Source organism: Seriola dumerili, unplaced genomic scaffold (assembly GCF_002260705.1).
Source record: "Seriola dumerili isolate Sdu_G_001 unplaced genomic scaffold, Sdu_1.0 BDQW01001124.1, whole genome shotgun sequence".
Taxonomy (NCBI): domain Eukaryota; kingdom Metazoa; phylum Chordata; class Actinopteri; order Carangiformes; family Carangidae; genus Seriola; species Seriola dumerili.
Genome location: NW_019175379.1, coordinates 4,183,916 through 4,313,273, shown reverse-complemented (window position 1 = coordinate 4,313,273; position 129,358 = coordinate 4,183,916). Strand labels below are relative to the sequence as shown.

Below are 129,358 nucleotides of genomic sequence, written 5' to 3'. Positions count from 1 at the left end.
TTAAGGCATAAAAATGTCAAAAAAATGTCATAGTATAGGTATTGCCATAAAAACATCCATAGCCGTAGTTAAGGCACAAAAACGCCATTGTATAGTGGAGGCAAAAAAAATTTATTTACAGTATACAAATGTATTAATTTATAGTACACTAGTTAAATGGTGTAAAAATATCAAAAAAATATATCCATAGCATATAGTATTGCCATAAAACAATTTCAAAAAGATGTCATACTATAGTATCGGTGTGAATAAAGTCAATGATCAAAAACAAACATCGATAGGTATACGCCATGCATAAAAATGTCCATAGGTAAATAGATCGCCATAAAATTGTTCAAAAAACATCCATACGCATATAGTATTTGCATAAAAAATGTCATACGCCGACACGTAAGGCCAAAACAAACACCATTGCGTAAGTATCGACACTAAATTGGCAAAAAACTGTCATAGCAGACTAGTATGGCATAAAAAACGTCATAGGCTTATAGTATTGTATCTAAAAACCAATCATGGCAGTTAGTAAGGCACATAAAACGCCAGCAAGTTATGTATGGCATAAAAAAATTTGTCACATTAAAATGTTCATACTATAGGAATGGCTGTAAAAATGTCAAAAAAATCACGACATCATAGTTGTAGTAAGCGCATAAAATGTCAAAAACCGTTCAAAAAGTATACATGATAGCAATAAAAATGTCAGAAAAAAATCTCATAGCCTTTATACTCGTATGGCATAAAAAACTGTCAAAAACGCCAAGTATTAATGAGTAACGGCTCAAAATCTCAAAAAAGACATCCGTGCAATGAGTATAATTGGAATAAAATTGCTAGAACAAATAAATCTCTAAAATACCTATAAGTATTGCATAAAAATTGCCATTGCTATACTGTACGGGCAAACTTAAAAAAGAAAATAACAAAGTCTATCAGTAATTAGTGCTATGCCCAGCTTGGAAAATGTCCAAAAAACGTACAGTAGTTGTTATAAAGCTAGACATTTAAACGTCATAGTATAGTAAAGGTATGAAAACCCTCATTTAATACATTGAGGCCACAAAAACGCTATTGTAGAGTAAGGCCATAAAAAGTCAAAAAACACACCATTAGTAGAGCAATGAGCCATAAAAATTGTCAGAAAAAATGTCAGTAGCCTTATAGGTATGGCATTATAAAATGTCATAAAAAAAAAAGCCTCTATAGTCGATAGCGATCAGCTGGCATAAAAATGTAATAACAAAAATGTCATAGTAGGTAATATGGTGGCATAAAAATGTCAAAAAGAACACTCCTCTGTGAGTAATATATTGCCACAAAAAAACGTCATAGTGAATAAGGCACAAAAACACATTTGTCTATAGTAAGGAAAATTAAAAAAAAAAAAAAAGTCATAGTGATAGCTTGTCCATGAAAAATGTCCAAAAATAATGCTCATAGTACGTATAATAGATTGGCCATGAAAATGTCAAAAAATGTCCATAGTCACAGTGTGGTGCATAAAATGTCAAAAACAATCATATCATCGCTATGATTAGTATTGCATAAAAACTTCATAGCGTTAGTCAAGGCCAACAGAAAACGCCATCGCTACTTAGTAAGACAGAAGTAAAATTTAAAGAACGGTCATAGGTATAGTATGCATTATATAAAAACGTATCTATGAGTATAGTAAGGTATGAAAAACCTTCTAGTATAATATTGAGTCAAAAAAACACACCATATAATCTATAGTATGGCACATTAAAAATTGCATCAAAAAGACTGTCATATGTATAGATATGGCAGAAAAAAAAGTCAAAAAACCAAATCTATTAGTTAAGGCCATAAAATTTCAAAAAAAAATTTCATAGATTAGTATGCATAAAATATTGTCAAAAAACGTCATAGTATAGATCATGTCTTGTAAAAATATCAAAAAACATCCGTACTATAGCGTATGGCCATAAAAATTTCAAAAAAATGTCATACTATAGTATGCGTGTAAAAAATGTTTCAAAAAAACATCATAGTATTAGGAGCTTTGCCATGAAAATCCAACAAAACATGATGAGTATAGATACTGGCATTAGAAAAACACCTAGTATAGGAGCGTATTGAAAACCTGTCATACATTGAGGCAGCAAAAAACGCCTATGATGCGATTGATATAAGGCATATAAATATGTCCATTAAAAAATGTCATGTAGTAAGTACTAGATATGGCATAAAAATGTCAAAATAAAAACGCCATATATAACTAAAGCATAAAAATGATGTCAAAAAAAATGTCATAGTATAGTATTGGCATGAAAAAATGTCAAAACAAAATGTACACAGGCTTATAGCTTATGGCATAAAAATGTCAAAATAACGCTCATAGCTTATAGATATGGTGTAAAAATATATCAAAAACATCCTGTTAAGTATGCGCATAAAAATTTCAAAAAATGTCATACTAGTATGAGTATTGGTTGTAAAAAATGTCAAAAAACATTCATAGTATAGTATGGCATGAAAATCTCAAAAAAACATGATAGTATAGTTGGCATAAAAAAACACACATAGGTATAGTGAGGTTATGTAAAAACCTCATACAAATCAAGTTGAGGCAAAAAAAACGCCATTGTATATCTAACGCAAAATATAATGTCATAAAAACAGTCAATAGCTATAATATGCGCATTAAAATGTCAAAAAACGCCACATAATTACTAATTAAAGCATAAAATATCTGGTCTACAAAAAATGTCATATTCATACTATGGACATGATTGTTAAAAGATTTCAAAGATCTCACCATAGTATAGTAAGCATAGAAAATGTCAAAAAAATGTCATTAGTTTATAGTATTGCATAAAAAACATTCATAGCTAGTAGCACAAAAACGCCATTTGTATAGTAAGGTCTAAAAAACAATTTAAAAGACGTCGATAGTATAGTATGCGGAATGAAAACGTCAAACAAACGCCAAGTATAGTTAAGGCATTAAAAATCCTCAAAAAACATCATGAGTTATCAGTAAGGCATGCGAAAGGTAATAGTATGAGTATAGCGCCACAAAAACGCCAATCATAATTTGTAATAGCCATAAAAATGTCATATAAAACATCATAGTAATAGGTAAGGCATGAAAAGGTAAATAGTATTGTAATAAGGCACAAAAACGCCATCGTTATTGTAATGCATAAAATGTCAATAAATCGTCATGAGCTATTAGTAAGCATGAAAAGGTATAATAGTATAGTAGGCACGAAAAACGCCATTTGTATTGTAATGCAGGCAAAAAATTTTTATTAAAAAATTCATGTATAGAATTACATCTAAGACAAATTATGCATGAAAACGGAAAAAAAAACGCCAGATAGTATAGTAAGCCGCATTTAAAAATGTCAAATAAACGTCATAGATGATAGGTATGGCATTAAAACGCCATAGTTAAACAAAGCCATATAAAATTCAAAAAAAGCCATAGTCCAATATGGCATAGGAAATTTCAAAAAATGTCATGACTATAGTATTGGTTGTAAAAATGTCAGAAAATAACCATCATCAGCTCATAGTAACGCCCATAAAAATTGTCAAAAGAAAGCCAATAGTTCTTAGATATGGAGCGTAAAATGTCAAAAAAAACGTCATAGATATAGTAAGGCATAAAAAATGTCAGAAAACGACATTAGTATGGGCATGATGGCATGTCTAAACGCCATAGTATAGTATGGCGATAAAAATCTCAAAAAAATGTTCATTTACTACTTGTATGTATGTAAAATGTCAAAAAACATTCATAGTCTATTAGTGAAGGCATCTAAAAACAACTTTTCAAAAAAATGTCAATCGTAGTTAGTTATTTCATAAAAACGTCCATAGCGTAGTAAGCCACCAAAAACCGCCATTGTTTGATTATAGTAAGGCAAAAAAATAAAAAAAAGACGTCATCAGTATAGTGTATGGGCAATGGGAAAACCGTTTAAAAAACACCGCATAGTATTTAGTTTAAGGCATAAAAATTTCAAAAAACGTTTTATTAGTCATAGATATAGTAAGCAATAAAAACGCCATTGTTATAGTAAAGCCATAACAAATGGTCAAAAAAGCCATTAGTCCTAGATATGGCATAGAAATTTCAAAAAAACTGTCATACATTATGAGTATGGTGTAAAAAATTGTCAAAGAAGACAACATTCATGTATAGTAAGCGGATGAAAGTAAAGGTATAGTTTATAGCGGCACAAAAATGCCATTGTATTGTCAATGGCATAAAAATGTCATTAAAACATTCATAGTATAGTAGGCATAAAATCGTTCAAAAAGCCGTCAATAGTAAATTACTCTATGGCATAAACTAATGTTCAAAAAACGCCATGGGTAAGTAAGGCCTACATAAAATGCGCCAGATAGTGCTAATTAGAATGTAGCAGATCAGCGTAGATGAGATAATGGTCAAAAAACGATGTCCCCAATATCATATATAGTAGGCAAAAAAATTAAAAGACATATAAGTAAGGCAAAGCAAAACGACACTAGTATGGTTATGGGCATAAAAATGTCATTGTATAGTAAGGCGCAAAAAGAACAAAAAAACATCATAGTATAGCTCGTCGTGCCAGGTCATAGAACAGATACCGGTCCCACAACACACCAGGCTCGATAGCTCACAGCTGCACGTCTATAAAAATGTCCATACAAGAACTCGCGTCATACATACGTGTACTCGGTCTCAAAATTTTGTCTATGCTAGACAGCCGAGTAATTCGTACTCATATTAGTAAGTTATAACAAATGTCAAAAAAAGCCTGTCTCTCATCCGTCTGCATTAAAAGTGTAAAAAAACGTCCATTAGTGCTACAACTAGGGTTCTATGTGAGAGAAGAGCATGATACAAAAAACCTGTATCTACTAATTATAGTCTAACTGGCAATAATATGTCTCAAAAAACATCCATGGGTATAGTAATAGACATAACAAATGACTGTCTCTCATAACACAGCGTATCATATTTAGCTTATATTGCTGGCCAAAAAAACCAATGCGATCGTAATTGTATAAATGCATAACAAAATGTCATCTTCAATAAATGTTCGGTGCATAGTCCTCAACTGGTGATCAATATAGGAAAAAGTTTTTATTTCTATCCGCCAAATAATGTACCTGTGTCCTATAATCTAACGATGGTTTGCAGAGATAATAACCGTATCTACATCCTTCCCGGTAATAAGCATAATACATCTATGCTTAGGTCTCTCATACATTAATATACCAGATCTCACAGTGGTTACACGTATATGACCAGCGTATTGAGTGAGAGGAGGACTGCCAACAAGAGCCTCACAGCAGTTAGATGTTCAAAATTGGGCTTTATGAAATGCAACCTTGGCAAGGATAGGCCAACAGTTCAGACTGCATCTGTACCCATCAATGCTAAGTGCTCCACTCACAATACCTTATTGGCCTGCTCAATATAATAAACCCAAATGAATAAGGTCTGTGGTATTGAAAGCAATAGGAACACCATATTAATGTTATGGATAAGAAATGTATTAGTATAGTTGGCATAAAAATAATCCATAAAAGTGTGTGTGTACGTCATCCGAACGACCAACCAGGTGGCCATTTATAGCGCATAAATAAATTGATCAATTGACCTCAAAGCAACGTGTATTTGAATATGTGGAGAGAGCGAGGATGCCCAAAATCCACCACAGTTAAATCATCAGGAAACGGGTTTGAAGCCTGCACACCCTTAGGACAATATCTGAATGACCCAACCCAGTTCTAATCCATCCTGTATCTAACCAAGCCACCCAAGCCAATGTCGTTTCGAGACCCTAACTATATTGCCCCAAATGAAAAGGTCATGTGATATCTGTAAGACACTAGAAAACACCCATATTAATGTATGGCATTTTAAAAATTTCATTCAGCTCTTAATGAGGCACCAAAAAGCGCCATCTCGATGATAGATCGCCGATAGCATGTAAGTGTGTGTGTCAATATACTCACTCTATTGCATTAAAAATTGTTTACACAAAAAACTCATTAGTATAGTAAGGCACCAAAACACATCCCATCAGTATAATCAAGGCAAAAAATGTAAAAAAAAAAAACAGTCATAGAGGTATAGTGAGGCTTCCATAAAAATGTCCCAATTGAGCCCATCATTAGCCATTCCATAAAATTGTCAATTTACCCTAAGCAGTGTCTCATTTGAACCGCCACTCCGGCCCACCCTACATGCGCCGAGCATCACGCGGTTCGTGTCGGGTCACGAGTGGAAATTACGCAATACAATCTAATAACCAGTTCTAGAGCGGTCCCCGTGTTGCATAACCCTAGTGCCAAACCCTATAAATCCACACGGACCAAGTGTCCCACCACCAGCTAAACTACCACGTCTAACGCATACCGACGCCTCATATCTCAAGCCCACCCCATAATATCTTAATCGATCCTCCGGAGCTCACCAGTGCACGTAGTACAATATATACATAAAATAGAACTGTTAGATCTGCAATAAGTCTGATGATCCCCCTAAATAACCACCCGATTTCACCACCTCATAAACGTGAGTGATGGGACATACATACTAAGTTTCTTCAAAAACGACCCTCATTCTTAGGACGATATTACAAGCGGTCTGCTCAAAATAACGTCTGGTGTGTATAATTAAGGCAACAAAAAACACCATTGAAGACACTTTATAGCTAAGGCATAAAACTGTCAAAAACTCCCTGCTTCCTAGTATAGTCTTGGGCAATTAAGGTGTAAAAAACGTGCATAGTATAGTATGGCATAAAAATGTTCAAAAAACGTCATGGTATTAGTGAGACATAAAATTGTCAAAAAAACGTATGATAGAATAGTATGGCATTTAAAAACACCATAGGTATAGTTGAGTATGAAAACTCATACATTGTGAGGCAAAAAAAAATTGCATTGTATAAGCGCACCAGTAATCATTAGACACTACCTTATACTACAGTGATACTGATATATCAGTCTAAAAAATGTCATATGTTAAGCATTAAAAATGTCAAAAAATGGTCATAGTATAAGTATGGCATAAAAATGTCAAAAAAACGCCATAGTAATAGTTGGCATAAAAATTTTTCAAAAAAAGTCATACTATGGCATGTTCGTTGTAAAAATTTCAAAAAAACACATAGTATAGTAAGGCATAAAAATGTCAAAAAAAAATGTCATAGTATAGTATTGCATAAAACATCATAGCGTAAGTAAGGCACAAAAACGCCATTGTATAGTAAGGCAAAAAAAAAACTTAAATGACGTCATATTATAGTATGGAATTGAAAACGTCAAAAACATACATAGTATTAGTAAAGGCATGAAAAGGTTAATAGTATAGTAAGGCACAAAAAACGCCGATTGTATTGTATGCCATAAAAATTTGTTCAAACATCATAGTATAGTATGCTTAAAAATGTAAAAAACGCGGAAAGAAACAGGAATAAACATAGTATAGTAAGCCATAATAGTGTTCAAAAAATGCCATGTTATAGTAAGCATTGGAAACTTCAAAAAATTTCATACTATAGCTGTGGCATGAAAATGTCAAAAACGACCATGTATGATATGGCATAAAATATGCCAAGTATAGGTATGGCATAAAAATTTTAAAAAAAATGTTCATACTATGTATGTTTGCTAAAAAGCGGGTCAAAAAATATCATAGTACAGTATTACATAAAAAAACGTCATAGGCGTTAGTAAGGCACAAAAAACGCCATTTGTATAGTAAGCAAAATTTTTTTTTTAAAAATGTATTAGTATAGTATTGCATGAAAAATGTCAAAAAACGCCATAGTATTGTAAGGCATAAAAATGTCAAAAAACGTTCATAGTATAGTAGTCGCATAAAAACGCCATAGTAGTTGAGTAAGCCATAAAATGTCAAAAAAAAGCCATAGTCAATATGGCCATAGAAATTTCAAAAAATGTCAACTATAGTAAGGCATGAAAACGTCAAAATGTTCATAGTATGAGTAAGGCATAAAAATTTTTCAAAAAAATGTCATTACGTATTCATTGTTGTAAAAATTTCAAAGATTCACCCATAGTATTGTAAGGCATAAAAATGTCAAAAAAAATGTCAATAGTATAGTATCTGCATAAAAACAATCATAGCGTAGTTAAGGCACAAAAACGCCATTGTATGTAAGGTAAAAAAAAAATTAAAACGTCATAGGTTTATAGTATTGAATGAAAAACGTCAAAAAAACGCCCATAGTATATAGTAAGGCATAAAAATCTCAAAAAACATCATAGTATAGATAAGGCATGAAAAGGTTAATAGTATAGTAAGCACCGAAAAACGCCGATCATATTTAATTGCATAAAAATGTCATAAAACATCATAGTATATAGTAAGGCATGAAAGGTGAATTCTAGTGTGGCGTGTATAACTGATCCGCCTATAAAACCTCTCACTCGTAATTTAATAGTGCGAAAAACATCGTCCCTCATAATATATTAAAGATATCTAGCTACCAAGATCACGCACTTTATTATGAAAAGGTAATTAGAATAGTAACGGCACAAAAAGCCATTGTTTGTCAATGCAGGCCAAAAATTTTTTTAAAAAATTGGTCATAGTATAGTATTGCATGAAAACGTAAAAAAAAAGCCATAGTATAGTTAAGCATAAAAAATGTCACAATAACGTCATAGTATAGTATGGCATTAAAAAAACGCCATAGTATAGTACCAAAAAATGTCAAAAAAAAGCGCATGTCCAGTATGGCATAGAAAATTTTCAAAAAATGTCATTACTATATATGGTGTAAAAATGTCCAAAACATTATCATAGGTATAGTAAGGCCATAAAAATGTCAAAAAAAAAGCCATAGTCTAATATGCATAGAAATGTGTCAAAAAACGTCCTCATAATATGGAGCCGGATCAGTAATTCAGTAAGTGCGCGGCTCATAACTAACCCAGAAAAACGACCTACAGTGTTATTATAACATCTAGATGGCCATTTAAACGCCATAGTATTAGTAACTCAGTATCGCGTCCATGTGAGTCATCGTGAGAGAGTTGTATCTCTATCAAATACAACTAATCTGTCCGTCGACTTCTTGACTCGAGTGTGATTGAAAAATGCGTATCAACGCACATATCTCATCACAGTCACAATTCATAAGTGATATCATCTGGAGATATTTCCCTCCCTACGATGACATGTGCGCGTGTGGAGTAAAATACTCTGTGGTGAATCTATATACGCATCGCTATAGTAGCAAAAAATAAAAAAAATGTCATAGTATTAGTATGCATGAAACGTTAAAAAAAAACGCCATAGGTATTAGTAAGGCATAAAATGTCAAAATCAACGTCCATAGTATAGTTGCATAAAAAACGCCCATAGATATAGTAAGCCATAAAAATTTTCAAAAACGTTCATCATAGTCTAATATGGCATAGAAATTTCAAAAAATGTCATACTATAGTATGGTGTAAAAATGTCAAAAAACATCATAGTATAGTAAGGCATGAAAAGGTAATAGGATAGTAAGGCACAAAAACGCCATTGTATTGTAATGCATAAAAATGTCATAAAACATCATAGTATAGTAAGGCATAAAAATGTCAAAAAAACGTCATAGTATACTATGGCATAAAAATGTCAAAAAACGCCATGGTAGAGTAAGGCATAAAAATGTAATAGTATAGTGTAGCATAGAAATGTCAAAAAACGTCATAGTATAGTATGGCATAAAAATGTCAAAAAACGACATAGTATGGTATGGCATAAAAACGCCATAGTATAGTATGGTATAAAAATTTCAAAAAATGTCATAGTATAGTATTACATAAAAACGTCATAGCGTAGTAAAGCACAAAAACGCCATTGTATAGTAATGCAAAAAAAACCAAAAAAAAACGTCATAGTATAGTATGGCATGAAAACGTCAAAAAACGCCATAGTATAGTCAGGCATAAAAATGTCAAAAACGTCATAGTATAGTAAGGCTCAAAAATGCCATAGTATAGTAAGGCATAAAAATGTAAAAAAAAAGCCATAGTCTAATATGGCATAGAAATGTCAAAAAACGTCATAGTATAGTAAGGCATAAAAATGTCAAAAAACGACATAGTATGGTATGGCATTTAAACGCCATAGTAAAGTATGGCATAAAAATGTCAAAAAAATGTCATACTGTTGTATTTTGTAAAAATGTCAAAAAACATCATAGTATAGTAAGGCATAAAAATGTCAAAAAATGTCATAGTATAGTAAGGCATAAAAACGCCATTGTATAGTAAGCTATAAAAATGTCAAAAAAGCCATAGTCTAATATGGCATAGAAATTTCAAAAAATGTCATACTATAGTATGGTGTAAAAATGTCAAAAAACATCATAGTATAGTAAGGCATGAAAAGGTAATAGTATAGTAAGGCACAAAAACGCCATTGTATTGTAATGCATAAAAATGTCATAAAACATCATAGTATACTATGGCATAAAAATGTCAAAAAACGCCATGGTAGAGTAAGGCATAAAAATGTAATAGTATGGTGTAGCATAGAAATGTCAAAAAACGTCATAGTATAGTAAGGCATAAAAACGTCATAGCGTAGTAAAGCAAAAAAACCCCATTGTATAGTAAGGCAAAAAAAAAAAAAAAAAAACGCCATGGTATAGTATGGCATGAAAACGTCAAAAAATGCCATAGTATAGTCAGGCATAAAAATGTCAAAAAACGTCATAGTATAGTATGGCATAAAAATGTCGAAAAACGTCATAGTATAGTATGGCATAAAAACGCCATAGTATAGTAAGCTATAAACATGTCAAAAAAAGCCATAGTCTAATATGGCATAGAAATTTCAAAAAATGTCATAGTATAGTATGGCATAAAAATGTCAAAAAATGACATAGTATGGTAAGGCACAAAAACCCCATTGTATAGTAAGGCAAAAAAAATTAAAAAATGTCATAGTATAGTATGGCATGAAAACGTTAAAAAACGCCATAGTATAGTAAGGCATAAAAATTTCAAAAAACGTCATAGTATAGTAAGGCATAAAAATGCCATAGTATAGTAAGATATAAAAATGTCACAAAAGCCATAGTCTAATATGGCATAGAAATTTCAAAAAATGTCATAGTATAGTATGGCATAAAAACGCCATAGTATATTAAGGCATAAAAGGTCCTGAAAAACGCCGTAGTATAGTATGGCATAAAGATGTCAAAAACGTCATAGTATAGTACGGCATAAAAACGCCATAGTATATTAAGGCATAAAAGGTCCTGAAAAACGCCGTAGTATAGTATGGCATAAAGATGTCAAAAACGTCATAGTATAGTACGGCATAAAAACGCCATAGTATATTAAGGCATAAAAGGTCCTGAAAAACGCCGTAGTATAGTATGGCATAAAGATGTCAAAAACGTCATAGTATAGTACGGCATAAAAACGCCATAGTATATTAAGGCATAAAAGGTCCTGAAAAACGCCGTAGTATAGTATGGCATAAAGATGTCAAAAACGTCATAGTATAGTACGGCATAAAAACGCCATAGTATATTAAGGCATAAAAGGTCCTGAAAAACGCCGTAGTATAGTATGGCATAAAGATGTCAAAAACGTCATAGTATAGTACGGCATAAAAACGCCATAGTATATTAAGGCATAAAAGGTCCTGAAAAACGCCGTAGTATAGTATGGCATAAAGATGTCAAAAACGTCATAGTATAGTATGGCATAAAAACGCCATTGTATAGTAAGGCAAAAATGAACAAAAAAACATCATAGTATAGTATGGCATGAAAACATCAAAAAACGCCGTAGTATAGTCAGGCATAAAAATGTCAAAAAACGTCATAGTATAGTAAGGCTCAAAAATGCCATAGTATAGTAAGCTATAAAAATGTCAAAAAAACCCATAGTCTAATGGCATAGAAATTTCAAAAAATGTCATACTGTAGTATGGTGTAAAAATGTCATAAAACATCATAGTATAGTAAGGCATAAAAATGTCAAAAAAACATCATATTACAGTAAGGCATAAAAATGTCAGAAAACGTCATAGTATAGTATGGCATCAAAACACCATATAATAGTATGGCATAAAAATGTCAAAAAACGTCATAGTATAGTATTGCATAAAAACATCATAGTATAATAAGGCACAAAAACACCATTTTATAGTATGGCATAAAAATCTCAAAAAACGTCACACTATAGTATGGTGTAAAAATGGCAAAAACATCATAGTATAGTAAGGCATAAAAATGTCAAAAAACTTTGTGGTATAGCATAAAAAATTTCAATTAACCTAAAGAACATCATTTGACCGTGGGAGGAGGATGCAAAATCAACACAGTTAGATGTCAAGAATGGGCTTTGAACCTGCAACCTTGGCAAGGAGAGGCAACAGTTCTAACCATTGTACCATCAAGCAAGTCCATAATTTCTGCTCAATATATAAACCAAATGAAAGGTCATGGTATTGAAAGGCATAGAAACACCATATTAATGTATGGCATAAAAATGTATTAGTATAGTATGGCATAAAATATCAAAAAACGCCACAGTATACTAAGGCATAAAAATGTCAAAAAACGTCATGGTATAGCATAAAAATTGTCAATTGACCTAAAGCACGTGTCATTTGAATGTGGGAGGAGGATGCAAAATCCACACAGTTAAACATCAGGAACGGGTTTTGAATCTGCAACCTTGGCAATATGAGACAACAGTTCTAACCATTGTACTACCAAGCCACCCGACAATGTCTTTTCAATATATATGCCAAATAAAAGGTCATGGTATTGTAAGACATAGAAACACCATATTAATGTATGGCATAAAAACTTCATAGTATAATGAGGCACAAAAACGCCATTGTATAGTAAGGCATAAAATTTTTTAAAAAACGTCATACTATAGTATGGCATAAAAATGTTAAAAAACATCATAGTATAGTAAGGCACAAAAACGTCATAGTATAATAAGGCAGAAAAATGTAAAAAAAAAAGTCATAGTATAGTGAGGCATAAAAATGTCCATGAGCATCATACTATAGCATAAAAATTGTCAATTTACCTAAAGCACATGTCATTTGACTGTGGGAGGAAGATGCAAAATCCACACAGTTAGACGTCAGGAATGGGCTTCAAACCTGCAACCTTGGCAATGTGAGGCAACACGTCTAACCATTGTACCATCAAGCCACCCCATAATATCTTCTCAATATATAACACAAATAAAAAGACCAAAATAATGTATGGCATAAAAATGTATCAGTAAAGTATGGCATAAAATTTTCAAAAAACATCATAGTATAGTATTGCATAAAAACGTAATAGTATAATAAGGCACAAAAACGCCATTGTATAGTAAGGCATAAAAATGTCAAAAAATGTCATAGTATAGTCTGGCATTAAAGTGTAAAAAAACGTCATAGTATAGTATGGCATAAAAATGTCAAAAAACGTCATGGTATAGTAAGACATAAAAATGTCAAAAAACGTGATAGTATAGTATGGTGTAAAAATGGCAAAAAACATCATAGTATTGTAAGGCATAAAAATTTCAAAAAATGTCATAGTATAGTAAGGCAAAAGTTTTTTTTTAAAAAAGTCATTGTATAGTTTGTCATAAAAATGTCAAAAAACGTTGTGGTATAGCATAAAAATTCTCAATTAACCTAAAGCACGTCATTTGACCATGGGAGGAGGATGCAAAATCCACACAGTTAGGTGTCAAGAATGGGCTTTGAACCTGCAACTTTGGCAAGGAGAGGCAACAGTTCTAACCATTGTACCATCAAGCAACTCCACAATGGTTGCTGCATAAAAATGTAAAAAAAACATAGTATAGTATTGCATAAAAACGTCATAGTGTAGTAAGGCACAAAAACGCCATGGTATAGTATGGCATAAAAATATCAAAAAACATGAAAGTATAGTATGGCATAAAAATGTCAAAATACATCATGGACTAGTAAGGTATAAAAACGTCATAGTATAGCCAGGCACAAAAACGTCATAGTATAGTAAAGCATATAAATGTCAAAAAACGCCATAGTTTAGTAAGGCATAAAAAAGTCAAAAAATATAATTGTATAGTAAAGTACAAAAACGCCATAGTATAGTAAGGCACAACAATGTAAAAAAAAATCATAGTCTAGTAAGGTATAAAAACGTCATAGTATAGTATGGTATAAAAACGCCATCATCAGTGTGGTGTGGATTTAAAGTCGGGCACAGGCCCAAGATTTTTGACACCACACTTCATACAGACATCATAACATATATTGTAACTGGGTATGTCTAATATGGTGATTGTGTTTGGACATCAACCACGAAAAGTTTCTACTTTTTTGTGTAACTCAATTTGAGAAATTAATCAAAAATGTTTTTCACCATTCTCTTAATTTCCAGTATTTTCTTAAAATGAATCATGATTCTGAAGGCAAATCTAAATCCCGCTAACATACTCATGGAATTACATTTTAAGATGGAGAATCTGCAGTTGATCTATGTGCATTTAGTGGCACATGAACCTGACTCATATTCAAGAAGAGGATTCATTTTCATGATGTAGCTTTATTTCAGTCACAGGCTAAAGAAAGGAAGCAGCAGCCTGTCCCCACTCTGCCTCTGCATAACTTCTCAGGCTATGTAGGTCATCCAGCTCACTGATGGTGCTGTTTTGAACCACGATTTTTTTAAAAAGTCCTTCAGTGTTTATTCTCTAATGTCAGTGGAAATGATGTGTTACTGCTGAGGTGAAGTGTCAGGCAGACAAATGCTAATCAACAACTGTACCGCCTTTTTTCCCCCCTTTTTTTCCTGACAGCAGTGAAAGCTCCAAAAAAAAAATCTGAATTATGTAATTGTGTTCTCTAAACAGACTAATTTTCAAAGCCTGAATTCACAAGCATAAAGTTTTTCCATAATGGCCTCTCAACTTTCATAAAAATCAGGGGAAGAAGATGTGACACTTACAAGTAATTTAGCATCTTAAAGTTGAAATTCCAACTTTCACAAAGTCCTTTTTTTTTTTTAAACCGCAAACAAACCTGCAAACTTTTGGGTAAAACAACTTTAATGATCGCAAGCTTGAATTTGAAAGGATTTTTAGTCTCTTTGATCTTTTATTTCCAATTCACCTTCACATACTCCAGAGTCATGAACATTTATAATATGCAAAGCCGCCCTCCATTAAATCAGACTCTATGTGAAAGCTTCAAACCTTCTTAGAAGCCTCTGACCTCAAACGCTATGAAAAGTAACACCAACTGGCTCGGCTGGCCCTGAGGTCTTAGCTTACACAACCCACTGAAAGAAGAAAAAAAAAAAGAAAGAAAAAAAATCACCCTAGATACACACACCTTACTTCTCAGGCAGTCAAACACACAAACATAAATGCACATCCATCCTTGACCTGATATGCAAAGTGCAATTAAATCTGTTTTGGTAAGCAAACACACTCAGTAAACAAACTCTACTGTATGATGCATGGCTGCTCTTCCACGAGATATGAGGGTGTTAAGGGTGAAGGAGACAATAAAACATCATGAGAACCATCACCTCTCGCAATAGGACTAGTATTTTCAAAGATAATCCATTCTGCTACTTCTGACAAAAGATAAAACCTCGGGAGCTAACCCCCCCCCCGCCCCCCAACACATATCCTCATGAGATATTACCCCTGCCTTATCTTGGGAACATATGGGCACAGCTTTGATAGATTGTGGCTCCATAAAGAAGAAATCTTTATTCAGGGAGTGACGGTTTAATCCATGTAAACCTCTTGGTGTCTAACACTTATCTCACCATTCATTTTCTTTTTTGCACAAAAGCACGATTTGGCACTCTTTTGGAAACTTTATGCCACTTTTTTAATTAATTAACATTTCTCAGCTGAAACTTGTTCTTGTAAGTGTCATGTATGTGTAATTACCTTACAAGTAACTAATTAGTTTTTCCTGTCATGAATAATAAAAAACATCCCCCCTTCTTTAAAAAGCTTTACTCTCCACAAGATTTATCCTCTACACAAATTGCATGCCTATGGATGTGATAAGAACACGCTGTGTACAATAGAGTGGCACTGCATCAAATGAGGGGAATTATGTTGATTTCATGTCATTAGTCTGGTGTGGAGATACTACAGCGTAGTTCACAGACTACAGGATCCATCAAGGGTCAAATTCAGTGCCTTCAAGTCCAATAGGATCCTTAATTACACACAGTAAAACTGGTTAATCATGCAACTAAATCATTTAGAGGGAGCAAATGATTTTCTGCTCTGGGGCTGCTTACTGACTTGAACACCATCAATGGTACAAAAGTTTGCGTTAGGGTTTGAAAATTATGAGCTTCAGTATTCACATCATCATTAAATATTATATAAAGCTACTTAACTTAAACTTAACTTTCTGTTTAACTCTCTCAAAAAATCTGTAATGTAAAAAAAAATATCTGCAAATAGAAAATTTGCACCAATAATATTAATAATTTCAAGGTCAAGCAAAGCAATCCAGACCTCCCTCTCCCCAGGTACGTTTTCTAGCTCCTCCTGGGGGATCCTGAAGTGTTCCCAGGCCTGATGAGATATTAAATCTCTCCAGTGTGTACTGGGTCTACCCTGGGGGCCTCCTTCTCCCTGTGGGCCCACCACATGCTGGAACAGGCATCTGGTTGGGGTGTGATGCAAGCTTAGGCAGCAGACCGGGTCAGGGGCCGGCGCATGCCAGTCCCTGGCGTCGAGAACCAGAGAGTATTTACCATTTTTGCCTGACAAAAGTGGTGCTCCAAAGATTTGGCAGCGAAAAAAGAATGGCGCAGAAGGGACTACGATTATCTGTCTTGTAGGACAGACACTAAATATGCTATGTCCTACACTACCCATAATGCATTTTCAAACGTATCTTTCACTTACAACAGGCTTTCTGTTAATGCTGTTTTGTTTAAAAAAACAGAAAAACAAAGCCCTGACAACATCATCAAGCTCCTCCACAGAGGAAATTATAGTCACTGTTTTGTTATAGTCACTGGTTGAGAAGAACTTCCCATAATGAGTAAACTTATTAAAATGATTAAAATTGGTGGACTCTCCTCTTTAATCTTAATTATGTCACTGAAACAAGTGTACAAATGAGTTTTTTTGTGTCTCCAAGGCCCCTGAGAGGCTCCCTCAGGAATCCCATAACAAATACACGATTCAGGTCACAGAAACAGAATAATTGCAGGTCTGTATTTTCTGGCTCACAGACAATTTCACCATTTGGAGCACTCTCCTGCTGTATGGATGCAACTATCCATCTTCCAGAGAAAGGCCTCCTCTTTTTCCCCCCAAAACTACCTTAAATGTCCTGTTTTTACTTGTTTACAAACACAGCCCTCCAGGACAGGCGATGGTATATTTGTTACCTGAGGAAAGAAATTTTGACGCTTCAGGAGACTTGGAGTCATTGGAAAAGTTACAGTTTTGTGGGCTATATGTTCCCTATCAGGGGGAAAAAAATGGATGAAAAGGAGGGGGATAATAGATTGTGGGGGTTTGAGTGACAGCTGCTGCATTCATCTGATAATCAAATTTAATTCAAACACAAAGCCACAAATGGAAACATAAGCAAGAAAATAGCCACTGAATGTCAGTTCTGGCAGCGTCCGCACTTGCCGTCGGCTACCTTATGACCTTTGCCGTGGGCAAAGCCCTTGGGCTCCTCACAAATGTTGGAAAAATCTCCGTCCTTGTCTCCTTGCTTTCAATCCAATTGCGGAAAAGACAAAAAAAAACACAATCATTCTGCGAGCAGAAGGAATTAATGAGCACGGAAACGAAGGAGAAAAACCAGACATGGGATTGTTATGGTGAGGAGAGTGTGGTGATATCAGGAGGTACGAGTGGAACGAGTAAAATATTCATCATCCTCCCTTCGTCTTGTCAGCATTTCTGAACCAACACTGAACAAGAGCACAAGGACAGAAGTTGGAGAAAGAGAGAACTAATCAACATGTAAAAGTGATACCATTTGTGTGAGTTCTGAAGTTAGCGCCCCAGTCCTTTTTTTGTTTCCCGTCATCATTATGCAGAGCAACTTTGATGCAAAAAAATGAGACGCTCACCATTTGTGGCAGCTATTGAACTTTCCAGACATGACCCCGTTTTTACAAAGTGCTTGATGGCACAAAATGAAAGCAAATCGTACCTTTTGGGAGGGAGAGCCGGCGACTTTAACTCCAAGCTCACCAAATGACACCACTTTGAAGTTTAGTTTTCTTGTCTGTTTGACATATTAAGTGATAAATGTGAAGTAATTCCCTTGTTCGCTAATGGATGTAATTTTTCTTCCATTTAGTATCATATAAAGTATCATAAAGATGTCAGTGGTGCCACTTTGAATGGAACACATCAGACATGATTCCTTACACGGAAGGAAAAGGCTGCTATTATACCGAGAAGAAATTAAAAGTGACAATTAATCTTCTTTCCTTAGCAGATACTAAAGAATTAAGAATCTCTTAAACTAAACATCACTGAAATAAATGACATAACCAGCACTAACTAACTTAGAATGAGCAAGCTCCTTTTTGCACCAACCTACAGTTACTGTATGTGGATCCTCTACACCAGTGGTCCCCAACCTGTGGGCTGGGGCCCACCAGGGGGCCGCAAACGTGTTGCAAGTGGGCCGACAAATCATCAGCAAAACATGCAATTTTGGTGAATTTTGATTATGAAGCAGGTCTTTTTTTTCTCTTACTAAGACCTATCACTGTGATAAGCCTTTCATTTCATTCCTGAATGTTCAATCGTTACCATTGATATGAAAAGTGCTCTGAGAATGCATTATTTGTCCTCCATATTGCCGTGGGGTCTGATGTGGTCTGCCAACATTTCTGTGATTTTCAAGTGGGCCGTGAGTCTGAAAAGGTTGGAAACCGCTGCTCGATTTCCATCATACATGACTCTTTCTGTGTGTGTCCCATGTCAACACAATACTGCACACAAATACTGTGTTACACTTTCCACTAATCCTTGTAGTAACTAGTGTTCAATAAATCAGTGTACTTTACCTTTTCATACAAGATGTGCATTAAAGGACGTCAATCAAACTGGGGCTGATGAAAAGTGCGAAAAGTTTGTTTCTCTGTGTAGGGACACCTTTTTGTTCCTCAAGGTGTCCCTACAGCTCCTTGCAGCTTCTTCATCCAGCAGTGTGGCTCCATGACCCTTTTTTTTGCATGGTATTATAGGACAATAGTGAACCTTTGCAAAAAACACTTAAAACTGAGTAAAGTTTAGCACACCATCCGCACTGATGCTCGTCATTTCTCCACAGTATAGACTACTGAATGTGGGACATAGCTCTGAAGTTCCTCTGCACCATCTAAAAGACTGCATCCCTGTATTTCCCTACACGGCTCCATTGCAAAAGGCATCACGCAGAAGAAAATTAATGAACCAATGCAGAGAGACCAGCTCCTATAGAGGGGGCTCTCAAACCCCTAATAAATTGGAAAATTGACCATGAGGAGACCCTGGGGAAAGTTTGGGAGAGCAAGGTTGCATTTTTCTTTTTTCTTTTTTTTTGGGGTGGGGGGTGGGGGGTGGGGGTTTGTGGCTCTAGAATAACATTAGCAGTCAGCTGCCTTTGTGGGGAAGCAAAATGTTTTGCATTTTGACGGGTTCACAAGGTTTTGGCTTTGGGAAAAAGTCAATCACATTCATGGTTTGCTGAGCGTAATGTTATTTAAAATGCCAGTTGTGATAAGGCTATCCGCTTGAAGTTGCATTTGGTAAGTCGTTCTGTATTACCTCACCTCTCCTCAATTAACATCAAAGACATTTACACACAGTTCCATATATGGCTGATTTCAATGAGCGTTTCAAAGATAATGGCAACGTGGAATAAATGACACAAAATGTAATGTTGACTGGAGGTGTCATTATTGCGCATATGGCTGGCTCAGCGTCATCCTCTGCTTGGTGAATCATGAACACCTTTGGTAATGCCTCCCACCATGATAATCTGAGCTGCATGCAGCGCTGCAGATCCATTCTTGGAGGAAGAAGACAAGTGTACAATTTTATTTTTTCACATATCCACTCATATGGATTTCAGGACTTTATTGAGCAATAAAAAATATACACCAAGGAAAATTACCATTTTCCTTTTTCCCCATATTGTTGTTCTTCCATCTCAAAATCTGATTTAATACTTCCAGATGAACGACCCATGATCCAAAGCGACAAACTGGAACAAAAAAAAAAGAAAGAAAAAAAGAAAAGAAAAGGAGAAAAAAAAAATAGAGCAGTGTTTTTAGTTCAACAATAGAAGTTGAAAACCACCAGACCAGTTCGAAAGCATCTCTGTTTGTTTATATTGTTCACTGAAAATTTTGAAAAACAGGTTTCAAACAGATTTGGTTTGAACAGGAGTGAAATCACAGACTAGGTTGTCACATCTGACTCTGCCTCTCCGTACAGTTCTGCCAGTTTCTGGAACTCGGGCCCCCAGTCATCCAGGTAGTTATAATCCTGCTCCGAATGCGTGCCGGGAGAGTCTAACGGACTGATTGATCCTGTGGGTGAGCCCTGACCCTCGTAGGCGTAGGTCTGGAGAGAGTCGTAGGGCGGCACGCTGGTGTCCAAGTCGGCCTCTACCAATCTTTGCTTGATAAACTCATGCACGTCCACCTCGTCCAGCTCCACCGACGGGCTCCGGTGGCTGCGGGGCGGGATGCAGTGCTGCCTCGCCTCCGGGCGAACATCCCGCCGGAACTTGAGCTCCTCGGCGGCAGCTGGGTTACGCAGGGCGATGATGTCGAAGGCCTCGGTATCCTCCTCGCCTCCGCCCTCATCGTCGTAGGTGACCACATTCTCTCTAATGTCCTCTTCAGAGATGATGAGGGGCTCCTTCTTGCTCCGCCTCAGTGTGATGAAGAGAACAACGATGGCTGCAAGACAGAAGAAGATCAGTGGTTATATTTCTGAGGATGATGCCACAAAAAAGAAAATGAAAACCATATACAACAATAATATACATATAAAGTTATTTTCTGCAAAATAATATTTAGAAGCTCCAGACAAAAGTAAATTGCTTTTTTGAACAATTAAATTAACAAACCGCTTAGCAGAACATCACATAATGGAACAGCTGAATGTGGTTACAATGCTCTGCCATTTCTTTTATGCTAATACCAATCTCTGTGTGTGCCTGTGTTGTTGTTCGTTAATTCATAGCTCATGACAGACGAACATGCCGTGGTTCGTAAACAGCAAACCAAATCAACACCAACCAATTTCATGTGCATATTTATCTGATTTTCCATCAGGACACTAAAACTGGCCAAGCGTCGAGGAGTTGTAAATCAATAATCGCATTAGCCGACATTAGCGTCGAGGCTGTGATGATTCTTTGAATGCAAGCTGTTGGGAGCACGACAATGCACACATTATGATCATCTGCGGGGCCAATTCAAACCTCACATCCAGCCAAAATGCAATACATCAAGCAAGGAAGCATATGGAGGTACGTCTCGTGTAATCATCTCCCACTTTTTAGGTGAGACTCGTAATGGAGAGAGCGAACCGCATCAGTGAAAATACAGCATGATGTTGCAAAATGTCCGTGTTGATAACCAGCTTACAGTCTTTCCCGACTCTTAATGAAGTCATGAAGCCAAGTTATATTTGATGACACGCTACAGCTTGCGATCTTGTTCCTACAAGTAATGAGAGTTGTGCCTCTTTGGGTTAATGATGACCTCTGCAAGATGTTAACACTAACATCCACTTAATAAAATAGCGTCAGCGAGGGGAAGAGCATTTTTGCAGCAGTCCAATATCTGAAAGGAGTTCATAATGCTATCAGCAGAGATGAGCGAGACAGATCAGTGTTCCTGCAGAGGCGTCGCTTTGCTTCTTAATGAAATCCACTGAATGTAAGCAGCAGGAAAAACATAAAGAATCAAGGGGGCGGGGGGGTGATATAAAAGTTTCTCAGCATCTTGGCATCATACATCAAACTGTTATATTCTATCTTTATCTAAACAACTACACATTACTGTGTTAGGCCGGCCTCTCGGGAAGAGGCACCTTATAGCACATTCAAGGTGAGAGCTTGATAGAGAGACAGGAAGGTGCTGCTGGATTAAGAGGAAGTGGAGGTTTCCGCTTTCATAAAGCCAAGGATGCAATGACACATTTGGCTGATCTACTGTAGCTGCTCAAGCAATCCATTTTGGCGTACATGGTGTGGTGCGGTAAACAGACTTCACAGCAGTTTCAAAGACAGTCGACCTAGACTCAAACACCGGAGCCTTTACTACCTCACTTCACTTCACGTATTTAACGCCGGCCTTACACCAAACCGCTTCACATTCTCTCGCCTCCCTCCACGCTCACTATCAGCTCAATTCGCTGTTTCCTGTTTGGTGCTGAAGAAAGCGTCATTGAACGCCACTATCTGCATGAGCCAGGACTAAAAACATAGGATAATATTAAACATGTTTGACTGTATCAGAACAAAAAAAGGAAAAAAAACTGACTTAAGACAATCAACTTACACCAAATGATTGTGAATGGGAGTGCGCTGCAACCCTGAAACTTTCCCAGTTTTTTTTCCAACTTTAGGTATTTGTCTGTGACAGCGAAAGCAATTGAAAAGTAATTTGGCGCAAGGCCAGCATAAGTTGCAGGACTCTGGGACAGACTGATAACCCAGCCTTGGGTATAAGGTAAATATTAATATTATTAGCCAGCAGTTACGCTTGGAGCCAAAAATAATAAATTGTCGGTAAAACATTGTCTGGATTGATGTTCAGCTATTTCTCTCTGTCTTTTTGTTTGATGTCAGAATGTTTCACTTGGCAATATAACAGATAGCCACCACTTAGTCCAGTAACTCAGCAACCTGTCAGCCCATGAGGCATTACACAAGCCCAGATTGAGTTGTAATTTGACAGTGTAAAAGTCTAAATGTAAAATGCAACACAGAAAATTTTTCCATTACGGCTTGGATAAAAAAAAAAAAAAAGAAAGAAAAGAAAGTTTGACTTTTGTAAAAGTAATTATGCACAGATTCATCTATCTACATATATTTCATTGTTCAGTGTTCACTGTGTTTTTTTAAATGAAATGTCCCCTAACCTGCATGTGATTAATCTATTCAAAAAAACAAAAAAAACAAAAAAACAAATTCACTTCCCTCCACCTGCTGCCCAAGTGGGGTTAGAGAGGGTGAGAAATGCAATTTGTCTGGGACAGTGCTTATCGCTCTACTTGTTTAAAGCAACCAATTACACAACGCAAGGATGTGAGCGTGTGTGTGTGTGTGAGGTGAGCTGGGTCAATCACTGAGGAAATAAAGCATTTCTGCTTTTTTATGTTTACTTCTACGTGCACATTTTGGAGTTTGGAACTTTTTGCTTCCACTATTCACAGTTTCACATCTCGCTGTAGTTTAGAGGTAAACAGCCTGCATATAATAAAAACAAAAAAAAATGTTACCCAGAAACTGACTTCATGTCACCTTTTCATTTTCTACACCACTCTGCACTCTCCACAGCCCGTGATCTACTTGTATTTGTAGTATATTCCTATTCACTATACACAGCACATTGTAATACGCTCTCCGCATTAATGCTCCGTCAGTGGTTCATTCAGGTCATTTCATATGCCAACCCAAGGCCAGCTGAGGTTTAACTGTTGCTCAATACACCACTTACAGCACCAGGGAGCATTACTCTAGTCTACGGATATCTATTTGCTGCGCAGTGGCGACGGCAGGAGTCTCATTTATGCTGCATTTATACCCTGGTTATTGAAGATTGGACGACTAGCGGAGTGTCTTGCATTCTAACACAATGTGTCTAATCGAAATAAGAGCTGCTCGTAACTTCTCAAAGCTTAGACCTCAGCTGCAAGTATACTGCAAGTAAAAACACTTAAAAAGTCAATTGTCTTGTGCTTTTGAAACACAAATACAGCACAGCACTTCTTCACCTTTATCGATATCACCACCAATACCATGTCATTCATCACCTAGAGTCAGACCTAAAATGGCTGTAGTCCCAGAAAAATATTCTGACTAACGTTGGCACTTTGCATATTCGTCCTTTAACTTGTTGCTAAGGACTATTACTAAAAATAAGATCCTCAAATGAACAGAAATGTTATATTTTACCAAAGACATGCTACTACAATTGCAGTGAATGTAAGTATTTGCTTTGTGTTGATACAACAAAGTCATCGCAGTTGATCCTACATTAAGCAGAGACTGTAGAAATACACTTATTAGGCTTGTTTTCAATCCAATTACCACTGTGATTCTTTACCATTCTCTTTGAAACTAAACGAGTAAAATCCCAACAATGATCTGCTTATGAATATTCTGTTTTTTTTTTGTTTTTTTTTAAGTTGATGTGTAGAAGGCCAACCTTATCAACTGAGACAGTTCAGAGATAGTTTGTATCCCTTTCTGGTTTTCTGCAGGCTTAATTAGGATGGCTTATTAGAGGGCACAGAGATAAAACACGGACATTAATTGGGCAGACGGAAAACAATCAGACACAAACAAATCAAGCTGACAAGCAAAGACGAGCAAGAATTCAAAGTGGAAGCCACGTCTATGTAAAGGATATAAACACTAATGTGCTGGCTTTACCACTGTAGTCCATATTTCTAAATCCACATTAGTAAAACCTCTTGTTCATCTGAAACATGTTGAGTTTTTTTTAACCTCGAACAAGTTCATTGTGATTTATATATATAAATAAATAAATAATCAAGATTTTTGGGGGCATGTTGGCCGACTATGGGGATTAACTGTGTTCGGTATATTTAGTTACATGAAAAAAAAAAGACTAAAGGAAATGTTCCTCATTTATATGAGGAAATATTTGATCAAACAATAAAATAATGAAGCCTAAACCTCTTATCTTTATCTATGACCCGATTCACCCCTCACACATTAACATGTGATCTTCATCTGAAAAAAAACCCAACATTAAGCCAAGGTGTTCATGCATGCAGAATGCATTGTGATCATCATATGACTGAATATCAGCCAGGTGTAAATGCAATCGCTACAGTGAGTTCACATTGTTGTTCTCCCCACTCATGTAAGCAAACCCCGTCAAAACTACATGTTGTAGCAGTAGCTTGAAGTCTGCCGGCCCCACCTAAATAATTTGCAGATTCAGATCCGACCACAATGAGAGCAGAATGAAGGTAATGAAAACTCTTATTAATACCAGGTATAAATGCACGGTCCGTGGATTGGATGGCACGTTAATACCAGGTGTAAATAAGCAGAGAGGCTCAATACTAAGCCTGACAGGAGGGAGAGACAAATGTCATATGGAGAGAGGGAGACATGACATGCAACAGAAGCCCCCCAGGGGGATTTAAACCTGGGGATATTGCAATATGCGTCTTAGTCCACTACACCACCAGGACATACGTGGTGGAGATCAGTTCCAGCCTCCCCCCCGTTTATCCCTCCCTCTCTCTCTCTCTCTCTCTCTCTCTCTGTCCTAACTAGACTTTGTTTTGTGCTGACGATTAGTGATTCAGCGTGTGTCTCTCACTCAAGCGTTCGCTCCAAACAGTGGTGATGGCCTTTTGTTCGCCTCAGCCAGAGACTTTGGCATAGAGGAGGCAGACAGCCAGTATGAATATGCATAACCTTCACGCACTAATGTCCACAGACAATCGCTGAAGAGAGGAGGGGAGAGCGGCGACGGTGAGGCCGTGTTATTAGACGGTTTTGTCTAATCATGTTCTACTGCAGTTCGGTTTGCAGGGTGTGCGACGCCTCGCGCAGCCCCCGAGAGGAGACAGGAAATTTAATGATTTGATCTTTGATATAGAATTTGTGTCACATCTTCCTCTTCTAACATCATGTTCAGATTTGTGTTTGTTTTTTTTTTGTTTTTTAAAAGAAAAATCTGAACAGTACAGCTGACTGTCCTCATCCTACATTCAAAGTGACAATATAATATTTGCAGGTGTGTACATAAATAATCATTTGCTGTCACTTCAAGGACCGGTTGCCATAGTAACAAGACACGCACATCATTGACTGAGGAAATGTTTTCTGGCTGCGGCGGCTCTGGTAACATGGACGTAAGCTCCTGTTTATTCTCACTGTGTTTTTTTGTATTCATGCTGCAGAACACATCCGTCACACATGAAATCAACAGAAGTGGTATCTGTGCTGGCTGTCACCACATTCCTCCACGCTTGTCCTCTGCTCCTCTAGTCACAACATGCAATGTCAAGCACATGCCAAGCGGTGGGGGGTGGGGGTGGGGGTGATTCAGTTGCATAGTAAGAGAAGATTTGAATTGAATTTCAATTTGTCAATAAACGTGATTTAGGTTTTAATCTGATTGGAGCTGCCTGTTTGAACATGAGTCCTCACTCGTCTCAGACTCAAGTTCCCTCTCTCCGACCACTGTAAGGTTATTCTCAGTATTCTCTCAGTTGTATGCGACTTCTTTCTGAATCACACTGACCAATCCGCCTCTTCTTTGTCCTCACCATCTCCTTTCTACTCACCTCTCCTCCAGCCTCCTCTCTCTTTGTCCTTCTCCTCTTCTGTCCTTCATATCCGTTTCTTTCTCTTCCACTGCCACCCTCTCTAACTCTTTCCACCCTCATTCTAAATTCTACCTGAGTCCTCGCATGTCTATTCATCCCTCTCCTCTCCCTCTGCCCTTGTCAAACCCTTTTCAAACCCTTCCTCTCTTCCCTTCCCTCCTCTATGGTCCATCTCCTCCGTCCAAGCCCTCAGGATATTTGCCCCCTGGGCAGCTACCCCCCCCACCCCTGCTGCAGTCCCCACAGCGGCTGTCCCAACTCACCCAGCAAGATGACTATACACAGCAGGATGGCGATCAAAGCCCCCGTGCTGAGACCCGCAGAGGAGAGGAACGCCTCGCCTTGGCACATCCGGATCCTGCCGTGGCGCTGGCACGGGCACACCCGCAGGGTCAAGGTGCTGGTACCGCTCAGCGATGGCTCCCCGCCGTCCCACACCACAATAGGCAACTCGTACAGCTCCTGGGTCAGGTGGTTGAAACGCCGCCGCCTTGCAATGATGCTGGCCGTGCTGTCTATAATGAAAGGAAAAAAAAAAAAATAGTTGGGGGAAAATTAGACCCCTTGGCTAAAACGACAAATTGATGGTTTTCTCTCAGTTGCATTGCTCGTTCAGTAAAGCCTACAATTACGTATTTATACAGACACACATTTAGATTAAGGGTATGAATTGTCAGATAAACAGGGGAAAAAAATCAATTGCCTGCCATTGTGAATCGTTTCTTTTTTTTTTGCCTTGAAAGTATCTTAAGCTGGTAGATTTCTCACTGTCGGCTGCTTCCCCGTGTGCCAAGGCTAATTAATTTCAAAGGTGTTCGTTTACTATTTTAATGTGCTGCAAAAGAGCAGTTCACCTTGGCCTCTGCTCAAACACCTCTGTTAATGGAACATGCCATTAGATAAACAAGAAAGAAAAAAAAAGAGGCTGACTTTACTGAGAAGAAAAGGCAAATAAGAGAGAGCTCTAAAGGAAAGTGTTAGTGTATGATTCAGCGAAGAAGAGGACGCAAATCAACACGCAGCTCTAACACGTGTATGTGCTTGTAAAAAAAAGTTGAGAATAAGCTTATTGTGATGTCAGCACTCGCTCCCAGGTGAGCTTTAACCTGTAACCTGAGACTGATGAACTCCAACTGGCCTGCACTCTTAGCTGTGTACAACCACTTCAGTCTATATCCATATTCTTGATAAGACAGCCTACATTCTCCAACATGAATATACTAGTCACAATAGAAAGATTATGTGTCTTAGAAGACATATATTACTTCACATTGGAGAACACGTTGTCAGAGAAAGGAGATTTGTTTGAGCCAGAGGCCACTGCAAAAACAACAGTAAGATTCATTGAAGCGGTTCCAAATTGTCCGCACCATCGGTATCATGTGCCCCCGAGCTTATCAATTCCTTTTATCGATGCCGGCGTGTTTTTCAGAGCTGGGCAAGTTGCATAGGGCTCCGCAAATTACACAAGGGCCCCAACCACCCGCTCATGTCAAAGCAGGTGTCAGTGTTTGAAACTCTGATGAGAGGATGAAGCGGAAATATCCTTCTGGTCATGAAAAGAGGAAAAATAAATAAATAAAAAACACGATCAGAGTGAAATGCAGCAACAGCAGTAAAGCAGGTCCTGAACTAGGTTTGATGCCAGCAAATAAGAGTAAGGTTAAGCTGACATGCGTCTCTTTCTCTTGTCTGTCTGTCTGTCTGTCTGTCTCTAACACAGCTGGGCAGTGTGTCTCTTGGTCTGTCCAGGTTTTACAGGGCATTGTTCTTTGACTTTGTCCGTGACACAAGTGACAGTGAAATACAATTTTATTTATTACGTTTTATAAACACCAAAGGGCGGCGGTGTTCATAAACTGCAGCTCGGAAAAGATAACTGCGTCGTGCGTGTGGTACACGCGTTCATACTGCATGTCCTTGCAACACATGAAACATGTGCTTTCCTGCAGCAACCTCTGTGGAGACCCTGTCCAGACAAAATATGGGCATGATGTTACTCTTCATGACTATCAATGAGGATCTCGTCTCTCAGTCAAGGTTTAGTCAAAACTCTGGACTAATGCAAGATGGACTGACATTGACTCAATTGATGAAATATTGAATTTAAAATGTTGATTAGCTGGACTGGGCAATACTGATGCACATCTCTCAGTAAATATCCATCATGTATTCAGCAAAGCCACAATATGTTATGTTGGAAAATGTATGAAAGAAAATCTGCGTGATTCTATAGAAAATGCTCTATCCAATAAATATTATGTGTTTACACCTCAATCACTTCTGTATGAGTGTAGTTATTCTCAACCCAACAGATGGAGCAAGCTGTTTTAAAGGAGGGAGGATTGTAGTGGGGTGTTTGGTCACAGAAAATTGATCAGGAAATCATTAAGGAATCGGACCAATAAGCAGACTCAATAATGGCGGTGGTATCGATAAAATCCTTCCCAGTTGCACACTAATTCCTACCAAAACCGAGTCACCAGTTACAATGACTGTCATCATAAACTACAGTGTGTAACATATTCTAAGATCAGGTGAAGAGAATGTAAGCTGATATTTATTGTTAACACTTCCTTTACTGATATTTACTGATACTGGACAATACTAAGCAAAAAATGGGAATTGTATATTTTGATATTTTATGTTGTTGCTGTTGTCGTCTCTTCATAGAGTATACATCACAATCAATGCATTTTCAATATAGTATTTTACTCAACTTTCATATTTGCAGTGTATTGTGGTTTTATGATAATGAAAACTAAGAGTTTTAATTACACTGTACATGTAAAAGCCCAACTAGGGACACAAGTTGAAAATTAGCACGACAACATCAGTTTCATGCTTTGGATTGGAGCTATGTTAAATTGCATTGTTGCTATAAATAAACTACAACTTAAAAAAATGTTGAATGACCATGTTTTTATAATCTGATTTGAGGAACTACTTTACACGGTAGCCTTAAGCGAAGTGGTCAGCACGGTGAAGCCTATAAGTAGAAAAGTGGTTTAATATGGCTGGAATTGTGCATGTTAACTTGATATTCATGTGTTTGCTTGGGAGAACTACCCCTTCATAACCAGCTTTACAGCATCATTTGTTGTGGTTAAAAGACTAACATGCAGTAGCTGCTGAGGCTAGCTTGTTAGCCAAACTTACACGGGGATGCTAAGAACGTTAACTGTACCCTTCCATCTGCAGTGCAGCTGAGGCTCATTTCAGATGCATTTCATTTGTTAAAACTTCCTTTTGAAGGGCATGTCTGCTAAGAAGCTTAAACAACACGCAGGCTAGCACATGACCACTTCACACGATGCGCTGGTCTGAAGGTTTACCAGTAAGAATCTAACACGCCATGCTTACTGGTAACCAGTCGGCTCTGTGGGGTGTGTGTGTGTGGGGGGGGTTTGTCTCAGCAGGAGATCATCAGTTTATCTGTTATCTGTTCAAATAGCAATAGTTTTATGGAAAATTTAAAGCAAAAATATCTCTTGTAATAGTTGTATTTTAAGATAAGGAATCACATGTTTGAACCACACCACCTGCTACAGCACATGATCACTCATCCCTGTTCATTCAAACTATATGGCTGGGTGATTCAGGTACCCGGATGACTAATTTGGGCCTCACTTGACTGACTAAGTAGAACCTTGCAGATGAAACATGTACATGATATTTTAAGTTCCCAAAAATGCTGATTCATGTACGGGGCAACCTTTTCCTTTCCGCCCAGCGAAAAAAAACCCCACCTCCGCCGTGCTGTACTATCATGCTGCTGCTCTGAGACCTTGCCTCCCACTCCAATCTCTGCTCCATCTATGAATAATTATAATGATCGACAGTTGGAATGACAACACGTACTTCAAGCTTTATTAAGTCAGACTCGCAGTATCACCGTATCAGCAAGCAGATGGGTGGGGGGTTTCAGAGAGTGGAGAGTGTGAGATGCAAATAACAAGGAAGAGAGATGGGGAGTTGAAAGATGAGAGGAGAAGAGGGGGGTAGGAGAGCGGGTGTAAATGGAGGAGGTGTGTGTGTGTGTGTGTGTGTGTGTGTGTGTGTGTGTGTGTGTGTGTGTGAGCAAAAGGGAGAGCAGAGAGGGCGAAGACTGAGGGGACTGAGAAAGAGAGAGAGAGAGAGAGAGAGAGTGAGACAAACAAGCCTGTGTGTATGTTGTGTTCACCGTCACAGCCTTTACACTTTGAAGCACAGAATAACTATGCGGCACGGGGTCCTTGTACAGACCACAACGAGGAAGTGCACATCAATTATGCCATGCTAATTTTGCATTAAACCGTCTCTCGTCGCAGGTGGGTGGAGGAGAGCTTGTGCGCTTGTTGATTAACACCGCAGTGAGATGGGCCATCTGCAGCCACACGGCATCCACATGAGAGGAGAGACAGCACGCGTTAGCGCAGTCACAGTTTAACTGTGTTGTGACAGCTCGCACTATGCGATGCTACCTGCAGTGCGAGGCAGGTGACCACCGGGAAATGAGGGAAAATATGCTTTTAAGAGCATTTCATGCTTCAGAGAAAATGATCTTGCACATTTTGATCTGTGTCATTTTGCAAATCACTTGCAAGCAATTTTCCTTTTTCTTTTTTTCCTGGTATCTGGTTTTCTATCACATAAGATGCACACAGGCATTAATATACGTGTGTGTGTGTGTGTGTGTGTGTGTGTGTGTGTGTGTGTGAGAGAGAGGTTTCTACACAACCCTGTGGAATGTCTCTAGCACTGGGTTTGTTAAGCCAGAGTACGAACCAGTAACTGGCAAATGGCCTCATTTTTTCACTCTTCCAAAAGCATTAGCACGATAGGCAAGGTATTGCTTACATAATTCTCACATCACTTATGCATTCCTGTCTCTCCATCTCAAGATATAAAGTGAAGTAAGGTTTCACAGCATCATAAAAATAAAACTTTATTGGCAGAAGTGTATGACTTTAGGACTCAGTTATGATCTATAAGGTCACTTTCAACTCTCTCTTGTGATTTCAAGATTAAATGTTTATGAATATGTCTGAAGCAAAAACCTGAGCAAAAAACAGTTGGTGTTATTTTGTAACTAAGAGGTGCGCAACTTTATTCAAATTTGAGATATTTTAAGTGTTTGCCATATAGTGAATCTTTGTCATAGAGCTGACTCTCTGCAGAACATATGAAGTTGTGTTGGAAAAAAAAAAAGTAAAAAGTAAAAAGTAAAAAAAACAAAAAAAAAAAACAGCACACCAAAAATAAATCAACAATAGACACGACGCGACGCAAACACATCTCTACAGACTTCACACTTGCCTACACATGCACTTAGCTGGATTCCTTGTGAACTTTGGTGGGTGTGTGTAGGTGCCACTGATGGGATTCAGCACGAACTTTCTCTCCAGTTGCAACTTGGAGCACAACACACCGTGCTACAGTACGGTGGGACACAATACACACCCGGTCACGTTATGAACTTATTTGCACTTAATGTTACAGATGGCTCATGGTTATATTTTCATACCGTGTTAAGAAAAGGTGTATATTGTGTAAGTGTTGCAGGTATTTAGATCCACACCTCTGTTATTTTTGCTTCCAGAAGTATCAGTAGTAGTTTGAAAGTTTATAGAATTTAATTCTTATCTTATTGTTCTCTAATTTATCTACAGGGCTCTATAGGGTCAGGGTCACCATCATCAGTGAGTAGAGAGTACACTATTTCAATGTTGGAAAAGCAGCAACACAAACTACGTGCACTTGCTACATGTAAATAAGTTCAACTGAGTACGGTAGCATATGACAAGCACTCTCAACCCTATGTCGTTTAATAAACACGATCAAGTGATGCTGTCGCACATCACTTTTTGCTCCAAGAAACTATTTGAAAAAAAAAAAAAAAACACACTGGGAAACCATAAGGCTCCCAGAGAGTGGATAATATGGCATTGTTTACAATCTCACTGGCTAACCGTTTGCTCTTCTTGTGCTGACTGCTACAGCCCAAGCTAAGCAGAGTACCATCTTCTAGCCAACAGTTCACAACCAACATACTGCCAAAGCTTTGTGGGTGAAATCTGCACTCATGAAAAGACTGTTTGGTCCACACGTGCCAAGATGTAGAGTGTAATTACTCTCTATTAGACTAATTATGCTGTAATTATTTGGTTGATAGGGGCTTATTGACCCAAAACAAGTCACATATCAAACCAAACCAAACCTTCCGCACGAAGCAGAGCAGGACAAATACATACACTGTTATACATCTAGGTATTACTAGGTGTTGATTAATTACTCAGAGTTGTTCAAATTCTAATATCATTTTTTTGTAGAAATAATAAGCGTTTCATGCAGAGTAACAATCAGCCCATCAAGAGACAAACGTAACAATCTCCTTTAAAAGAAGCCCCTGAATTCAATAAGGATTAGTGTGACTCAGTAAGGCTTAGCTTAACAAATCATGGCCAGCAGTGACAACAGATAGGAGTCAATGATCGGGCTGCGTGTGGAAAACAATACGCTTTGCCCGCTGCATTGGTTTCAGCATATTCACAGTATGGTATGTTTGCTTCATAAGGTTGTGTTTTGCGTATTTGATTTAATTATGGGTTGGCCTGTATGCTTTTGCAGTAACAATCAATGGGGACTGGAGAGTACTATTATTATGTTTCTCTGTTATGCAGAAACAAATTGGTTCACAGCTCCGATGTGGCACCACTGGTTGCTGAGGTCTTACTGCACACATGCAAGGATTCTGCAAAACAATGTTTGCTTTTTCTATTATAAAAAAAAAAAACAATAAACAATGTTATTTCCTTTTCTTAAAGGTCCCATATTGTATAAAGAAGATATTTTCATGTCTTTTTTGAATATAAAGCAGGTCTAGGTTCTATATTAATACTGTGAAAATATCAAAACCTCAGACCACAGAGAAATCTACACAACCTGTATTCAGAAACTGAGCCTTAAAACCAGCCGTGTAACGTTGTGATGTCACAACAAAGCAGTCACCACCCCATCCTCAGTCATGTCCCAAGCCCTGCCCACCTGGACCCACCGTACAACCTTGCAGGATTTTGTTTCTCTAAGTGTTTACCTGAAATCTACTATATTTTTTTTTCGATCACTCAGAAAACAGTCAGCCAATCAGAAAAGAGGATCAGAGCCTCCTCTCTTTTGATTGGCTCACTGACCTGTTGTTGCTAGAGCTCGAGAGAGAATCCTGAGAGAGTTGATGTAAAACTACATTGAGATGGTTTTTGGTTCTTAAAACCACAAATATATCTTCTTGTGGATCAACACGACATAAAACACTGTAAATCTGTAAAATATGGGAGCTTTAAATAACAAATATGAAGTAATAAGGGAAACATCTGAACTTTACTTGAGTAAAAGCTAATCAAACACTCCAATGTGAGATTGTGACAATTTTCAGCTGTTTTGACAAAACCAGCACGAGACACGCTGCTCTGCACTCTTCGCACAAATCATGCTGTTTCAGCAGATAATGGGTGTTTGGGAATGTAGCAGTATAACACCCATTGCAAGGGAAGTGTGAATGACATAAAAGCTAATTAAACGTCCCACATATCAATGACTTGACGGCGCTTCTTTCAACACAGCTGATTAACTGTAATATTGTAAGGTCTTCTGTATGCACACTGGAAGACGATGCCTTCAGAAATCAATTGATCTATTTAAGTATGTGGGTTATTTAGAGATCATAGCTTCCGTTTAATTGCCTTTTTAGAAGCAAATGTCATCACAATGTGACAGATAACGAGATCAAAGAGGCATTCAATTTACACTCATTGTAAAGTAGACATAGTCAAGTTGAATACTTTTAAAGGGCTTTTAACAGAACAGGTTTGTCACAAAGTGCTTACCCAGAGCAGCTGAGCAGAAGCATTCCCCTTGTTTTTCTGCTTTAATGGTGCCTAATACACTGTAGGAGTTTGACCTGCATTTACTGTAGAGCATCCGGCACTTTAGCTACATCAACACATCGGCATGACGACAACGTGATTAAGGATGCACGGCAAAAGATTGCGATTCCACAAGCAAGGAAGAGAGCTTGTTCTGAATTTACGGCTGAATCTGTGTTTTCTTTTTAGATACTCGACCACTGTGCTGATGGGGTATTGTTAAGCAGAGCTGGAGCTGTTACAGTACAGGTCTCCGTAGGAATTGAACCAATTGTAACAAGATAATAGCCTTCAACAAATCTGATGTAGTTGCAAGCAGACAGAAAAGCTTCCCGAAAAAGCCATAATGCTCGAGTTAACGAGTTGTTTTAAAAGTCCTGATTGTGAAATTACCTGGAATGAATGAAAAGGAGGAATCATTTGCAGAAATCATTCGTTATTTAACTAAAGATGTGGCCATTAAAAATATCAGTCTCTCCACTTTAATCCCTCTTTCTTTCTTTTGCACAAAAACTGAGCCACAAATAAAACCAAGTTTCATGAGGATCCGCTGTGAGCAAACTCTAACTGAGGAGGAAAGGAGGTCAGGAGAGAGTTAGTCGTGTGAGTGACTGAGAGGGATTTTCGTCAGTTGCACAACAACAGAGGGAGGTATTAGGCCCTGGCAGAGAGCAGCCACCAACTGTTGGTTTGCTACAACAGCGAGGAGCGAAGCTGCTTCGAGTGTGAAGAGCTTACTTTAATTATCAGACACAGGAGTCAACAGTATGGTGCATTGTGCCTCTCTCTCTCTCACCCCGATATTGTGAACACAGCAAATAACTTCTAATACACAGTGGCAGCAGCACGCCGTACGACTCCCGACACCTCTTTTTGAGAGCGAGCGCAAATGCGGGCTCCGAGTGACTGGAGATGACTGAGGCGGTATGAACTCGGGGTGCAGCGGCTTATCATTAAGAAGGGGTTTTGTGCAGATGCGCTGCGAAGAATTTAGAGGGAAATACTTTAAGTGACCCGAGGAACGAGGAATTGTAATATAAACGAGTAAGCAGATAAATTACACAGCAGAACAAGTGGAGAAAAAGAGGAAATTTTGATGGTCAACACTGTAATATAATGATTTGTCATTTGAGCTTTTGGCCCATTCTTCATTGATGAGCTGAGTATAATAGGAGGTGTGTGTGTGTGTGTGTCTGATAGCAGGTGGCTTAAAAGGTAGTTCTTAAAATGAGAACCACTTTCCTTATCTAAAACCTAGCTTAAGTGTGCCCTTGACTAAGGCATTTAACTGCTCCAGTGGAGCTACTCTGCGGTCAACAGAACAAGTTAGAGGCTCTGCTGGGCAGCTGCCTTTCTGTCATCTGGTCAACTAAGCGTCCAGGTTGTTGCTCTAAATCAGAACATGCTCTTTAACAGCTTTCCTAGAGAGACAGACCAGCTGCATGAGGAACCACAAGGTCCCATTATGTTAGAGTTTCTGTGCTATCCTCACAGGATATGTTTTTAGGGTGTAAGAAAATAGTTTTCCTTCTACTTATCCCACACTACGGCTTGCATAAAACTCCCTTTGTTCTTTTCATGACCAGTGATTAAAATATGAATACTTTTTTTCCTTTCCATGTCATGACACGTAATCGGCCAATCCCACGTGGGATTATATCACGGATATAGTTTGACAAAAACAAAAGCATGTAGGACGGTAGGCAGCGGGTGCTAACACCCAAAATGAAACACCATTACTTAAACAGCACAAACCAAAACGAGAAAAAAAGAAAAGAAAAAAATCTATCAATCCTTCAAGAAAGAAAGGGTTTCCTTCCTGAATGCTTTGGGGATATACTGCTGCTAAATCTTTGACAGAAACACTTTGCATAAACGAGAAATATTGTCAGATTACTGGTATTTTGAGTTTAATTTGCACTAAAAGCAGACCTGTCCCCACAGGTAAACCTACCTGCCAGTCACTTGCCTGTAAGGCCTGGCTTCAGGAGGATGCCCCTGGTCTCCCTGATACAAGCACAGCTTTCCAAACACATTGATCCGAGGAGCAGCCCTTACTCTTGTTCCTCATGTGAGACCAATTTGCCCTGGAAGGCCCCACCAGGAGCTATTACCCCCAAACAAAAACGCTGCAAGGATCACGGTGTCTATAATTTCTTTGGTCGAAATATTCACCCTAGCAAAGGCTACTCTGCCTTTAGTGGTATATGTAGCCACATTTTAATTTTACTGTTCACAACTGTGCAATACGCCTCATATCATCTGCCAGACATCTTACTGAAGAGAAAGCACAGCGAGGAGCAACAGTAATAAAGGATGACTGCATCACTGTGGCCAGCTTGATGTTGGTTAACAAGTGATTTTTCAGTGTTAGCTTTTATTAGCTTTCCGTCAAGTCCGCACTGTGAACGCAGCATATGGCAAATCAGCAAGAGATGTAGTGAATGCAGCAGTCTAGCGGTGTACCTCGGTGTATTTCTCGGTAGTACCCCTGAGTAACGAAGTGACAAAGATAAGAAATATTTAACAAGTGTTTTTCACAACATATACATCATGTTCACACCCATAAAGAGATGCCAAAATACCAGTCCTCAATTAGACTGGATAAAACGGGAGTCACTGTAGCGCCAAGATCTGAATCTTTCATCGCGGTGTTCTCAATTTTTTGATTAGGGCTCCCGCTACAGGATCAAATCAAAGACGTGGAAAAGTAAAGTAAGTATTCTGCCATCACACACAATACACACATCACACTTCTATTTCACCTCCAACAGCTGACTTCAGAGCTGGTCTACTGGGTTAATATGTGTAAAACTGAAGCAAAATGCTGCTCAATAAATTATTTATACCAAATTTGCACTCTAAAAAAAATTATAATTCATTGTCCTTCAGGAGATATGTGGAGCAGTGAGGCAGTTCATCCTTTCCTTGTTTGATTCATCTCCCCTCCCCTTAGGAGGTGGAGGTGCGGGACGTCTCTGACTGCCATTTAAATGAATGCTGTAAAACTTCCCTCTGAACCTCAATGTAGTTGAAGGAGGCCAGGGGAAGGCTTGTGGTGGGAAGCAACCGGACCAAGGGCCAAACAGACTTATCTCTTATTATCACATCGATTTTTTATCTCTTGTGCTCCCCCCTTCCTCTCTATTTTCCTTCCTTCCTCTCTCTCTCTCTCTCTGGCCCAGGGATTCATCTGGAGTGCTGTGAACTCCCCTCCTCTCCTCAGTGGGCAACTGTGAGATCTCCTGGCTGAGAGCTTTTAAAAGCCCTGTGATTGCGGACCAACCCGGCGCTAGGTATCCACCTGAGACTGAGATGGTTGCCACGGTAACACCCGCCGTCTTCCGCCCTGTTACGACACCGAATAACGCACGCAGGAAGAGGGTTGGGGGAGGGGAGCAAAGAGGGTGATTTGTCTGACAACATTAGCGCAAACATGCCAAACCTTCGTGTTTCATGATCCCGGTGGCATTTGACTCTTAAGGCGTCCGTCGCACCCAGTTGGCTGAGTGCATATTTTTTTTTATTGCGCCTGCAAGGTGTGAGGAAATCGGTACGGCTTATTGGATCTTAGAATTGTGAGCAATGAGGACGGAGCCCTGCCCCGGAGGCAGAGTGCAAAACTCATAAGAAATGCAAACAAACATATTGATCACTTTAATTACCTTCATTGTCCTTCAGGGTGAAGTTGGGATTAACTGGTAGCTGGCTCGGCAAAGCAAAGGAAAACCGCTGTCCATTGGCAAAGTCATCCTTATCCACTGCTGTGACAGTCTGGATCACCTATTGTTCAGAAGACAGAGGGTAAATTACTTTCCAGAGGCAACACCTGCAACATTTAATTAGCTGCACTATTTAGAATCACTTTTCACTCTAACTGCATGCAGGACAAAAGGGTTGATTTACTGTCTGATTCGTGTCTCATGATTTGTTTGATCATAATCGGACAGAGTCGCGGGTTCCTCTGACCTACAGCCACGTTTTCTCCTCTACCTGTGTACGCCGCCGGAACGGGAGTTGCTGGTAGCGACACTCGGATTTCAGAGCATTTGGCTTGCGCCATGAAGTGTAGAGGGTGGTGGGGTGGGCGCAAATCTTACAATGACAGGGGTGTCCTCAGGGCAACCTCACTGCCACTTATGTCAGCTTGTTACCCTTAATTGGTAAAAGGCACAGTAAGAGCAGGGACAGAGCGGGCGTTGAGAGAAAAACAATCTGATAGCCGCTGTCACCACGGGGACTTCTTATCTTCCGTGTGAGATCTGAGGTGTTGCTGTGCTCCTCGTGTACTTGCAAGAGCCTTTGTCTTCGACTGTTCAGTGTTAACAGTGGGCTTTGTTTGTGCTCGAGTTCACTTGGTTGACAGGCTGGCACTGGTTGAAGCCTCTGTGCTCTTTTTTTTTTCCTTCTGGATTTAATGGCTCCAAAATTCAGCTGTAATAATGTTAGTTTCCATCAAGGTGGAAAAAAACCAGTGAACTGGAGCAACACATTTGGCTGCTGCATGAAAATGCCTACCTGAGGGGAAAACATCACTTCTTCGTTGGTTTTCTGAGTGGGTGCAAAGTTGTTCTCCATAATGTAACATTTGGTTTACAACATAATGAGTCTGATGTGTCTCTGAACTTGTCTAAGCAACGTTTTGCGCTTGAGTTTCTTTGTGATCTTGTCCACACACTGTGGAGGTCTGGCTATCGGTGGTGTTAAAATACTACATCGTAGCTGACAGCGTGAAGGAACTGACACTCTTCAAATCACCGCGCAGTTCAGTGTTGTGGCTCCTGAGCTGACAAGATGCCTCCTCTTGCTGTTATCACATCCAGACTCTTCAGATCCAAAACATCAGCTCATTTCATTATTTACCGGCAGACACGTTTCAGCACCGATGTCAGTCACAAATCTTGATATTTATGGTCATTTTACTGGTGTACTGTTGCCGTGGTTACAGTTTAATATACTTTGAGCATATATTCATTAATGTACCTTAACTCTTAATTGGAACTAGGTGTCCTGTTACAATTTTAATGTACACCTGGTAACTGATTATGTAATTTCCCATCTGTGTGGTGTAAGAATTGGGATGCAAACAGATTCTAAAACATTAATGAGCAGCTACTATCTCATTCAACACTTTACAACTCGTCCCACTTAATCCCCTAAGCTAAGAATCCTGAGGCTACTACGGAACCATAACTCAAATCTAATGTAAACTTTAATTCAAACTTTTTCTCCCACTAGCTCGAAACTATTAAAAATGTATTTAGTTGGTGTCTTCTCAGTCCCCCCCCCCCCCCCCCCAACATTCCTTCGTCGAACCAGCCTTTCAACCATTTCCATGCTGCTGATTGCTCTATATCTCAAAAACCTTCTTAATTTGAATGAATCAAAGACTACTGAGAGCAAATTGGAATGAGCTTCGATTTAGAGTTGTCATGGTTTGCTGCTGAGATACTCATTTTCAATGAGGGATGATTAAGCAGCTCTCTCCAGTGCCTCTACGGTCTCTCACTGCTCGGCTCTCAGTGAGCAAACCCGAACCGCTGAGGAAAACAATAGTTCGGTGGAGAAATGCTCGTATTCAAGGAAACGGCTGAGGTTAACACACACCTCTCAACACCTCCCTTCTGCTGTGTGTGTTTTGGAGGGTGTAGAAAGATTTGAATGTGTGTGTGTGTGAGAGAGAGAGAGAGAGAGAGAGAGAGAGAGAGAAAAACAGAAGCAGAGGCAGATTTTTCTAGGTGAATCCTAGACGCTCACCTGTCCCGGCCTTGAGCTCTCACACACAATGACCTCCCCGTCCGTGGCTATTTCTGGCGGATTGTCGTTCACGTCCAGGACCTGGACGGTAACAGGAACGTGACTGAGAAGGCTGGGGTTGTCTGTAGCAGAGGGAGAGAGAGACAGAGAGAGAGAGAGAGAGAGAGAGAGAGAGAGAGAGAGAGAGAGAGTACATGTGACAAAGAAGATGAAAGTCAAATGTAAGCCTTAATAATAAAGTAGAGCATCAACACTGTAATTTCAAACTGGGACACACTGTGCTCTTCTTGGTGGGCTTTTCTTTTTATGGCTTTAGTCTTAGGCTGTGCCACTACAAAGGCACTGAGGGATGCAATGTTGCAGAAGGCAGTTTTTCTGTATTAAAGCACATCTGATCATCTTTGTGCAGCATTGTGTCTGTCTCACTCGGTGTGCGGTTGTGATGCATTTACCCACTGTCCTGCATGAGCAACTCATGAAGCGTGTAAAACATTTGCCTTTTTTTCGTCTGTCTTTTCTGGTAAAACAAAACCAGAAAAAAACACGATTTAACACTTATGCTTTTCTCTATGGAATTAAGATTTCATATTGATTGCGTTTTGCTTTTAGTACTTATGAGGCCTGTCTGAGGTCTGATGTACAGATGATTTTTTTCCCCCTGGTTTCTCAAGTATTTTTGAAGAGCCCTTATGCAGGGCAGTTACCCATCACCCTGTGGGGCACCTCAGCCCCCAACAGAAGTAGACTAGCTTTACTGGGTAGCTTCCAGGTGAATGTGCTGCAGAACAAAGCTGAAAAATAGCATGCTCACTCAGCAAGACCTTCCCTGAACAGCAAAAAGTCATGCAGGTGCAGCAATCTTTCTATTAAATTAATGTTTCACACTTTTTATTTACTTCATCTTGTGCACAGAATAAAAATTTCCATGCATGGTATTTTCTTTCAGCACCTAAAGACGGGTTTGACATTGCAGCGACCGTGTTATAAGACAGTGCTTTACGCTCTTAGATGTAAAGTACAAAAGGTGAGCCAAAAGCTAAAACTAAAATTCAATAACATATTCATTCTCTAATTCTATCACTCACTAGGGTTTGTCTCGCAGCTCCTGGTGGCCATTAGACAGCGGAGGAAAGTCTCTGCAGGATGCTGCTTTGCAGTGTACTATGGCGGGTGCTTTGTGTCTGCGACACAGTGTGTCCTTGCTCATTCAAAGTGGTAAAAACGTATCATTCTGCCTTTTGATAGTGACACTGCATGTAACTGTATCCTTGAATACTAAGGAGAGGTGAGGAGATAAAGAAGCATTAGCATGCAGCACCTCTGTCGGCTGGCAAGAGATTTGCCTAATTGTGATTACAAATTACCCAAGTTACCTGATAGCAATTCTTGAAGTTAGCGGGGCCTGCATTGATTTAATTAATTTTCAATGTAGGAAAGGACATTGAAACAATTGGGACTAATTTGATTTTGTAGTTAATTATAAGGAAAATACACTCTAACCTATTTGAATACATTCTAATCAATATGCAAATTGACTCCTTTATCCCTGTTTTCTCCTGACTTTAATTGTTAATTTCTCTGTTAATTCACCTGATGTAGGACTGTGTTTAAATACAGCTTGTAACTGTGATATCACTGTTAATTGTGCTATTAAAGCATCTTGTTGCTTTGAAAACTGGACACAGAATGTTGAAATGTAAACGACCAATGAGTATCGAAAATTGACTATGTCAATTATTAAAAATCATAAAGACAAAATACAAGTTTTAATTTGTTGAAAGCTTTGTTATCCTATATGAAGGGGGATTTTTTTCACAGCATAGCTTGAATAAATTAGTCATTTTACTCCGCTGTGGCCCAAGAGGTCAAGTGGTCATTAGTGGACGACCCACTAATCTGAAGGTCGGTGGTTTGATTCCCAGCTCCTCCATTCCACATTGTCCAAGTGTCCTTGGAAACGATACTGAACCCCAAATAGCTCCCTGATGGATCAGTGGTGTGTGAGTATGTGTGTGTGATAGAGAAGTGCAATATCTGTAGGAAAAAGTTCTGTATGAATGTGTGTGTGAATGGGTGAATGTGGCTTCCATTATCAAAGTGCAATGGGACAATGACCTGGATATGGAAAGAACTGCAGGTGACCACCATTGGTTGTAGTTTTGGTGCTTTGGTAATGCTGCTGCAGTGGATGTGGGCTATTTACATGTACAGTATTGCAGTGAAGTGACTTTGATCAAGACATCCAAGTGAATATCAGCCTAAAAAAAAAAAAAGCGCTGCAGATTTTATTCTGTAGGTAAAAGGAGAGGGCGCAGTGCAGATTCATATAGTCGTTCCTTTTTTATGGAACCTTTCTTTTGTTGATATTGATTTGGACTCCAGTTTTACACTCCATGAATTTGAACCTGGGCTGCTCTCTCTCACTATATGATCCCCTCAGGGTGTCTTGTTATCTTGTAGGAAAAGAAAAAAAAAAACTTCTGGCTAGAAGTCTGGTTGTTTTTGTTTAGTAATGCTTCTTTCAAGCAGCTGCATTACAGCATTTCACGTGTCAAACCTGGGAGAAATATTCCATATTTATATGTCAGTAGGTGATGAGGATGGTACAGTATGTACCGTAAGTGTAGTGTATGTAAAAGCCATTTTATGTCTTTATGAATACAGTCTATGAATGTAGGTAATTCTGGGCTAAAGTGCCTCTAAACCTGCTGAAAAGGCTGATGAAAAAATGTCATGTTAGCACAGCGAAAGAACTTGAACAGACTTTCTTCAACTGAAATTTAAAACAGCATCTGCTTGTACATTTCTTTTTGAGAGTCTCAGGAAGTGTGCCATGTCAGGAAACCTCAGCAAAACATGGCCGAGTGCCATGGGTTCGAGTCTGACTCGCGGCCCTTTGCTGCATGTCATCCCCTCTCTCTCTCTCCCCCTGAATTTCCTGTCTATCTCTCACTGTACTGTCCGTATAAAGGCAAAAATGCTCAAAAACTCCCCCCAAAAAAACCAAAAAACCATAACATGGCCGAGCAGACAGACACAGCGGGTGCTTTATAATCACTCGCCCACGCGTAAACATTAGGTTTATGGAAAGTCACCTGGGTACCTACCAACCTCCGAGGCCATCACCGTTATGTTGTGCCAAGGTATGTCTTCTCTGTCCAGAGGCTGCGTCGTCCGTACAACTCCAGTGCTCTCATCAATTCTGAAGTACCTCTCTCCATCTTCTTTGCTGTCCATGAAATACCTATTAGGAAAAGATATTATGCACTCAGTGTCCACTCCACGTGAATTTTCCCAAAAACAAAGTGATGGATAAATAAAAGATGAGGTACAAGAAGAGTTCACTAAGGTAACAGTGGATAATCTGTAGGGTACAGTTACCTAGCGGCACCTAGTAAGATTCATTTGAACTTTCAGGTTAAAAGTTGGGATGGAAAATCAAAGATTAGGTTATATATAGGTTATGTATTAACACTGTTCTGACATAGCTTGGAATGCTGTTGAAACAATGATTATATGTGACTTTACCACCACGTGTAGACCACGTTTAACAAATGGTAAATGCACTTATATAGCGCTTTTCTAGTCTTACTGACCACTCAAAGCGCCACATTCACCCATTCACTCAAACATTCACACATCACACCCACACTCGAACACTGAAGGAACAGCCATCAGGGGCAATTTGGAGTTCAGTGTCTTGCCCAAGGACACTTCAACACGTGGCCCGGAGGAGCCGGGATCGAACCACCGACTTAATTAATGGACGACCCGCTCTACCTCCTGAGCCACAGCTGCCTACATGTCTTACAAATCACAGAAAACCTCTAAACAGACACACACACACACTGAATGGGGACAGACTTAAAGGGCCACTCCGCTAATTTAACATTCTTCCTCCACTAAATTAGAGTGCTCACAACAGAGACAAAAAAGGATGAATAAACTGCAAAAGAGCCTGAGATATCCTGACTTTTAGTCCCTATGGGTCAAATAAAAAAACACTACGGCCTACACTTCCCCCAATGCCAGCCACGTCTTTCAAACTCTTTACCCAAAGTTTGTAACGGAGGCTTTCTGTTAGCAGTTAGCAACTATATAAACATAACCTATGATATCAGCAAAGTTATTGTTTCAGTGTTTTAGAAAACTCATTTTAGAGCCACAGAAGAAGTAATGCAAGTGAGAGTATTACTGCTCATTACAAATAAACTGACCTTTATATGAAATTGGTAGAGCCAAGCAGTTCTTAGGTAAATGCCTAAAAACACTATGCAGGCCCTTAATGTCTTTTTCTGGCCAAGGCTTTACTTCACAAACTTTACTGAGGCGTTAATAAACACAGATTTATTTACTTTGGTTCGTGTCTATTCGGTGACAAACCAGAAAACAAAAACTTCCATTAATGATCAAAGACTCAGCGAACCAAAACCGTGCAGTGCAATGAATGAAGAGCAGCAGCTGTACAAGCCAAAGGGGATGTTATGTTTCTTGCACCACCTCCATGAATAGAATAATTCCAACTGCTTTTAAATGGACTTTAGGTCTTGACAGAACGCTATGAAAATACATATTTCTAAGTCAAGAGCAATTATCCTCAATATCTAATAATGACAAAAGGCAATGTTCTGCTGGCAATGTTTACACTGTTGTAATGGCTTTCTAGCAACGCCGTTATCAAACCAGAAACAAAGCAGTCTGCGGAATGCAAAGCAGAAACGGGCTCGGTTGCTCCTCTCATGAGTTCAAGCACGGAATGAGCATTGACTGTGTATTCCCTAATTTATCTCTTAATGACCTATTTACACCTTTAATCCAGCATTCATTCTCCTGAGCAATATGGCCTCTCGACAATTTTCAATTGACATGAGATGGAAACGGTATGGGCATATTAATGCCAGGATTGCATTTATTTGATATAATGAACTAATTTTTTAAGCGTGAATTGCTTACAAGTGTGTGCAGCAGCCTCAGTAGAAATGTTGTCATGATTTATTAAATGCTCGGGTTCTTAAGAGCGTGAAGGCTTTTGGGCTGTAAAAAGGAGAGTTTAGGTGCTAAGCATTCACTTTGTCTCAAAGAAAAGCATGTGATTTTATGGCTCTGCTGAAGAACACTTCAATATGGTTAATTACTGCTGCCGGTGATAAATCATGTGCATTTGTTGTTTGCTGCTTTATTTTCATATTCCGGCAGATAACCAGCGAAAGCATAAGACGTTACACCATGTAATGATTATTTCCCAGAACACCTTGATAAAAGAAAATCTTTTCTTTTCTTCAAACAACAAGACCAACTGCTGATGTGAGTAATAACTCCCTTCCCTGCATTCGCAGAAACAAACTAAAACACAGTAATTATGGATTTTTCTTTTTTCGGTGCAAAATTATTGGAGTGTAATGAACATCAACAAAATTATTTTGATAGCAGCGGTGGTAATGATCACTATACAACACAAAAACAAAACGGTTGGATGGATTAAAAAAAACAACATAGAGGCAACTTTGATGTCCTTAAACTCTTTACACTGGTGCAGCAAAATTCAAAAGATGTCCTGAGGGTGATTAGAGAGATCGTCTGTAAGGTGGCGGCTTCAGGACACCTCAGACTCAGACTGCTGGGCTGACCTCTACATCTTTCAGACTCGGCTCAACTCTCATTAGTTGAAGGGTGGAATAATAATGATGTAAACATTCACGAGTCTCATAAAAACGCAAACAACACATCAACCCCGCACATCAAACAAGAGGACTGGCTGATCTAACCTTCTGTCAGGAGGTGGGTGGATTTGAAAAAAAAAAGGCCCGGAGAAGCCTTAATGTATAGTCCTTTGTCAGCTTCACTTGTACTGTGCTCATTTCTTCTTTAAGTTGAGTTGCTGATGTTTTGCAGATGCTAAAGTGTTAGCATGCTACATAGACATCTTAAAATATAGTCAAGAACGGTGTTAATCCAGTCAAATTGTTTCCTATTGGACAAATATGATTTTTTTACCTTGCTGGTAGTGCTAGATGTGAAGTATCAATCTTATCAAGCCGTGGGTGCAGGATAAAAAGATTGGTACTAGATAGAGCAGAATGGTATGTTATTATTATATATGATGTATGTGTATGTTTATTCATATTATATATTATTATACCATATACCATGTTTAGTTTAAGTTGATCAGATATGAAGATACTGAGGTTGAGCTTGTTGCTGTTCTGTTTGTTTTGTTGATGTGGGAAGTGTAAATTGTATATGTAGAGAATCAAATTAAAATCTTAGTACCAACCTTCAAAGTCATTCAGATTGACATTACCCACTGGGGACCATTTAACTTTTCTGTTAGATGACCAATCTGACCTTAGACGTAGATTCTTATTTTTACATTTATATTCCTACAAAATTATTCAGATGTCTCAAAACTGGCAATATGTTATGTGTTTTGGTTGTTTACAACTAAAGATAAAAAAACATAATAGTTGGTTAAAGCTGAAGACGGGACTGATTGGAATCTACACAACCAGGCCAAGAAGTTTTCACAACTGTTCCTGGTGATTATGATAATGAGTATGAGCAACCAGGGGTAATGAGCCATCAAGACTTCGCTTGGCTATTTAGATGTCAATTTCACGCCAACATTTGAAATGTCACTTCAATAACATATTTATTTCAACGCAGGCGCGGGCAGACTCGATGATCAAAGTGATGATCAAATACTGATCCCTGCTGCATTCTGCAGTCTGACGCCAACACGGGGAGTGGCGGCACGGATGTTCAGCCTTTTTTCCGGGTTCAAGTGGATGTCACTGAAGTGCATCCCGCTGACTTCCTCTTCATGTGGTGAACATTGGAAGTGATGCACCGTAGGAATGGACAAAGAGGAGGTATCCCGCAAGGAGAGCGGTGAAACGCTTTCATATGTAGATTGCCTTCTTGTTTACAACAAATCTTTCACAAAGTGTTAAGATTCTGACATAAATCAAAGAATCAGCTTTACCCCGTGTCATCCTGTCATTCAATGTTGTACATTATTCATCAGGAGGCGCAGAGCCCACCTCTCCAAAAACATAGCGGACTGTAGTATGGTCATAAGTCTACTTAATGCTGTATAGAAAGCCCCAGGGCTCTGCCGCCAATGTAATAGCAACAGCAGATTGCTTCTTATTGACATATCAGCAATACCTCATCTCATGAGGAGTCTCATCTTTACAGCTACTCCATCATTTACGCCGGGGCAAGAGAAGGAATTCAAATTAATACGAGCGGCGCGTAGTTGCTTGAGTGTAATGTCATGAAACGAGGTACCTGTGCAGAGCAAAAACCGAAGATTAGTCCACTGCCTAGGGCTAACATCAATCTTTTTTTCAGCAAGTACACAAGCATGTGTTTAGAGTGCATATAAATGTGCTAAGCAGTTGTATTGCCTCGGGTTATTTCACAGGTTCGCAGACAAAATAACAATCTATGTGATGATGCCAAAAAATGAGAAAGATCCATTATGCATATTACTGATGTTCTGAGGAGATATGAAAACGTTGAGCGCATGTGTAGTATCACAACCGAACAGGAGGCTATTGAATGCATTGCACTCCATCTTTCAGTCTATTTAATTATGCTTTTATTTTGGTATGAAGTTCATAGCCACATGAAATATCCTTGATTTGATTTTGAACTTTGAATTGTCACTGTCCAGTCCCATTTTCTTTTCCTTCCTCCTGCCCCGCAACATTACTGAGCCAGTTCTTTTGTGTGGCGCCATCTGTGTTTTCCATATGCTTACAGTCATCACCAAGAGCAAACTCCGAAAGATAACTCCTTCAGCCAGCAACCTCATTGGTATTCCGAGTATCTTATCCGAGTGTGTCACCTCATCGCTGATCCGCAAGCACTCACAATCACACGTGACCCAGACCACCCACTCCACCGGCACTTTTACCCTCCCTTCATTCTCGCCGCAGGTACAGAGTTCCCATGAGCAGGAAGGCGCTTGTGTTCCTAATAATAAGTAACCCCAATCCATAGTGTCAATCCATATCTTAATAACCGCCTCTGCTGTAATTAAGTGTCCCATAAACCCTCCGTTTAAGTCTGTATATATGTCCTAATTGTCTGTGTCATGCACCTACTGTGGAAATAAAGTCTATCTACTGCAAACGCATCATTGACAGACACTGAGTATGTGCAGACTAATGCTAAAACCCAATGCTCAGATGCTGTATCTATTACATGAAGAAGAGATATTACATGCAAATTGGAGTTTTAGTAAGACAAACATTTCTTGGAGGCAGAAATAATCTTATTAGTCGACTTCACGGGCAAAGCCAAAGCACCTCAGTTTTTTTTTTTTTTTTTTTTTTTGCAGCAACATGGATCAACTTTCAACCTGAATGCCAAAAAAAAAAAAAAAAAAAGAAAAAGAAATGAATAAATAAGCAACCAAATTTGAGTCCAAAACTGGACTCTCGCATGGCGAACATATGCTTTATCAGCTATGCTAATCAAACAGATATGGTAAACAGGCTTTTAAGAATTCTTCTGAAATCAATCTGGCAAAAAGCTGCCATGTTTCAAAAAACAAAAAAGTAAAGTTTTTGGCAACCAATTACTTGACAAAGTGGCAAAGTTACATTGGCTGCCGGTCACAGCTGAAAGCGTGCTGAGTCTTAAAATAAGCTTCATGATATTAGCAGCCTCCTCTCTTACCTCCTCTCTGCACTGATATTTCATAACAAGAAAAAAAAAAACTGTAGATGTTCAGCTTCTGTCCAATGATGCAAAACCAATAAGACAGTGTGCCTACAGAGCAGCTCTCCGTCTCTGCATTTGTAATCATTTCACTTCTTGCTTGTGTATATATATATGCATCGAGCAGTTAGTGCCTTACCTGACAGGGCTATTTCTGCTGTCAGGATCTCGAGCAGTTACAGCGCCCACCTCCGTGCCGCTCGGTGCGTTCTCATACACATCCATGATATAATAATCCATAGAAAAGACGGGGGCTTCGTCCACGTCCCCAACCGTTATTTTAAGGGTGGTGGAATCTTTGAAAGAACCCAGATAGGAAAAACGAGGATCCACGTGCGTGTTCACCCCCTCGATGTGGAGGGTGTAGGTTTTCTTTCTCTCGTAGTTCAGAGGCTGTTGGGAAAAAGGCACCATAGGGACATGTGATCAGCACTCTCGCGGTACAAAGGAGTTAAGCTCGATTTGAATCGTCCAAGTGAGAATAAGTGAACGATCACGGTAAGCCCTCAAACACGACTGTGATCACTTTACAGAAAAATAAGTAACTTGATTCTTAATTTTTGATTTCAGCAAGAGCAGTTAACTGCTCTTGCTGAAATCAAACTAAAATAGTCCAATATTTACTAAACTTAAATCAGATCAAATGAAAAATAAATTACTTGTCTGAGAGCTGTCAGTTTAATGTCATGTGTTGACAAGAAATCTAATTTAGTGCAGAGTCTTTTTAGCTGCATATAGACATTTAAATCTTGTGGTTTTCACTGAAAACATTCATTTAATTCAAATTCAACATTACTACAAAAGACGGCATAAGAGTGTTAGATCTAGATGAATACATTTCCTGCTGCGTATTATTCTAAATAATTTGTGACTTGCATATCACCTCTTCTATTTTTAATGCATTACCTCCATTAACCATTAAAACCCCCATAAGTGCGTATGCATGAGTAGCCCATAATGCAGATAGAATATTTGATGCAAAACAATATCAAATTGTTCACACATCCCCAACCAGATCATCCAAATTCTGCTCTACAGCACCACTAGAGGTCAAAACTGCACATTCCACCTTTCAGTCTGTATTCCCACAGTGCTGAGCTGACGCATGAGGCCATTTCCTTAACATTTCTAAGAAAGAACCTCTTTCTGTGTTCATGAGTGTGTGCTTACCTTTTTGAGGCTGATGATTCCCTCTCTCGTGTCTCTGTCCGTGGTTATGGAAAACATGTTGGCCCCCTCGGAGTTAATGATGCTGTACTTGATGTCTGCATTGACGCCAAGGTCCTCATCATTGGCTTTGATCTTCCCCACCGGTTTACCTACTTGTGCTGATTCAGGGACGTACAGCTGGTAATTTTCTGTGGATGAACATTGACGTGTACCAATTTAGAGACAGCAAAAAAAAAAAAAAAACTGCCTTAAACACAGGCCGATCTGCATTGTCTGAATGTCATCCTAAAAGGGCTTAGTTAAGCAGTTTTATTCTGTCACCCTTTGTTCCTGAGGAAATGTCATTAAAAATACTCTGCAGTGCTTCAATTGACATTAAATGCTAAACTGAGGTTGATAGCGCTGCAGTGAAGCAGATCAAAACTCTGAGGCAGATGATTATTCAGAAAATGTTGATGGTTTTGAAATAGTTTTTCACCGCAGCACAAAATGAAAAACTCAGAGCCGAGGGGGGATTGTGTTTGATGAGGCACTTTCAAAGGCAAAGAATCACAACTTCATCATTACTTAAATTTATCATTAAAATGGAGAAAATTCAGACGGCAAAAAAAGAGGGTTTAGATGAATGCTTTTCTAATTTTGCTAATTACGGAAAATTTGACTGCGATATTAGACCACTGAGTCACACAATAATGAAGTATAATACATCATAGTGAGGAATGCAGAATAGGTCTATGAGGGGAAGCCTCAGTAATCCATGATTTGCTCCCTAAACCTTCTAAGACTGATAAATGGTTAATCAATGCATGCATGGAGAAATTATAATTAAAATAATTTTAATTTTGTCTCTGCAAATACTGCCATGATGATGTTTTCTCTTTTCCTTCGTGCAGCGAAACCAGAGAATACACTCTTAACGGATAATCTGTCATGCGCAACCGTATTAAGAGTTTTGCTCCACATAGCACTTTTCTTACAGTTACTTTTCTTGCTATCTTTCCACTCCCACAATGAAAATCCGGCACAGAAGTCTTCTTACAAATGCTTTTCAGGTAGCGGAGCTGCCTCAGGCGGCTGTGGTGGAGCTGCTGGGAACAGCTTATTACATTACCAGCCACAGCTTGGGTCATTTAATGTAATAGAAGCTAATTCAAGTTAGTAGCAGTAAAACATTACCATTACCATTGGTTATTTTGTTAAATTAACCTTCTGGTTCTTTAACTAGCAAAGCAACCAAAAGGCAACAATTTTCTCAGGGTAAAGATTTTTCAAATAGAGGCTACAGCCAAAGAAAATGTAGTGTTCTCCAGTTTCCTGAATGTGAAGCATCTTTTTCCAACACAACCCACTATCGAATAACTGTTCTTAAACTTCATTTGTGATATATTTTGTTAGTTCTTTTGTGATGTCATATTCAGGTAGCGCTCCATACATACTTTGGGGAAACTTGGGCGGGTTGTCGTTGACGTCCGTCAGAGTGATGTTGATGGTGGTGGAGCCAGAGAGGCCTCCGACCTGGCCCGCCATGTCTTTGGCTTGGATAACAACTGTGTAGTGTTCTCTGGCTTCCCGGTCCATGTTAGCTAAGGCCGTCCTGATGATTCCTGCAAACAGAACCATTTACACTTAAATAGGAATTTATTACGTTTTATTATATCAGCATTAAAAAAAAAAAAAAAAAGAGTAAGCAGATAGTGGTTAATAGCAACTGATAATAGTCTTTTGAGAGTAAACAAAACAAGAAGCTGGCAAAAAAAAAATCTAGATTAAGACACAGGGAGGGATTGTTGTTGAGAGAGTGAACGATCATTGCCCTAATATTTTCTCCACGAAGACCTCGTTCAGTTATGGACTACTCATGCAGCACTTTTCCTTTAAAGACAAACACCATTAAGCTGCGTCTTTCATCTTTGATCCTCCTGGTCGCTCGTTGTCAAGGTTAGCCCTTCCTCACTTTTAGTCATATTTAAAATGACTATGCAACCTTGGATCGGGACAGAATGCAACTTTCTAAGGCGCCCACTCAATCACATTTATCACTACAATAACACAGCAAACACAGCCATGAACTTTCACAATGCTAACTCAGTGATATATGACTGCACCTCTGCCCACTACAGACAAACTGTACACAGGTAAATTGTAACTGAGTCACAAGCTACAAAGACAGGCGCAGTATTTGTTTCCTGTGTTGCTGGGTGGTATGTGATTTATTGAACATAATAACGACATGTCTTGCACATATATTTGTCTGTGTGTGTTCGTGTACAGTCTTAATGTGTCTGTTAGTCTATATTAGCTTTGTGTGTGTGTGTGCGTGTCTATATCTGTGCTAGAGGGTTAATTTCCCACCATTGCTCCTGAAACCCCATCGCCACATGGAGCCTGATTTAATATGTTCCACCAGTTACATCAGCGTTCATTGTAAATCTCACTTTTTCCCCAGAGCCAAGACCCTCTGGCAACCATTGAACTTATGGTCTTGTGAACTTGTGAACCCTGCAGTAATACACAATGGTTGAACGGGAGCAGTGAGACCCAGGAGAAAATGGCACGGCGTTGATCACAAAGTGGAATGGACTTTGCTGCCGTTGCCTCCTGTTGTGAAAGTGGAAATCACAACAAGTGGCGTTTGATAAGATGGCTGTAGAGACTGAAGGAAAGCGTCACTAAAACATGGTGAGTGTGTAGTATGTATAGAAAAAAATAAGGTGCTAAAGGTACTAATCACATGTTTGGCACGAATTACATTATATATAATCAAACTACATTATACTCTTTCACTGCTTTTCTTCACCCTGCCCGGGAGGCAAGATGAATGAAACTGGCCTTTTCCACAAACATGGCCGTATTATGTACGTTTGCTTTGCCTCAGCAGACAAATAATCATTCTCACTAAAAGTGTTTTGTGTAGCATTATAAGGCTTCTAGTTGACTACATCTCATTATACAGGTGCTGGGACAGCAATCATTTTCACAAGATTGTCACAAGACAAGAGATTTAAGCTCACTAGCTGACAAGCTAACGGTTAATCCCGAGCTCTTGGTGTATCATGATTGAATACTGTTTTGCCAAAGGACACAGCTGAAAGAAAAAAGAACTGACTGTACACCTCCTGCCCTCCTCCCTCAGGAGTATGTTGAGGCCAAAAACAGAGGTAAAAGGAAAGTAACTAAAAGGAAATATAAGACAACTGTTTGCTAACAAGTCCAGCAACTTAAATGTTATGTTCAACAACAAGTCCGATGCTATTCATAGGGAAATGACCAAAGACCTAATCCACTCACATAGATTTCTCTTGCAGTAATGTTCATGGGGTTTAAAGTTGCATGTGGCAGCTGGATTTAAAGCAGATATTTTTGCATAAATTAGACACACTATTAAAAATGCAGGCTATATCTACATTTCTTAAAATGTGTCTGACTCAGACAGCTGAGCTGACCAAGTAAGTTAGCATTTGTACCAGTTATTCTGTTAGTAATTTCCAATTCAAACCCTGACAGCATGGATTGAACAAAACTTAATTTTGGAGCAAGTTAATGCAGTTTTATGGTTTCCTAATTTCACCAAAGAGGCAGCTATAGCTGTGTTATACAATAGGTCATTTTCCTCTTTCTTTCTTCATGACTCTATAGACAGAAACTAATCCACTCGCCTCAGGCAGAATAATCATTAAAACTGGGTCAAGGAGCAAGGCAGCCAACAGTATTAAGATCCATGGGATCTTAGGTTACACATCATCTGTGACACTGAGCTGTGGCTCAGGTCGCATTGACTGCCGGTGAGCCTAGACTCATCAGCAGTGCATCAACAAAAGGACAAGATATATTCTAAATGGCATGGTATAGTAAAATCTAATTATCATAGATAAATGAAATAAGAGAAAACGTACATGAGCAGTCAGTGTTCTACTAAAAGAAATGCATTCAAGAGATGACCTAATGTCAGATGATTCTACAATCTCTGCAGTGTAACATTTAAAAGTTTGTAAGGTAAGGTATTAATTCAAAGTTAAACTTGACAAGGTGATGAAGTTTCTATGAATGAGCTGTGAATAGAGCTTCTATTGCCAAATCCACAGTGGAATGACTGAACCCCAACCTATTGACTCCTCCTGTTCATATTTCTCTAATGGCTAATGGTTAAGAAAAGTTTGTCAGTGTAAAATGTCACAAGTACACTGTGTGTCCTCAAATTCCAACTCAAGGCTCCACAGAAGCACTATACTGTTAGATGCATTGTGAGGTAAGGTAAAACTAGATTCAGCCGCTTTATATTGCAGTATATTGCTTTAGTTCTGCTTGTAAACCCCCCCCCCCCAAAAAAAAAAACAAAAAAACAAACAAAAAACACAACAACCGTTAAGTGGGGCAGCAAGCTAGACAGACACTAATGTGTTGTAGGGCTTTATTCCGAATCATATCAAAGCAAAAAAAGGTAGGTTTCCTCTCTGACACTATGTGCAAATATTTTGTCAAAGCCACATTTGCATTTTGTTCATGTCACTTATTCTTTTATTGGTTTGATATCAGGATTAGTTCTTGATTTAAAAGTAACACTGGTTATAGTATATTGTAACTCCAGTTGTAGCTGAATAATTACCCTCATTAAATGGAAGTCGACTGACCTTTGAGTTGGTGGTGAATTATACTTTGCTACGTTCTGCCTTTCAAATGCTAAGCAGACAGTGACAGACTGCGTTCTGCTTAAACTCTGACCGAGTTGATGAGACAGATTAACACTGTGCTGCCGTGACATCCTGGTTCTCCTGTTGGAAATGTGAGAACCTTGAGTTAAATGCGCATGAATTATAAACGCTGGCCTTTTTAGCCTGTCAATACTGGGGTTCTCTGTGATTTGAAAGCTGCCAAGATGTTAGTAATGTCTCCGCTGTGTAAATACACTAGAATATCTGTATTACTGCTTCAGGAAGAGTAAAACAATAAAAACAATTTCCTGGGAATACACTAAATACAGGACAGTGCATTTAAATACAAACACAACATTGATAATCAGTCGGCCATTCTTCTCCGGCAGTGGACTGCTTCGTGTTTTGAAACCTTGAAATATTACATGTAAATGGAAACAAAAATTTCTTTTTGAATTTTTTTTCTTATTACAAATAGAAAAAAATGTCTGGTCTTTTGCTCCCACAGATGAAGTCCATGAACTCTATATGTTCAGAAGAGATGAATTTTATTTTTGCCAAGCTGCCAGGTCTCAGGATGGATCTTGCTGCTTCTCTGGGTTTCTCATTACAGTGCTCGCAGCCACTTTTCTGTAATGACGGCGGCTCTGCAAAAACTCTATTGGAAGTCCTTTGTTATTAACTGAAGTCTTAGCATTACCTAACCTGGGGTCCTTGAGACACACAGACCTTGGCAAGTGGCCACGCTTTCCATTAAAACAACACTATGACAGACAATCTGACCTTTCAAGTCTCTTATTACCCCTTCACTCATGAAAGTGCATTGCTCCTGAGCAATATTTTACAGTGGTGGGTTAAGAAACGATGAGCATGAGATTTTCTTTTTTTGGCCTCAGGAAACCCAGTGTTGTCCACAACAGTGAGGAGGACCTGCTGTCAGTCATACGTCGTCACAAACAGCTGCACTCCTGTCTCTGGCCATTCAGAAACAAAGAAAACTCTCAGTCAGAAGAGAGCAATACAGCTGCATTATAAACATACAATCACTGACCTGCATTCATTCTTGAATTAAATTCTTTTAACAATACAGAAACGGCCTAAGGCAAACTCTTTGGGAAGTGCAAGTACCTGAAAGGTATGTCAGTACTTTGACATGAAGATCGCACCCCTGAACTCCCAAGCCTGACCATTTCTGAGCCGTAATACCTCAGATAGTCTCAGCTAAATCTCTATGGAGCTCGTCAGTTAATTTAGAAAATAATTGAGAAAGAGCTGACTTCCTTGAACCTGGGCCCATTTGACACAGTGAGGTGGTTAGCCTTTTCCTCAACCTCCCCAGTCTATTAGAGTTGATACCATCACACTATCCACCTCTTTGTCTGGCTGGAAACTTCTAAAGGAGGACAATCTCCTGGGTGAACAAAAAGGATTATAGAAGATTACTAAAGCGCTCTTCAATCTCCAGCTTCAGGAATCTTGGTTTTTTTGGCCCATCCAATACGATGTTATCCCTGTGTGTCTGCACTCTTAGCATTTCTGGAGAAAAAGGTAGATAACATCAAGAGAAGCCGCTATAATAATCACAGAAATCATAATAGTACATGACTTCTTTTTACTTTACAACGATTCTCCCTTTTATATATTAGATCATATATCTGATTGAGAATAATTGGTTGGACTCATCGAGGCTTCATCACAACTGATTGACCAAGTGACAGTGTTCTCCTTCATCTAACCTGCAGTAAGACTTAATCCATGAACCACAGAAGGAAAAAAAAAAAAAAAAAAAGTCTTGATCTGTGTCAGCTCCTTCAATAAACTCGAACACTCACAAATCCCAGATCAGCAGAGAAATTAGCCTATTTAGGATGCAAAAGGGACTTAGGGGTTCTGCAGAGTGTGAGTGTGCGTGCGAGTACAGATGTGAGGTGGGGTTTTTTTCTGGGGGGGGGGGGGCATTCGACTATGACACTCTAGAGGAACAACCTTGATGTCTCTGCGGGTAAGTGACAGATGCACAGTAGTGATGGGAGAGACAGGAGTTACGACCCGACTATAAAAAGGATAAATGCAGCCGCCGCCTAAGATGTACTTTTGCTGAGATATAGAAAGCTCTTATTAAATCTGCTGGCTTGCACTTTTGAGATTTGCAAACCATGTAATCAAGTAAATCCAATGCAGTGAATATTCTTAACATAGTTAGCACATCACTTAGCTTGCCACATCCCCGGACTAGTTGTATTTCCCACTGACGGAGGGAGTGATATGTACACCCAGGCACCATTTTGAACTTTCATCCTGTGTGATTTATATTCAGTGAGCAGATAGAGGTTCAGTCCGTCTGTCTAAACTCCCTGTTGTCCTTGTGCACCTGCTCTTGTTTTCGACCAAAATCCCCCGACAAGTCCGACACGAGCAGCAGGCAGGAGGTTCAGGATCCTACTGAAAGGACACCTTGCCAGGATTTGTGATTGTTGTTGGAAACTCTTGACTCTCATCTGTCATCACCCAGCTTCTTTGTGAAATGCGACACTGTTCTGAGGAATCTTACAGGATTAGTTTGACATTTTGGTCAATATGCTTTTGTGCGGAGTTAGCCGTGAAGCTACACCCAGTAGCCAGTTAGCTTAGCTGGGATGTCGGGCACATAATCCCCAGACACAAATCGTCATTTTTATACTTTGGTTTCTGTGTGCAATAAGCAAACAAGATATAACTTATTAATTCACATTTTAATAGCTGGTAGGTAGATTTTCCTATCTAACAGCCAGGGTAACTGTATCCTCATGCTAAGCTATGCTAAGATAAGATAGCCTTCTCCTGGTTCTAGCTTTATATGACTGTGAAAGTGGTATTGATCTTCTCATCTTACTTGAAGTAACAAAGCAAATAAGTGTGCTTGAACATTAGCTTCAAATCCATTTCTGGGATATCACAAATGATTTCCTTTTTTATTGGTGATGAATATATTAAAAACTTGCTTCTAAAGCTGCCGCCTCCACATGCAATAACTCTGAGTCGAGAGGGCGAGCAGGAAACCATAGTGAGTTAAGGGTATGCAGGTTTTTGCTCCAGCCTCATGCCACACCAGGTGATTTCGCTGATTAGTCTCTCCACTCGTTCTGAATGTGTCATAATCAGCGGCCTGCGTTGCTGCAGTGTGCAGCTGCAATGAAAACCTGCAGAGTTTCTGTTCCTCACTAACTAACAAGTGGATGATCTAGACACCACTAAATGGCATCTCACTCTGCTTTATACAACGTCAGGGACACCATCTCTTTTTGAATTCGCACAAATATGCCTATGATTTACCTTGGCTATATTACCATTCTGAATGGCATTTTTTTTATGCAGTATTACTTACAACATACATACAAGCTCTGATCTGTCCCTGATAACATCTCATCTTAACATTCTGATTGTGGTTCTCAAACCTTTTCACATCAATTATCCCTAATCTGACACAAATTAGACCACAGATCCCCCCATCACTGCAGGGATATTGTCCAGGGTCCCCCATCTGATAAAATCAAAACTTTTGCTTTTAGATGTTTAATTACAGAAAGTGTTTGAAACCCATGACCAAAGTAGTCATGCAGTCTGTCAGTCTCTTACTTATGGATGGAATTATAGTGAAAAAATGTATTCCCCTTTTTGCCAGGGGCCCTCAGGAACCCCCTCAAGGACCCTTGAGGGTCCCCACTTTGGCAACTTTGACTTAGTAAATATAAAATCATGACACAGCTACTCCATTTAAATGTACAAATTTTGCCTTATCCAGCACCTATACTTTGGCATTTGCTCTTTGATGGAATAATGATTTTTTTCCATAATGAAATCAACAGGATCAATAACCTGCCACACTCACCATTAAACCTGCTTCTTTTAAACTATAATCCCAACACTGTGGAGGACTTGTTGAGCGCTATGCAGATGTCAGATCATATCAAATACACTGATCAATTTGAATGATTATGACAGAAATGTAAACCCCAGATACACCTGCACTGTCACAACACTGTTGCAGACAACTCAGTCATTTTATACTCAACCCTGGAGTAAGAACTGAACACAAAATATTTTTGCAACAGCAAATTATTACAATGCAGCGCACAAGCTGCCACATCTGTTTTCTGTTGCTCACACACTTTCCGCCCTCAGCCCCTTCCATCATTATCAGTTGTATCAGTTATATTTCTGTCTTTACAGAGTCTGTGCCATGCTCATTTATTTCTCCGCCGAAGTAAATCTAATCCTAAACTCCTATCTCTCCTTTTTTTTTTTTTTTTTTTTTTTTTTTTTTTTTTGCATGCTGCATGACACCATCACAGATGTGTCAGTTACAATTTTACATCCATGACTGAATCTTATTTCCAGTGGAGACGAGCAGCTGCCTTAATGTGGTTCTCTGAGTTAATTAGTCAGTAAGGAAGTATAAACTCTGAGTCATAATCTATTGAGCTATTAACGTGTCTGTCTCAGTTATCTGACTTGGAAATGCAGAACGTCCAATGGAATTTGCCCCTGGTTTGCTGAAATATTTACAAGCAACTGTTGGTTCAGTGTCTAAAACATGGTGTACATGTAGAAAAATAATATGAATGCTCATTTAGAAAAGTGAGCCCTTGTAAAAATGTGTATTTGTATTGTAAATTGTAACTGCAAATAACAGCAAACATGCACTGTTTTTGCCACTAAACATACCGAACCCGTGGTTTAGCTGTGGAGTGGTAACACAGCTATGCAATATTTCAGATTTTTGTAAGGCATAAAGCCCAAACATACTGCAGCAATATCCACAGATGCTCCTGAGTGTGATTAGGGACATTAAGATACACGTTTTAATTTTAACATCTGCAAAGGCAACAAGAATACTTACGGTAAAAGTTTCTGGTCTGTGGTTGCTTTGCAGAGGCAGCCTGTTATATCAGCACTCTGTCGTGTTATGAGCCATAAAAGTGCTATAGACTGTAAATGCCGTCAATTTAGCGCTTAGTCCAATTTTCCGACCAGTCATACAGGTCTGTCATTTCACTGGTAGGTTTGAGATGATGTTATCAAAATCGCTAAGCCAAGAAGAAGAAAACAGGTAAAACTGACCACTTTGTTGCTTGCTGGGGATTTGGGTCAAGCCTGAGACGGCCCTTTAGGGATTCCTTCAATGCCATATGTTCAGGCCAAATGCTATCATTACCCTCTGTCCTTAAACGAGCTTTCCTTCTACCTCATGGGTCTTGTAAAATCTGTCGCTGCTGCATGAGGCCACCAGACCAAGGTCAAATTGGGAGAGGTAGATTTGCTCTTGTGTGTGTGTGCGTGTGTGTTTTTGTGTGCTCTTTTAATCCTGCTAATAACACACCAATTCCCCACGATGGTGTATCTGCAATTTGAGCATGGTGGGAGCCAGGTACATGCGGATATGAGGAGGTGTAAGCAGGCTAACGCACTGTGAGACAGCTGCAGGAGCAGCTTCAGCTCCCCAGTGTGGTGCTCGAATATGGCAGCACGCCAACACAACTGCTTTAAGACTTGGGCTTAGCATATTAAAGGATCGCATGCAAGCGCAACTCCCTCCATGTGCACATTTTCCACTGACCACTGGAGTTCCTTGTCCTAATTTGAGGGAGGAGGGTGGTTTGCCAGTGGCGAAAACAACAGCCGACTTATATAAATTAAAACGTGTGGGTGGAATAGTGCTTTTGCAGGGAGTGCAGCTGGCTAGGCCTTCGATCACGTCCCAACTCCTCTGCACGCCCCACACTGAATTATAATGCAGACAAGATGCCGAGTCAGCTCAAGCAAAACAAGCCATCTGATGTGTCCAGAAGCACATCACATGGAAGGAAAATAACGCCGGAATAAGAATTTTTAGAGTCAAAATGTGATTTTTGAAAATAGAGTTCAACTACAGCAACATATAGTTGATTGAACAAAAAGCCAAGTTTGCATTCAAAAACTGGCAACGCTTCGGCTTCACCACACCGCTGTGAAATTGCTCCATCAATCCCCTCCGCCTTTTCCCTCGAGGTAAAGTCAAAATATTCAGCAATTCATTTGTGTTGCTCATTCAGCAAAGACTTCATGTTTTACATGGGCGGCATAGTCTCAAAGGGGCCAATAGTTGTTCCAGACAGCAATGAATCAATTCATAAAAGTGGATTGTTGTTCATGTTAACCGACAGCAGCAGCAGCAGCAGCAGCAGCAGCAGCAGGAGCAGAAGCAGAGGCAAGGCATGCGCGACTTCAGACACGAGCGTGCATGTACACACTCACTTTGCGAGACAAAGAGAGATCAGAAATAAATAGATATGCACACATACTCGTAACAACACATTTTTCACATCGTATAAAAGTTATATGTCTTGCACTTTAGAGGCTTTATTAACATTTAATAGTACTAGTAGAGGTCTCTCAGATAAAAAAAAAAAAAGAATTTTGAAAAGAGTTGCCACTGCTTGTTGTGCCCCCCCCCCCTTTTAAAAGGTAGGAAACAATGGCTTTATGAAGGCATCTCTACAAATGTCTCCTTTGACCCCTGAGGAGTTAGTTATGGCCCACAAAGAGCGGATTGCGTGCTCAACAATACAGCAGGCGTATGAGTAGTCCATAACTCTGCCGCGGCTGCTTTAGCTTTTATGATGTCAGACGTGCTGCAATAACAGAACACCATGTTCACTGCAAGAAACATATGGCGCTCGGATCTGACAGCGTTGATATACACATCACTTTAGGAGATCAACAATAGAGATTATAACAAAGTTATTACCCCCCCATTTATAGTTATTGTTACCATGCTTGCAAGAGCGTGGGAGCTCACTTTGTCTGCAGTAATACCACACCTGTTTTGGGGTCGACGGAGAAATATGGCTGTCCTTGTAGAATACTGTAGACTATTCTGGCACTGTTTCCATAGGTGGGGTCGTCAGCGTCCGTCGCGGTGACTTGCAGCACAGACGTGCCTGAAAATGAACACAGCAGAATTATTTCCTGGTAATTGCAGGTTCACAGTGAATCACAGTCACAGGTTTTCAAATTCTCAAAAAAAAAAAAAAAAAAAAAGGTATATTGATGTGATTTAATTGTGTAACGGCTACGTGTTGAAAATCTCCTAGCAACAGTGTCTGGTGGTTTTGGAGAATTACTGAGCAGAAAATCTGAATATGAGATTGCAGGGTTAGAGGGACAGAGATGTTTAAAATGCTGGACACATCTTCTGTCAGACTTTGAGCTTTAAGAAGAGTCACCTCATTTAACCCCAAGAAACAGATCGCTGCCTATTACACATGCTGATTTAGTATGCTTTAGTAATTGAATACAGATATTATGGTTAGTTACCTAGCTACAGGTTGCCATTATGTTCCCAGAATGGCAACCTGTTAGCTCGTCAAAAAAAAAAAAAGCAGATAAATGAATATGTAATATATAGTATAAGAGAGCAAAATCCTATAGAAACACATTGACAGGCACTGCTGCACAAGAGCTGACCGCAGTGTGTGTGTGTGTGTGTGTGTATTAGTTATGTGTCATGAAAGGATAATTGCTGGACATTTTCTCTCATGTTAAGGCTTTAATGGGGAAAATGCTTTGAGTGCAATCACCGGCGTTCGGTTTTCAAGCTGTTTCCATTGCAAAAAGGCCGAGGAGAACAAAGACAAATGATTTGAAAACTTAGAGGGATGGCTTGTTATTTTCACTGTTATTTAAAAATTCAGTGTAAGAGCCATTGTGGTTCAATTTAACACTTCAAGTGTTGCTCAAACAGCATTACAGGCTTCATTAACCCATTATAATTGCACGATGAGTGCATTGTAATTGCACTACAAGCTTATATAATGGAACATTATATGTTAAAAATCATAGTATGATTGCTTTAGGAGACACATGAGCTATACGCTGGCCTGTAAATCTTCTGGACACTCGCTTTGTTGTTTTCCACTGAGGAATTCAACTAAATTAAAACAAGAGAAACTCGCTCCACTGTGTCACACCAGATATGACTTCTTTTTTTTTTTCTTTTTTTTTTGTTCCTCAGAAACCTGAAGGAGCAGAGAGTGAAATGCCAGCCATAATGAACCATGCACTCCACAGTATGCTTGGCCACTCTGAATCTCCGTCAACCTTGAAGCAAAAATTGCACTGGGAATTATTTGGACTTAATCATTTCAGGGATTGCTTTTTTTTTTTTTTTTTTTAAGCCCAGCTGGTTCCAAATCATCTGTCTAGAAAAACTTATTAGTTAGTACATAATTTAATTGATGAACTTTGAATTGGTCTTCGTTAATGGCTTAAGTAAAGAAAATGCTCATCTGTGACCTCGTATCATTAATATTTCTGCGCAACTCCATATAAATCTCAGCAGAATTAACATCTCTATCATTATATACACATATATATTCTTTTGTTTGTCAGGTTTCCCAAACTGTGTAACAGATTTTATATTGTTGCATATTCTGCCTGATAATGAACTCATTATGCAGTCCTAATAGACTGCACTCACAACACACTTAAACTGAAGTGTTCAGCTACTATATATTTGGACCTATTAAGGTGACAAGTGCAACATTAACAGGTCTGTTTCCAGTCATTAAAATGTGAGCACTCAAAAGTCAGTATATGCACACATCTGCTGAACATTAACTTTCACTAAAACTCTGCCGGGAGTTTGGTCTCATGGGTGTTAAGGTCACAGTTTCAACTTTTCCTTCATGTTATAGACTTTTTCTTGAGAATAAAGACACTTTACAATGACACCACATTCTTCAAAGGTTCTCACATAGTGGCCACCACCTCACAAGACTGTTCTGACTCATGAGAGGCAGCCTAAAACCTCTAATGCTAATTTCTAGCAACTAAAACCATTAATAACAGTATCCCAATTAAGGAATTGTCGGTTTTAACCCCTTTAACACCCAACCCGTTTTGCAGCTGGGACACCTAATTTAAAACAAATGGTGATGGTTAAACCCTTGCAACGAATTTAACATCAAGTCTTCAAGGATTTCTTACATTATTGAAATGTCAAGCATTCCACCTTGCACTTTATCTGGATCATTTTACAAGGGCTGTATTCTTTTTGAAAATGGCCACAATTACAGAGAAGCAAAGAATCTGGTCGGTACATAGTATAATACATGCTCATATTCTTTCCATAGAAAGTTTTAGCAGCTTGCACGCAGAACAGTTGATGTTAAAGGTTTAACGAGAAAGATATCCAATACTATAAAATGACTTCTGAGTTATGTGCAAAAACATTATGAAATATGCACTCAGCTCGACATATCCAGATCATCCTTTCAATCATAAACCTAGTCACATCCTGTGTCCCATTTTTTACATCTACTTTCATCATCTCCTTTCGGTTTCAGTCCATCTATCGCTTTATCGCTTGCCAGAGTCATCGCCATGACCACAAAACCTAATGCACTTTTTCTTTTCTTTCAAAAAGATCAAGGTTGGTCTCTGAGACTGTTTTACAACCAGCAGCTTCTCATCTTCTTCCTCTTGCAGCCGGAGTCAAGGATCGTGTGCCATTTGTTTCATCCACACTTTCATTTAGTCTTGAAATGAAAAAGGTTAGCAGGATATTGGTTGAGACTTCACGGGTTAATAAAATCAACGTGTTGTATGATGCATCTACTTGAGAGTTCTGCCCTTTGCCTGCGACCCTGAATCTCCATTTTTTAATTTGTCTACAAAGGGTTCAACATTTATCCATGTTTGCAACTCAGCTCGATGTCTGTGCATTAGCTCCAGCAACACTCTTTTAATCATAACCACTGGTTTAAACAAGCCACCGCCTCAGCTCCAGGGTATCCAAACCACCATTAAACAGTGATTTCTCCCAGATGTGAAGTAGCTAAGAGGACAGCGGAGCTACTATCTCCAGCATGTCTTATTCGTAACATCTCAACTGGGAGACATACAATAGTAGGAAAGTGACACCCCTCTCATCCGGCAAAAAATACGATCGTGCTCTTGAACGGGAGGTATGAGACTGTAATGTCGGATTTACCTGGCACGTGCCCAGCTAATCAATTTAGACAGGAAAAAAAAGAACATCACAACCAATTAGCTGCCACACACTCCGCAGACAACCCCTTCCTGCACTTTGGGAGCGCCTGTATTGACAAATGCTGAGGGGATTAGTGCTCTGGAGTGTGAGGACAGTTGATTGTTACAGCCGATTTGAGGCTGCAGACGCCGAACCGAAAAGGAATTACTTTAATGGACATGAGCAAAAGAGGGGGCGGGAAAGAAAAAAAAAAAAAGGCTAATTATTTCCCCCCTTCACAGTCCTTGATTTCCCCCCCTAGGGTCATCAATGGTGATTGATTCTTTTTGTGCAACCGATGATAAAGTTTTGCAGCCAACACTGAAACTTTGAAATGAGCGGTCTCGTTAGAGCTAAACGAAGGATGCCAATACACAGATTAGCGCCCCTAGTATATTTTCATTACCTCATTATGCACTCATTTAGAGCTAAAGATTGCTGTAACTAATTTATATAATAATCAAAATCATTTAATCTGGGATTCAATACACACATTTTTTTTTTCTTACAGTAGCAGCAGCACCTAAATAATATAATGCTCATGTGTATGTGCTGACAAATGTGACTCTGCGAGCACGGTGCCAGGACACATCCACAGTGCAGCACTCTCAGGGGTGATTAAAACATGTACTTGACACATCCGACTTAAAAACAAATACACTGACTGGCAAAGTTGTATGTGTGTCAGGCCTGTCTGCTCATGAATATTCATGAATGCAACCAGAGAGATATTGACTGTTTATAAAGAGGGCGCCTACAGGTCTATTGGGGTTTGCATATTTAATCGGTTTTGCACATTTCCATCTTCTCGCTGCGAGAAAACTGATGAAGCCGTTGGTTTTTTTTTTTCTCTTTGAGATATTTTTTAATAAGTATTTCTGCTCCTTTTCATGCAACTGGAGGTATTATTTTAGACAGACAGATATAAATGGAATGTTTTCAACAAACTGTCAACGCCACAAATTCGCTATCTCGTAGTATATTTGAAGCAAAATCGCCCTGACAGCAGTTTGGCCACCATTTGGACAGCCTACATATGTTTTTTGAGGGAGTGCTGTGAAATATTTGAGCATCATACTTCTTGAGCTATTGTGCTCGGAGGCAGAATCCACTGGACTGGAGAAAAGGGTGGCTTTTGTTCACCAGAGCTAAAAACAGAACAGTAGAATAAAAGAAATAAAAAATAGATGTTAGCCACATGATGCTGGGCATACGAGGAGCAGCTGTCTCCGAGGAGGTGGATAGAGGCTTTTCTTTCCGCCGTGATGTGGAGGACTCCACAGTCTCGATGGCAGGGATTGCTGCGGAGGCACTATTGAGTGCTTTATAAAGACCTGCCCACCCGGGAAACCATCGCAGCAGCCAGAAAACAAAGATGAAAAAGAGGACTCGGCTGGCTTACAGAAGATCAAACATTCTGGAGAACATAATCACAGACAGGACAGACCAGAATGCAGCACAGGGTAATAACATGTTTGATCCTGGTTCTTAATACTAATACCTTCTTTTAAAACCATCTTGGAGCTGCACTTGGCCATAAGTCTATTTCAAACATACACAGGATGCGGAGTCAGAGGTCTCGCCATGATATTCTTGCTCTTTACCACAGGGATAAAAGGGATTATGAACATGAAGAATATCTAAAGAGCAGCAAAAATAACACTCAATTTCAGACACTTTTTGTCATCTTTCAACCCATTCAAACAAAGGCTTACTGCTGCTGACAGTGGACACCAATCATCTGAAGGTCCAGTTTTTTTTTTTTTTTGTAGCACTACTCACCCACTTCAGACATCTCAGGCACCGTAGCTACAAAGGGTCCATCTGGAAATGTGGGTGCATTGTCATTGATGTCTTGTACTTTGATGATGAATTCCGACTTTGGTTCCAGGGCCTCCTCTGTGTTGCGGTCCAAGGCTTGTGCATGCAGGACATAATGCGTTTTCCTTTCCCGATCCAGGCTCTTAGTGGCTTGAATGTCTCCTGTCACTTCGTCGATGATAAATATAGTCCCGGCTCCTTCCCCGCTCAGAATGTACCTGACGGATCCATCGCCTTTATCTGAGTTCGAGTGAAGCTGCAAGGGAAACCAGACAGAGGCTGTGTGAATACAGAGTAAAGAACGTTGCCAAGAATCACTGCTTAGGGTTGTTTTTGATTCACGGTTTCAAAATATGATTCATGGTTGCAAAATTTACAATGGTCACAGTGCACTGGCAGGGAACAGCTGCAGGAGAAAGGACTTCTACCACCATTATGTCCATATTACTGCAGAAACAACCAATTGATTCATTGACGCAAAGTTAATCACAGATTTTGGCAATTTATTTTTGAGGAAAATCAGCTAAACATTATCTAATTCGAGCTCGACAAACGTGAACATTTTCCACATTTCTCTGTTTAGTATCATTGTAAGTTGAATATCTTTGGATTTCAAATGGACAAAAGCAAGGTAATTATGCCGGGCTTATGCCAAATTACTTTTCAAGCCATTACTCCATCACAGACAAATTTGCAGTTGGAATAAAATCATGAGAATTTTGCTAGAGTTGCAGTGCGCTCCCGTCCTCTCAATCTTTTGGTGTAAGCTGTTGTAATTTTTCATGCAGTTTCCAATTAAAAAACCAAACATGTTTAATATCGTCTTGGTCTTGGCTCATGGGAATGGTGACGTTCAGTGACGTGAACACTGTCAACTTCTCCAGCACCAAACAGGAAGCAGCAAACCCAGCTTATAGTGAGCATGGAGGCGACTCTGGGGAAAAGAAAAAGTCTGGAAAGAACAGTTTTTCTTCCTGTAAATTCCCACCGGGAGCATGATGGGAAATAATCTCAAAGGAATCTAGTCTTGCAAACAGTGAGTGTGCAAGATTCCCACTCTAATGACTAATGACACATTGTCTTTAGATATGAGTCAAACTTAAGTCTTTGAAAAGTCTTTTCAAAGTCTTCTAATGTATGGTGGGCATTAGAGACTACTCTCTGTAATTGAGAATAAAATAAATTAATTGACCAACAAAATAATTACTTTACTTTAATAATTGATATTGATGAAAATTATGAATAATTTCAGCCCTAGTCCATGTGAAGGCATGTATCTTGGCTGTATAACTATTAACTGTGATGTACATCTACTATACTCTGATATAGTCGCTACCAAGGCCTTTTAAAACATTTGAGATTCATATAGTAGTAAGTAACCTTTGCAGCATTATTGCACTCAGCCCACGTTTCAGCTTAAGAAAACTCCCAACATCTAAGTCAGACATTACATTATTCAATATTCCTCTCTCAGGCTTGACTGTACCCGAGCATCACTGAAGAAACGCATCTTTAGAGATTAAAGTTTTGGGGGAAATCCTTACAAGACTGTTAAAGATGGAAAAGCACTGCCTTCTTTCTCACCAGGAGAGAGAGGAATAAAGGAAAACCGAGCCACTTGTTCAGCCATAATTGATACCAAGAGGATTAAGACTTTCATGCCAATTGCTCAGCTCAGTTGCAGTTTGAAACTTTATAAATATATTTTACAATACCACTGAATTTCCAAACCGGGGCACCATGGTAACATCATCATTATACAATTTCATTTTCACCCATGAATAAAACATGTTAAGAAACACAGGTTTTATTTTACCCCCCTCAGGGAAATGTCACGGCTGAACGTGAGAGAACAATCCATTTTCACCGTGCATTGGCATCACTTCATATACCGGTGGTATTTTTGTCTTTCATACTTGCAGATGCACATCAGCAAGCTGTGAACACAACCTTTGAATTCAAAAAGCACACCTTGATCTGGTCTCAAACAAGATTTATGCAAGCCCATGGAGAACGCAAGATGCACTTGCAGCAGATAAATAATTCATACTGTGTTTGTATGGAGTTAATATGTTACTCTTGATCCCATTATAATACACACACTCAGGATAAGCATGGCTATTATAAAGACCTTTTTGCAAATCACCCAAATGTATAAGAGGAGATAAAATAATGTAAAAAACTTGCAGCCGCTGCTACAAGTTATATTCTGTTGAATGCCAATTAGCAGCATCTGTCAGATATAGACGAGGTCTGGCACTCTGCACTAGGGTTTTCACAACAGCGTCAGACAACTAACAGAGCTCCACACAGACCAAATCATCTGTTCCCGAAGTGCAGGTGCATTAGTCAAAAAAAAAAAAAAAAGTACATTAACAGGAACAGCAGTCACAAGTTGTGACTAATCAGCAGGGATGACATAGCTGATAAATAATGATTTTAGATGATGTTACCCTCTGCAGCTTGCAAAAAATAACTGGCATGCTATACCCACTGTAAATTCATCTGACTGGTGCTGTTGCTGAATTGGGACACGGCTACTCTGTTTTGGAGTCGAGACAAGATAGTCTACTTTCACTGCGACCTAAATTTAGAATCAATCAATCATCATACTGCTCAGTTTTATTTAGGGCATTAAACAGTTGCACCTATTATTGACCAAACTGCGTTTTATACATCTCTTCTTTTTTTTTTTTCTTTTTTTTTTTTTTTTGTCCGTTTGTTACATAATTAATCACAATTTCAGCAAAGCAAATTCTTCACTGAACCTCTATAAGACATCTCTACTGGGAGATATGACATAACTAGAAAAGCATGTGTACCTATGAAGTCCATTAGGATATATCTGCAGTGGAAAATGAATAAGAAGAACCAAGGGTTAATATATATATATATATATATATATATATTTCCTTTTAAATATTTAGTTTATATATATATATATATATATATATATAGGAAATACACAACCATTCACAGAGACGAGTTATTTAACAAGTTGAACGCCGGAGGTCCTGAGGCCACATCCAATCAAAGCCTGGACTCGCAAATAAATTACTAATTAGAAAGCCGCTGTTGATTGCACAGCCTCACTCTTCATGAGAGCTGACTGTCCTTTCCGTGGTAAATATCAAGCCTGTAATTAGATCAGGAGTCAAAAGATCCTGTTGAATCAGGTAGTTAATCAGTTGCTGGATTGTAGTAATATGAAACACAACCTCCGAAGCAAGAAATCAGGCGGTGTTTACATATCGGTGGCAGTGTGGACGGGACCAATTACTTTGTTGACACGGTTTGGCCCATTTCTGCACACACACTTTTAATCTAGTGACAGACATTTAGAAATATTAGGTTCTGCTAGTGCTGCTTGTAGATTGATAAATCAATTCCTGCATAAATTGAATCATTTAAATACACTGAACCAGAGTTACTACTGAAGAGCAGTCCACTTCCCACAACGACCACGAGGATATATCCACTTCTGTCCGGCACGCTCTCTTCAACGACTCCAGCTCATAAATGTAATTTCGCCTCCAGTCAGAGTGCTAATTTAGCCATTGTCTTCCTTTGCAGGAGCCGATAAATCAAGCTCGGCAAAGTGCGAGCCAATGACGCATATGGCGACTACTGCCTTCCAAAATCTATGGGTGATAAAAGTGTCAACAGGTTGCGGGCCATTACACAAACATCACAGGCTGAGAGAGCGGCGGCGTCGGGCCAGCTGAGGGTGAAACAATATGAAGATACAGACGGTCCAAATCAGAAAGGAGTTACTGAGGTGTTCTCTGTGTGTTAGGTTGGTTTAAAAATCAGCCTCATCTTCCATAACTCTCCATTATGGTTCATTGTGCAGTCACGGCAGATGTGACGTATATACTATGTGAATAATACATTATCTGTTCAAAAGTTCTCACACTTGAATCAGAAGATCCAGGATCCAGAACTGTTGAGATATCTTCTTTCAAATTCTCTCAAGCATTAGGTTACCATGTCATCTTCAAGGGTACGGACATGAGTATTCTGCTGATTAAGTTATAACAGGGAAGAAAGGAACATAATGTGAGCAAACATGACACTTAAGTAAGAAATCCAGCTGAGCAAATGTGTTCACTCTGTGTCTTTCAAATATGTACGAGATACTGAATAATTTCCATGGAGGGTTGGTGATGAATGTCCTCTTAGCTTTTATAGTTTCAGTCATCTTGGGCCTGAGGAAACATTGAGGGGTATTTTCCACAATTCTTTGACATTTTATCGACATTTCATAATCACTAGTTTCAGTTTCCTGTGAAATCCCCTTTATTCTGACAGTCTGATGTGGTCTCAAAAAAACATAATTCAAGCAGCAAAAAAAAAATTCTTTGTCCATTTCACTCTGAACAGTCAAATAACAAAAAAATAAATAAAATAAAAGAATCAATAAATGATGAAGTGCAGCCCATAGGAGCAGGCAAAGACATGAGGTATCGGTACTAAGTTTGATTGATCTAATATTGATAGATAGTGGTATACCCTCTGGCTGTAAGTAAACTGCACACAACTTTCACGTGTTTACCAACCATCTGTGATGATTTGATGCCAGGAGATACCAAAGAGATGAGAAGAGGCAAAAAAAGAAAAAAAAGAAAAACTCAGTTGGACAGAGACATTCCTCACTGCTTTTTATCTCTTACTGCTGGGCAGTTTATATTCCACTTATTTCCCTTCTTAGTCAAAGCTGATTGTACAAAAACAGACTCGGGGGCAAATTTCTGTCATAATTTTAAACACAAGGCTCCGTTTCTCTGCAGAGGGTGCTGCTGCTGCATTTTTTAGTCTCAGCATTTGGGATATTTTATTTATAATTCATTAATTTTGATCACACAGAAAATTTCATGACTACCCGCCTCAATGTAATACGCGTTAATTTGCTAAACTGCAGAGCAGGCCTGATGCGAGCCTGACATACATCAGGACTATGTGTGGCAATCCAGAGGAGGGATTGGAAATGGCTTCAGTGTCCAGTACATACAATAAATAATGAATGGAAATGTATGGAAATCTCCCATACAGTGTGATCAGAGAAGTCCAGGGAGACATCATGATAAAGGTGAAATTATGACCTCTGCTATCTTGTTGTTTTGTCATCTCCCCACAAAGACTTAGAGGAATCCTTTTCCTCCACAGGGCATCAAAACAAGGGATTGTGTTTATCTCTCTGTCTCTATGGGTGACTTTATTAAAGACTAGTGGAATAGATGACTGGCATGTGGCTGGCGGCTGGCAGCTGGCAATGCATTTCTGAGGAGTTTAAAGAGATCAACAGAGTCTGGGGCTTTAAAGTCGCTGGCGAAAACAGTCCAAACTCAAAGAGAACCTCACTTATAATTTCATCACACCTAGAGGAGCAACCCAAGAGAAAGTGTATCTCCACTTTCTTTTGTCAACAAGTTGCGTGTCTTCACTGTTTGGGCTCTGTAAACTCATTGTCAAGAGTAGCCTTAAACTGTTTGTGTTCACAAGCTAATTGATGCTCACAGCCAAACAGTTTACCTATGGCTTCGTTGCACTTCTCAGATGTCTAAGTCAATTACGGGAAACGAAAGCAATCCTCTAAGCTGACAGACATCCACCATTTGAATGGTTATTTCTGCGAAATTTCATAGTATTTTTACCTGTCTAATATTGCAAAAAAAAAAATTGATGGGTCACAAATGTAATCAAAGCAGAGCTGTAACTTTTTCAGTCACTCATTCAGTCTGTCAGAAGTCACAAATTATGAGTTACCAAAGAACAGTGTGAAAGCAGCACTGATAAATGAGTAGAAAATGTTAGTGTTTTACCTGCACCTGAATGACCAAAAAATCATCACAATTATAAACAAAATGTCACAAGCTGCCACTCAACCATTCATTAGTAATAACTATATAGCACATTTTTAACTGCTTTAACTTACTAAAAACACAGACTAATAATGTGATACGCCATTATTTTTCTGACCAGTTAGTAGCTATCATCAGTTGATATTTTTATCAACTATATAAATAGTAATAATAAGTAAATAATCTTGATTTATTATTTGTAAGTTTTGCTATTGCTACATAGCCAACATTGGCATCAACAGCTGTTTACTTCTCAGTCTAGAAGAAATGTTGAAAGTTCAGTATCAAACTTCGGTTCCTCTCCAAGAGCAACCCTCTTGTTTTGCTTTTGTTTCTATCACTTCTTTTCTTCTAGTGAAGTCTGCATGCTAACCAGCTAGCCCTGGCACGGTTGGCCCTCTTGTCACTTTCCGATACCAAGTCACCGTGGCGTCCAGTCCGCCTTGAAGAACTAGGGCTGATCTTGTCTTGTAAATGCAACGATGGCTGAAGCTCTTGGCACGACTGGTAAATAAACAGCTGTTAATGCTAACGTTGGCTATGTAGCAATAGCAAAGCTAACAAATAGCTCCTTTAAGTAAACTGGACCTGGACTGGACTTTGGTGTGACGGGCTATTTTGGCTAAACCAGTGTAATTATGTGCAGTTCAGACCAATTCCTTATTGACAACTGCAGTAAGAGGTTGGTACAATATTGACATTTCCTGTCATTCAATAAATTGATGATCATAAAGACATGTTTCTGTAGCAGCGTTTCATAACAAACCCATTCACAGGAGTGTCTTATCACAAGTTGGCTAGGCCTTCAACTAATGATTATTTTTGTTATCTGGTGATGCTCTTTTTACCTTCTCAGAGCACAAAGTAACATTTTCACACTATCTGACAAAGAAAACCATCAAAACTTCATGTCAGTAAGTAATCGTTTCAGTTTGCTACATTACTCTGCAGTCCACCCACAGAGCTCTCTAGAGCAGCCAACAAACAAACAACTACTGTATATACACCAGAGCATCTTCCAAGCATTTATGAATGGATTAGCACAAGATTTGAACCTTCAATGTGTGACCATAACTTCTCAAAATGATACATAACCACCAATAAACCTGTTCACTCGTCAGCAGATAAAAGAAGATTCAATTCCATTTCTGGGCCAATAGAACAAAATGCACCATTACAACATTAAGCATTGGTTTAGACATAACCACCATGCCAATTATTCTATTCCTGCCAATTTTTGTGCTGAACAAATATAGATCTGACTGGCCACATGGTGCTGTGATAATCATCCAAAAAGCTTGGAAGTGGCCGCAATTCAAACAGACTGTAACTCGTGTCCCATTTCAGGTGGAGTCAAGAAAATTATTTAGCTCCTCATGCTGGAGAACTTTAATGGAGCATGGAAAATACCAAGTTTTTGGAAAAGGAGTACATGACATGCAACACAATCTTCACAATTACAGTGCGCCAGCGGAGGATACGCTCTATTGAGTACCATCCTGGCACGTTATTAGTTGCTACACAGCTTGACCTTCATCCAATTTGCACCTCTACTTCTTTTCTCTTCCTAACCGGCTTTGTCCTTTTCACTGTGCAGATCCTGATAATGTATGTGCCTGGCCTTACTGTGTTATTGGTGAATGCCATTTGTAACGGCTTGGTCGTATGCAGTGCACAGATCCACATAATGTATGTGTCTAGCCAGCCTTGTTTGCTCTCTGGTTGTCTAAGAAGATGCTGTTTTACTGCCGTTATGTCCAGTCATTATGAGCTGTGTGGACTGAGAACAAGAAGGTGAACACGAAGGATATCTCTCTGTTGCAAGCAAGAAAATGAATAAGTAGGGCATAAAACTCTGGATGAGACAATTATATGAAATCCAGGATCAAATTTTATACCAGGCACAGAGCATAAAACATGTCAAAATACAACCACGGTGGCTACATTTCAGCTGATTGATCCCATGCTGCTTTATAATCGATTTTCCAGCAAGTTAAACTTTCAGTGACACATAGGGCACAGCTAAATGGGCACAGCGCATTTGTACAGATGCACCAAGGCTACAAATAGCCCGATGCATCACTACAACTTTTGTTTATCTGTGATTTCACAACTCTCGTAATCAGACCCGCACCGGACAAACACTAGTGGCATTTACTTTGTCTTATTTTTTTTTCAGAAGTCATTAAAACTGCATCACTTTGATGTTGAAAGCCTTGCTGATGCACAAATGGGAGATGAAGGTAGGAGTAAGGGAGTGTGCATTTATTCCATCAACAGTGTGCATGGTGAGAGAGGGAAGGGGGTGAAGAGAGGAAGAAATAAGCAGGCTACGTGCCCTAGCTGATGATCAGTGCCTTGGCTTCATATTTGCAATTAGTGAAGGGGGGGGGTGGGTTCATTTTTGATTAAATCTTTGCTCTTATACTTCACTCAAGAGGACTTAATCACTTTTTATGTGGGCGTGCTTGATTGTCTGATTATCACCACGTTTTGGCCATGCTCCCTTCCAATCAACTCCTCTGAGCAGCCCCTTCTCCTCAATTGATTTGTAACAGTCACAGCAAACCCTGATGATCGAGCGCCAGCCTAATGACCATACATCAAGCGACAGAGATGAGGGCGTGCTGCAGACGTGCCATTGATGCACATCACCGAGATCCGCCCTAATAGTTGTCCTCTATTTTGACATCTGCGGGGAGAAACGGAATGAATCGTTGTCTTCCCAGCAGGATGGTTGACTTCTTGATGTACAGTAATGAGATTATTAGAGTCCCGGAAGCAACTCTGACACTCATTTAATGGCTGTGCCTCTAACTGCAGCTAAATTTTAATATCTGAATGAGACAGAAATGAAACCGTCAGCAGATCAGCTTTAGAAAACATGAAGTTTCTGCCTTGTGCTCTGTCAGTGAGTGAAGGCAAACGGTTTTAGTCTCGTGTTTAAATGGCGTTAATAGGTTTGAAGATTTCAGCCAGAGGACAGGGGAATGCACTTTGGAAATTACGCATGCCTGCACGGACAGCAGACATCAGCTTCGAGTGTTATTTTCTGCAGTTGTTGAATCGATAGACCTTAAACTGTAATACACTTGGCTTAGCTTTTGTTTGATGAGAGTGTGGCTGTATCAAGGACACGGCACAGCTGATACATTTTCTTCCTGACCAGATAATGATGAGCTTTTCCAAACAATGACTGTTGATCCAAATTGCCTAAAACACCGGTGAGAAAACTCAAAACCCAAAAAACCCACTAAGAATCGCCACCCTTCTCTGTAGCCCCCTTGTCTACGAGGTTCTACAAAAGCCTTATTAGCACTTTTTAGGTAATGTTTTGCTTTTACAGACCCCAACTCTATTGTTTGGTTCAGATAAGGTTCATCAACTTCATTTCCACATGTAGCAGGCAGCTTGTTTTCAGTGCAGACGTTCTGATAAAATCATTGTATGCTACCTGTCCAGTTCCAAAACAACAGACAAAGTTAGCAACTAGCTGGTGAACATCGTAGAGACTCAGATATTTGTTGAGACTAAAGCAGAGCTGAAATTAGACTAAAGAAAGGCTTCTTAAATGTGATAATTCACAGTTTTCAATCATTATAAATATAATCTATCTTCTATTTTGTACAGATAGACAAAGTTAGCAACTAGCTGGTGAACATAGTGGCGCTAAAGACTCATATCTTCCTCAAGAATTGGTGGAGACTACAGCAGAACCAAAATTAGAGTAAATAAAACTGTTTGCAGCTTCTTAAATGTGAGAATTCGAGGTTTTTCTCTATTTAAAATCATTATAATTAGAATATGTTACGTTTTGGACAGTCTGACAAAACATGAAATCTGAAGACATCACATGAGCTCTGGGAAACTTGGCTTTTTTTCCCCACTATTTTCTAAAATTATCCCAATTATCAAAAGGGTAATTAAAAGTGTATTCACTTGTAGCCGCACATACAAACTCTGACGCTTTCATATGTGCGCATTTTTGGTGGCTGCTAAGTATTATTTCTGCCATTTTCAGGATGTTTCTCTTTCCAACAATGCAGTGTAATAATGTAACACTAGCTGTGAAATTGCTGTGAAATGAAACAAGACAGTTGCCTGATTCTGTCACAGCACAATCCATTTTTAGATGTATGAATAAAACATTTAGGCACCTTTCTTAGAGGTTGCTACTTTGCTCTGCAAATGAACACAGGATAAGACAAGAGGGTATTCCTCCTCGTCTGGGTTGAAGCACCCATTCTGTCAAATCCCACGTTATTTACTGTATATTTTAGCAGCAGGCACCCAATGACATGTTCAATTCAAGGAGTTCTGCCCAAGGATCTGGGTCTTTTTTTATCAAACAGCTGCACCCAGTCTTCCAACTAAGTTAGAGCAGGCAGTTCATGTTCATTCAGAGTTTGGAGGATTTGCATCATCTCCTAAAAATTACCATCCAGGCTGTAACCTGCGCGACAACTTCAAAGCGCCACGCTGAGCTGATTGACATGACGACTTTCACACCTCCCATTGGGAGAGTGGGTTGTCTCCCGTCTCGTATCTGGACAAGCCCTGTCCCCTATCAAGCATTTGTGTCTCACTCATGCACAAAGCTGTCATTTCCCAAATGCATCAGCCCCCCAGAAAGGTGTCACTGGGGATTATGGGATACCTCAGGGGGATTAAAAATGTTCTTGACAGACTGGCCGCTTCACTTATTCCCAGAAGTCACTTTTTGCTGTCTTTTCTGTGAGAGTATCGGTAAAAAAAAAAACAAAAAAAAAAACAAGGTACGCATAACATTTCCAACCACGGAGGCCGTGACTCACATTGTGTTAGGGAAGTGTCATGTTTGACCTTGCAGATTTCTTAGCACACAGCTGCTTTTTATGTTGACGGTGCAATAATTAGGATTCCATTTCTGTGTGCACTTTTTTTTTTATTTTTTACCTCACATCTTATCATGAAACGTCTCTTTCAAAACTTCACATTTTTCTTGATAGAGGCAATTATCGACCAAGAAAGTGTCGGCAGTTCCCTGTAGTGGAATTGCTTATTTGCTGCTCGCTAATGTCCAGAGTTTTTAATCAAGCACAGGGAGGAAGAAAAAAACAAAACAATACAGCGCAGTACGTGCTGAGTGCATTAATCCTCCTCCTCCTCCTCCTCCTCCTCCTCTCCTGTCTTTGTCTAATTAAGGGTCATTCTGTCGCCTGGCCACATTAGGACACTGCACACCAGTCCCAACCCACATAATTAAATATTTTTTGTTCTAACCATCTGGAGACCTCATCTCTTTAAACATGCATGTCAAATTGATTCCTTAATAATGTTTATGTTTCTTCTCAGTGCTTTATTATCATCCAGGATTAGCTGTTTATGTTTATTTTGCATTCATCAGCAGCACCCGCCACACACACACACACACACACACACACACACACACACACACACATAGAGCAACAACACCCTTAAGGTAGGAGTACAGCTAGCACATCAGCTAACCAGCCAGCAAACCAAACAACCGTGAACTTCAAAGCAGTGGACGAATTTAATGTTAGACAAACCACGTCTTCATGCTGCAAATATCTCTGTATTGTCTAATACTCGGGACACAATGCCACATGAATGCTGAGGGATTGTTTTTCTTTTGGTGTTTTTTTTGGTTGCCACAGTGGGATTTTATGGTTCATTCATGCGTCAAATAATATTAGCAAAAACATGTTTCACCAATAAATAACCTTTCTTTCCTGCTTTGTCAGCCTCGCAAGGGCATTTGTGATTAAAACTCCAGGTTTATTCAATAAATAAACATTTGAGGTGGAAAGTGATATTTGCTGTTGTTGTTTTGTTTTTTTCTTCCTTCCTCTCACCCTTTTCCAAAGCATGTCATCCCCCTTTTTCTTTCTTTTCCCCCTCTTCAAATGGCCCTGTTGTTGAAATACAGACATATGTGCAGTCAGAGGAGCGTTGCGCCTTTCTCATTCTCTTTCTCTCGGAGTGCAGTTGAGGGGATTAGTCTGTGCCTGAGTGCCTAGAATAATGATCACTGCAGCGGAGAAACACATTTTCACATTTCACGAGATAAGGGCAGGCAATCTGCAAGCAGAGGACTTAACCAGCTCCCTGTGGCTTATTGTGGAGCTAACAGAAAAGTCACCACCAACCGCCAACAACCATGCTATACCTTACCCTCTGCACAGGCAGGAAGAACACCCACTACTATCTCTGCCACCGTGAGGGTCATCACTCACTCTGAAATGACACTGAAATTACATTCAAAATTTTTCTAACGATGAGACTCCCTGGCTCACTATATCCCCATTGTACAACTGTCCAATTTCTTATGGTGGTTCATTTCCCACCAAGTGATCAAATCTGGGTTCATTTCCCACAGAGAAACCAAATCTAATATTTCAGTTCAAAGATAGCTTGATGTAGAGGGCCATTCTCACTTTCAAACTTAATCCACCCTTACATAGCTGGCTTCCCATAGTGGCAGCCATGCTGAGAGGCACTCCTTAATTACAACGACTAAAACTTTTTTTTTTTTTTTCTGGACCTTATCACAAGAGGAATTCGGTCAGATATTGTAATGACAGGAGAGAGAAAAAAAAAACAAAAACACACACCTTCACAAATGAGAACTGCATTTCCACATCACAGCATGTACAATGCCTACGTAGCAATCTACCTCAAGAGAACAGCTTGCTCCTGCTGTAACCCATTTCTCAATAAACAAGAGGAGAGACAAAAATGCCAAGTAAGCTGTTCAAAAGCGAGTTCCCTGGGATCAAAAGATTTCTTTTTTTTACACTTACAGTTAGTTCAGTGAAATCCTACCTTTCCCACATACTGCGCATCTGGTCCCATGTGTTCTTCTAAAACAAAGAATTGGTTCCAGATCCAGCCACGCTTGGGCCTGTGGTGCACTTCCGTCTCCCCGTTGGCCAATTTGGTCTGGTTCTTGGAGAGCACTTTGGCGGGGACATGGTGGCTCGCCCCATAGCACCTCTGGATGAAGCAGAGGCAGACCAGAAAGGGACAGAGACAGGAGGTGGTGGATATCCTCATGGTGGCACGCGCTTTTGTAAAGTTATCCCTGTGTTCCGAGGTGGCAAGGTCCTCCCACCACCACCACCGCAGCCTCCACCACTAGCCACCGCTGCAGGCCCGCAAAGTAGTCCAGGCAAAGGGGGAATCTAAATCCAAACTAAGGAAACAGCGGTCCTGGTAGCTCCTCTAAGGTTCATGGCCAAAAACCAAAGATTTAATCAAAAAGAGAGAAAAAGCAAAGATACATTTACATTATGGAATTTCCCAGGCTGTGAGATGCTGTGCAAATGGATGTGAACTTCTGGGTAGTTCTACCAAGAGCAGAGGTTAATCCTTGAAGCCATTCTGGATTTCCTGAGAGAGAGACAAGGGGAGAGAGAAACACAGAGTTAGAGATTAATTTGATGGATATTAGAAGCTAAATGTCCACTAATTCCCTCCAATTAAATTGCGGCTCATAAATCCTTACAGATGAGGACGTGCACTTGAAACTGGCGAACTGTGATAAAGTACAAAAAGGCAATAAGGAATCCTGTTTCAGGATTCCAGCCAGTTTTTGCCATTATGCAGATGATACAAACAAGTTTGGACTTGAGGAGCTACAGTGCTATTAAAAGGCTGTCCATGCCTATGAGGGCAGAGCACTGCTTGGTGACTGATACTGCCATGTGAGGTCAGAGTCACGTATCAGAACAGTGCAGTGCTGGCCCCTGCAACTCAAAGGATGAGTTGGCTTTATTAAAACACATCAGAAAAAAGGTTTGATTTGGATGTTTTAACACGACCGGGGCATACTGCGAGGCTTAGTGTGTGCCTTGGCACGATGAATAATAAGGGTGGCGGGAAGAAATACATTCACTATGATAAGGACAGACATCAAGCCACTCAAACGTAAGGCAGAGGGTGATTTTTAGAAGGCACTGGAATGGAAAAGACAGAGGGAAATAGTTTTTATAAATCAAAATTATATATTGAGGATGGCACTGAAGTAGTAAAAAAAATAACTGCAAGTATTGTTGAATTTCTATGTTAGTGAAGCACTCCTCCTGCAACTCCTCTGCAAGAATGTGCATGGCACCTCTGCAACTCCTTAAAGAGGAGGCATTATAGAGAATTGTTTGGTCTTTGGGTGGATTTTAAAGTTAGATGTGCTGCTGAAGCATGAAATCGGTCCTCACTTCTCACATTTTTTCTTTTTCTTTTTTTTTTTTTTAAGAGAGGAAATTGCATCATTTGCCCTTGCTGTACTGAGATGCCCTTCGGTGTGATTTCACAACTAAAGAAAACAATGATTCAGAATCTCATCTACGTTGTGATACAGTGAGATTAAAGGCCTTTCTAAAAACAAGAGTATGTCAAGTTGGAACTTGCGTTGGCACAACAGTTGACACAGAATACTCTATTTGCAACTGGGACAAAAGCATTGTGCCAGGCTCTGGTGATTACACTTTAAAACTGTACACCTGCTGTGTGACTAAATATTCTCATCTCAAAAGGAGATGATGTTGAGACCATTTAACTGGCTTTTTTTTTTTTTAGCTTTAAACCACATTCATGTGTTCAACAGATATACCTATTATTATTACTGCAAAATAAACAAAAGATAAACACTGTACTGCCATTGTTTTTTTTTTATGAAAGTGTGGCAATATCTGTACATACAGGGAGCCACAAGTAAAGAGGCTGTTTAATGAAAACATGAACCTTAGATTTACCTTCAGGCACATTTGACTAGCAACAAATGTTAGGTTTTGACTGTTGTGAAGTTTAGCTTCCAAAAGGAATTACATCTTATGTGGGCTGCAACCAACATATTACCAAGAGGTAAAACTGTTCACAATGACCATGAACACTGACCAGCTGGTCTTACCCAGCTAGCAAGTCCTCACATCTCAGAAATATTGGAGAAAATTTAGCATGTTTGCTTAACAGTTGTATAATTAACATTTAAACAGCTGTGATTATGGCTCATATTCTTCGCTAGTAGCTCCCAAAGCTTGTCTGATAAAATGGGTGAAGGCTTACAAGACACTTGGCTAAATGCAGACTCAGAACTGGGACAATACTTCAGCTTTTGATTCACATTTTCACAAAAACACAAGTTCAAATATGAACAAAAAATGAGGCAGTAGTAATGCCACCCAATCAGCGTGGTGGATTATGTATGACGCTAGTCTTAAGGAGCTATTTTTAAGTTTTGCTATCGCTACTTAACAGCGTGAGAGTTAACAGCTGTTTATGAACTAGTCTTGGCAAGAGCTTCAGCTTTTATTGTGTTTACAATATGAGAGGTTATAATACGCCCGTGGAGCTGCACTAAGTCTTCAGGGCAGACTGGACACTAGTGACTTGGTATCGGAAAGTGACAAGACAGTCTGACCAGGTTGGGGCTAGCCTGCTAACTTCAGTAGAAGAAAAGAAGTGACAGAAGTAGAAGAAAAACAAGAGGGTTGAGACAGGAATAAAGTTTGATGCTGAACTCGCAACGTCTCTTCTAGACTGGAGTGTAAGTAGTTATTAATGCTAACGTTGGCTATGTAGCGATTGCAAAACTTACAAAAAGCTCCTTCAAACAAACCAGCCTGTTTCAGTGGATTGAGTGGACATTTTCATAACAATAATAATAATAATAATAATAATAGGAGGAAGTACACTCGGTCTCAAATACTGACTTCCAGCAGGAGAGTTGGTTCAACATTTAAAGTGCTGCAGTAGAATAGCAGCTTCGTGGGGATTATCGAGAGGACAAACACATGTATTTGATATTTAATAGGATATAGGAGCTGACACACTTCAAAGGCTGCTGCTCTCCATCTCTTACAATGCATGTGACAACATTAGAGAGAAACGCTAAAACGAGACATTAATGCAACTTACGACTGTCACACACTTTGAAGGATAATCACTGAATTATTTTTTTTATGAATATAAATATTTTTACATATATATGGATTAAGATGTGCTTAGAAGCCCTTGACTAATCCCCCGTGTTTCAAATATCTCTACATGCAAATTACGCAGCTCAAGTATAGTTGTTGGTGATGTTCACTAAGTGCAGTGGTTGTCATGGGCAATACCTACTGCCAGCCCGGGCTGTGAAAAAGAAGGCAAAGTCTGTTCCACATCTACTTGGATTAAGGCAGCAAAGGATAAATACTCAGAACGACACTAAACATGTGTAATCTGGAAAAAGATTCTCATCTGCATAGGTACAGCTACGCCCAAATCCAGCTTCCCCTGCCCTCTTTCTGTAAAACGATAGCGGGCCCTGCAAAGACTACTGATAAAGTTCTTTCAAAAAGGCTGTTTTAGAGATTTTAAGGTTTTTCTTCTTGCTTCAATCTAATTTTTTTTCTGGTTAAGTAATATCTTAATTCAACCACACTGGAGCAAATTTCCCTACACAGTCGAAGCACTGGTGAGACAATGGTGGTACCTGGGTGAGTCAGACTCTGTGTCAGAATGAGAATATCTTTTCCAGTGGTTTCACTTTTGCCTCCTGGGGCTCTCTTCAATCAGTCTCCTAATTGTCTGATTATCATGCTGATTCCAAGCAAAATACATTTCAGGGAGCCATGAAATCAACAGCATCTGGCTCCGTCAATGGAAATAATTTCCCCCTTTTTATGTTGATGATATTGTTTTGAGCAGCCTTCTGCCCACGGCATGTTTATATATGTGTGCAGCATCTAACAGGATAGGTTATGCACAGTGACAACCACAAAGATTTTGGCAGGGTGCACACAAGATGGCTGTGTTTATATACACATGTAATTCTTTTTGATTCGGTTGTGTTAGTGCTGTACCTTGATTGCAACATCATGATGAAGTTCATGAAGTGGAGTCAAAGCTGCTATAGCTCCACTGTCCAAAAAAAAGACTATTAAAAACATAATGGGCCACATCATTGCACTGGAAGATGTGTTACATGCTGCTGGGAATATAGCACGGAAGGTGTATTCATCCATTGTTGAAAATAGTCCCACAAATGCACTGTTTTCTCCTGTTTGAGTTCTGTTTACTATGACTGCTGCAGTGCCCGGCTGATGTAGAAAATGAAATTATACGTTTGTGACCTGTTTTCAAAGATTTGCATCATCGCTATGGACTAGAGGGTTATGGACTGAGTCACAGACATGGTAGGGAAATCAGAAAATACTGAGAGATGGACTAAAATATGTAAAAAAAATATATAAGAATTACATACTGTATATAAATATTGTATGACACCAGCCTGAAAATTTTATCAGATTCTTGTGAATTTCACGTATCATTTCACTTTTCCCTTTACTATCTGTAAAAATCGAACTAGGGCTGAATGATTAGTTGATTAATTGATTAGTCAGCTGACAAAAAAAATCATTCAGTCATTCATCATGCAAAAATAAATATTTGTTGCTGTCAGATTTTCTAATGTGAACTGTTTCTGCATTTTTGGCTCTTTTTGACATTGCATTAACTAATTCATTTTGATTCATAATGCGTAGCTGATGCATTTCTCTGTCTACTCAGCTGACAAATGTATCCTTTAAATCTCTGTAACTATGTTTAATGTTTTAAATCATTTTGTATCTCTGAAAAACTTGTGGCTAAGACACCTAAACACTGTGTCTCTGTCTGCTGTTTTATTCATGGAAACAGGAAAACCCAGATCGCAGGGAATCAAGCGGTCATGTAAACAACTTAAATTGAATAAGACCTAAGCCGGAGTAGCCAACAGTTCTTGCACGTAACCACAGCCACTGATTAAACTGCAGAAGGTGAAACACTTGAAAAGGATGAAAAATAATACTAAAATGAACGGCAGCAAGAGAGGGAGGGATGTTGAGAGAGCAAGAGAGATGCACCTCAGCTCCTTCCGGCAGAGAGGGAGCACAGGCTCCTGTCGCCTGCCGCTAATAGCTAATGCCGTGGCCTCCTGCAGAGAGCTCACCCACTGCATTCGATTTCACACCATCAGCTGTCTGCCGATGTCAAACGCCAGATAGCAAAAGACCGGGGTGGGTCAAAAACGCATATCTCCGAACCACTGTTAATCCTTGGTACAAAGAGGGCCAGCCGGAGAGACGAAAACAGCGAAAGAGACTCTTGACTTTTCACCTCACCTGAGAGGAGCAAATGCAAACATTTTCCACCCATATATAGGGCTTGTTTGTTGCCTGCAGTCTTGGGCAATGTTTCACTGAGTCAAAGTAAGTAAACAACTTGGGTTAAGGTGAGAAAAGGGAAACACAAACAGCAGAGGAGAAAATTAGTGACAAAGCAAAATGTGTTGTGCTTTGTCTGTAACAAAGCTGTGAAATGTTCCTGAGGCCTGGACATGAATTTATGTTCTTCTCTGCTGTTTCTGCTGAATCAGATGGAAATCTCTGTGTAACCTGGATGCTTAAATGGACGGCAACTTTAAAGACATAGTCTGCACCAGTAGATTCAATGTGTGGTCTACAAGCATTACATTTTGTAAAGTTTTTTAATGCTTATTGAATGTGGCTTTACAAATACATGGTTTTATATTGACTGTAAGTGGGAAAACACAACAGAATTAGCTTGGAGTTGCATTAAATGTGAGTGGTTGTAATGAGTACAGCTGGGAGATATGACCATATACAGTGAGATAATATATGTTTATTTATCTACTGTCAAAGATTTTGCCCATTCTTTCAATGCTATACTAGGTTTTATATGCTTTCTGCACTGATGTAATAACATACCTTGATTTGTCAGGTGCTTCATTTGCTTACGATATCACGATATATATTGTTATCACAAAACAAAATTACACATAGCACCATGAAAGAGGATTTTGTCCATGAGGCAATACTTTGAGTTTAGAGCTCTAATATGTCAGCTACTCTGCACAAGTGTTTGTTCTGTTGGAAATATAAATGTATGCGTGTTTATATGAGGCTGTAGAAACCCAACAGAGTTCCTCCACATTTATAGTCTGAAGGAGTCAGATCTGCACACAGTATCTTCATAACCACAAATGTGAAATGTGTTTATCTACAATCTGTGTGAGATATGAAAATGCATTAAGCTAAACAGAGACTTTGTGGTTGTTTTGATAAATTAAGTTTGGTTTTCGAGCAAAACAAAATAAGTTTCCCATTTCTAAGCAACACTGTTGCATCTCCTTTAGAATTCACGAATAAACCCTCATGGTTTGCATCATATCCAGTCGTATTATGGATTTTCGAACTAAATGTTGGTATTTTCCGAATTCGCAGACGGCGATAACAGCCAGTTTGGTCAGAACTGCAAAAGCACATTTGATTGATCTGTACCTGTTCTATAAATAAGTGCTTTTCGCCTGGAGTCTATTGGGTGATTTGACCCAGCTCATTGTTTGTGAAAGGAAGCAGATTAGTCTGATCAGCTTCACAAACCAGGCAATCCTCTGAATGTGTGGCACACCCTGGAGGTTCCACGAAATTGCAGGAGACAAATAGGTTGGAGAGAGGTGCCAGCGATTCAGTGGTTTAGCCAAGCAGACTGTAGTTATTTCCACAAAGCCATCTTTCTAGAAAATGCACAGGGAATCGGGGCTGAATGAATTATTTTGGTGGTTAGTTTTTTTTCTCCAAAACCGTCTGAGCCTTGTGAGACCTTTTCAACTCTCGTCTCTCTGTGAGGTTTGTGAGATACAAAATTTTGTAATGCTGTATCATGATTTTTTTATTGGCACTCTGTTTTTTGGCAAATTAACATCACCCACTCATGATGTGATGAAAGTCCTGTGCACACACCAACATAAAAATAGTTCTCATAGATGAAAGCCGTCTTTACAGCGTCACAGTTTTTCTGCCTTGCCTTGCTGACCTTCACAGTAGTTTTCCAGCCAGAAATATGTCCTGAGATTCAGACCAGCAACTCCACACAGTCACACATTCGCTTCTCTAACCTTCAAGCACTGCAAAGCCAAACTTAATTGCAGTCATCTTCATAAATCTCATTTCTCGCCTGTAACTGCTCTACACTACAACTCTACCAATTTTAATGAAAATCCACATACTACATCAATTTGAAAACCTTTCCAGAAGCGAAAGATATTTTCTTCCCCAACTTAACTTGAGCTCATATTCCTATTCCAACACCTGCAAGAATACGACTTTGATCACATTACATAACCCAAGGATGCTCGGCAGAAAACAACCTCGAGATCATGTATCATCATCACGACCCCGTTCTATAGATAAGACTTCCCTCGACTCGTCTTCTTGTCAAATCGACATCTGAAGATCTGAGAATCAACTCTCTTTCTTCTTGTCGAAAGTGATGAGAGCAAGAGTAATTTAGTTTTCGGGCTACAGTACAACTATCTGAGTAACATTTTAAATGAAGGTGGAAGCAGGGAAAAACTGAAAAAAAAGGAAATACTTGGCTGTCAAACACACTTGTGCTCCCGGGTCTATCAGAGGACAGTTAAAGGCCTCTGTGTAAACAGTCCAGATGCATAGAAGTACTCTGAAGCTACAATTAGGCATCTAAAGCTTGAAAATATGACACATTGCAGCCATCCATTTTCTCTCTCTCTCATGCACATACAAATGCAGAGACACAACAGACAAACGCTCCAGCCTTGCATTTCAATCTTTTTCCTACACTTGTGGGTAATTAAAAGCAATAAGCAGCAGGTTTTTAAACACAGATTAGGCCTGAAGGTAATTAGGCCCATTGCAGTAATGACTCCCACTGAGTTATGTGGGCAGGATGGTGTGTCAGTCACCCCCGCCCACCATGTCTCCCAAAGTCAACAGCAACTTGTCCTTCCAGTACACTACCCTCCAAACACCATCTGTCCTAACCCTCAGCTCTGATTACCTCAAACCCAAAAACGCACCAGTCCTCGCACAGCTCGCCGAGGCAAAGGTTTCCAAGATGAGAGTGGAAGCCTCTGATGGTTTCATCTCCTCATGTTTACATGCCAAGTTAAACAACCTTAATTATTTCTGTGAAGGAGGAACTCTTTCTCTCTTCTTTTCTTTTTTTTGGCTTGGGTGTCAAATTAGAATACATGTCTGCACTCGTCAACCCTGCTATATGTTGTTTGGCTGCTTAATGAGAGCTGGGTGGAAGACAGAAAATGTCCCATCTGTTGTGTGTTTAATGGCTGGATTCTTGAGCTCTCATCATACAGCAGGAGTGCCAGGATGAAGCAGACAGCACCCATCTGCTGGCCACTGCGGGGAAAAAAAACACAGTTTTTCAACTTGCATCAACATCATCATCTCTCTCCACTCTGACTGCAGCGCTGCCGCACAACACCCAGACATGGCTCCATCATCAAAATGGTGTATACGAGACAGAGAGGACTGGCAAATGCCTGGATGTTGGGCTCCAACTTATTATTTATTTATTTATCTGTTGTTTTTTCCTATTAATCAATTAATAGTTTAGCATATAAAATGTAAAAAGAAATATTTTTTTTAAAATCACAATTTAAATGAGTTTTCAAATAGTTTGATTTGTCCTGTAAATCCTCACATTTTAGAAGCTGGAATCAGTATATTAGACGTTTTGGTTCTTTTAATCTCGGGACATTTTCTGTTAACAATATAAAGTATATTGTGTTCTGTGTATGTGTATACACATCACATATAAAATCTTTCATCTAATGCTCAAAGTGATGAACTGTGTCCCACTATTATGCTTCACGTGACCAAATTCTTCATACGTGTAAAACTGAAACACTGAAATAACCAATAAGACACAAGATCCTCATTACATTTTTCTGCTGAAAAAATAATCAATGATCCATAATGCTGATTTATGGCCCAACCCTATTTCAGATTGCCTGTTTTACACAACCAACAGACCAAACCTTGAAGGTACTCTGTGGGGTTTTTCACCACTAGTGGCAGTATTGAGCAGTGTTTTTACATGTTTTTGTTTTGTTTGTATCTCATACTCCACTCCTGCCAATGGTTTTTGTTTACTGTCTACTCTGTGTTTTTAATTTTCCAACTATGCGTTGTGTATGACTGATGCTTGTACACTAATGAAACTAATGGATTAATAAAGTCATCTTGAGTTGAATTCCTTAAGCTTAACAGTGTGTTTATTATTGTTACCATGACCACGTAGGTCCAGTACGCCAACCGCCATAGGGGCACTATTGTGAGGTCGGTGTGACCTTATACTTTGACGTTTGACCACCAAACTCTAATCAGTTCATCCTTGAGTATAAGTGGATATTTGTGCCAAATTTATATGGCTTCCCTCAAGGCGTTACTGAGATATTGCGTTCGCGAGAATGGGACGGACAGACAGACGGACAACCCGACCATATAATGCCTCTGGCCCTGGCCATCGCCGGCGTGGAGGCCTTAAAAAAAAAAAAAAAAAAATCTGTACCTTTACGGTCATTCATTCATTTTGCAGTGATAAAAAAAAACAAAAAATAAAAAATAAAAGGAGTAAATCCTCAAATTTAAAAAAAAAAATTGGCTCGATTAATGACTTAAATGATTAATTTATCACAATAATGTTGATAACTTTTTCATCAGTCTCCTACTCAATGAATTGACTAATGATTTCAGCACCACCTGGATGACCTGCTAATGCTTTTGGGATGTTAAGTCGTTGTCTGCCAAATAGAACAAGAGAAACAGAGACAAGGTGGATTCGGGATGAAAACACATTCATATCCCCTACAGCAACTTGGTTTGCTTCATGTCTGCGAAGCCTAAATTCAGGCTGAGGCTACTGGAGTTTGGCAGGCGTCACCATTTCACACATGCTAAAACACACAGAGCAGGTGGGTTTTACAACAAGGATGGGGCCTATGTGCTCTCATCCACAAAGTGGGGCTGAGGCTATGCACATTAGCATTTCATACACAGATAAGCTTGCTTTCTCGCTCCCAGGTAGATTCCCTCATGAGGGGTTGAAGTGCAAGAGATTTGGGGGAGTTTCGCAGATGCTCGCCACACTGCTTTTCAAGTGCCCACAGAGACTCGCGGGGAGGGTGTTAGGAGCCACAACAGACAAATATGCCACCTTATCGTCCAAATAAAGAATAAGCTGGTGATGCAGACGCCAGAGACGCAGGGAGGGATGAATAGTCGTGGGAAAGTGTAAAGGAGAACACACAGTATGTTGTGTGGGCTGGGGAGACAGTAGTGTTTTCATGCTGACTTTTCTTTTTTTTTTTCTTTTTACATCATTACCAAATGCTGCTGAAATCTAGACCTACTGCAGAACCATGAAAAACAGACAAAATTATCTATTAACAGAGACTTTTTCTGACCAAATGAGAGTCACGACTTTCCCACTTAGGACGGATATTATGATTCTCTCACAGTTTATTTCCTCTTTCTCTAAATCACCAGTGGGGTTTCCTTGATTGTGACTCATTTTGTTCTTCTCTTTGTTGTTACTTCGAGGCTTCTTCTTCTCACTGTGTTATTTTGAGAGATTTTTCTTTGGTAGATTTGAAACATTTTCATTTTTTCTCCATGTTCCTCTGCCTAAGCATCATCACGAGTCTCTCATTTGTTGATTTGTCACAGACCATTGAGTAATACTGCCCTCTGTATAAGCACTGCTCCAATCCACTACTTTCATATTGATTGATTTAGCATTTAATTTCTTGATTAATCAATGAAATGTGGCTGATGACAGCAGGAATGTGTTTTATATTGCCTGCAGGTAAAACAAACAGAAGGATGTTTGGTTGTATTCCAGAAGCAATTACACCGGTGAACAGCCATAATACACAAAATGGTCAGTTTGACTTGTTTATGGACTGATAATTGCCCTTTTTTAAGACGATATTTGCCTTTGTGGTGTTGGTCCAGCTATGGACTTGGCCAGTGTTATAGATCCTTGTGTGTTTAACTCTTTCTAATGTTTGCATTCTTGGATTGTTTTTGTGTGTCGATGAAATTGTTGGGAGAAATTAAGTATCTTGAATTTAACTGAAGTTCCCAGAGCCTTCAAAAAGATCTTGTTTCATCTGATTTATCCATCCAAAACCCAAGCTATTCCGTTTACTATACTGAAAGAGTAAGAAAACCAGAGTTTATTTTTTCCATTTTTGCTTAAGAACTAACTAACTTAAATTACTTAAATTTTAACACTGTCGTAAATTAGATTTCTGCCAGTCACTTCATGTATTAATTGACTTTTTTCTATGTCTTAGAAGTGTAAGGCCTGGCAATCAGGGCAAAACCGCTCGACTCGTGATAAATGAAATGGAAATGAACTCTTGATGGAGTTTATTCATTTTTGGGGTACAAGAAGGACCAAATGTCAAAGCTACAGCTGGAAAGAAATAGGAGCACCTGCTGTAATACAATAGATATGTCATCTGAGCATGAGACTGTATGGACATCGTCTTAAATAAACACTGGTTTTGGTATCAGCTGGATGTCCGGATTAAGAATTAGGCTTGTGACATGGGGGGTTGCTGTCTTGTTTAGGCGCATTGAGATTCATTTCAGTACATGGAGAGCTGTTTGACACCCTGGCACACGATTTGACAGTTTGGCAACGGCGCACCGGCTCACAAGCTCAGTACTTGGGGCATGGAAGCGGGCAGATGTTGTTACAAAGTGAATGGTTCAATCACAGCTCTGGAGACTGTTCTAAAGAAACTCTGCTTACATACTACACAACTCAGCTGGAGCTCTAACAGCGATGGCGGCGGTGGAGCGACGGTATGAATTAAACAATATGTGCTGTTATTTCCAAAGTGTAACGTATGTGCATCCAAATGGAAACAAAAAAACTACAGGCGCATGTTCTTATCTAAAACTAGTATATGGGAAAATGGCAAAGATGCATTGACACTATTCTCTTTCCTGTACCTATTCTGACTCACACACTACATATACATTCTGATGAAATGGAATTTAAACTTGTAAAGAAATATGTATTAGGTCAACTATTGTCGCTTGTTATAAAACAAAGTATTAAATTCAACCTTTTCCTGAGGTATTCAAGTGGTACTAAAATTCCCGTTGTCATCTTAACTCTAGTGGACAGCCCCCCGCGGCGCGCCTCTCATCCACCTCAGATCTGTGAATCAGTAGGGACGCCCTGTCCATTTCACCCCCCAACCCCTCCCTCCCTCTCACTCTCATAAATCGTTGGCATGGTCCAATTAACATCTATCTCACATTTCCACGTCCGGGGCGATGCACGCGAAGGGTGAGCGGGTCTGACAGTCGCGCAGTGCACTAATGCTTTATCAGTGCCACACATCAGGGTTCCTCTTTGCACGGTGACACTGACAACTAACTGACGTGACTCTCTCTGTCAGGACACTACATGGCTTTTGAATTAAGAGCCCATATTGCACTGAAAGCAATACTTAAAAAGATAGTAAATGTAACGTCTCACAGCACAGCAGACGTAGAATATGAACATTTTTATGAAAAACCACCCGATTCTACGGACACATAGAGGAATATAGCAATATAATTTTTAAGACAGCTAGTAATTAATTTTAAATGTAAGGAATGAAATATGCTTTACATACTTTTTCTTTTTTTTTGGGACTAAAACTCAAGCTCTAGTGAAAACTGCCAGAGAATCCGCCCCATCAACCCAAGTTTAATCTCAGTTTTGTCTCTATATTCTGCTGAACTCTCCTTGAGCAATACGCTGCCTGTCTACCGGTTGGCTCTGTGTACATTGTTGGGTATAAAAGTGTTAGTGAAACGCCTGGAGCTCAGAATGTAAATCTAGGGGGGGATAAGTGCGATAAAGGATGTGCCCAGGTGACTAAAACGCAGGCTTTCCCTTGAAGAAGCTGAAACCTCCCGGAATGTGACCAAAAACGCGTACCCCGCCACCCCGACGCTTTTAAGCAGAGAACAAAATAAAATACTCAGAGGCAGCCTCCAGGATCCCAGACAGGAACGCACAGTGATTACATAATGACAGTTCATCCTTAAGAGCTATTGGTAAAAAAAAGGAAAAAGTCTCTGAGTCTGAGCAAACACTCTCAAATGTGACATGGAAATCCACCCCCACCCCTAATAGTACATTAACTATTCATGCAGCATATTGGCAATCAAATGGCTCTATTTTCATGGTTTGCAAAGACAGTCTTCCCCATAAAACTATGGGCAAATTTGCAAACATAGAATATTCTTATCAACATCCCACTGCAGCAGTATTTTTTTTTTTTTTCCCCAGCTTCTACGTCACACATTTATTTTTTGCTGTATCACACTTTGAAGCCACTGCATCTTTTACATATGACTCAAACATCCTTCCAAAACTAATCTTAAAGGGCTTCATTTCTTGTTTTGTATGAAATACGTCAAGCCTGACACTGCCCAAAAGTCTTTATCTGCCATGCTGGGCAGTGCAATTTTTCAATGAAATCCTTAAATGATAGTGTGCTGGGCGTTTTGTTGATGTGTTGATCCACTTTTGAAAAATCAATGCTCAAATCTTGGCAATTAAACATCATGAAAAATACATATTTATTTAATATATTTATGATTCATTAAAAAAAATATGACATTCTCAGAGTTCTAATGAGGCAAACTATGTATTGACTCATTTTTTTCCTGCCAAATAATGAGGTCAAGATTGCATTACTATTAAAAAAAAAATGCCCTGCTGCGATCAAACTTCCTTTTACCGTGCCGAGTGTTCTTTTAAGGAAAACGCTCTGCTGCCTATTCGTCACTGAGAGTGAGAGCAGCAGATGAATCACTCTAACGCTGCGCTCACCCATACTGAAGAAACCCAGAGTGCAATAATGTCAATGTGATTCAGACTGCTCTGTGTCCCTCTGTAAGCAATGAAAGTCTAAATCAAAAAAATGGAAATGCTGGATGACAACAGGCCAGAGATGGTGGTGTTTGAAAGCACAGGAGAGGAGGGCTTTCTCTGCGGCTCCAAAGCAAGAGAAGTGAAATGCCTCCAAGGTGTTAACATTCCCCGACTGATTACCATGTGCCTTGACATAGCTGATGAGATAATGGAAAACACCTTGTGTCCTTTACCAGCTGTCTCCTGATTGGCTGTTGCTGTTTGTCTGGCAGCCTAATTAAGTCTCTGGAACCACATGATCTGTAAGTTGTGCTGATGATCCCTTTTATTTTCTATCTTTAAAAAGATATCAATCCAGTTTTGCATTTAAAGCGCCTTTTCTATTGTTTTGTTTTTTTCCTATATGATGTGACTATGACAGAGAAAGCAAAGTAAAAGGCTGAGTATTGAATCATTTGATATTTAAATGAAATTTGACCCATGAAAGAAATGTCCCCACTGAAGGACAACCGCGTTCACAGTGTCTGACAAACACTATTGTCTGTCCACAATTTGTATATGGATGAATATGATGGTGACAAGTCAATATGATGGTGACAAGTCAACTTCATTGATAATTGGATAACAGACAATAATAGCGGCAGACAGGATTAGCTACAGTGTGATCAATGGAGGAACCCTCACTCAAAACAACAATGCCCCTGGAAAAATCGTTACTGGAATCAGTTTAACCCATCACCAGGTCATGTGGAACATATAAGATGTTGCACGAAGGAGAATATCATAAATGATGACGGAGAGCTGGACTTGAATATCAGCAACATTGATTTTCTTATCCATTTTTATGATTCGCTCAGAGATGCTGTGGGAGACACAATGCTTTTTCTTTCAGGATGAAAACAGTGAATAGTGTCTAATTCTGTGTCTCGCTGACACTGGCAGCTGTATGTTGTCAGTGAAGCTGTTTCACTGTAGATTAGAGAAGCTGTGATGAAGCAGCAACACAATAAGTTGAAATATGAAAAATTTGATTGATTTTCTTTCTGGTTTTTGTTGCAAATTCCGTCTAAACAGCATCAGTGATCCTTGGTTGGTTTAATAATTAACTTTCCCAAGGTGGTGCTCCACCACCACCACCACCCAACACCCAACACCCACCCCTCCCAACCCTGCAAAATCAGCCCTGCTCATGCTAGCTATTGGTTTCCTCTTTAAATTATTCCAAAATAACAACTGCTGCTGTCTGGAATTTAAACGACAATATTTCCTGCATGTTTAACACTCAATGTGAGAGCTCATTTGTGTATGTGTGTGTGTGTGTGTGTGTGTGTGTGTGTGTGTGTGTGTGTGTCTGTGTATTCCCATCACAGTAGCATGTCTGATAAGAAAATTTAATGACAAAAATTCTGTGCATCATTTATTTCCGTGAGCCCGCACAATAACATCACAGTGCTGCATTAGAAACAGGGGATTATTTTACCTTGTCGCATCCTGGATTTGAAAGAAGATGGCATCACTGATAAGACTGATCAACACTCGCCTTTTCAAAGCTGTAATGCTTATTTGCAGAAGAAAAAAAAAATGACTCAATTGTTGGTCTTGGTTGGCAGATGGAGCCAGTGAATGACCACTTTTTTTTGTTTGCCCACTGTGAAAAGACTGTAAATGTTTTGGAGGAAAGCGTGATTCATCTTTGCGAATGGCCCCTTGACTGTGCTGTTGGAACAATAATCAGTGTGGTTTTTTCCCGGCTGGATTGCGAGTGATATGTTTAAAAACATCATGGCTGCCATCACACAGTCGCCACCTGGGGTGAACCATTTCTGCACAGACTTCTTGATGGACCATACCAGCTTTTAAGATTGAGTCTGCACAATCTAGAGAAGGCTTTATGAGCAGAATATTAATGAGGGGTGCTCCAGCGATTTAGTATTCCACTTCCATTAAAGTAGGGCGAGAAACCCTTACATTTAATGCCCATGAACTTGCGTCCCTTTTAAGCCTTAGTGTCTTAATCACCAAAAACAATCCAAAACTGGCATTTCAGAATCAAAACAGTACAAGTCAGACAACTGACTAAATACTAAGTTTTCACAATGTCAACGTGTGATCTACACGTCAGCCTCGTTTGACAAAATGATTCTTTTATGGTGTTGCAACTTGCCGCCATGCTGAGCAACATACACTGTTTAAGATGTCTGCTCAGCTGCAAGCGTGCTGTAATGAGTGACTGATAATTGCACAGTTGTTCACAGTTGAGTTGACACAACACTTCAGGGGTAGGGTTTGTGTAACTGGTGTCAAATCAGGGGGATTGCAGTGATTAACATGTACAGTTTGGCCTTTGTGCACTCGTCGTGATGTCTGCATCGCGCACTGTTGATATTCAAACACTGCAAGTGTGTTTGTAAGCGAAACAGACATTTTCCTGAATTGCTGTCTTCAGCGAGATTAATAATGGTGTAATTAGCTCTGTGCCCTTTTCAAACAGGAAAACATCCACAAGCCTGGACAAACACGCATATTATTATATCAGCAAAGAGTGTCTGAAAGGTAGTGGAGCCATCTTTGTTCTTTCAAAACAACAACAGTTCGTCTTGGATTGCTGCCAGGCATGAGGTGGCGTACTCCACCTTTTTGAAGAAGGGAAGCTCACAGGAACAGGAAATAAAAGCTTCCCACAGGTTAAATGATCATTTGGTCTGTTAATTGCTCCGATGACAATATGTATTGTTTTTTTTCATTTTTTGGGCGTACATTAGCAAATCCAATTCTCTTTAAGGCTGAGATGAGCTCGCTAATGGATAATCCAGATAATTAATCAATCACAATTTCTATAATTTACCATTCAAGCCATTAATCAGCTGTCAGAGCAGTGTTCATCAGTGTTCTTCAGTTTAATCACTGTTTTAACCACTGTCAGTGCAGCTCGAGGCCTATGCTTTGCATATGTTGTCATACGACTCCCAACTGTTCCACTTGCCAGTTTTATGGCAAGCACATTTCAAATTCAAGAAACGACTATTAGGCTTCCTTGGAACTCAGTCAGCTGCCTCATCTTGCTTCAACAACATTCACAGAAGTGACGATAGCCAAATGGCTTTGAATGCAAACACATACTGCGTAGTGGCTTTCAACTCCACGACTCGCCTCTGCTTTATTGGTTAAGTTCAAAGTTTTGGTTGGTAATCATGTGGTACTGCTGTTACGTCTTCCAACGCTGCATGTTTTAACCGTGGGAAAATGGCTTGTATGTGGGGATATAACTTAGCACTCAGTAAAGCTTGATGGATGGATTTTCAGCAGAGGGCCCTCTGTGGCTGATGCCTTCAGTGCATCCCATGCAAATTTATGTTATGCATACCACATATGGTGTCTCAATTAATTTACCGACGTTCATTTAAGACATTTATCAAGGGAAAATACCAAACATTTGCTCGTCAAAGCTTCTCAAATGTTATCTTAAATAGATTTTGGAACATTGTGATGGACATAAACTTATTTTTACTAATTAACTGATTATCTGAAAAATAAATGACAGATTAACCGATAATTAAAATAATCAATGTAGTTGCCGCCTCAAGCCCACTGGCAAAATAAGAGCATATCTCTAAAGCAAGGGAGTAGGAGCTAATACAAATGTCCCCAGGCCCCAATTAGAGAGAAAGGGGAAAACATCCAAACTTCTCCCTCAGCACAGCTTCCCCGATCATACATGTAGATAACATTTACATGTTGTCTACATCAATGTCGGAGCCCACAGCAGCTGAATGGTTTCTATAGTACAGAGCCATTCTGTAAACTGGAGGAATAAACCACATCAGATCCACAGTCCCCCCCCTCACAGTAGCTCAACAACATACTACTGAATCATATGGCACATGATCTTTTTCTTAAACATTAGCAAACACATCACAGAGGCCAGCACCTTGCAAAAAAAATAAAAAATGCAATGCTAAAGATTGGCAGCCATACAATTCTCCCTGTGCTCACACCAGAAGCCAATCAATGCAACATTAACAGGGACAGCTAAGCATCTGGCACTTGGCTCACGCATCCTTACACACACACACACACACACACACACACACACACACACACACACACACACACACACACACACACACACACACACCCGTCAAAGCATTACAGAGAATTCAGATGACTGAGGCATTCACTCAAATCGTGTCTTTATGGGTTTTTTTTTCTCTCCCTCTACAGAAAGATGGGATCTGGTGCGGGGAGAGAGAGAGAGAGAGGGAGAAAAGCTCGACTTATAGAGGGGCTGCAGTCAAAAGAGTGGACTCCTCTGTTTCCTGCAGTGCGCGTAAATTTTAGTCTGGCTACACTGGTGCGGCACACGCATCACAAGAGGGGATCGGATAGCCTCCAACTCCCACTCTATTATAGCAGCCTGTCTATCATTCATAACTCCACCGAGGCGCTGTGTGCAACAACACCCCAAGAGAGAAGACTTGAGGCGCGCCACAGCCAAATACACTCATTATAGCCGAGAAATGACTGAGAGCCAGTGTGCGTGTGCGCGTGTGTGTGTGCGCACTCTTGCTTCTACTGCTTCTGCTACCCCCCTCCTCGTGTCATGTTTGTTTCTGCTTAGTGCCAAATTTCACGGGGTCGCAATCGCAAATGCGCAGACAGTCAAACTCAACCGCTTACGAGCGCGCGCACGTGCTCACGCGCACCACAAGACTCTCCTGGGCTTATTTATTTACCGGTTCCATCAAACACAACACAGTGTACAGGCTGCGGTACACAGACACCCGCGCCAACAGACAAGTCACGCGCACAGGTATAATTGATAAAACTTACACACTATTAACAGATAAACAGCGCGAGGAAGCCAGACAAACTTACTTCTCTTGTCTTTCCTGTCCTCGTGCACTCCCCTCAACACACATGACAGCTGATTTAACGCCGAAAAAGACACGCGAGTTTGAGTTTGCTCCTCATTTTTCTCCTCTTTTTCTTCCGTGTCTTCTTTCAGTTACCTCTCCCCGCCGCTGTCATCCTCTCCCGGGCAGAGCTTGACTGCACGGCTTGCGGAGAGCTGATACTCTCCCTTTCCTCCCGTGTGTGTGTATGTGTGCGGGAGACAGGACGAGCGAGCAGAGCCAGTATGTGTGCGGATCTCTCTCCGCCGAAGCATCCTCCAATCCTGCCCAGCTACTGCGGCGGCTCAGGCCGAGGACGGCAGCCGATTGGTCGGTTGTCATATCAATCCACCGTTACCCGGCTCGGACCGGCCTCCCTATGCTCCCCTACCCACCACCACCACCACCTCTCTCTCCATTATCTCCCTCTCCTCCTCTCCTCCTCTCGTTCTCTGTTAACACGTGATTATATAAGATAGTGATCAGGAAGCGATATGTTATCCCTATCTAATTTTCTTACACACAGAGCCAGACACAGCCTACCTTTCCTGACTCCCAGTAGGACACAGAGCACCAGTGACCATGAAGAAAACTGCACAGCAAGAGAGAAAAAAAACCCTGCTTCAAAGCACAAAAAATAGAGGAATTTAACATCTAATAGCCGCAAAGTTACTGAGCGTTCACTCATTTTTCTTCATCTCATCCTGCTATCATTTCCTTGTGAAAATGAAACACTCGTTCTCCTCTAACAAAACAGTGCCAAAGTTATTTTGTTTTTCATTGTCAAGCTGTAGTTTAATTTTAAAAGTATGAGAGACTCAAACTCTGGACAGCAAATCACACTGACATTAAGAAGTGTGGGAACTGCAGAGCAAATATGGCACTGAAACTAAATATGGCAGCAAAACTGAAAATAAGTGTTTAAAGTTCCTCTCCAGACATGTTTTAAACTATGTAAAAAATACTGTGATATGATTAAAATTTCATGATTTCCCACATAAAAAGGGAAAGAAAGGGAAAACTGGGGCTGGAAGCACACCATGTTTACTTCCTCATTGAGAAATTCTGTATCAGGCCATGTGCCCTGCCCACCACTGCTGCTTGCACTAGGTTTACCAGTGAAAGAGCAGAGCGTATCAAGATGGTTAGCGGAGGAAAAATTAGACAGACTCAGCCACAGACTTTTGATGTGCACAGAAATCTGCAACTAGAAGACGTAACTGTAAGTTATTTGTTTGTTTGTTAGCTTGTAACAGGCAGTTAGTGGCTGTGCTAATGCAAACTCGCTCTCTGTACTGGCAAGGTTTCGGTGAATGGTGAAAGAGCAGTGCATATCAAGAGAAATAGAGGAAACACTGGAGAGAGTCAGACCCAGACTCAGATGAAGGTGAGTTGGATGAGTCTGTTGTGCACCAAAATTGGCAACCAGCAGACATATCAGAGTGGTTAGCATCTTTCATTTGTTTATGTTGTTTGTTGGCTTTCAGTGGCTAACAGAGTGTTAGTGGTTGTGCTAATGTAAACTCTCGCTCTTTGTACCAACAATGGATCCGGTTTATTTTGCCCACCTCACATCCACACAAATTGACGGGATTAGCTCCTTAAGTTGTATGACGTACGAAACCCTGGCTGTCCAAATACGTCATTGGTTCACTGCAATTCCAAGGTGGAAATACGCACTCATGGCGTTTACTGCTTATTTCACATATGATATGACTTGTAATATATATACAAAAACACCATATGCACATGTTAACAAGGTTAAAACCTTGATTTTAATCAGAGGGGGTTTTTAAAACCCCCTTTCAGTCCTTAGCCTAAAACTGTTCTGCATTTTATCTGCTTCTCAAAGTTTCTTATGAGCTTCAAATATGGATGGGTAGAACCTTTTTTTCTTCTGTAGAACAACCACTGGCTGTTTTTCTTTTAAATAAAATGTTTAATATGAATAACTGTATTCAAGATTGAAGATGTCATGGCACTGTTTCAGTAATCCCTCTGAATTCATGTGGGTCAAGGCTCAACAAGCAAGGACGTGAATAGTTAACATGTTTTAAAACAAATGAATGACATATGCATCTACTTAGGGAAATGTTTGAGCCTCAGCAGCTATGTTATTAAAAAAAAAGAGGTCCTGATCATAAAATAATGAAGTTCGTGTTTGAGGAACAAAATAATTGGGGGCCCAGACAATTCATCTCCTGATCCATGTTAATTTGGCAGAGTCCCATATCGCTCCAAGTCGGCTGTGATTGTGTTTGTATGATTTATGTATTTATTTTCCTAATAAAGATGGAAATCTGGAGAAATATTCAGACAAAGTCTAACAATCCAATCACATATTAAAAAAAAAAAAGTGAAGTATGTTTTAGGTTCTCTGGTTGAGATTTTTGAGTCGGGAGGAGTTGAGTGTTACTCTCATCCTCCAGAATCTTAATAGTGCCATCAGCAAAGCACAGCTAGCAATTACTCCATTGAGTTCAGAGGGAGTTAGGAGAGTGAGGTCAATATCTAAGCAGTGGAATTCAGGAAAAATGGTATTAAGATTCACATAGTTTAATTTACTCATCGGGCCTTGCTAAGAAGAAAAAAATGTGTAGCTTTTAATAGTTAAATGGCCCATATTTGGCACTTTCCCAGTGTTTTATTTGAAGTTTTGATATCTATAAGAAGATATATTTGTTTAAGTAACAAAAACCATCTCAATGTAGTTTTACATCGTCTTTCTCAGGCCGCTCTGTGGAGCTCTATTAACAACACGTTGGTGAGCCAATCCTCTCTTTTGAGTGATTGGGCTGGGCTTGGGACATCGCTGAAAGCGGCAACTGCTTTTCCTTGTGACATCACAAAGTTACGGAAGTCCTGATGGCTTGTTTTAAGGGTTAGTTTCTGAATAAGGGCTGTGGACATTTCTCTGTGGCCTGAGTGCTTTGATACTTTCACTAGTATAGCACCTAGACTTGCTTTGTAATCAGGAAAGACATGGAAATCTCACTTTATACAATATGGGACGTTTCAGACAAAATATTGCATAGTATCTTAGGTTTTGGGAATTCTTGGAGAAAGGAAAGAGCTTGTGCATGTGCTCCAACAAAACTTTATCAGGTCAAACTTACACTCGTAACAACATAAGATATAGGGATGCTACTGGTACATACAATGATCAGTCTGTTTTACTTTCATTTAGACATTTTCTAGACATCACATCTAATTGAAAGCTAGGTTTTATTTTATTTTATTTTTTAAATATGAACCATCACTGAAACCATGACAAGTGAAAGGGCTAGTTAGCTCATAATAAAACTGACCTCAACTGCCCAGCTGTCGTGGCACTACAGCATCCTTGCTACCACTCATCCCACTAAATGGACACTTCTCCTGCATAGCCTCTGTTTACAGACAACAGGCTGCATCAGTAGTCGGCTGCTGCTTTGAGGTGCATAAGTGATGCGCTGAGGCGTTCAATAAAGGATGACGTTTTGTTCTGAACAGTGTTTGGAAATGCTTCACAGTGCTCTCTGAAATTCGAGGCTGTATCTGCAACCGTGTGTGCATCTATAAAAACACTTTACTTCTCAAGTGTCTACACATCTGGTGTCACTGACAAGTCTGTCACAGGGTCTGGTCCCCCGGGGGCATTTCAATGATGTTCAGTGTCCGGCCATAATCTGACTGGGAGACGAATGCAGACTCACAATCACACTGACAGGCAATATCATAGACTGTGCAACACCTTATTTTAACAGCACAAGTGTTCATCTTCATGCCAAGAGAGAAAGTGACTGTCAACATGAGCCGCAGCAACATGTTTTAGGAAGATTAAACCTGATAAAGTGGCAAAAATACAAATAAATAATTGAAAATAAAAGCCTAAAATGTTACATTAAAAACTCCATATAAACCATATTTATCCATATTTATACTTAGGACCATATTTAGCCCCTATAGCTTATGCCAGGCACACCTGCTTTTTCCACAGCATCTAATCACTAAATTACCTCTTGAAATATTCAACCAAATTAAAAATCCCCCTGCTACATATCATTATAATCCCACATCAGAATCAGTCTGATGTGACATATGCGTCTGTGTGCAACTTATGTGTTATCCTTGAAGAAGAATATTTTATTCATAGAATATAGAAGTGCCAGTACTTTTGAAGGTGTTTTAGGTCCAAAAGATATTTCATTCAGTTGTTTACTTTCCATTTGGACTGCATCCTGCTCTCCTACGCTACTCAGTCTTCAGATGGAAGCTAACATGCTGCCAGTGCCTGAATGTTGTCACTTGCTTTCACATTTTCTTTATATGAAGGAATGTGGACGCACATTAATGGAGGTTATTTAGCAGTTATAAATTCCAGAACAGCTTCAGTGCTCCTTGACATTGGCTCTCTGAACTCTACTGGAGGATGAACACCATTAGTACAAAAGATATTTCCTCATTTTGTGTTTTGATGATGGCAGTGGAGAGCTAACATGTCAGTCCAAAATCACCCATAGGTGCTCAGATGGGTTGAGATCTGGTGACTGTGAAGGCCACAGCTTATGATTCACTTCATTTTCATACTCATCAAACCATTCAGTGACCCTTCGAGCCCTATATGGAAGTGGGTCATCCTGGAAGAGACCACTCCCATCAGGATAGACATGTTTCATCATTGGATAAAGGTGATCAGTCAGGACAACACTGTATTGATTCGCAGTGACCCTTCCCCTTCCTTTAAAAGGGTCAAGAGGACCCAAACCATTGCAGCAAAATGCCCCCCGCAGCTTAACAAAGCCACCCTATCTGTAGGGGTTAAATGTTCAGGCCTGTACCATTCTCTTACATGACTTCCCCACTTTTTGAGAATATGGTGAAGGATGACTCATCCGACCACATCACTTTTTTTTCTACATCTCTGAGTGCCTCTTGTTTTTCCACCACTGAACTCTTAAATGTGCCTTTGTCTATGTAATGAGGGGTTCATACACTGCAACCCTACTACAATATCCCTCTCTATGTAATGATCGATGGACTGTTGTTACTGACACAATCTGATCACGTCCTGCATTGACATTCCCCTGAGGAAGAGTTGCTCTTCTGTTTTTCCTTCCATATCGCACCAATAAACGTGCATCACGGTCGTCAGATGCACTGTTGACTGCAATTTCTATTCAATGACGTCTTTCTCATAGATCTAAATGCGCTGAGAAACACTGTCCAGTTGAGCAGCCTTTGCGCAAGAAGCTCCTGCCATCCCAGCACCAACAATGAACCCTCTTTCACTTCGATCTTTTACTCTAACAAAAAAACAATCAGAATGAACTGGATATTAACTGCTTAACTGTACCTGTAACTGCTGTGCACCTGTGGGGATACATCTGCATTCATCATGTTTCTCCACTCATTTGTTCAGATTTTGCCTTTTTAATTTGTCACCTTCAGTACTTCCAATCAGGAGATTAGCTGCAGTGTACAAGATATATTAAACTGACGGTAACCATAACAACCACCAAGAAATGTTTGGTTCTTCTGCACTTCAGCAATGGCCAATGACATGATTAGCAATGATTATGCACAGTGAATGTGTCCTGATATAGAAGGTATTAGAGCCGGACCGATATTGGAGATATTGGGGCCGATGCCGATGCCGATATTAGGGAGTAAAAAAATTCCAATATCGATATATCAGCTGATACATATATATATATAAACATTTGTGAAAAAGATATGTAATGAAAGCAGGATATTTTACAGTTTAACAATAAACTTTATTGTCCAAAATGACATCAGTGCACTGAAACGGTAACATTCACTGGGAATTAAATAAAATAACTATAAAAATAAATAACTATGAATAAAAAACATGAGAACAAATATGTATATATACTATACACATATAACTTGAATGAAAACAAAGGATCAAATATGCATAAAATGCTGCCTATATAACTTGACCTGATTTGAGCATTTCCACTGCATTATTGCTTCTTAATAAAATAATTCATATCAGCGCATATCGGAGAATATATGCGCAGATACCGATATGTCTGTGATAGGCCGATAAAACCGGTCTGGCTCTAGAAACTATAATATCAGGAAATTTTGTTGTGTAATATTGCTCACATAATCTCTGGAATGAATGATTTCATTGACAAGTGTGCTTAGTCTCGACTCTCTGAGAGTAAGTACAGACTCAGATGACGCATACTTTTCCATTAGTGGTGTTTTAAAACATAGTGAGATTCGCAGTCGGTCTCTTTTAACCTTCAGTCCTCTGGTCCATGCCACATCTTGGCTTGGCCGTACTTGCCTTTTCTTGGTTTCAAATCACAATCACCTTCTGCAACTAGCACTTCTCAGCTTGGCTGCTCTGCATCTCTTGGTTTCCAAACTCAATTACACCGTTTTGAAACTCTTTTTTTTTTTTTCTAGCATGATGATCTTATTTTTTGACTTTCACTCTTTTCCTTTTCTCTCCCCTTTTTTGTTTCTGTCGAACAATTAGTCAGTCTCTCTGTGTGTCACTCTCTCTACCTCTCCCTCCCTCCTTCTCTTACACACACACACACACACACACACACACACACACTCACATTGCTCAGGTACCCTGGGGCCAGCTGTTGAGTCTGCCTATGTATTCAGCCATGCTTTTGCTTTCTCTGGATCCAAAGGGAAACTTAATGAATAATGAACGGAGCAGTGAAAGGGGGCTGGTGGGTGGGGGTGAGAGGATGAGGAGATGGGCAGCACAAGAGTGAGGGAGAGAGGCCCTTCAGGACCAGGACACGATGGAGAGATGGAGGGAGGGCAACTTGTTAGTGTTCTCCCATCAATTAGGCCGCAGAGGAGACATGAGGAGAATGGAGGGCGATGCGTCATGGACAAGGGGAGGAGGAGAGGGAGTCGGAGGTCTATAAACTAAAGTGTGCTTGCTGAGGAGACAGATTAGGCATCGGAGGCGAGCAGCAAGATGAGAGTCAGAGGGAAGTGGGCATGGAGAGGCAGGGCTCTCGCAGACGTCAGAGGATCCTCAGCACACTGCCTCCAGCTTCATATATCATCCAGGCCTAGTTCTTCCTGCCAACACCACTGTGTCTCTGGTCCACATCCAGAGTTGGCATGCAGCTTCAGATACGCTCTAAAGTGGATCTGCTCAGTATATTAAAAAAAAAAAGGAAGTAAAGACTCTCCTCACTGTTATACAGGTGTTTTCATTTTTAGCCCTAAAAGAAAAAAAAGAACCACACTTCCTGAGATTCAGGTTTTACATCACTGCCAGATGTTAAGGCTGGATTTGAGGATGGCATAAGTACTTGCTTTAGAGGATAATTCTGGTGCCGTCCCTTTTATGCCCATCATCTAGTTTGCCCCTCTGGTATCGGCACAAAATCAGAGGAAGCCGTTGTCTTCCACTCATTTTAGCACTTTGTGAAAAATCAGCCCAATTGCTGCAACTTGAATAATTCTGCAAAATTAGTGTCATAAATGTAAATTTCTGAAAGACAGAGTTGAAGCGGTGTGCTGCTCATGTGGCTGCAAAAATAAGTGTTGGGTGGTTGCTGGGTAAACAATGCTTTTCCTGCCTAATCTTTACCTCACTTTAGCCAAACTGCACGTGTCTTCAACTTTCAAAAATATAGTAATGTAATATCAACATTTTGTCTGGTTTATGTGCTAAAAAAAATTGCATGAGGTTAATCACGTTAGTTTTCATTTATATCACTGTATATTCATTGTCTCTCTAAGATGAGAGTTTTCATGCCAGTGCATGCTTTTCAGATTTCTCTCATCATCTCAGAAAATAGTGTTTAATCTGAAATAACTCCCTAACCTTGGCTGAGCGATGTTCAGGTGGTTCTGGCTAACGATAAAAGAAGCTCTATCCACTGTATCTCCATGTAGCTCCATTCACTGTGTGGTATTCTCCGAACCACTGTGCAAATGTCTTGGTTGGGTCTGAGCATTTCTTCCTGTTGTTACCAGCACTTCAGTGATGCACAGGCTGTTTATCTATATTCAGAACAGAGATATCAGATTCTCTAAAACCCACCATTAAAGTATAAGGCCACCGCTCTTCCATTATTCCTTTTTAAGTCTGTATGTCGAAGATCAAAGGAGGTGTACCAGACTCTGGACACCATTCAACAACAGTGCATTAGTCCCAGTGCGAAGACGTATGTGCCACCATACGGACAAAACCTTGCACTTATAGCTGACATCCTTTGTGACTGCATCACACTTAGCTTTTTGTCAATCACCTTTCATGTGCTCTGGCTTCTTTATTAACTGGAACACCATTTCATTTCACTCTGGGTTTGTTGGGGTTCAGGCAAAAAAAAAAAAGAAGATAAAACATATGTAATGAATTTCACAATGATTTGGGAAAATGTAAACTAGCAGTAAACAGAATGTAAACCCATATGGTTGAAAGTGTATGGATTTCACTGATGGTTTATTAATGAGGGACTGGAGAACTTCCTTGCACATGAGTGTGGAACTCTGTAAACACACAATGCTTCTCCCTAACAACAAGCTGCACAGTGCTTTAAGGGTTACTCGAGTATCGATCCAAAGGGCCATTTCTCTGCATGATGTCCATTTCCCTGACGGGTTTTTAATGACAGGTCAGTAAATCATTTTGCCAGGGGGGCTAATTGCTGAAGAGCTTTTAACGATGCACTGAGATTACATTGTGTTCTGTGCACAAGTTTGCAAGCGATTAACTTGGGACATTTTTGTGGGGTACCAGAACCAGTGTTCTATTTTTTTTTATTATTTTTAAATGGGACACACTGGTTCTGTGGACCACCCCCCCCCCCATACATAAAAGACATTTGGTCAATTAATCACTGCTAAGCAGAACTGAGGGATTATGCACTTGACTGAATCTCATTTCAAGCTGCTGGTTTGGGTGGGTGTGTGCACGGGAACTGCTGTGGACACAGACAAATGGTGGAGGCAGTGGGCTCTGCTGGAGCTGGGAGACACATATCAGCAGGGTAGGACTGGGAATTTGTTTGCCTCCCACAACACATCTAATTTATGTGTTTGATGAGCATCAAGGTTACAGCGCAGCCCCGCTATTAAAAATCCATATACCACTCTTCCCTCAGTGCAAGTCTACTGTGAGCACTGCTACCCCTGAGCACTTACCCAGCCAAAACAAATTGCAGCTCAGGAATCAAACAAATACTTGCTTTTGCCGCCGACTCTGAAAACATATTGTTTCCTCGTTAGAATGCATCAAACGTCTCGCTGAAGAATATGCCGCCCCTCAAAGGCCGGCAGTCTGTCTCATGCACAGTGGTTTATGCAGTCGCCACTCTTAAATATGAGCAGTGAGTGTTTCGACAGTTTTCACTTTGCTGTGAGTAGGCATATGGAGATGTTTTTAAAAGGACACGTGTATATTGACGTCTGACTTCATATTTCACTTTTTCCATTTTAAACCAAAATGCTTGAATGAGAACCTCATATTCTCGTTAATTAGGATTTCACAAGATCTGATTTACAATCCAAACAGAGGCGCCACTGGGTGGGAAGGAGGGGAGAATGTCAAGAGTTAGTCTGTTTTACACAGCAGGAAGTTTACATTTACATCCGGCTCAGACACACAATGGAAACAATGGAACTGTTAGAGAAACTGAAAGTAACTGCAAATCACGTCTGACTTGAAATATTAGCTGTGTAATTGGAAATGTAACAACTGGAACAACTGACAAAATATGAGCAAAAGCCAAAAAAAAGAAAAAAAGAAAGAAAAAAATCCTATCCTATGACAGAACGGGTTCATTGACTTTCAAATCCACGTTCCTTCGTTCCTTTGCGCTTGTGTATCGAGTGGCACCATGTGGCGCAAGCTCTGTTTCCCTGAGTGATAAACACAGGAAATGGTGTGAGCAGAGAGACACTGTTGAGAGTTATAACTCCTAATGGGCCGAGTGCACTCTGACTGAATGATGAAGCAGCTGCTAATGAAAACAAGAGCTACAATTACAGAAGTGGGTCAAGACATTTAAATCCATATCAAAGTATGGAAAACTTTAATCTCCTTCGAATGAGCTGCTGATTGGCTTAAACCAGGGTTGCAACTAATGATGTAGTTTCCTTATTAATTAATTTGATTGTTGTGGCTCTTGCTTTTGTTTTTCTTTTCATAAAATGATTTAGCCTAAAAAATAAAATGGTGACAACCCGTGGCCTTTTTAAAACGTTTCTGCACCACTGATTTGCAACCACAGTGCTCCTCACAAACTGGAAGAGCACAGCGCTTTGGAATAGAAAAACATACCGCCAGTAAATATAATTCATACATGTTTCCTTCAAAACGTAACAGCCAAAACCATTTAGTGTTACATGAATGTGATTTTCAGGACACAGGTGGCGCCTTCAAATTGCTTGTTTTGTCCGACCAACAGTCCAAAAATTTACAAAGATTATCAACTTAGAAAGATATAAAAACTAGGAAAAAAATAATTCAGCCCTAAATAATGCATAAAAAATTATATTAATGAAAAGCAGTAGTAAGCCTTTAGTCCTGGAGCACATACCCAGATTGATGAGTCATTTGTGTATGTAAAGGAGGCATTGTGTTGATTCTACCAAGCAGTGTAAGATGGAGACAGTGCAGAAAGGAAGAGAAAACTAGTGTTGGTTTACAATGACCTTGAAAACCTCTCTAATGCACAATGATGCGTCATGCTCCAGCTCACTCATTCCCATAATACCTTGAGGCTTAACCAGGGGGTCAAAGGTTTCTCTGGAGGACACCCTCATTCTACCCTCTGAAATACTATGACCACCTTGATGAGAGTGTGTCTGAGCTGCAAATATTCTGGGAACGCAGATTTTTCCCTCTTCACCTTTCTCCACTGGGATTGAGGGAGGCTTTTCGCATCTTGTTAAACTCCAATCAGTGGAGACTTTGTGAAGAATTGACATGCGAAGACACTGTTATTTTCATCTGCAATTACAGGCTGTTTTTGTTACATGTCCGCATGTCACAGAGCAGGGTGGAAATTGTTACTAAAATGTGCAGGAATGTGAATCAGAAATGAGAGTGTGTGGTCACGGTTAATGTTTTGCATGAATGAATTGCTCATGTGCATTAAGTCTGGAGCTGATTTTCATGGTTCAGGGCCACATAGTTCCAGTGAAGGAAAATCTCAATGCTGCGTAAAACAGTGATACTTTAGTGTGCTGGCAGCTTTATGGACCTGACTTTGTGCTTGGGTCTTCTCCCTAAACTGTTGCCACAAAGAAATTGTTCTCCCATCACCCCAAGCTGAGCTCCATCAAACACATTTGGAATGAACTGGATCGCCGACTGAGAGACCGTCCTCACCAGTGGCCGATCTGACTGATGCTCTTGTGGCTGAATGTAGGTCCCTGAAGCCGGGGGTCAGAGAATAAGGCTGTTGTCAGGAGCACATCTGAGTGCGTTGTTCAGGTGGCCTTACTTTATGATGCTTTTGCCCGTCAAATGTGTGGTTACTAGATCACCTGTTTATGCAAAACAGAATAATCAGGTGAATTTTTATAGATTGACTACCCAACAGTATGAACAGTATACACTAAAATGCTTCTTACTAATGCCAAAGTAATAATAATACAATAATATAACGTACAACATGAAATAATATAATACTCTGAAAGGGGGCAAATCTGCACAATAACAACTTTTTAATACATGAGTGCATAAGTAAAATGTTAGATTTAGGACTTTTACTTTTACTATAGTGTTTTTCCAATGTGGCACTACAACTAGGTTTTTACCACAGTAAAGGATGTGCGTATCAGTTACATCCATTTTCTACTGTGCATTTTTACTCTGGCTTGTATAAACATATATTTGCAATTGTGGTTTTATTTTTCAGTTTCTTACTCAAAATGAAAGGTCACGTTGTTATTTCTGTAACAACCCTTCGCCATTGATTTGTGGTGAGGAAAAAAAGTAGTTCCTTTTCCAGTTACAGTTTCTGTCTGACAAGACTGAAATGTAGCTGTGAAATGAATTATTCAACATTCCATGGTGAGGAATACACCGTTGGATAGGCGCCGTTGTGTGAAGCATGTTTTGTGTGACGTTGCTTTCTTGCACTCACGTGCATAAACGTGAGAGTTAAAGGTACTTTGGCATCCAGGTGGTGAAATTATAACAGTGTGTCACAAAGTATACACGTTTTGCAGGTCAGTGTTGGAGACTCTCCTCCACCGTGTGCTCCTGCCTCTGGCAACGCCTCGAGGATCTCTGTCCTCCCATGCATAGAGATCTCATTTATAGACCCACTGTAACCAATCAGCACTCACTCAAAGAGTTAGTTTTACACTGAGACACTCTGCAACTGAAAAGCTCAACCCTACTGGTACAGAAATAAAACAAATTCTGGGAAATTTTAGATGCCAATTGGTCATTTATGGGCTTATTTGACAAAATTCTCAGCTGTCGTACATTTTTACAAGTTAAGTATATTGACACGGTCTGATTCACTGGATTTGTTGATGCATTCACTGAGCTTGTATCGTGTTTATCGTCTGTTTTATTAATGACTGTCTAGTCTTGTTATTGTGTTCCTGTTATTCTATTACACCATTAACAGGCTGTTGCTGCTACAAGAGCATGCACACCAATCTACCTTGTATAAACAAAGGGTGAGATATAACATAAATAAATGCAGGTTTTGTTCATGTTTGTCATCTAAATTGAATTATTATAATCATAGTTTTTTTCTCTCTCTCTCTGCTTAAAGACACACTACTTCAAAAAATAGCTATAACCCAAATAAATGGGCTTATAAACAGCCTAAAACTTAACCAACATTCAGCTTCAGCAGCATTAACACAGCACTCGGTACCTGCAGTAAGGCTGTATCACCTGCAGGGCTGCCACCAGGATATTGTTTGTCCTCAGGACGAGTGCACAGTGAATGGAGGAAGTCGTCATGTACAAATTGTCTTAAGAGATAACCTAACACCAGCGGCAAAGACCCTCCACTGTCTGTCACTAATGCAACGATAAGCACTGTTGTGGATTTGTAATGTGGGCAGAGATCTAATGGGACTAATGGGACTCATTACATCCAACGTAATGAGTCAGTGTGGTCATGTAAAATACTCAACCACAGTATTACGGTGTGACAACAACACTGAATGTGAGACCACTTTACACAAGATAAGCCACCAATTCTGCCCCATGATGTTCCCATATTTTAGAAATTAGTCAACCTACGGTAAACACTCGCCTGCCTGTGAGTATTACTGGAGAGCGCTGTTTGTTTCTAGTCATATCATATTTGTAACAGTTCTGGAAAGCAGAGAGAAATGATGTCACCCCGCCAACAGGGGAGTCAGATCACAAAACACTTGTATTTGTTGGTGTGGAGGGCATGGACCAACACTGTATTTAGTCATTTCATCTGCAGGACTTGGTGGAAAAGTGGCTCCTCCAGTCCTCAGTGAATGGATGTGATGTATGAATGTGCAAGTGAATGGGTGAATGTAGCAAGTATCAGAAAGCGCTTTTAGTGGACTAGAAAAGAGCTATGTGAGTGCAATCCGTAGCCTAGCCTGCTTCTTTTGAGATATTGAATCATATATTACATGTAATGGTGTTCTACTCTAAACACATATAAATGCATATTTATTGTCACAGTAGAAGTTTCTGTGCAGCACCACTGACTGCTTTGTGCTCATGAGAGTTAAGAAGATGGAGCTCATTTACCGGGATAAAGGGGCTTAAACCTCCATCATCTCAAATAGTGTGGGTAGTGGTTCTTTTTTTTTTTTTTTTTCAGGTCAGTCGCCTTCACAAAACACACAAGAACTTAGAGGAGCTACTGCAAGACTGTTGACACGGAGCCGCACTTATTGGAGGGTTGATGGAATTGGACAAACTTGCTGTTTGTACAAAGGAGCTCAGTCACTTTCCTGAGAAGCCACAGGCCCAGCAAACAGCACGAAACCCCATTTGACCCTCTGAAAGGATCCACTTGGCTCCATTTAATTAATCCTTTTTTATACAACTAAAAGCAAGTATACATATTTTGTCACTGCTGACGGCTCCAAATGAGAATGAAAATGTCTCCCTGAATTTTAAATACTATTAATAATAGTGTGTTTGTTTATTATTGTCATTTGATGGCTGCTTGTAACTCACTCTGCCCTTTGAATCATTGATGTGATCAATACTGTGTCCGAGCGCTGCAGCTGTGGATGAAATCCAAGTCGGATTTTTTAATATCGGGGCAGGAACAGTGACCACGAGACATTGAATCATCCATAATAATAGCTGGATGAGAGACTGCATGGCGGAGGATGGTTAGCATCTGATGCATTTAGAAGGACGCAGCAGAAGAAGTTAGGGCTGGAAACATGGATTCCTTTTCAATTGTCTTGGTCAACGACCTCGTGGGACAGCCAATAATGGTGGATATCTATGACTGCATGATGTGTATAGAGCAGCTCTGTCACATTTCACTCGTCACTTATCCTGACAATGCATTTCTATAAAAAAAACCAGAGTATAGGGTGAGTAGATGTTTAGCAATGTGCCTACATGTAAACGTAATATTTTGAAAAAGCATCGAAAGGCGATATGTGACGATCCAGATTCCTGCTACTGTATTTGCATTTATTTGACCTAACTCCTCTATTTAGCGTCATAATTCAACATGCAGAGGCAAAATATTTTTTGAATGAATGAAGCACTACATCACATACCAGTGGAGTCGCCACGAGGTGGTTGGGCGTACAAAAGCCCTCATCCAGAGTCCTGTCTCCGGTTAGGTATAGGCAACAAAAGTGCTTTGGTTCAGGTGAGGGAAAGATTCTGGTGTGATTTAATACAGAAATAGTTCACTGTGACTTCCAAAACCATAATGCGCTCTCGCCCCAGATACGTCAGCAGACAGCAGGCTGCGCTCTGCGTGACTCATGCGTCAACTTTCAACACAGAGGAGAACATTGGACGTCCTGTGTGTTTAAAAAGTGACGCCAATAGAGCCTGAACAATCATCCGTACATGACTACTCTCCTCTCATTTCATATCTGCTTCTACTCAGGTCAAATAAACACCAAAGCGCTCGATATAATTAAACAAAGACTCAGCTGCATATGGTGTTGTATCCAGTGCACACCAAATCCCAATTTATGATAGACCATAAGCGCGGGGTCACAGGGTATAGTCCAGGACACTCGGATGTTTTCACATATCTTTCAGACTCTCTGCAGGGAGCCAAGAAGGATCTTTGGGGACATACATGAGAAAAATGTGCAGTAATATTTATGGATGGACTTTGTGGAAAGCCATGGGTCAAAAGGTTTCACTCTCTGGCAGACAGTGTTCGCCACAGGCTCTGTCTGCAGTTCAGCTTCACTAGACTGTGCTAGTTTTTTTTTCTTTCACCCTTAACCCCGCTTGATAGAAATCTAAGCTTGGTGAATTAGATGTTATATTGCAGCTAACATTATAGAACGCTGTTTTTTTGGGGGGGGGTTTTTGTTACTGTTTAAGGAAAAACAGGCTGGGAACGTGGTTTAACTCGACAAAATGGACTGATTTTAAAGAAAGATGACAGCTATCCAACAATTATTCTTCAATATTGTAATAATCATCACAACAGAATATTACTTGTTGCCTTTGGAAAATGTAGAGATTGGTGCTTTCTTATTTGTTACAAGATGGGCTAATAACCCCTTGCGATATAAGCACCCTGAAGCTTTGAGTGGGTGTTATGTACCACAAAAAAAATGAAGATAACATTAAGTGACAGATGAAACTGCAATCTTTTCTCAGAATTGCAGGGATACATGGGGGATTGTAACATTCAAGGGACCAATTAGAATAATGTCCTTTTAAGGCTGAAGTCCCAGTCAGCCTCTGTCTCAGCTTGTGTCCCACACACAGCAACAAACCTATACCAACGCTAATAGACCTGAGGGTCATTTCTAATATCTGTTACGCCCTCTCAGATGGTTAAACACAGTTAGTTCAAAGGCGATCGCTGGCGTGGGTACAAGTTTACATTTTGGTGGTGGCTTTGAGAGCTTCTCCCTCATTATGCTGAGTCAAGAGCATTTGACAAAACGCAAAGTGACAAGTGTGTTTTCTTCAGCAACACCACCTAAATGCCTGAAAGGGATTCGCTGCAGACGAGACGAAGAGAACGGTGCCCGAAGCCTGAACCGAACTGTTCAGTGGAAATCGACACTGTCAGATGTCATTCACATGAAGAGGAGGCCGTGTAGAGACACCTGCGTCACTCGGATTGTCTTAGGCTCCGAGACTTCGGGGACACAGACAGGGAAGCGGTGACAGAAAATGATCACACAGAATCTCAGATAACGGGGGGGGGGGGGGGGGGGCTGAGTTCCTTTCAGCAGACTGGAGGTTTTAGTTATGCAAACACAACACAAAGTTACACCTTCAAGAACCACAGTTTTCTTGCTAAGCAATGTCATATTGCAGCCGGATGACAAAAACAAACAGGAATAAGAACAAACACCTAATATAATGGAGCGTCTGACAGTCTTAATGCAACTGAAAAAACAAAAGATTCCATAGTCAGTTTTCTGGTGAGTTCACTGTTTGACCCAGAACTGCTGTGGGTCATGAATTAAAATAAAATAAAAAAGTCATACCCATTTATATTCTAATTAATGTTTATGAGAGTCCCTGCTTTCAAATTTCTTGAATAACAAACTCGACTAATTAGATTATTTCTGCCAACAGAGCAGCTCTGCCTGTATGAAATGCTTATATTAATCCAACCTGCCTCATTTGGAGCACACGTTGTACAAGCTCAAACTATTTTATAACCACCTCCTGCTTAAGCAGAGCTGGGTGATTTTGTTCTGGGTGTTTCTTCTACTTTTGGACCAAAATGTCTGCTGGGACAGGCTTCAACCATCAGCACAGCCACGACCCTGAGAGGGGATATAAAGAGAATGAATAGAAATGAAATGGGACTGAAGTGTCAGTATTTACCAATAAAAAAAAAAGGTCTGACCAAGAATCACAACAAAACGCTCATAACTTTTCAGTTTTTAGTGTTTAGCTGCAAATGCTATTTTTTTAAAAAAAAAATTCTCAGGCAGTTTCTGAAACTAAATAAAAACAAGAATAATGAGCCCTTGCTCTAATGCAGGAAGCGTACTGTGGAGCCACAGATGTCAGAAATAATGATGTGACCACCTATTACAACAACTGAATCCCTCTCCACTCCTCCATAAATATATCACACCGTCTTGACAATCAACACCACTCACCAGCCATCCAGTGCAGGTGTTATAAAGCCGTGCGTGTGACAGTGGGTCTGTCCCTGGAGTTATGGCACAAATGTGGGTCGAAACAGACCCACAAAACCTGCAGAATGAAGATGAGCCCGGGTTTTCTGACCTTGAGCTCATCCCCATGGCGTGAACTCCACAAACTCATGAGTTACAACAACAAAAAAAACAAAAACAAAAAAAAAACTAAGCGGGATAGCTGGCTCTGCTGACTTGCAGCCACGAGCTGATTCTGTTAAGTGGAATATAATCAGAACAGCTGTAGGCTGGATGGACAGCAGATTAGAAACTCTTAGAAACCGTAGAACAACAAAGTGTAAACTCTACAAACTTCTCGCTCCAACATATCCCTGGGTCGTCGGCCCGAGTCTGGCCCATATATTTCCACATCTGGGCAGAGTCCGGCTGTTATCCGCCAGTACTGACTCACAGCTACATTTTACTATTAGACGACCTCTAGAGGCCGCAATAATGAAGATGGGAGCAAAGGAGGAAGTCAGGTGATGCAGTATATACAGCAACATGCCAGGAGGAGGTTGGGTGTGGGTGGATGGATGGGTTGACAGAACACAGTATTTTTAACACAGGAGAATCCTGTTTTGTTCGGATAAAGGTCCTTCAACCCTAAGGAAGTACGTGTTTAAAACCAAACTTTCTTAAACCTAATCAAGTAGCTTTGGTGCCTGAACCTAACTGAAAAGTTTTTTTGTTTTGTTCTTGTTCAGTTTCTGTGCAAATCAGGCATGATTCTAAATCTGCAGTGTAACTTCAGACAGAGAGAATCCTTTACTCCTTCATTCATGGCTGCTTTGGCACAATGCACTATATTTTCCTTTGAGAGTAAGGCTCTATAATCTTGGAACAACAAGATGCTCTCCCACTGAGAAGTGAGACTGTTCTCCAATGCTGCAAGCCTCCTTGATCTGTATGCAGGTCCTGCTTCAGCTTGTCGTCTCCCACACAGTGTGCTCCTCAGGAGGTAGCTCTCATTATGGTCTATAACGCTAAAGTACACTCTAAATTCATGGAACATGTGTCACACACACACACACAAGCGAAACCAGTTGTTTTGGCTGGCACTTTGAGCTGTGACCCAGGGCTATCTGGGAGAAGACAATGTCACCATAAATTGCTAACAACACTAATCCTAAACACTGTATTCCTATCTGAAGTAGAGATTATTTGAGCATCAAATGCAGCTTTTTTCTCCATTAATGTGTCAGTATTCACTATCGAGTCATTTGACTGGCTACAGCAGCATATGGCAAATGTTATGAGCATATAAATTCAATTTCTTTCTTTGTAAGAGCAACGAGTAAAGGTGTTGAAAACATATGTTGCCAAATCAGCACAACGCAGCATGAGCTTGATAATGATCTGACCCGACAGATGTGGCGTGTTAGCGTAAATGACAGATCATAAATGAGCGTTGGGTATGACAACTGCTCATTTTTATTCCATCACAGTGGAAGACAAAGCAGCAGCGAGAAGAGTTAATGTTTTCATTTCATAAACATTTGACGATCACGCTCGGGTGAGGAGCATTATATCAAATCGGTATACACCTCTGCACGCGTATGTATGCGTGTATGCGTGTATGCGCACGGACCAGGGAGGAAAAACACAGTTCCGACCTTTGCGAGTGAGGAGGAGTGGTTCAAGGTCGACTCCCCCTCCGTAAAACTGTGATCACATACTGTATGTGAGCGCTCATTGTTGATGCTCCCAGCTAAAAACGGTGATGTCAGTCCTTAGCAACTCCTTTTGATCACCTTTCGTCTCTCCTGCCACATCGCAGAAGACTATCGAATCATATACTTCAGTCTGTGTGCTCGCATGTAGTACACTGTGCTCTCCGTGTCCTCACTGCGTAGCACATCAAACAACGCCGCTGTATTCCACGATTTGCAACGTGTCACCTGACAAAATGTCTTCCCCTCCTGCCTCGGTTGCAAGTCCCTCCTCTTCCACTAAGTAGCCAACAACTCTTTCTGAAAGTGCAATTTGCAGTTAACTGCAATTCAGTTTTTATAAAAGCACAAATAAAGTTTTTTTTTCTAGTAAACCACAGTGTCCAGGCATAGATCAAGCTGTTATACTAGCTGAGGCAAAGATGTGAAAGTGACATATCTGTGTTTTTTTTTTTCTTTTTTGTTCTGATGAATCTCAACAAACAACTTCCTCCTTCTCCTGCTTGTGGGAAAAATCATTATCTAATGAAAGCAATGTTTGGGGAAGCTGAAAATAGCTCGATGAATATTTTAAAAGCCACTGGATCCAGCAGCTATTTACCAGGAGTGTGGCTGAAGAAAAAAATATTAACAAACATGGGGTGTGTAGGGGGGTGGGGGCGGTGGGGGGCAGGCAGTTAAGGCGTGTCACTCTTCAGCTTCGCATGTGGTTGATTTCCTCTGCGCTAATCTTTGCGAGACAGATCTGGTATTAGAGAATCAGGAGCGTATCACCAGGTAATCCAGCTTGTGTGTCTCGCTGGCAGAGGTCAAGCATGTCAGCGTCTGCTGCTAAATATGGCCTCCAGCCGGCGTGCGGCAGGATGGCAGTGAGAATCTGGTGGGATAAGCTTCTCACCCACCGTTTGTCAAGTCCACTCACTGAAACTGGCTTTGTTGGCTGGTCCACCAGTAGATTTATGGATACCGTGAGAGTGTGCACAACGCATTCTCCACTCAAAACCTTTACGTTTCCAGTTGACCCCTTGAGAATCTAAACATAAATGCTTATACTCACAAGTGCTGTAAAGATTTAATAACATGTAATCAATGCGAGAGATTGAGGTCAAACACTGGCCTTGGTAGTCTCGCTGGGCAAAAGACAGCGGCTCTTTTAAACACTGATTCCGAGAAAGCTAAAAGGTCACTCCTCACACTGTCAGAAAGATCAAGAATCCACATCTCAACGAGGGTCAGGAGGAAGTGTCAGCGCTATCCCCCCCACTCCCTCTTCAGAGAGCCTGCAGATCAAGACAGGAAGACTACAGCATCTTGGTTGTGAACTCCCATGCCACTTGTTTTTACACCCAGCCCGATCAATACTACCCACCCAAAGCTGCCCTGCAGCACTGTATTGCAATATAGACAAAAAGTAGCATCCTGACCTGAGGAGGCCGAAGCCTTTTCTGCATTAACACTGAAGGCCACTGTGTTGAAAGGTAAATACATCAAATGGCTATTGCAGAAAATTGGGTTTGATTTCATCTTAAGAATTCTAACTTTAATTAGGTGACAAAAATGAATATGTGAATATATTTATTAAATAAATCAAAACGCTTTTCATTATCTGAGATGTCTTTTGGGCAGAAAACTCTTCTCGCACTACAGGAAGGTAAAATACAGATTCTTTTGAAAGTACCAACATCATCCTAGTATAATTACATCATTCAGTAACCTCTGACTTCAATCAAATGAAAACTGTCTGGCCCACCCTAAGATGCCAGAAGAAATCCCTGTCGACTAACTCCAAATTCCACAGCTAGAAATTACGTTCAAATTAGAGATTTGTGGAGTAATCACCGACCACTCCATCACTCTCACCCCAAACAATGCCACAAGAGGTAGCCGCTGAGCAGAGTCATTTTGAATCCAATGTGCTAATATAGCCTTTGCAATGTGAGGGCAACGTCTTAATCTCTTACCTCATTAAGCTGTATAATGTGCAATAAAATTCTCATTCCAGGCACAGAAGCAAAGAGAGACAGAGTGTTGACTTCGGAGTCCGGTGTTACTGCCAGTAGCAGTGCTGGTAGAAAAAAAAAAGTAAAATAAATAAAAAAATACAAAAAAATCCCACATGAGGACGAGCAGCAGGAGCAGCAGCAGCACCAGCAGGCTTGTTGTGTGAAAAATAACACGCAGCGTGTGTAAGACCACGCACTTTTACCAGGGCTTTATGTTAATACCTGGCTAATCCCTCATTATCAACTTAGGGATACAGACACATGATGAGATCGCCTTTTCATGAATGATGATGATGATTCCAAGCTGTATGGTCGGTTTAAAACAGATTTGCCAGCCATTTTTTTCATTGGTCGCCAGTGGTGTTTTTTAGTTTTTATATCTTTTTCCTTTTGTGAGACAAAAAAGATCTGAACTGAACTCACTGGTTGAAGTCATCAACTCTGTGAATGGGTTTCAAACATGTTTGTAATACAAGCAGAAAGAACACACCATGAACTCTTTGGGGGTGTTTTCTTACCAAATGCCATTCGACAGGTGATTGTCATTCACAATGAAAAGTACCAGAGGTTTCACATTGTGAATGTAAATGCATATGTATAAGTATTGACCACAAAAGGAGAACCTCTCTTGACTCCACTGTAAGCATTGCTCTCAGTTTGCCTAGGGCGTGTTGCTTCTAAAACATGGAGGCAGGTTCCAGAGGTAGTTACAGTGAACGACGAGTTCATTTATCTTCTGGACGGTTGTCTTGTGCTGAGTTATAACATTGAGGGATCATCATCAACGCACCAAATTAAATATTGAGATTCATCTCTGAGGGTTCCACAATGTCAAAACTTATTTAAGATTTTTTTTTTTTTTTTTCTTCTGGGAATGATTTTGCCGTCACATCAAACTACACCTCTGCATCGGTCACACAACAACCATCCATCCTGAGATATGGAATCACTTGTCAAATATAATGCGTTAGGACACAAACAGGCCGTCTCATCGATCCAGTCCCAAGGGTGCTTTAAATTGTTCCACTACCACTATGCATTATCGCAGTAACAGCGGGAGAGAATGAGTCCTGCTGCGAGCTTCCCTTCACCATACTTATCAGCATCCCTAATATATCCTGGTGGTGGTAATTAACAAGCTAGCTTTTGAATCTCAGAGAGACTGTTTAGGATACTCCAGACAGCCTTTAGTCCAGGCGCCTTAGATTTTCCCCGCTTGCATCGCCAACACTCTCCCCAAGGCTTTGCCTGTTCCAGAAATTTCTGTAGGAATGCCTACGCTTCTGCTCTGTCAGTCCTAGTGATCTTCAGGAGGAATGGCCCTGAAGAGATAAGCCCGTCGGACAATGAGCATGTCCACCTGGCACGGCGTGATGCTCCATCACAAGGCCCAGGGTTAGTAAGGTGTCAGTAGCTCTCCCGCTCCGCTACATTGAAGAAGTGCCATATCCTCAATGGTCCCTGGCAGATACAGAAGACCTCCTGGCTCAGTAAATGCTGTTGACTGCACTGACTGCAGAGTCTGATTTGATACTAAACTCAGAATCCTAAATTAAAGCTGCAACAAGCAAGAATGTTATGTAACAAGGACACAATGTCATGATGTGAAGCACCTGAAACCAGGCCCAGGAGAGCTGCAGTGCTAGGAATTTCAAAATACCAGTCTGGGCCTGCAGTTCACGGCCAAACCTGTGCTACCTGCTGGCAATGAAAGTAACAGGAATGCCAGTTCAGATTTGCAGATGTAGAGTTGTAAAGATGCAGCATAAATACAGGCAGGATGGTAATGGCTTCTGCAGTTGTGACATAGAGATTGTTTTGTGTGCTTTAGTGTGAATGTACTGTGTGTTTGGGGTTTTGTATTTTACATTTTACATCCTCAAAATATTGTATTTGTATAAGATTTTTATATGGGATTCAATTTTTATATTGTGTCATGTGTGTACTATGTTTGAGGTTACAGAAAGGTTATTGCAATATAGAAACAGCAATATCACTGAAAAGAAAAACTGCACATTTCTTATGTGGCTCAAATGTTATCATAGCAGCATCTTTTATTCGGCAGAGTTTCTCGGTATAGAACTGGTATGTCATTGATAACACAGCTCCGCTTTAGTTAAGCACCATGAGATGCTTTGAATCTAATAAAAACAAACCAGTCTTATCAAGCTAAATCACAAAGAACAGAGAAGAGTGTAAAACTGAGACCGTGTTGATTAGCAATATGAACCTTAAAGGAGCTATTTGTACTTTTTGCTATTGCTACATAGCGTTAGCATTGGCAGCTGTTTATTTACCAGTCCGCCAAGAACTGTGTCCTGCGGTGGAAAGCAATTCCAATGTTAATTCTTCCTCTTCTAACTATATATCAAATCTTTTCTTCTACTGAAGTTAGCACGCTAACCAGCAAGCCCTGGGCCAAATTGTCACTTTCTGATAGCGACTCACTGCGGGCACCAATCTGCCCTGAAGACATTGCACTGCTCAGAGGGCATATTATAACCTCTTGAATTATTGAAAACAACAATGGCTGAAGCAAAAATCACCACGAAACCACATTCGGCGGCAGAGAAAACATATCAAATAGCCACTTTAATAAAATTCTGGCGTCAGGTTTGACCCACAGGCAAATCAAAACAAGAACAGGTGAAACACAAACTCTCATAAATCTCCTGAAGTGCAGTGAGCATACGCTCCATCCTGAGAGAGATGGGCCCACCAAATTAGATTTTTTTTTTTTTTTTTTTGGAGGGTGGTGGTGGTGTATTGACCTTCAAACTGACATTTAAAACTTTTTGATTCTCTTTCGTGATGTGACAGGTTTGTCATCCGTCCTCTTGAGACTTACCAACAACTATAAAATAAAGTTTCAGCTGACATGGGACTTGGGTATCTCTCCAGACAGAGCAGAGAAAGAAGATTGAGATGCTACCATTTTGTGTCGAGCCAGCATTAGAGGCCGTTTGATACGGAGCCACTGTTTTCTTTTTGATTTCACTGGCTCATCATCAGACAGAGTGTACAGTAGCTGGGGGGGTGTTTAATACAGGCACTCCAGCAACTGTTTGTTACTGGGCTGTTCAAATATCCTTCAAAAAGTTCCTGGTTAAGAACTACAACTGAAGACAAGGGGGTGGACGTTTTGTGTCATTTGCATTTTTTCAAACAAAGGCGCATTGGGTCTCTAATCTTTGTGAATTCATTTTGAGCGTTGCATCCTCAATATAGTTATGAAATTAATTTTCAAAAAATGCATCCCAGTCAAAATTGCCTGTCATACCTCATCTTAACCCTACTAAGTGTCTTCATGTCTGTGTTTCAACTCTTTACAGTGGAATATACCATTACTACATGTAACAATGAATGTTCTAATTACTGTTCCTGTAGCAAACATAAAATTTCATCAGCTGCCATCTATCTCAGGATATTGTAATGTGTGTTGAAAAAAACTATTCTGCAATACAATATGACGAACGTGATACTCTAACACACACTCCATAAAAAATAAATCAATAAATGAAAATGAAAATCTAGGGAACATATTTCATCACTAATGGCGTTGCGCTTTTCTTTAATTGACTGAAGTTGTGGCCAAGTCATTTCTGAGCCGTTGCCATCTTTCTCTTTGGTTGGGGAGGAGCTGGTGTTAAAACAAGTGTTGCCCACTGCTTAAATCACACCAGATGGCTCAAGAAGCGACACAAGGAGTAGGTAATCTGGATTTATGACCTTACACATATGCTGAGTGCAGGGGCATCTGCTGTGATGAAAATGGCAGCTATTTTAATGAAAGCGGGAACTTTGCACTAAGATCTCATACTGGGGGGGGGGGCTGTAAAAATACAACACATTACAGCAAAGGTTGCTCCTCCTGGTGGCCTTGTATTTGGCTTTGCAACCACAGCTCGGGTTTGAATTACACTAAAAAATAAATAAATGAAAAATAAAAAATAAAAAAATTACCATGCAGCTTCTCTTGAACCCTCACTGGAATACATTTGTCTGGTGGATAATGCAACTGATAATAACAGCAATCATCATCATCTGTATTTATACAGCAGCTCTGACGTGCTCTCTGTGGCTGGTGTTGCATGCTTTACATCAGCAAGTCTTCCTGAGGTATTACTAAGGCTCTCTCCCTGTTGCTGCTGCTGCTGCTTTACTCAGGCACAGATAAACAACTGTCAGGTGGTGTTAGAGGAGAGGCAAAGGGATGCTGCAGAGACAAATGAGATGGGATGATGTGCCCCGTATGATATGTTCTGGATGTGGAAATAAATGTCAATTGCTATACAATAAAGACAAGCTAAAATCTAATTTAATCTCATAGATAGGCATTTTCTTGTGATGCACTGCCACTTTTACAGCAATTTCCTTGAAACAAGGGCTTTTGTCAAACAAGGCAACTTAAGTCTTTTGCATGTTTAGGTGATTCTGTGACTGGACTGTTTTTTTTTTGTTTGTTTTTTTTATCGTTTTTCTCTCTTTTTTAGTGTTCATCTCTGAGTCAGTTTCGACACATGACGAACAGCCCAGTTAAACAGATCCAGCTGTTTTGAGCAAGGTTTTTTTGAAGTTACACAAAAGGCTGCTTCTGCCACAGGAGCGAGTTGGACTGATTTATCTGTCTCCGTCAACCTAAGCGTTGCTCATGCGCCTTCTCCCTCTACAAAGTTGCAATTTGGTGTGACAGCCGTAACACATAATCCTCACGCGGGGATGACGAGGGAGTACAAGTCATGTCGCACCGACTCTGAAATAGAAATTGAATCAGAAACTCCCTGATGAGGGTCTTGCATGCACAATGACAACCTGCTCCAAAGAGAAGTGATAACCATGCTGGTTATGATATGTACAGCACAGATAATGACCACTCTGCTCCTATTGGAGGACTTTTTTTATTTGCACCTGGTGCTAATGTTATTTTGAATTATGAAAATAAGAGCCTCAGAAGTTACAACAGCTCCTTTTTATGCAGCCTGGCGGGGAGGACTGTGAGCTCTCATTTTGTCCATTTGAATTGTGCTTAAAGCTTAAGCTTTATGACTAATTGGTTGTTAAACGACTCGAACACAAACAGATTCTGTTGTTTTTTTCCTGCCCCCTCATCACGGGAAGAGACAAACGCAAACACCATCATCCATTTGATCTGGGATTGTTTGATTCAGAATGGGGGTGCCTCAGTCAGAACAAAGCTAAATCCTCATTAGTGATCTGAGCTGTCAGCCTCAGTAAAGTCATTTCCCACATTAACTTGTAAAACTGTATGTTAAGTCCTGGCTGCTAGGTAAACAGAAATCCTGATTCGCACAGTCCAATATGATGTCTTTGTTGGAGCAAATTACCCCTCGTGTGAACCGCTGCACATTATCAAATATAGGTGCCAGGTAAACTCATCTCCCCTCAAATCAAACCCATTTGACACAGGAAATGATAAATAAATGAAAAGGATGTCGATAAGACACCTGAAACGACTTTCCGAACAAAGATAAGTGTGACACTTTTGTGCAATAACTTCACCAACCTGTCCACTTTTCCTCAACCACCATTTTTCTTCTTTACTTTCACCCACCCCCTTAACTGAAGGCTGACTGGTACATTTGCATGCCATTGTTAACCCATAAAGATGTCATATCCTCAATATATAGTTCTCTCATACATTAGATCCACTTGTTTACCTCAGCTGCAAAAGTTTAGTCTGGGAATTTTTCTGTCCTTTTATGGCCCTGAAGGACTGGGACCACATACTTAGGAACCTTTTAGGATTTACAACACATCGGGATTATTGGTAACATTTCTCTTCCGCGACACAGCGCGCTGATGCAGTGTAAATTAAGGGAGCTCGGTCCGGCCCCGAGTGACAACACCTTCACCCTGAAAAGTGATCCACAGATGGCAGGCCGTGAATCTGGACCGATAAATACCCTCGGCTCTATCAATTCCGTTCAGCCTTCTCCAGTCAGACGTGGTTTATGTGGCGCTACTGTGGGAGCAACAAACTTGGATAGGAAACAGTGCGTTTTCCTGACACAGAAAAGGACCCCGTTGTCATCCCTTCAAACTGCAAAAACTGAGTCATAAAGCTTTTGGATACAGCCATCCATCTCCTATTTTTCACAGCTTGCGGATGTAATTGAGATGCTTCTAATTCACTATGTACGAATGGTAGCCAAGTGTTTTAACATTAAGTAAATTTTCCGAAGGCTGGCTTGTTAAGATTGCTCTAACCACTTAGAGCCTGTCAGATATGCCTCCTTTTTTTCTCTGATGAAGAACATGAGCGAGTGTGAAACCAGATTTTGAGTCACATCTTGGATCTGTACTCTTTTTTCTTTTCTTTTTTTGTTTCGTTTCTTTTTTTCTCCCCACTTCCTGCATTTTGGATACATGCCTACTACGCATGTCCTGAGCTGTCATGGTGCATCCTTCACTCTTTGAAGTGCAATTACTGCTGATGAAGATCCAATGCAAGCTGTGTAACTGACAATCAAACCGGAGCAAAGTCAATTTGATTTAATTGGTTAAAAATTAACTATGGGATCAGCTTCTCAAAGCACTCCGGCTTTAATTGTGGCATTTCTTCCTCTCAGTGAAAGCCACACAGTTTAATTGATCGCAGGACAGTCACTTTACAAGCCTCCGGGGTGACTGCTGTTCATTCCCAGCATGGGTTTGCATGCTGAATACAGAGGTAATGATACCTCTCTCGTAATATTTGGACGACATGAGCGCCACTATAATGACATATGCTTGAAAATTGCTGTAAAAGGGTGAACAAGCTGGCAGACGCATGTGACCCGGTGCCCCTGCTGCTACAAGCTGTGTTGGTTAGCAGACAGCTAAATTAGTGCTCCATGCAACTCGATCTAGCCTCCCTAAAGAGCCTGACTTTGTATTGACAATTTGCTAATCAAATTAGTGGATGGATTACAAGCCGAACATCTGGTCTTTGTAATAACGCTCATTATTAAGATCCACTGTGAGCAGACTGTTGCAGCACCTGCATTGCTCCTTGTGCGCTACACGTGTGCTCACTGCTCATGATGCACAACATGAGAAGCTCCTGTGCTGCCTTTCACTTTGCCTTCTCCTTACCCTCTGATCTAATTTATTTTTACATATGCATCCGCAGAAAATGAATAGAATATTTCATTTCTTTTCTCATACTGCGGGAGATGGGACACTTCAATCTTGTGGCTGGTGAGATGGCTGGCCCCTCAGAGAGCTTATCATCACTGATGTATAAACTTCAGTGTAATTTAATGAAAGTCATTTTTTTCTCACCACTGTGCCGCACGTAGCTGTAGTGCATTATGTTCAACCCGGTCTCAGAATCATTGATTGTCCCTTCCAGGGGAAAGTAACTCTATATAAGATAAAGTATGTTCCTGCTTCCAAATAGCCATTAACCTCTTGGCGTCCGCATTCTTTGAGAACAGAGGGCTAGCATTCATTATCATGATTTACCGTCCATAAAAACATAATTTTGTTTTCCATTTAAAAATAGAAAAAAAAAAATACAAACAAAAAAAAAAAAAAACAAAACACATCTGAGGCCAAAAAGCAACATGACACATTTTCAAATGTGTCATAAATACAGTAATTAGATTGTTCTGTCGCAGCACCACTGGCTTTTATATTGCAAGCACAAAATTGCTAATCAGGTGTAATTGGTTATGGTTAGCAGGCCGCGCTAAGCCCCTCAATGTACAGTAAATATTACTTCATTTCAGATTGGTGGCATAAAACAAATCTTCCCAAGGTTGTAATGTTACATTGCTAATTACCTCCAAACGAAATAAAGATTTAGAGTAATTACATTTTTACCGCTCCGTTCTCTTATTTAGCATCAGCAGCGCGCGCTGACAGTCATAAGGGGACTTACAGCTGGGATTACCAAAGTAAATCAGAAAGCTTCTTAGCCCCAGGACCTACGACAGCCCTAGCACTCTGAAAATTGTTGTGTTCACTTGTGTGTGTGTGTGTGTGTGTGTGTGTGTGTGTGTGTACAAGAGAAAGAGAAAGAGAGAGAAAGAGGAATTGTTTGAGCTGCAGAGACGCATGCTATGAACTCAGTAGGAAGGCTCTAAATTAGAGCAGCTGTTCTGTGGGATTGTTCTATTAATTCATCTCCTACTGATAGATGCCATCTAATGCCACAACAAAGAAACCACAAGCTGTTGTGTTTACAGTTTGTTAAATCAAGAGGTCTCCTCATGGCTTGCTCGACACAAATTCGCTGGGTCTGGTCTCCAATCTCGCTAATATCTCGTCTTATTGTTACTGTCTCTCTAACGCTGTCATCCTCCTCGATTTCCCTTTTTCTTTTAGGGGAAAAAAAAAAAAATAAAGAATAGATACTGTTAGTCTCGTTCAAGCACAGTAAACAGAGAGGTGCACTGGTATAGTCATGACATGACAATATACAGGGCAAACAGGAAGTGTAATGCCGTATTGGAGACTGCACATTGGAAAGTTAATATGGGGGGGGGGTGCCATTTATTATGATTTCTGAGTAAGTTGTAAGTGTGTCTCTTAGTTCAGAATGATGCATTTAAGCATCTTCTCATCTGGCGCCCCGATCAACAGGATGCCACCAGTTGTCAGTGCCTAACTATGTGCAACAATTTCCAAAATGAATGGAAACAGTGAGTCGCGCCGATTCCATCCGTGCATGAAAGGCTGTGATGTAAAATACATAATTTATTGCAACACTTTTGTTGTCAAGCGGCTTCTCTGCATCCTGTAAGTGATGAACAAACACGGGCTCAACAACAAGCTAACTCGTGTCTCCGAAACAGCACCGGCCACTGTTTCCATCGCAGGGCGTGTGGGGGTGGGGGGTTGGATTACTCAACATCCACAGCAGTTTTGGAGCCCCTGAGATCCCGAGTGAAAAATGAGAAAACGAGTGGCCGATGTGTCCTGCAGACGCAACCCTCATCTGGTTTGTGTGGCGCAGTATATGATCCCCATCATCATTCTCCTGTTAGGGTAATAGGAGTCGGTGAGTACTCCTGCATCAATTTGCTCTTTTCTGCGCCATAAACAGGTCTGGAAGGCGGCCGAGCCTTCTGTTTCTCTGATTGTTGTCTCAAAACAATAACCTCCCACCTCTTAAATCATCTGAGCGACTACCGTTTGGTGTCATTTCATGAGCAGGTGATGATTTAATTCTGCGGGACCACCCTGGTGCAGTGAGCATTCAGAATCGTCATAATCTGTGTTTGTGCACAGAAACCACACGACTGCTGAGGGAATTCAAACCAGAGCGTATTTGCATGAGCTGCTGAGGTTTTCTCTGGTCCCTGTGTTGTCTGATGAGACTTGCGCTCCGACAGCCTGGGGGCCTCAAAGCTGAGCTGAGGTCCTATTGACATGGAGCACGCAGCTTTGCTGTGACCACCGCCACTGCGGCCCGAGCTGATCCACCGACCCTGCCGCAGAGACACAGATGCCAATGTTTAAGAACACAGCAGGGAGCAGTGGAGGGGGGGGGGGTAAACTAGAGCCAGAGTGTGGAAGAGAGGACACAGAGAGAAAACTTCTTAATTCCCTCTAATAAGAATTTGAATTCAGAAAGAGATAGAAGCAACTTCAGACAGAAAACTTGTTCAGACAGGCTCATACACATACAACATGAGTAATCCAGTCTTTTCAGACTACAATGAATGCACATTTGCAGATACTGTATTTTTGCCTCCCCCACACACCAACACACATTTGATGTCACCGACTGGAACTCGAGAGCAAAGAAGGTGGAGGCGAGCCAGCAAAAAAAAAAAAAAACAGGTGCACGCATGAAGGACAGTTTTTAGTTCTCCTGAACAGTGTGGCAGCAGATTTCAGCCTCCTTGAGTGCTGATGGTTGCCTCCCGTGGCAGATGCGTTCTGCACGGCAACTGGAAAATGTCGCCATGAAAGGCGGCGAGAATGAGAATGAGCTTTCGTAGAAACTTAACAGGTTACATAGTAATTGGACAAAAGAGACTGTGTAGTAGTTAGCAGTTGCATGTTTTTGCTGTTACTATGCCAACTGGAAAGTAGAAGTCTGCCAGTGAATGCACAAGCTAAAGCACAAAAAGCATGTTTGAAATGCCACTGTACAAACATGATGATTTATCCCCATGTATGGGAGTCGAATGTTTTCTGTCTCTTGTGTGCCCGGCCATTAGCTGGACTGTAGCACAAGCAAAGACAGTGGAT

At 40.0% G+C, this 129,358-nt stretch overlaps 1 protein-coding gene across 1 annotated transcript; it reads right to left on the bottom strand.

Annotated features, from left to right (window-relative positions):
* Positions 1 to 20,094: 20,094 nt before the first annotated feature.
* cdh18 (cadherin 18) lies at positions 20,095 to 79,576 on the bottom strand. Its single transcript, XM_022767111.1, has 11 exons — positions 79,346 to 79,576; positions 66,618 to 66,912; positions 61,624 to 61,743; positions 51,572 to 51,739; positions 50,136 to 50,323; positions 49,105 to 49,358; positions 43,343 to 43,479; positions 40,236 to 40,357; positions 38,144 to 38,261; positions 26,838 to 27,089; positions 20,095 to 20,924 (listed from the first exon to the last, which is right to left on the bottom strand). Exons 1-11 carry the CDS (start codon positions 79,574 to 79,576, stop codon positions 20,419 to 20,421), a joined length of 2,391 nt encoding a protein of 796 aa, XP_022622832.1. The 3' UTR covers positions 20,095 to 20,418.
* Between the last annotated feature and the right edge of the window lie 49,782 nt (positions 79,577 to 129,358).

What these genes read in the sequence shown, in the direction of transcription:
- cdh18 (XM_022767111.1), bottom strand. Translation starts at nt 79,576, where the DNA reads ATGAGGATATCCACCACCTCCTGTCTCTGTCCCTTTCTGGTCTGCCTC. An exon ending in GAATCATCAGCCTCAAAAAG is followed by an intron (nt 49,359 to 50,135) that starts GTAAGCACACAC and finishes TTTTCCCAACAG; the next exon opens with CCTCTGAACTACGAGAGAAA. An exon ending in AGCAGAAATAGCCCTGTCAG is followed by an intron (nt 43,480 to 49,104) that starts GTAAGGCACTAA and finishes TTTTCCTAATAG; the next exon opens with GTATTTCATGGACAGCAAAG.